The following is a 134,998-nucleotide window of genomic DNA, read 5'->3' as shown; positions in this document are numbered from 1 at the left end:
TTGAATAAACATGTATCGCCATAATTAATAGCTAGACTTAGTATCAATGACAGTGTCAAAACTGAACCACAACTTGTTAAATATTAACACTGTCACAACTTACAAGAAGTTGTACCATTCTTTTATAGTCCGGTATAAGGCTGGACTACACTATATGCTCACCAGCTACATACAAAACTTGTGGACAGGAAAGCATAAACTTTTTATGGTCATAAGTGATCTATTTTCTGTATCATACGCTACTATTGCAGACTGTAAGCTAACGCACATGTATGACTCCAAACCCACAAGTATTGTCCCAGATATTCTAATAGCTGTCTGACTGTACTGCGATATGCTATGGGTAAGTTGTGTGACATTCATAACAAGCCCCTGTGTAGCTAGTTAATTTACTTGACCACTTGTGTTACATAAATCAAGATATTCAAACTGTAGCACAGCATTTTACAGGATGTCCATCTATGGTTAGCATACCATTCCATATAAGTAAACAGATAATTGTTGGTTTGTAACCTGATACTATGGAGAACCACAATCAAACATTACTGGTGACAGTAAGGTTTTAAATACATTTTGAAACCACTATATTATTGGAGGCTTAGTCAGGCTGTTACTTCGTATTACTTGAATTCTTGTGAACCCAAAACTACTTCAGCAACAGCCGATGCAGTCCTCCATTTTGCCCTTTATACTACTATGGATTCTGGACAACCCAAAAGGTTGGTTCCAGTATCAGTGGCTTGTACACCCCTTAGGACACTTCTTTACAAAGGGCAATAATAAATTCCCCCAGGGATGTCCTAAAGTGTACATGAAATACAATGGTTAAAAGAGCTGGGCACCTTTATAGCTTGTCAATAATGAAAAAAATCTGGCCCTGACCCAGTGCTGACCCAATCCCCAGAAACATAGTGCAGTCTATACATCCACTAAAGGAGCTACAACCACAATATTTTTTAAATTTCTCTTTTAAACCCAGTGTTGCCTGTATGGGGGTGTTGGAAACTATAATTTAAGTACTTAGCTATGTAGTTATATAAATTCACACATCACAGCCACTAATTAGAACTGATACCTCAAAACATTTGATAGCTACTTGTCCTGTTAAAATAAGTCTTTATGAGCCATTGAAGTTTTCACCACCATATAATTATTTTCTATGGGAAAGTGTATGCCAATACGTGTACAGCCTTTTACAATTTAAACTTGTTTTGGACCAGAGTCAATTGCAATACAAATTGCATACCTCAGCTGTTCACACCTTTACTGTCATCACAAACACCATCTAGTTGGCTGAAAAGCTAACATATTACTGTACATGTACTCCTAAATGGTTTTCACAATCATAATGATTAGCATACCTAAGTGTATACATTTGTAATGGATGATTTTGAAACCTGATACTGTAGAAAACCACAATCAAATATTACTGGTGACATATAGGTAAGTACATTTTGAAACCATTATATTACTGGACACTTAGTACTTCGGAACTTGCTTTGGTCTTCAGCCAGAAGGACATACCTTCAGCTGAATTCTCAAATTCCATGGAAGCTTTTAGCAAGCCAACAGCAGACGCAGTCCTCCATTTTACCATTCAACACAATGATCCTTCCCTTTCAGCAAATAGCCTAGATGTACGTAATACTCTTGCCAAGAGTTCATAATAATTTTATGAACTATTGCACAGCCTTAGTCAGTTTTTCTTTTTTGTAATAAGCTTTCAATTAATTTTGTGAATTAACACGTATAGCCATAATAATTACAATAGCTAGACTTGTACATGTGATACAGTAGCAACAAGTCAGTGCACAGGGCTATATAAGACAAGGTTTTGATTGGTAGCCTTAGCTGTATCAATGGGGTTAAATAAAAGTGTCAAAACTGAACCACAACTTCTTAAATATTAACACTGTCACAACTTACAAGTAGTTGTATCATAGTCCAGTATAAGGCTGGACTACACTGCACAAGCATGCAGCCAGGCTACCTACCTTGCATGCTACTACACTGAGCCGTGCAACCATTCCCACTTTCGTCTCATAATCAGAGAGGGTCATCAAAGGCAAAGCCCAACTCACCACACGATTTCACTTATGTTGAATCCCTTCAAACAAACTTGCAGCATGTAGAAAGTGTGTTAAGATGTGTGTAGTCTAGATGTCTAGAAGTGTTTCACAACCAATCACAATGGTTAGCATACCATTCCATATATAGTGTACATATATTAGATGGTTTGTAACCTGATATTGTGGAAAACCACAATCAAATATTACTGGTGACAGTAAGGTTTTTAATACATTTTGAAACCACTATATTGCTGGAGGCTTAGTCAGGCTGTTACTTCGAAAATTCAGTTGATTTCACCTTTGGGTTCCCAGCAGCAGCCGATGCAGTCCTCCATTTTGTAAGAGCAAATAGCACTAATAGGTATATGCACCATAAAAAAAAACAAAAAACAGCTATATATGTGATCTAGATTGCTCAGTATAAGTACTTTCGTCTCACAAGTTGCATGTGTGTAGTCTACAGGTCTGGGTACAACAAAATGTTTTTACAACCTATCACTGTGGTTCGCATACCATTCCATATACTGTATGTAACCTGATATTGTGGAAAACCACAATCAAATATTACTGGTGACATATAGGTTTTAAGTACATTTTGAAACCACTATATTACTGGAGGCTTAGTCAGGCTGTTACTTCGTAACTTTCTCAGCGGAAAACCGAAAACTCACAAACTGACAGCAGACGCAGTCCTCCATTTTGCTATTCAAAACAATGAATCCCTTTTCTGATAAGGCTGTTTATATTCCTTGGTTGTCAAACTACTAAAGCTAATGTTAACTTATAAAATTAGACAAGATCAATGTATAGAGATCTGAGTTGCAAAAGTAGGAAATTTACAATCTATACATTGTAGCTAATGTATGCAATATGTACAGCAATTCCATACAAAAAGTGGTGAATTTGATTCATACAAAAATGACAAGTTCAGGAGAGACAAAAATACTACTATACACACATAGTTACAAACACACAGCTACACACACACAATTTTAAAAATCTTCAAACACAAAATACAGATTGTCATGGAAACTACATAGTTACTGCAGTAGACTGTCTACTTCCACCCTAAGGGAAAGCAAACACACAACATATTATGCAGTACTTGTCTACCTGTACAACACACTGGTAAAAATTATACACCGTCCTAACCTGAGTGTTGATTGACAAATTAGTAATGAGATCAAAAGAATGCTTACTCATTTACATGTATGGTTAGTCTTGTACAGCAAATCTATTTCCTATTATTAATTAGGCTCACCCAAGAAATCCCTGACCCAGTGAAAAGAAGCAGCTGGTTATACAACATTAAATTATGGCATACACAATGAGAATTTCACCTGCACCGGTGAAAAATCATTATAGTTAACAAATGTCGGGTTTGACAACAGTGCATTGGCATCATTGTGGATGCCAGTAAATCATTACATAACTACAATTGTATGTGCTTATATGGCAGGACTCAGGCTTGTACATTAATAGCTAGCCAGGTGAGATATAGTCTAACACGTTTTCCAGCAGGCATGGCACTGATGGCAGATGATGAAATAGACACCCTGTGACAACCGCCATGTGGTGAATAGTGATATTGACAATGATGTTAAGCTATCCAACCATTCACCTGGGTTGTTGTAAGTATCATGTAAAGTACGTAGCTATGTTTTGCTATCTTTTCACTGCAGTAGGAGTGCAATGTACGCACATTAATTTTGCCCACTACTTTACTACATCACACATTTAAGTGAAGTCATGTTTATAAATTGTTTTTATCGTTTTGCTGTGTAAACAATGCTGTCCTTTTAAACAAACCATCTGGACAGCTATGTATGTACACCTCTGTACTTGGTAAACACAAGGGGACAACTAAGGATATAGATACACATGTATTGGGGTTTCCATTTTAGCAAGAATACATAATGGGGAGGGAGAGTGTCAAACTGCACTTTATGCTGTGAAAAATGAGCCTGTAAAGTCCTATGGCATTGTTCAAATGACTCTGTGATTTGTGCTGATTGGTGACTACTAAATTTAGTGCAATGTACGTGAGCATACACTGTGAAGAAACTGAAGCTATTGAGTGAAAGAACAATGCACTTGAGAAAAGTATGGCACATCACACAGGGGAACTTGGTACAAAGAGAAAGGCACAGGCAGCTAACCTGGAAAGCAAACATCACCATGAACATTGACACTGCCTTGGATCATAGATAATAGGATGAATTTAGTTCCCACGTGTGCTGTACTTTTGTGTGGTCCTACAGCATTACCATTTAAGGTAATCACCATCCTCATATTCTTATTGTCACACAACATGTCATGTCCTTGTATCAACAGTTTACCCAGGAGTGGTCCACACTTCCTGTGTCATTATGATAATGTGCATGTATATGTTGGCCCACATTTCCCTACCAATAGTTGAAATGATCAATAGGGAAAGGTGGACAGTACTTGAAATAATGGTTGGGTCATCTGACATTTTCTGACCAAAATTTGTCCAAGTGTGGTCAGACACAATGTCCAGTCAAAATGTACTCACAATTGGTAGAAAATTCACCAGACAAAAAATGCACATGAGACTTTTAGGTAAAAGATAGAGTAGTCAATGTCTGAGTAAATTTTACAAATGTCTGATCATATTCAGATGCTATGTCTGAGCAGTTTGTCTCTGCTTATTTCAAACACTGGTATGTGGGGGAGTAGTCCTCCAGATATTGTAAATATCATTTTACTGGCTGTAGTAGATCCATGAATTGATCTTATTACAATAAAAACTTCCATAAAGGATGTTGTTGCCAATTGAATAAAAACTTTCCCTGTAGCTTGCCCTATAATGTGTTTATAAGGGACTTACTGGTATAACGTCATGAGCTGTATAGCTGCATAAAAGTCTTCAAACAATTATGTCAATTTATGTAATCAAATCCTCATTTATATGTTTACTCCATTTGAAATTCTCTCCTATTTAAATTTACCATTTAAGAGATTGAAGCTGCTATAAATGGAAGCACTTAAATGGTGATTTAACAAAGTCAATTTTATTGGTGATTTTTTTCACTAAAAACCTTTTTTTTTGATTTTCCTATCCCATTATTTGTTTTAATGTGAGCACTTTTTGAGCCACTAAATAGCTATATATAGGCTTATAGTCAGCCAAGCTGTTACTTCATATAATGTTTCTGCACTAGGGAAGGGAAAAAACCTTCTGCGGCAACAGTAGATGCCATCCTCCATTTCACTAAAATTGATATTGGTCACCGGCTACGTGCACGTGCTTTTCTGTATAGTATGCTACCTTAATGTGAAATTAAGTTGTGTGACGTTCACAACAAGCTACTGTAATACAACAGTGGATTAAAAATGATTTCCGCACTTGTGTCACATGACTCACATCAGTAAATTCAATATATTCATTAATGATGTCCTGTATGATAGTTTCTATCATAAAACTAGTTGAATACATTTCATTGATCACAACAGTTGTTACTGAACTTATTGAAATTCACTACCCATCCTGTGGTGTACATTGTATATACACCTGATTCGTTTTCACAACAATCACAATGGTTATAGTATACCATTCCATATATAGTGTACGTATAATAGATGATTTATGGCAATACCACAATCAAACATTACTGGTGCAAAACAACTATTTAATAAAAATTATAGGTAAGGTAACTAGTATTATAGGTATAGGTACAGTGTATAAAGTAACTAATTATAAGGTAATATTAGTAACAGCCAACGTAGTCCTCCATTTTACCCCACTTCAACTGTGTGGAATGTGAAAAAAATCCCTGGCCAGGTGGTGACCCAAGTAACATGAGATTTACCCATTCACCAAGGAAGCTACACAATTTATTTCCTCTGTAAACTGAGTGTTGGCAGCTATAATTAATTTTACATAGCTGCATGATAGTTCTATAATACATTCACACATCACAGCCATGGATACCTCGAAAACATTTAGTAGCTACTTTACCAGGTAAAAATGTTTTTAAAATCTTACATTAATTTATGTATGACCCATGGTATCACCATAATATTATGGGAAACCAAATTGCAGTGTATGCACTCCAATACAGCCTTTCAAACTGGTTATCAAATTGTGATGAGATTTGCAAAATACCACACACATCAGTTCACCATAATTATTGACAACTCATAACTCCAGACTGGAAAAGGTTACTGACTTGAAATTTGGTCAGTAGTGACTGAGCACCAACATAGCTTGAGTTGTTTTCAGGTTAATATGTTTCTTGAACCCTGGGGTATTGTCTTCCAAGTTCATAGAATTGGAAGATCCATTTTTGCATATCTGGTCGCAATTACAAATTACACACCTAGTTGGTTGAAAAGTTATCGATTTCTTTTCTCAGATGGCTATCAGTAAACATTTTATTACTGTCATGTATGGCTAAAAATGGTTTTACAGTCACAATGATTAGCATACCTAAGTGTACTTGTAATAGATGATTTGTAACCTGGAAACCACAATTAAATATTACTAGTGACATATAGGTTATTGAAACTACTGTATTATTGGAGGCTTAGTCAGGCTGTTACTTCAAACTTTCTTTGGTTTTCAGCCAGAAGAACAGAACTTTAGCTGCTTTAATCTTTTACCAATTGCAAGCTAACAGCAGATGCAGTCCTCTATTTTGCCATTCAAAACAATGACGGATCCTTCCTTCAACGATAAGCTAGTTATAATGCTCTTGCACAGCCTCTCTTTTTCATTCGTGTTTCTAAAAAACTTGTTTGATTTGTAAATTAACGTATGTATAATCATATATAGCTAGACTTGTACATGTGCAACAAGTTAGTGTACATGCTATAAGACATGCTTTTGAATGGCGGTGCCCTTAGCTGTATCAATGGGGGTCAAAAAAGAAACACATGTCAATATTAACACTGTCATACCTTACGACAAGTGGTATTGTTCTTTTATAGTCCAGCAAAGGACCAGCATAAGACTGGGCTACACTACACAAGCATGGAGCTACCTGCCTTTCATACTACTTCACTAAGGCAACTATTCCTACTACAGTGAAACCTCTACAATCCAATGCTCATTGGGATAAGACAATTGTGTTGGATTAGCAAGGACATCGGATTATTGAGGTATATTATTACATAAAAAGTCTTTTCAAAACAATGTCAGATTATAGAGGTATAGTGAATTACAGAGGTGTCAGATTAGAGAGGTTTCGTTCAGTGTACAATCTCATAATCAGAGAGGGGTTGTGGCTCCATCATCAAACCTGAACTCACTACACAATAATTATTTCACTTTTGTCTTGCAGCACATAGAAATGTGTTAAGACTACATCTCTGAAAGTGCTTTCACAACCAATCAGAATGGTTAGCATATCATTCCGTATAGGACTCAGGGGCGGATCCAGGAGTTGGCAAGGGGAGGGGCACAAACAGGCTAAGTTGTAAATGGTTTGGGGAGAGCCAGATTCTCTACAGACTCTAGTTCAGTATTGCATTTTTGGAGCAGCAAATAATCACCTCTTAGCAGTGAAGTCTTAAAAGCTGTTTAAAAGGTTCTGAATGTCTTAAACAACTGCAACACGATAATTATTTTTAGAGGCGCTTAGTACTACAAAGGTGCTGGGTGACAATTTCACAGCTAGTTTGAGTTCGGTTCACTTTGGTTTCAGGTGAATTTGTAATAAATGCTAGTAAAATGTGCATATTTCCATGAGTTTCTTGGCCTGACAAAGTTTAGTAGCTATTTTAATCAGAAGTATGACTGGCTCCTCCACAAGGTGAGGAATGGGGGGGGCATTTGCCCCAAATGCCCCATCCTGGATCCGCCATTGGGACTAGATGAATAAAAAATTGAGGAAACTCTGAAAAAAGCCATGAAACAAGAAGGGATCGCTGGGGTGGTAATGTAAACCATAAATCCCTATTATGACTCTCTGTCATAAATCTTTAGTTATATGTTCTGTCATTTTGAAATGAGTCAAAATAGGGATTTGTGGTTTAAATTACCATCTCAGCGATCCCTTCTTGTTTCATGGCTTTTTTCAGAGATCCCTATTCTCCCTCTTAAAATTTTCAATTTTTGTTCATCTAGTTTATGTACTTTTTATTAATCCAGTGATGGATTATGGATTTCTAATGGTGGTGAATGGTGTAATTTGCATTCTGCATAGTAATGCCGTCAAGGTTTCAGTACACACATGAAACTGATCAAATTGCAATGTGCATACAGACTGAGAGTCTCCAAATATGAGGTATAATTTACATTACTGGTGCCTTTAATAGCTGTCAAATTCAGTGCAAGGATTGTTGTTATACACTACTTGACTGCATTATTAGAGTATTTATGCGACTGCTCTATTCAGTACAGTATTTAATCTGGATAACCCGCCCACGTACAATAATCACGGAGCGAAAAAGCACCTTGCAACAAAGTCTTCAGCACAGATTAAGCTTCCTGACCTATGTTGAAGACAGATTCTATTAGTCACAAGCAGCGCACACCAAAAAACTTAACCCTTACTGAAATGTTGTATGGCTTCTCGTGCGTAATGGCGTTTTGGCAGGACGAAATGGCCCTACATGTCTGAAAGCAAATCATTCCATATAGGATACACACATTAGAATAGATGATTTGTCATTTTGTAACCTGATATTGTGGAAACCACAATCAAATACTACTGGCGACAGTAAGGTTTTAAACTGATACATTTTGAAACCTCTGTGCTACCGGAGACTTAGTCAGGCTGTTACTTCGTACTATTTGAATTCAAGGTGAACCCAAAACTACTTCAGCAACAGTCGATGCAGTCCTCCATTTTGCCTTTTGTATACTATTAAGACGGACACCATGCATGGGACTTAATTTTTGTCCTTTGTAAAGAACTGTCCTCATGCATTTAAGTGTACAAGCCACTGATACTGGAACAGATCTTTTATAAATTGGGTTGTCCAGAATTTAGGGATATCCTTATAAGAGGAACTATACTATACATGAAACACATACAACGGTTTAAAGTACTGGAAACCTTTATAGCTTGCAGCTAATCCATCAGTCTCCCACTAGGGAAAGGCTGTATAGTCAGAAAAATATAATATATAAAATCATGTGGAATGTGGAAAATATCCCGCTGACTTGATCCCCACACATCCACCAAAGGGGCTACAACTACAGTCTATTTTAAACCCATTGTTGGCTGTATAACTTATGTACGTAGCTACCTAACTTAGCTTACTACAACTTACGGATTCCGGCACATCACAGCCAGTAATTAGAACTGATCAAAAACATTTAACAGCTACTTGACCTGTTAAAATGTTTTAAGTCTGACATTAAACTCTTATTAAGTCCTTTTATTATGACCCATTACTATATTTCCTATGGGAAAGCAAATTGCAGTATATGCAGTCAATTATTGCAGACCTCAGCTGTTTACTATCATCACAAACATCATCTAGTTGGCCCAAAAAGCTAGCTATTTCTCTTGTGCCTTTTCTCGGATAGTTATCATTGAACATATTTACTGTATGCCTCAAATGGTTTACCTAAATGTACCTGTAATAGATGGTTTGTAACCTGAGAACCACAATTAAATATTACTAGTGACTATTTTTAAACACATTTTGAAACCACTATATTACTGGAGGCTTACTGAGTCAGGCTGTTACTTCGAAACTTTCTTTGGTTTTCAGCCAGAAAGACAGAACTTCAGCTCAATTCTCGGATTCCATGGTAGCTTTTAGCAAGCCAACAGCAGATGCAGTCCTCCATTTTACCATTCAAAACAACAATCCTTCCCTTTCAGCAAATAGGCTAGATGTAATACTCTGGCACAGCCTCACTCAGTTTTTCTTTTCATTTAAACTTGATTAACATATGTATAGCCATATAGGTAGATTTGTACATATGCAATGACTCAGTGTACAGGGCTATATAAGACATACTTTTGAATGGTATCAATGGGGTAAATGAGTGTCAAAAACTGAAACACACATCAATGTTAACACTGTCATAACTTGGAAGAAATTGTATCATTCTTATAGTCCCGGCAGTACAGGGCTGGACTACACCACATGAGCATGGAGCAGCTACCTGCCTTGCACACCACTTACTATCACTATCATAATTTTTATAATCAGAGAGGCCCATCCTATCAAAGCCCAATTCACTACATGTTTTCACTTTTGTTAAATTCCCTCTTCAGCCTGTACTAAGCGTCAACATGTGTGTAGTCTAGATGTCTAGAAGTGTTTTCACAACCAATCACAGTGGTTAGCATACCATTCCTTATAGGGTATGTATAATAGATGATTTGTAACCTAATACTATGGAAAACCACAATCAAATATTACTGGTGACAATAAGGTTTTAAATACATTTCGATACCAATATATTATACTGGAGGCTTAGTCAGGCTGTTACTTCGAACCATGTTTCTGCATAAAGCTGCCCAGGCAACAGTAGATGCTGTCCTCCATTTTGTTACATACAAATCTTATCAGATCACACAAGTGTGTCATACCTCCCTCTGTACTATTCCTTAATAAATCATTTGTATATTGAAATAATGCACACTGTGCTATTAGTTATGTACTTTACCTTATAGTTTGTAATAATACTTATAATTAAAATTATTTTGTAATTCATCAATTATCTTGTATTACATACATTGCTATGTGCTGCTAAGGAAGTGTAACGTAGCTTGTAACCACAAATTATGTGCAGAACTATCTTCTTAACTGTTTTACAATTTTCATTTTATATTTCCTTATGCAAATTTTCTAGACAAAGCCTCAAGGCTACTCTTTATTAACATGCATACAAAGTGGACATGCACCATTTCAACTCAAAGACTATACTATTCCTAGTAGCTTCCTACATTGTTTTTCAGTCATTAAAAAGTGATTCGATTGACAAGCCACATTGCCTTCAAGTGGGTGTGTGGACATACATACATACACACAGATCAGATTCTTTCTAGTATGCACCCATACTGTGATTTAATAAAAATTATATTATTTCAGCTGTACTGTACACGACTGTTTTATTAGAGTACACATGACTGCTCTATTAGAGTATCTTGATCTTTATAACTGCAAGAGCAAAAGACCTTCTGAATAAACATTTCCCTCCCCTTTGTTACTGCACCTAATATACTGCTTGTATAATGTTTAGGAGTCTATAGCCATATAAGCTACTTTTTTAAAGAGATCGTGTTATTAAAATTAATTAATTTTTTTCTGGGGGGGAGGGGGATTGCAAAAGCACTGACATCACATTCATGAAAATTCACTTGTCATGGCCTGAACTAAACTCATAATTATTTTTGTCTGTATAATTTCTAAAATGGGAACCCCGGCCCAATACGTACATGTGTATCTGTATCCTTAATTGTCCCCTCGTGTCTACTAAGTACAGACATATTATATAGCCGTCCAGATGTTTCACTTAAAGGGACAGTATTGTTAAAAGTTTATGAATGCAACATTACTTAAAAGCATAAACCAATGGGCAAACATGCTTCTATCTTGTACTCCTACTGCTGTGAACAGTACAGTGAGACACAGCTGTATGAAATTAAAGCTACACATTACAACCTATGCATCACAACCAGGTGAATGGTTGGAGAATTTAATACTATCGTGATAATCGTCATATTATCAAAGCACTAGTTAAACAGGGTGCCTGTTTAATCATCTGCCACGTATGCTGTCATGTGTTAGACTATATCTCACCTGGCTAACTACGTATCAATCAGTGAAATAATCCACAATTGAATGGCTGCAATACCAATGCACTGCTGACATTTGTTGACTACAACAAATTTTTTCCTTGGTGTTCATGAACATCTGACACATTTTCATTGAGCATGTCATAGCTAATACTAAATTAAACATTGTATATAATCAGCTGCTTCTTTTCACTGGGTCAGGGGTTTCTTTTTTTTGAGAGGGGAAACTCCATTATGAAAGAAAACTAACCAAACATTTTTTGATGATGTTGTATACTTTAATTTGCCAATCAACACTCAAATTAAGGTGGTATACATAATTCGTAATTCTTTATCAGTGTGTTGTACAAGTAATGTATAACATTCTGTGTGTTTGTTTTCCCTTAAGGTGGAAGTAGGCAATATACTGCAGTAACTATGTAGTTTCCATGACAATTTGTATTTTGTGTTGGAAGATTTTTAAAATTGTGTGTATGTGGCTATACGTATGTTTGTGAGTATTGTGTATTGTAGTGTTTTATCTTCCCTGAGCTTGTCGTTTCTTGTATGAATCAAAATTCACCACTTTTTGTATGGAATCGCTGTACATACATTAGTTACAATATGTACATAGATTGTAGTATTAATGGCGTATTGGAAATTTCCCATAATTTTAGCTAATTTTGTGTAGTGAATCAATTCAGCCTAATTGATCTCTACACATTCTTCTTTCCAATAAAACTAAAGAAACATTTACGCATTGGCAATTTGTACTTCACTGATCTAATTTACAGGTCACTAAAATATAACTTTTATTAACAGTTTTACAAGCAAGGAATACAAATCAGCCTTATTAGGAAAAAGAGTATTGTTTTGAATAGCAAAATGGAGGACTGCATCTGCTGTCAGTTTGTGAGTTTTCAATTTTCTGCTAAGAAAGTTACGAAGTAACAGCCTGACTAAGCCTCCAGAAATATAGTGGTTTCAAAATGTACTTAAAACCTATATGTTACCAGTAATATTTGATTGTGGTTTTCCACACTGAATATCAGGTTACATGCAGTATATGGAATGGCATGCTAATCACAGTGATAGGTTGTAAAAACATGTACTACAATATAGTAGAAGAGATTAGCCTTTCCTTTTTATTTTTTATACAATTGCACCTGTTTGTTTCTACTAGCATACTAACTAGCTCATAGCCTAGAAGTTTGGAGGAAGCTGCAATGAAATATTTAGCTCAGCATTGAGCTAAATATTTCATTAGCTGATGAACTAAATATTTCATAGCTGATGTTTGTACATGGCAGCTGTATTAAAAGCAGTAAATGCATGGTGAAGTAGAATACAGTTTCACATGAAGGCTAACCAGTGATGATGTGGTATCATTCAATAACATGACTAAGCCTGTGGTCTTGACTTGCTCAGTATAAGTACTTAAGTTGCATGTGTCACATGATGTGTGCAGTCTACAGGACTAGGTACGACAAAATGCAGTATAATACCTTTTCATGTACTGGACCATAAAAGTCAGTAATTTTGAAAAACTTATTTTACTATGTATAATGAGAACCTTTTTTTTTGATTCTTACTTATACCATTATTCATTTTGCTGTAACTGCATTTCGAACCACCAAATGGCTGTAGGCTTATACATGTAGTCAGCCAGGCTGTTACTTCATTATAATCTTTCTGCACTAGGGGAAGGAAAAACCTACCGCCACAGCTCAGTAGCAACAGCAGATGTTGTCCTCCATTTCACCGAATATTGCTCACTGGCCATGTGCAATGCTTGTGGACAGGAAAGAAGTTATGGCCATGGCCTGATTTATTTTCTGCATTGTATGCTACTTGGTATTGCAGAGTTTAATGTGGGTAAAATATGCTATGGGGTAAGTTTTATTTGTGATGTTCACAACAAAGTCCTGTAATGATTAAAATGGCTTCCGTACTTGTGTTACATAAATATTAATGATGTACCGTAAACTTTGATGTATGATATATAATTCCTTTGAAACTATCATGAAACGTCCCATTAAAACAATAATTATTAATGTCATTTCGGTCTTAGTCATTGATCATGATGACAATGTTGGTAACTATCTTAAGCAAATTACAACCCATCCTGTAGCATGCATTGTACACCTACTACAACCTAGAAGTGTTTTCACAACAATCACAATGGTTATAGCATACCATTCCATATATGGAGTGTAAATATAATAGACAATTTATGGTAATACCACAATCAAATGACTGGTGACAGTAAGGTTTTAAATACATTTTGAAACCTCTATAATACTGGAGGCTTAGTCAGGCTGTTACTTCATGATATCTAGTATTTTATTTGTATTTTTATAAGCAAGAGTATAGTAAGGTAACTAAATATAAGGTAAGAAAACAAGTAAAAAACAAAAAGAAATAAATTATAATAAAAATAATAAAAAAATAGTACTACCATCATAATCATGATGTACATAATAATCATAATCATGATTTGCATATCTGCTCAGCTTTTCTAACACTCCACTAAAAATTGTTATGTGTCAGTATTACAGTTGTTATCTTTTGTTGCCCACGTTCAAGTTACTAGTCTTTTACAGTTTTCTGAACTTCAACATTATCATGTTTGCTTTTGTTATCCATATTTTTGTCACGTCTAAGCACAGATAATGATAAGTAATCGCGATAGCATGATATATACTATACTATCAAGTTAATAGCTATCATGATAATCGATTGATTGCGACTTTTACTCAGTTCTATAAAAGATGGGGCTTATCCTTTGTAAAGAGGTGTCCTCAGTTAAAGGGTGAACAAGCTACTGATGCTGGGACCTATGTAACATGTCCATTATAAACTGGGTTGTCCAGAATTCAAGGATGTCCTAAAGAGAAGTTCTACTGTATGTCAAATACATTGGAAATCATGTGGGGTACCTCTATAGCTAGCAGCTATTCATATATAAATGCTAGGAACTGTGAGAAGGCTAAACCTGTTAAAATACAGAAAGTCAGAAACATGTAACTAAAACTGTGGAATGTGCATTCACACATTACAGCCACTGATACCTCAAAAACATTTAATAGCTATATATACTTTACCTGCTAAAATGTTTTTAAAATCTTACAGGCCTACAAAAATAATAGGACATGTGGGCACATAAAAATTTAACCACTTTTTCAAACTTTTATTGCCCATAACTTATTGTGCCATCATGCTGTAGCTTTGAAACTTTCCGCAGGTATTAAGCAGTTACAATGCAAGTTGCAGAATGCAAATATTTTATTCCCATATAGAGACATGCCCTGTTGTGTGTTTGTGCCCCACATTCCCTATCATCGCAGCTCCGGTCACATAATAATATATTATGATCCATTAATGGTATTACCATGATAATAAATATGCAATGTATGCACTCTGATACAGCCTTTCAAATGAGTCAATTACAAATTACACACCTCTGCTGTTCACACCTTTTACTGTCATCACGACACTGATCATTTCATTGGATTTCTCTTGCATCTTGTTTCAGATAGCTCTATCAGTGAACATAGTACTGCTATGTACTCCTAAATGGTTTTTACAATGATTAGCATGCATACTTAAGTGTTCTTGTAATAGATGATTTGTAACCTGAAAAACCACAATCAAATATTACTGGTGACAGTAAGGTTTTAAATACAGTTTAAAGCCTCTAAATTACTGGAGGCTTGGTCAGGCTGTTACTTCAAAACTTTTTTGGTTTTACGCCAGAAGGAAAGAACTTCAGCTAAAGTCTCGAATTCCATGAAAGCTTTTAGCAAGCCAACAGCAGATGTAGTCCTCCATTTTACCATTCAAAACAACAATCCTTCCCTTTCAGCAGATAGGCTATAGTATGTTCACGTTGAGCTGAATCCTCAAAAACATTTAATAACTCATGGATGCAATTACACATGATCTTGAAATTTGGCTCATTTGTAGTACTGCTTGACCCACTAAAAATATTTCAAAATCTTTTTGTTCAAATGTTTGACATAATAATTACAGCCAATCAAAATGTTTGCAAAACATTTCCTATGAGGAAGCCATATAAGTGCAGTGTCCATTACAGCCCTTTCCTGAACTTGTAACAGAACCAAACCGTACGTGTCTGTTGTTGACACTTTTGCTGTTACCAATAATCATCTGGTTGGCTGAAATGTTAACTGATGAGAAAAAATCCACTTTTAATTTTTAGCTGTTTCTCAGGATTCAGCTCAACGTGAACATACTATAGATGTATGTAACACTCTTACACAGCCTTACTCAGTTTTTCTTTTTCATTCATATTTCCAATAAACTTTCGATTAATTTTGTGAATTAACAAGTATAGCCATAATAAAATAGATAGACTTGTACACTGCAGTAGCAACAAGTCAGTGTACAGGACTATTATAAGAAATGCTTTTGATAGGTAGCCTTAGCTGTATCAATGGGGTTAAATGACAGTGTCAAAACTGAAACATAACATGTCAAATATTAACACTGTCACAACTTACAAGAAGTTGTACCATTCTTTTATAATCCAGCATAAGGCTGGACTATTATGCTCACCGGTTACATGCAAGACTTGTGGACAGGAAAGCATAAACTTTTTATGGTCAAAGTGATTTATTTTCTACATCATATGCAACTGTTGCAGACTGTAATGTGACCACTGTTGGTCAACACACATGTATACTGAACTCCAGGCTCACATCATACCAAAAGTATTGTCCCAGATATTCTAATAGCTGTCTGACTGTACTGTGATATGCTATGGGGTAAGTTGTGTGACATTCATAGCAAACCCCTGTGTAGCTAGCTAATTTACTTGACCACTTGTATTACATAAGTCAAGATATTCAAACTGTAGCACAGTATTTTACAGGATGTCCATCTACAATCATAATGGTTAGCATGTAACCTGATACTATGGAGAGCCACAATCAAGTATTACTGGTGACAGTAAGGTTTTAAATACATTTTGAAACCACTATATTACTGGAGGCTTAGTCAGGCTGTTACTTCGTATTATTTGAATTCCAATGAACCCAAAACTACTTCAGCAACAGCTGATGCAGTCCTCCATTTTGCCTTTTATACTATACTATGGGGAATTTATTATTGTCCTTTGTAAAGAAGTGTCCTCAAGCAGTTAAGGGGTGTACAAGCCACTGATACTGGAACTAACCTTTTATAAGCTGGGTTGTCCAGAATTCAGGGATGTCCTAAAGAGGAGTTCCGCTGTACATGAAATACAGTGGTTAAAAGAGCTGGGCACCTTTATAACTTATCAATAATGAAAAAACTGCTGACCCAGCCGGTGGTGACTTGATCCCTAGAAACATAGTGCAGTCTATGCATCCACCAAAGAAGCTACAACCACAATTTTTTTTAGAATTCCCCAGTGTCGCCTGTATGCAGTGGCGGATCCAGGATGGGGCATTTGGGGCAAATGCCCCCCCCCCCCCCCCCCCCTTCCTTCAAGAAATTGCATACAAGATCGAGATACTCTAATAGAGCAGTCAATTACTCTAATAAAGCAGTCGCAATGTTCATGAGGCAGTGTAGCTTACCTATGAAGCTATAAATAGGATTTTATTTTACATAACAGACGTGACATAGTTGGTAAGGATAACTAGCTATTATTGTCGTGACCTTTTTTTTTTTTTTTTTGGTCTTCAACTGTTTTTCAGCAAGTTTTTTTGGTCTTCAACTGTTTTTTAGAAAGGTGCCCCCCCTCTTTCCAAACTCTGGATCCGCCCCTGGTATGGGGGTGTTGGAAACTATAATATTTATGTACGTAGCTATGTAGTTATATAAATTCACACATCACAGCCACTAATTAGAACTGATACCTCAAAACATTTGATAGCTACTTGACCTGTTAAAATAAGTATTTATGATCCATTAGTTTTCACCACCATAATATAATTATTTTCTATGAGAAAGTGCATGCCAATACGTGTATAGCCTTAGTACTTTGGAACTTCCTTTGGTTTTCAGCCAGAAGGACATAACTTCAACTGAATTCTTGAATTTCATGGAAGCTTTTAGCAAAGCCAACAGCAGACACAGTCCTCCATTTTACCATTCAACACAATGATCCTTCCCTTATGTAATACTCTTGCCAAGAGTTCATAATAATTTTATGAACTCTTGCTCTTGCACAGCCTTACTCAGTTTTTCTTTTTTGTAATAACTTTTCAATTTATTTTGTGAATTAGCTACCAAGCATAGTCATAATATAATAGCTAGACTTGTACATGTGGTGCAGTAGCAACAAGTCAGTGCACAGGGCTATATAAGACAAGGTTTTGTTTGGTAGCCTTAGCTGTATCAATGGGGTTAAGTGACAGTGTCAAAACTGAACCACAACTTCTTAAATATTAACACTGTCACAACTTACAAGAAGTTGTATCATAGTCAGGGGCGGATCCAGAGTTTGGAAAGAGGGGGGGCACTTTTCTGAAAAACAGTTGAAGACCAAAAAAACTTGCTGAAAACCAGTTGAAGACCAAAAAAAAAAAAAAAAAAAAGGTCACGACAATAATAGCTAGTTATCCTTACCAACTATATCACGTCTGTTATGTAAAATAAAATCCTATTTATAGCTTCATAGGTAAGCTACACTGCCTCATGAACATTGTGACTGCTTTATTAGAGTAATTGACTGCTCTATTAGAGTATCTCGATCTTGTATGCAATTTCTTGAAGGGGGGGGGGGGGGGGGGGGGGGGAATTGGCCCCAAATGCCCCATCCTGGATCCGCCACTGATAGTCCAGTATAAGGCTGGACTACACTGCACAAGCATGCAGCCAGGCTACCTGCCTTGCATGCTACTACACTGAGCCGGGCAACTATTCCCACTTTTGTCTCATAATCAGAGAGGGTCATCAAAGGCAAAGCCCAACTCACCACACAATTTCACTTTTGTTGAATCCCTTCAAACAAACAGAAACTGGATAGTTATAAAAACCGGAATTGAAACGAAACGAAATCAGCCTACAGTCTAGTGGAGGACAATCACAATATTATGCACAGTTACACTATTATATGCACGCACTACCTCTGCATCAAGCAAGACTCCAGGTGGAAGATTTCTTTGCACGGCGCTTATCGATTAGAGATATTAAACGCCTGCTCCTATCCGAGGGTCTGGGGGCTCTACAATAGAAAAGTTCTGTGCTTGGGTAGGTGAGCGTTGATTGTTCCTTGACCGCTTTCATAAGAGGAGTGAATAGCAATAACTACTTGATCATTACAAACCGTTTACGGTAATGATTGGCTGCAGTGGGTTGACGAGTCTGAATCCATGCCTTTAAGAGAGGGATGAAGCCATCTGTGGCTATTATGACACATCTCTTATGTAAGTGGTCAAGGGACAATCAACGCTCACCTACCCAAGCACAGAACGTTTCTATTGTAGAGTCCCCAGACCCTCGGGTAGGAGCAGGCGTTTAATATCTCTAATCGATAAGCGCCGTGCAGAGAAATCTTCCACCTGGAGTCTTGCTTGATGCATAAACAGGTAGTGCGTGCATATATTATAGTGTAAACTGTGCATAATATAGTGATTGTCCTCCACTAGACTGTAGGCTGATTTCGTTTCGTTTCTATAACTATCCAAACAAACTTGCAGCATGTAGAAAGTGTGTTAAGATGTGTGTAGTCTAGATGTCTAGAAGTGTTTTCACAACCAATCACAATGGTTAGCATACCATTCCATATATAGTGTACGTATAATAGATGGTTTGTAATCTGATATTGTGGAAAACCACAATCAAATATTACTAGTGACAATAAGGTTTTAAATACATTTTGAAACCACTATATTGCTGGAGGCTTAGTCAGGCTGTTACTTCGAATACTCATTTGATTTCGCCCGGAACCAAAGAACCCAGCAGCAGCCGATGCAGTCCTCCATTTTGCAAGAGCAAATAGTACTAATGGATATATACAGTGTAAAAAAATAGCTATATATGTGTCCTCCATTTTGCAAGAGGAAATAACACTAATGGATATATACAGTGTAAAAAAATAGCTATATGTGATCTAGAATTTTTGTCCATACAAAGTTCTACAACCACCATGATGGCTACACAATGCTTTATCGCTCCTTATGGCAAATTTGATTAACAAAACCTTATGGTTAGTTAGCAAACTGGTCTTTACAAACAGGTTGCATGTGAAAGAAATGGTTGTAAAAACACAAAACCATTCTTCGTTTCAACCCTACCACGACTCCAGAACCATACACAACTAGATACAGCATTTGCAATGATAAAATTGACAAAATTACATAACAAATAATAATGGAAAAGAGACTCCAACACAAAATACAAAGAGAGAAAAAAATAATGACACAGATAGTAATAGGGTGTGTCTTAAGAGCTACGGGTGTAGTGGTAGTGGTAGTAGTAGTAGTATATTGATGTAATAGTGGATGTTCATTTTATTTTTCAATGCCTGTCTATAGGCTCAACTAGTGTGAACGGAAAATGTCCTTTCCGACCGTCGATCGTCTGACCTTCCCACAGACCATTATCATTTTGTTTTGTGACACTAATGATGTCTCCCTTCTGTAACAGAACAAAACACATTACTGTAATCATCAAGATATCAAGAAAAAAACAGGTAGTTATCTCTTAAACGATAAATTTAAATAGAAGAGAATTTCAAATGGAGTAAACATATAAATATAAAATGAGGAAATGATTACATAAACTGACATAATTGTTTGAAGACTTTTATGCAGCTATACAGCTCATGACGTTATACCAGTAAGTCCCTTATAAACACATTATAGGGCAAGCTACAGGGAAAGTTCTCATTCAATTGGCAACAACATCCTTTATGGAAGTTTTTATTGTAATAAGGTCAATTCATGAATCTACTATGGCCAGTAAAATGATATTTACAATATCTGGAGGACTACTCCCCCACATACCAGTGTTTGAAATAAGCAGAGACAAACTGCTCAGACATAGCATCTGAATATGATCAGACATTTGTAAAATTTACTCAGACATTGACTACTCTATCTTTTACCTTAAAGTCTCATGTGCATTTTTTGTCTGGTGAATTTTCTACAAATTGTGAGTACATTTTGATTGGACATTGTGTCTGACCACACTTGGACAAATTTTGGTCAGAAAATGTCAGATGACCCAACCATTATTTCAAACACTGTCCACCTTTCCCTATTGATCATTTCAACTATTGATAGGGAAATGTGGGCCAACATATACATGCACATTATCATAATGACACAGGAAGTGTGGACCACTCCTGGGTAAACTGTTGATACAAGGACATGACATGTTGTGTGACAATAAGAATATGAGGATGGTGATTACCTTAAATGGTAATGCTGTAGGATCATATGGACACTGCCTATCCATTAATGCTTTTGCTTTAAATGGCTACAAGAAAATAATAATTGGTTATATTGTGTAGTGTGTGCGTGCGTGCGTGCATGTGTAGGTATGTATGTTGCGTGCATGCGTGTGTGCCCATGCTGCCAACCTCCTAGTGGTGAGTATCTAATAGCATTCCTGGCCCTGACTGTGTGGTGGGGGTCAGGGCGCCCTTGAGCTGTATTTACACTCCAATAGTATTGGGTGACATTGCCCTGTTGATAATCTAGATAATTTTTTTAAAAATAGTCTCGATTTTTGATTAAATCTCGTTATCAGGTTTATTTTTTAGTACACAATGTATCCTCCTGCATCAAGGGATGCAAACAAGGCCTCTATCAATCATGCTATTCAGCTGGGACATGATTAGTTTAATTGTTATACCCTGCCATTCATAATTTGTCATAGAAAGGATTTAGCATACTAAGAATTAGAACTTGTTGTCACACTATTGTCATACTCCACCTGCCTACTACAACAAAATCAATTTTCGCTAATTGACAATCGATTAGTTAGATTAATCGGTTAATCACCCAACACTACACTCCAACAATGGGGCTTACACCATGCATACAGATCATACACTGTAAGACAGGGGTCAGGTCACTGCTATTATCCATGGCTGATCCACATTCCTTTGGAATGCTCACTCGCTTGGCCTAAATAAATCACTTGTATTCGATTACCCAGCATCCCTCAGTTAAGTGGGTGATTGTGTGTGTACATGAGTGTAAATAGAATACATAAGTGTGTACAATGCAAAGTATACGCATGGTTGTAAGTGTAGAACACATATACATACAATTACATACATACATACATACAGTATGTACAAAGTTTGCTCACCTTATTTGCATCTTGAATCTAGACAAGGACAAAAGCAAACACAATTATTTTTTAAACTAAACAATAATTACACCAACGGACAAGGGTTTTCAGCACTTCTTGAAATTTCCTATGAAATGCGTAATGTGAATCCGTACACATGCGTGGTTTTATACGCGATTTACCTGGTACCACAATGGTGGTGAATACCCATATCGTGCCTCAGACTGCTGTAAATCTGACAAATTTCTTTGACAGGGATGGTAGCATAAGTTATTTCACTTCGAGAATAGTCAAAAATAGTAAACATGCATGCGCAACCTCACTATGCATTTCGCTTGAAATTGCAAGAAGTGCTGTAACAGTTTAACTAGATGCTTGAAAGGACAAATTCACATCGACTACTACTACAATTTGAATACTACAATTATGCAATACAGAGATTTTTTTTCTCCAAAATGTTTCCAGTACATAATAATGGTATTTAAAAAAAAAAAAAAGAAGCTAAAATGCTGGTGTTTAGGTAGACTTGTTAACGTCTATCTCAAAATGAGAAAATGAATAATGAATATCCCAATTTTATAAACCTTTGAAACAGCCCACATACACTGGACAGTTGGATGAAACTTTACTATTTTTTTCTGTTTCGACCACCCATGGGCCTTAGCAACAGACTGTCCATTTGCATAACCAGCATAGACAGATAACCTGGCATTGTTACTTACAATTCACCTAGATATGTAAACTGTACAAAATTTATACAATTCAATATCTGCAACTTACTACTTCAATGTATGGTACTGGTATGGAGCCAGTTCTACCATCTGAGTGTTTCACAAACCACCACTCTTCTTCATCTTTTCTTAACACAACCATTATGTCTCCTTTCTTGAAGTATAAGTCCTCAGGATCATCCTAAAATGATACGAACAATACAGAATATGAAAACACGTGCCTGTATGCATTATGTATGTATGTGTGTGTGTGTGTATACAAGAAAAAAAGATGTATGTTTGTCACACATGTGCCACACAACACACACACACAACACACACGTATTCGTTCTGCATTTACTGCATATATACACGCATATACAGGTTCCATGGCTAATATTGTTGTTCGCACCACTGATAGTGAACCCGAAAAAGGTTAAAGTATTATGATGTGGTAAATAACAACAACATACATGTGCCATTTCGTGAACTACTACACATGAAATGTGCTCACAAAACAGCAATTTAGAACTACCATACGGAGGGAAACTTTGGAGGGGGAAAAATTTGGCGAATCAAGCAAAATATCACTGTTGGCAAAATAAAATTCGGCGAATTGTTAGCAAAGCGCACGCCCTATTTAATTAATTAGATTACTAATTGCTGTGCCTGGCCCTGAAGTGAGAACTGGCAGAGTGCCACGCCTCTCAGCGGCGCCTGGAGTCAGCTACCAACTAATAGGTAATACTATATAGACAGTAGATCTACACCCTCTGGAATAGTAAATATCGTACGCCCGTTTTGAGGTGAAGTTTGAGGATACCACGTGTACAGTAACTAGCTACCTAGTGAGGTAGTCGAGGCAGGCTTGGCTTCATGCCTGGCCCACTATCCCTTGGTCGAGTAGAAAATTGGTTAATTTGAGGCTTGGTTTGCTATTTTCTTCGCCACCAAAATATTTGGATGAGGAAAATTTGGTAAAGTCATGGTCATTCACCACTTTGCCGAATTTTAATGGCGCCAAAGTTTCCCTCCATATGGTGAAAAAATTCCAGACATACAGTACACACTGTTTATGTAACTGGCTGAGCTAGTGAAAAATGGCCATTTATACAAAATTCATTTTGCTGTAAAAACGTATTGAAATAAATCAGGTAAAAATACACAAGCCACATAAAATTTTTACGCATGTTTCTATCGCTTCAGTACGCAGCGTAACTAAGCTCAAATAAAACATATACCTTCAGATTCACTTGTTCGAGTGGAAAGTAAGAAAATTTTATTTTGTGTTTGTACAGCAAAAGGCACATGAGTCATGGGTGCATATTTACAACACAGTAGAAATAAAGTTTGCACAAATACCCATATGGGGCCTGCTAAAAATTCCCCGGCTCGAAATATTGTGCATGTTACATGCATGTACCATGCAACCTCTATGCATGTTTACTGTAACATGAGTGTTCCATGTGTGTGAGGTGCATGTATCATACAACATGTCATGTTACAGTGAAGGGGACATGCATGTACCATGCATAGCACATATAATTATGTTGGCATCGTGCATGTGGAATCCCACAATGAAAACCAACACTCATTATAAATACAAATTGAAACGTTATGTAGTAGTAGTGAGGAATAGTTTGGTAAGTCGAAGCTGTTGTGTGAGTATGACTGTTCTATATGCTGTAGGTGTTGCCAAGTAGGGTGGGTAACCATTAGATATAGCAGTAACCATAGTAACCATAGTAGCCATAATAATGACATACACTATGCATGTTACATGCATGCCAGTTTTTGGTATCAGTACATGTTATGACATGTTAACACAAACACGCATGTTAGATTCATGTTACATGCATGCAACATGTAGGAGAAGTGTCCAAAATCCACATGTTACATGAAACATGCATGCATGTACATTCATGTTATTAGTGTTAACATGCATGCATGTTTAGGAGATCCTGTAGGCATGAAACATGCATGGTACATGTGCAATATTTCGAGCTGGGGCAGGACACCCTGCAGCACTCAATTATGTAGCTATAGTGCAGTTATAAAGCCACTAGTTTACAATACCAGCCATTACTTACTGATTTGAAGTCAAATTTCCCTCGTACTCTTAGTGTTCCTACGACATCAGGGGTACCACCCACCGGTGGACCTGATGACATCACTGCTGAGCTTGGTGCTGGCATGGACTGGGGTCCACCTTGGTCGACCACCACCCTGGGTGCCTGGGGGAACAAATAACAAGTGGAGTACATAGTAAATTTGCTAATGTACAGTACACTGTATGTACTGCTGGCATGTATGTACACACAGACACACATACGCACACACACAAACAGCACTGGCTTGCAACAAGAACACATCGTACAATACTAAGTGTTCTGTATTAGTACAATCAAGAGTTCATTATATACTGACGAGAGTATCCTACTCTCATATACCCCTGTAGAAGGGTGTATCGTGAAGTTATGACATAGCACTTCTGAGTTCGCCCGTTTTTCTTTGTATAATTAATGATGTCATTAGTTGAACATGGTATCGATTGAACACGTACCTAACAACGTCGCTAGCAACCAAATTAACTCTAGCTCTAAGCGTTTCTCACCGAACTACAATCGTTCCTTCATGGGTTAAGACCACTTCATAGGCATTTCTTGCTAGGCCATTCGCAAATACGGCTATCCTGAGCGTCGTGAGTGTGAAACGGTGCTAACGATTCTTGTACCTTTGCGGCCTCCCATACGTCACAAACCACAACATCTTGTCGTTTCATAACTTCACGATACGCCCTTCTACAGGGGTATATGAGAGTAGGATACTCTCCTCAGTATATATATATATTATGAACTATTGGTACAATGTATAGTTCATATAGCCTGTATTAGCCCTGACGCTTTAGAAGTATGCAACCCACTATATACACCTGTAGTTACTGCAATATTTATTGCTGTTAATGGGTACATTAAAATCTTGATCTGCAATCAAGACAAAACTTTGGTCTCATAACCACATAACACCTTTCATGACAGTCAATCTATTGGTACTTGATGGCTTATGTAAGTTATATAGGTCATGATCACCACAGCTGTGTATACAGTACGTACTGTACTTTGGACTTGGCAGCATACACACTAACATTCACACTGCATTAATAGAGCCTCATACAAGAATAAACAAATTTACAGTAAAGTTTGTGGCGAGGAGAAGAGGAACTTAAATGATTGGTCTCAAATACAGGCCTTGACTATTTATCGAGTGTCAAGTCTTACTGATATTTACCTTTCCCTTGCTGCTACGTACTCATGTTTCTTCAAACTCAATAACATACATTAAATTTTGAACTATCCAACGGACGAAAGTAGCCATGTAAATACTAAGTCGAATGTTGGGGAAAAATTCAGGTTTTTAATGTGCATTTGCAAATGCCTACAAATATATATATATATATACTGTATTAGGTCTTAAGATTTCTGGTTAAAACTTTTTTGTGACCTTGGATTCTCTTCTGGTTCACAGACATATCAAAGAAAATATTATTATCACTATTATGACATAGTCACCATAAACAGGAAGCTAATTGAGATATTAAGTAAGCACATTGGCACAACAGTTAAAATGGCTCACTTTTCATATACCCCACTCATGTATACAACTACACTGTACGTGATACACACACACACACACACACACACACACACACACACACACACACACACACACACACACACACACACACACACACACACACACACACACACACCACACACACACACACCACACACACATCCTACAGCATGTAAGCACCACACATAGACACACACTCCCTCGCTCACACGCACGCACCCACGCACATAATGTTTGATCATCCCACGTGCACAGTAAACAAGGCACAACAATCTTTCCACTCTGAAGCATTCAGTTTACACACAGACTTTACAATCAGCTACACATGAGTTAACTGTCATTTAAATACACTTTATGCTATTTCAGGTACAGTAGGTCACTTGGTTATGACATAATACTCAAACTAAACTGATCAAATCACCGAGATGGGATAATAGTCTAGCTATGCCATATTTCATTGCACTAAAATTTCTCAAATTTCATCTCCCTAAGATAACGTTACCAAAATATAAGCCGTGGGTGTTTGTTTTCTACACTGAGTTTATACCTCCAACAGATGAAAACCCCCACAACTTTTAAATTTAATATTAAATTGAGAAGAGCACACTTACTATCATATATGTAGCTATTGGCATCAATACAAGACGAGAAATTATAAATTTTTAAATGCATCCTCTGTACATTTGAGATATGTTAGAACTATAAAGGCAGGATTAGACATGACCTAATGGAGTACACACGCACGCGTGCACACACCACACACACACATGTACGCATGCGCGCACACGAGCACACACACACACTACACATGAGCACACACACAAGGCAAACAATCAAATAACAAATGTACAAACAGAAAATACAGCTACACGTACACACATTCATGTACACACATTCATGTACACACATTCGATTTCTGTCACGTATACACACATTCATGGACACATAGTATCTTATTCGTATACAGTGAAATTCAAATTCCTATATATATTCTATTAAGAATGATGGAAATAGCACACTGTTATGAATGTTGTATTTGTTATTTCACTGCTGTAAACCACTCAAACTGTTTACATACCAACAAGGACAGCCCTCCACACTATCATACTGTTCACATAAAGAGATGCCATACTAACAAGGAATTATTCTATTAAGGTTTGATACATATACACACAAGCTATAACTGTGAATATGTACACATTGTAACTACAAGGCCAGGCCTGCAGGAAGTAATTTGTTCATGAAGCCAAATTGTGCCACTTTTCAACAGTCATGGATGCCCAAGTATTTGTAGTGTATTAGATTACAGTATGGTTAGTTAAACAGTACAAACAACTTGTCACTGATGTGGTCAATATGGGTGAAATTCCACATAAGAGAGAGGTATGCATTAATAAGAATAGGACAGGTAGCACACTGGCACATAAATATGCAATTGTACACAAACTATATCATGTGCTCAAAGCTACGATACAACAATACAACAGAAATATACCAGATTGAAAACACAGGGGCTATACTATCGGAATCATCAAGGTGTTCACGGGTACAAGTGTGTGTGCTCTGATATAAATAAAGCCATGAACAAGTGCCTTAGTTATCGATGTTTGGGCATCCTTTTTGACACACTCCACTAACAGTAAGTAATGTATACTTACACATTAGTACCACATCAAATGATTAAAAGTCATAAGGACATTAAGGTTTCTTTTGAAATCACTTGAGGTGAAATAAATTCTACAAACAACTTCAGAGGATTACTCACACAAATGATATCATTTCAGTGACAGGTTCTAGGCATGCACATCATCTACATAAAGTCTGAACCATCTAACTACACCTAGCAACACCTAGGCCATACCTATAATACATCAAATGTTACTATTAACTCCTTTTGGTTTCCATTTAATAATTTATTGTTTATATTTCACTACACATTGAAGCTATTTGATATGTAATTATACAATTTAAGCATAAAGTTGCAAACTTAAAGTTTCAAAACAAATCACTCTGAAAGGAAATCACCTGAAAGGAACAACGTGTTCTGTATATGTTTAGTGCACATGTATGGTACGTTGTGGTGTGCAGTGTGTGTGTGCGTTTGTGTACAGTGCATAGTGATTGTGTAATGTATGTAGTGATAACGATGTACATACTCTTGAGCACGCATCTGTGTAATGTACAGTTGTCAGGGTTTGTGGTGCATTGTAGTATGTTTAAGCAAGACGTAAGTACGTAATACTAAATTGACATGTACGTACGTACGCATGTGTAAACACACATCTGAGTATGCGTGTACAGTACACAGGTAGTGCATACGTATCATGCACGTACACACACAACACAAACGTGTTATGGGTGTGAGCGTGGGAGGTAGAGGCTTAAAATAACACGCCGCACAGAAGAAGTATACATACATACATTTATACCAAATGTATAGTACATCACTCACTATTTCTGTGAGAGTGGTTGTATCTAGAAAATGCCGTCTATAAAATTCTATCACTTGAGGAATATCCTCAAATGTTTGGTCCCCGATGACATACTGCCCGCCTCTTCTTGTAATTATGTAATGACTGACTCTTGAATTTTCACTGAAATCAAAATAAGAACACAAAGGGTACAGTAAAGAAGTTATAACATGTCCCACACATTATGTAGTCAGTAATATTAATTACCTTACAAACAGGAAATGCAATAAAATAGTACCAGTTATTTTACTGACACCTCCATGTAGTTAAAACATGTTATGTTTTCTAATTAATACCCACTCACTCACCTTACTGATAGTACGTAGTCACCAGGGCAGGTACTGCTATCTCTTACGAGAAATAATCCGGCTCGCTTGCCGCCCAAAACTGCTTCCGTTGTCATCCGATCAATCCGACCGTGATACCAACTGTATTAATAAAATATCCTGATTTCTAAACACCAAAATGGTATAGACAGCATTTAATACACGAGTAAAAAGCAAACGTCTATTTTCACACCATCAATCATTAGGTGTTAAGGCTCTTACATTCCCTGGGCTATGGTAGCTGAATACCACAATTCAGTACACACAATCTAATATCAAACTAACATAGATGTATGATACAAGGCCTGGTGTAAATAAATGTTGGCCTTTATTATGAGGTGTATTCTAATATATTGGGTCGTTATTTTTATTTTACCGAGTGTTGTCAATAGCCTAGAATAATAGACACAAATCACCGCCATCAGTATAAAGCGTTTATATATACATCACCAAAACCCTCTACGCTGATTGTGAAAGAACACGATACGCGCTTGAAGTAACACATTACCCAAGTACCCCTTACAATCATACACGCAGTAAACAATCACTTGTTAAATTATACAATTACCTGGCTTTCCTGATATCTTGGTTATTGGAATTCATTTGGAAATTCGCTTTTTCGATGTATATTAAAGAAAATAAGCGATCCTTACAGTAACTTTATATTATAAGGGTAAGGTAGATGACTGATTCCAGCACGACAGGTACAGAGTACAGTTACAAAACACCATCCATCAATCTCCCGGCACACAAAATATTCGTATTTATTCGTATATTTTCGTTCACTCAATTACTGATACGCTTAGCAGTTTGTACTCACAAATTCTACCAGTAGCCGTGTCGAACTGTTATGCGTGGTGTTTATTTGCTGTATATGCACTGAAAAAAAAGCTTGGAACGTATTGATTATTGCAGAGCAGCAGGACTTGAGTAAATGTGAATACCACAATCGAACATCACACCCAGTGATATAGGTTTTAAATACATTTTACTAACGGCTATGATATCGGTTGGTCCGGAGAGTAAGGGTTATCGTTTGTTACGTATCCCCCTTACTCACTACTTCGACTGCCATTTACTTTTGTAAACATCATGCCGTGGGAAGGAGGATAGCAGAATTCTTTTTTTTTCTTATTTTTATGCTAGTTACAGTTTATGGGTTGGTGGGATGATAGTATATATCCTTTTTGATCTCTAGTATTTTCCTAAAAGAGTTATATTATGATTTGCATAATTAGGTAGCTTGTTTTCAACACTGACTTGCCCTAACCTGTTCACACTAGATCACTGATAGCTGCACAAATTTAATTACTGCCTTAAATTTGTGAGTGTTATACCAGCACAATTATAATTATTAGCTACTATAACTCATCACACACGCTACATTATTATACACAATGCCTGTCCTGTGCATCAACACTACACACTTACAAGAGGGTGGTCACCACCATACATACATTCCTATACTCTGACTGGGAAAAATCCAACAGGCTTGCTGTTTTTGATTTTTGTCTTGTGTGATTATCTAAGTATAGAACTCCTGTAAAATGGTACCAGGATACTTTGATATTACTGAGAGTCTTATGGTAGGAAAACAGTGTCACATTGAAATTGAAAGAATTGCAGCACAATCAATTGCAGTTCATAATCGAATATAATAATAACAGCTTGAGTGCTGATGATGAGAAGTAATTCCTAGTAGATAATTCGAAGATTACAATAGTTTACAAACAATTGCATGCAGTTTGCATACTGCAGGATGTTTGACATAGGATACTGAGTGATCTGCAGCCATGCATGGTGGATGGCCAGTGCCCTCAACAGTCAGGCCATGTACTTATTTTGTTTCCATGTCATTCTGTTATATGTCCTTCATGGTGATGAGTACATGTAGGTGGTATACCAGTATAATGACTCCATCACTTTGTTAAAATTAACATCATTGTAGCATGTTTCTAAAGTTTACTGCTTGTATAACTGAGAGCCTGACCATTAGGCCACTTCAACTAAATCTTGTTTCTCGGGCCCCAACCGACCCTATATTTTTCAGAACAAAACATTTATGGTAATCACGTGATCATCTTGCAAGCAGTGAAAAATGCCACAAAGGGGTTGCAAAGTTACCTTTAAGCTCACATAAAAGTAGCACTCAATATGTTACCATATAGCTGCCTATCACAAGTGATACAGCAATCATGATGTAGCTTATTACTTTTTGACTCGCAGAATCACTCTTCAGCTGGCAACAGTTAATATTTTTATCTTACCGGCCCTGTACTTGGCTGAAGTTAGCCCGAAAAACAAAAGATTAGTTGATTCAGTTGAAGTGGACTTTGCTAATTTTGTAAGCCCAGGGAATATGAGTTGGGCTGATGCATCAATACTGAACTAGACTACACTGGATATCCAATAGCTATACTCCCGTACGTAATATTTTCATTACATACACCTATATATGCAGAACTGGGCCTCAGTTATCAGCACCACAATAAATCTAGCTATAGGCTCCTTCAGTTTCCGATTTAGTAACTATTACCAAGCAATAAGCCTTGAACTCATCACAACAATGATGGATCTGAATAGCTGCAGGGTAGCCACTGCTATACTGTGATTAATTCCTGCAGCTTCCTATAATAGGAGTATATCAAGCTGCATGTGCTCATACACATACATTATTTTCAACTAGTGGTGCTATGATATGAAATTTTAATATCACAATACCATGGAACTCAAGTCACAATATATTAAATGATGTTGATGTTTTCACAGAACACGTTTTATTCAGTCAATCTAACTATTATGCTAGTATCAAACAAGATTGACACTTGTTTTTGTGCATCATCACATGTTGCCAAAGAAATTCTCATATTTCAGTCACTTTTCACTAATTAATTTGTGTGCATTTTAATATCACGATATATGTAGCTTTTTCTTCTATCACTATTATCAAGAGTCCATAATGGACTCTTGCTATTATCATAAAATATTATTAATATTTCTATCACAATTATCATGATGCATCGTGGCATCACTAGCTATTTTCAACCCACACATTTACTTCCTGCCAGGCAATTACATGTGATATACACACCTACATGGATGTGGTTGGTAGTAACTAATACTGGAAAACAATCCAAGACACATCTGTTTGTGCATGCACACTGCTGCTCGGAATACAGTCAGCTATAGATTCATGTGGTTTTAGTCTACATACATAACTACCCAACTTCTATAAACATCTTGCCGTCTGAGAACATTGCTATAGTACATAAGTGGTCCCATAATGAAACCCACAATCAATATCCTCAAACAGGAAACAGGTTTTAAATACAATTTCAGTGAATCATTCACACTGGCTGGTCCGGACGAGCGAGGGTTATCACTTACCTAGCTCTATTGTATCAACATTGTATCCAAATCGCCCTCGTTCATAATTTGACCGCCTCATTTTTTTTTTTATGGCCAATCCGGCGATGCGCAGAAAAGCGTATGGGAAAATCATTACTGAATTCACTGCTAATGGAGCAATCATTATTTAATCATACTCTCGTTTACAACACAAAGTAGAATCAGAGTTGGATGCTGGTGCATTCCGAGTCACAGGTACCGGGTGACTAGAGCCCCGTCTGGCCGCCTGAGCCAGTCCCGGGAGTTCGCAATCTCCAGACACGCTGGAATCAGAATGGCTTCAGAACCGACCAGACTTAATAACAAACATCAGTAGCTTCACCAGCTCGTTCACAAGCAATACAAAAAAACATACGACAAAGCATCCTGACCACCCGGCAGACCCCTGTAAGCATTAATTGGATGGCTGCAGGTTCGAGGCTGCCCAGGTCCATGCAGTCATGGATTTTTTCTCCTTTCTCCACCTTTTCAAACACACTTTATGTAACAACTTCAAACAGGCTGTAGGACCACTGGACCAGGTGTCCTGTGTCCTACCATAGGTGGGTATATTATCTATGGTCCTACAGACCTTCAGCACTAGTATCCAAACCCACAATCGATATACACACTTGGTGGTAAGGTTTTAAATACATTTTTATAACACGCAAATACTGGTTGGTCCGGAGATCGAGGGTTATCTATTTGGGTTAGTCGCCCCTCTTTCACGATTTGACCGCCGCTTCCTTTTACCAGTGGCATACCCACAACTTCCTGATATGATTCATATTGTTCAGTTTTTGTGAACTTCAACTATAATCGGTTTTCTCTTTTATCAACGAAAGAAAAGATGTAAACCTGGTCTATGAGCTTTCATTGTGGTACATTTGCACTTTTGGTGTTTAACTGCTATCTGCATGGCCACAAAACATGCTTGCTGAATTCAATAAGCATGCTGTACATGCTGTATAGCTATAGCTTGTAGACCAGGGATTATGTGGTAGCTAGACAAAATGTGCCCAAATTATCATTTTAATGAAATACTGTCAACCAGTTTATTATGTGCTGGATCCCGTGGTGTGGAGATCATTTTACAATGAAAGTAGTATACTGTATACAATCATATCTGTGTGTGAAATCCAGTCATGCATGGTCTAAAGCAAAGATTGCTAGCTCGCAATAACACTGATGTATGGATTTTGCATAATGCATGGAAACCGAATATGCATCATGTGCAGCCTAATGGAATTTTGATTTTGGTGTAAACTTAACAGATGCTTGTAACACTAAATTCACCTATAGAAGTTATAGAACTGATAAGGTTACATTGAATGTAGTAACTCAAAGGCCCTTTGATTTGTTGTGGTGCATGTATTAAAGTTTTTGAGAATGCTACTATGATGTATGTGACTATATCAATTTCTGTGGAACCTTGTGTGTCACTTCTAACTAATATTGATTGACATCCCTCGATCACGTATCTCAGACTATAATAAATTATATCTGGACACACCTAATTCCTAAGTTTAGCTAGTTGCCAGTCATTGACTCATTGCCATACTCCACTGACAAATAGCCCAGGTTAACATGAGTGCCACTTTACACTGCACCTATGCTTCAGTCATGTCATGAGTCGGAGCGTACCATCTGGTGATGGACATTATATCCTGCACTCTTCTGATTTTAAAGACCTTTGCATCACTATCCTGATTTCTGATTGTATTTTAGTTGTCTCAGAATCAACTGGCAACACTATCAAATTAGCATTACACCTACCGGTACAAATCACTTGGCTTATGATTGAAGACAGCTACTATATCCTGACAGTCATACAATAAAAAGTGTACTAATATAAAGATCACAGTCAGCACTTGGTCACTAACTGAAGTGACCAAATGTATGTAATTGTACCTTTGCATAGATTGTAGCTATAATGTAGTTTTCATGTAGCTACACGTGTTGTTTATACAGAACAACTTATAATGTTTACCAGACCCTTGAATGCAGGCCAGATAAAGAGCTGAATATAGTTGTAGGATGAATCATGAGTATAAACTGGCATGATTCTAGGGGCTTCTGAAAACCAATCAGCCACTTAAAATCAAAGAAATCAAGACTGATATGGCTATATACTCTAATAGAACAATCAACAGAGCATACGTACATATTGTATACAATATACAGTGCAAGGAGCCTCTCTTAAAGGACTCTTCATAATTTTTGACCAGATTTGCAAAAGGTGTACCATTTTCACACACAAGTTTTGATTTATTTTTGAACTTTTGTTACTTCATAATAATTTTGTTATCATTTCATATATATATATACCGGTCAAAAATTTTCATGAGTAAAGCTACAGTATCTGGCTATACTTTGATACAAACAAGTGTAAGGAGTCAACTGTTATAACATTTTGTTTGCTCACATGTATTTTGCAAATCCAGTCACATTTTTTTATATAGGACACTGTACTTTGTAACAGTAAAATTTTGACAAATCAGCTGGTCCCAGGGTGTCAGTTATACAGAGGTTCCACTGTATACAGAAACGAAAGGGATAATGGATGGGATGCTGGAGAAGAGATAGAGAGAAAAACTAGTAGCTCCTATAAAGTTAATTCCTATACTCATTGCAGCACAACTTTTAGTGACTCCAATTCAAACTTCTATAAATTACAAAATCTTCCAAATTTATGACTGCTCAATCTTCAGGTGCATCAAGTGCCTATTTAATAATGATTGTTGAAACAATTTTAACTTCTATAAAATAGAACAATTAACAGTGTCTAGATCCACGACCAGAAAGATACATGACTATAATACGATCTTGCCTGCATAATTATATGGGTAGGCAGCTATTATACTTTTCTACATTAGAGTTGAAAACCAGCTAGTGAGCAATTTTTTCTAGAACCGCTCTTGTGTGTAAATGGGTATAACAGGAAACAATATATAGTACAATATTCTGCTTGACCAGTACACTGCATGGATTCAGCTTATGTGAAGTTCATGAATGCTACTGATGACTACAGTAACATTTTAAAATAAATGACAGGAAACAAATTGCAGTGGTGATTTTTGCTTGGCTTGGTTCCTCAAGTAGTTTGAAAAATTGTTTTGACAAAAGTCTCATGTGTCAAATGATCCTGCACAACCTATATAGAGTGCTACTTTTCAACAAGTTACTTTAAGTATATAACAACTACGATATACTTTTGTCAAATCATCAGAATTATGATCAAATGGACAGTACAAGAAAAGTTACACACTTGTTGACAAGACATGTCTGGATTGGTGCATGTACATCTAACCAACCCCTGAAACAAACTTGGTTCCAAATGGAGTCAGACCTTTTCTGTTTTCTCTGTGTGTGAAAGTTGCATGATTAATGGTTCACAAGACTATAGCTGGTCCCTACAGTGGCCGTGCATAGAGGATTTCATAATGTTACATTTTTATTCAAGCATTTGCTGACCCAAAGCACAACTATGCAGACTATCAGGCACCATGCGTACTATTATTTTTATCTCAGGTTGTCAATCATCATACACACAAGTAGTGCAGTAATCCTTTTAAGAACACTACAATTTCACAAATCTGGGACTAAAATGGATGAGTATTAATGTTTTATGAATTTAAAATACGATAACAGTGATATCATATGCCAATAGTGCAAATATTTGATGAGGTAAAATATTGATGAATTTCCGGGATGATCAGTAACTTGATGAGTAAAATTTAGATTCAATACTGAATGCATCAAACGTAAAATTTTGAGAGGGAAAATTTTGACGGATTGTGGACCTGTTGAACTTTTGCAGTACAGTGAACCTCTCTATTATGGACATTTTGGGACCCAGAATTTTTGGTCACTTTTTGCTGTAATATAGAGGTTTTCCTCTTTCAGAGGTAAAAAATGTATTAACCAGACCTGTTGGGACCAAAATTTTTGTCCTTATTATGGAAGTTTTTTCTTTTGTGTCCTTAATTCGGGGAGTTTGTTAAGAGAGGTTCCACCGTATAGAGAGAGAACAATTCCAATAATAAATATCAATCCTCTACTAGCATTATAGCAGTACTTTTCAGTGTTGCTTTTGGAACTCAACAATAATATTGCTTGACAAGTGTTCTACAATTTCCCTCCTTATTAGGATCATAGCATACAGCCCAATGTGAAAATGCTGCTTGTTATCATATTCAGGGGCGTAGGCAGGATTTCCAAAAGGGGGGTTCTGCCCTAAGTATAGAATCTCCACAGCGGGGGTCTGGGGCCGTGTACACGTGTACACGTGTACACGTGTAAACATGTGTATTCTTATAAATTCATTCGCAATAGCGAGTAGAGGTACTTGAATTCCTCTGCCTGAAGACCTGTAGCTACCCATTTCAGTGGATTTGTGTAAGTTAATTCAGTTCTAGTTAACCAGTATCACAATTTAAAAAATTTAACTCTGAAAAGGGGGTTCGTCCGAACCCTTTGAACCCCCCCTGGCTACGCCCCTGATATTGTACTAATACGATTGATATATGATTGGGGAGATTGGGGGAGTTTCTAGCATTATGGTTGTTATGTACGTATTGCATCACTTGACTTTATACACATAACAAGTTAGCAGTCGGTACTATTTTAGTACTATTAACGCTAACCCTAAGGAGGCATGCCTCCAGATCCTTAAAGTTGATTTTCATGTTCAAATGTCCCTAGCCTGTGCCAAAGTTGGCTTCCCTACTCTTTGACTCGTGCCACTGCCTGTGATAACTGCACGATCTATTGATAAGAAACATGTGCAGTGTATGTATATTTTATATTTAATCCTTTACAGTTGCTTTTACATTATGTGGTTATCACTTCTGCTGATGATGCTATCATGCCTGAACATATTACAACTGGTAGTGCCTACACTGTGACACCTGATGATCACTACTATCCTAACACTACATGTCATCATTGTCACAGCCTACAATACTACCTGCTCAATATCACCAAACATTTCACCTCTAACACTCAACTATTCTTCCTACCTGGGCTACATCACCTTAACACTGATCTCATCATACAAAATCTTCGCAACATTTCACTCATTGGTAGTTCAACTAATGGTACAACACCAGACACAGTCATCCAGTGTAACTCATCAGTTGGTATTGTAATGACAAATATTACTAACTTGATAGCAACTAATATAACAGTTAGGAGCTGCTTGGGTAATGAATATATCAATGCTACAGTCTTGATCAAGCAATGTACAAATGTTCAACTGAGACATGTAGTGATAGAGGAGAGCCATAACTCATATGGTATGATTGGCATCAATGTTTTGGGTGACTCACATTTCTCCTATATCACAAACAATGCCATAATAATTATTTACAATGACACTACAGTGGATAAGGAGAATCACAATCTTACAGTAGACCACTATTACAATAGCGATATTGATAATGTCAGTGTCTACAACGTTTTACATGTAAAATAATCCTTTATCTCCTCCAACAAACTTATAGCATAAATTTTCACTTACTATAGTCAATATTTCAGGGACTGATGTATGCTAACGCTGTGTAGCAATGGAACTCCAATTCAGTTACTCTAACAACACAATCTAACTAAATATAAACCACTGTATGTAAAATGCAAGTTGAATTGGTCGTTGTAGTGATGCACCAACTATTGATCCTCATACTACACTCATGCAGACACTTTGTTAATTCCTGCAACATCATCCAAATGAAGTAGAGTACATCCCAATTGTGGCATTTTTCTGCCACTCAAAAGCTAATCTCTTTTGTGTATGTGCATGGTTAATGGGACACATCTTGATACACTACTTTTATGAGGACTGTGTACAGATGCATCTTGATAAGCCATCTGCACAGATGTGAATAAATTTCAGTGCACAAGGCCAACTAACATTACATAAACTATGACATCAGTCACTCTTTGTTGATGCACACAATTGAAGAAATTATGTGTGCACATTAGTAGCTATGTGTAATCATGTCTTTGTTGGTATGTGATGTGCACATAATTATTGTCTTAGTATCATGTGCACTTTGCGCGGATACACCTATAGTTTTATATTAATGTCACATTCATTCACAGGTAGCAGTATCCATATCAATAAAATTTATGGAATGTTCCCTTGCATTTTTCTTTTCCCCCACATTTTTTTCTTTCCCCTCATAGAGAATATCCTGCAATAACTTATTAAATTAAGCATTTTATGTGGTTGTAATTGTAACTAGATAACACTTAACACACCACATACATCATACATATGCATGTATACATATCATTAAGGTGGACACACGTACATGTCCATATACAACAATAAATTTCAGCCATAATAAACAAAAGCAGCTCTAACTATGATATAGTTTTGCATAATCGTTAATTATCAATTTCATCACCAGGGTCTCCTTTTTCAATCTTATTTCTTAGCAATGATATTGCCACACCAAAATGTTTGTTCCAGTCTTGTTCAAATTGTTCGCATAATCTGAGCAGCGTAAGCAATGTAGTCAGTAAGGAAGCAAAAGATATCAGTACTTTAACATGAGCTCTCCATTTATTTAGACCATTCGTTGTCATTAAATCATTAGGCATTTCCCAGTCAATAATATTCCTTCCCAGTACTATATATTCACACTCTAGCAAGATATATGCCAAAATAATCATGAATCGATGTGGTGGATTTGGCACACGCCATTCACTACATAAATATTTTACACAACACATGCCAAGTGCACGTGTGTAAAAATCTATTTCAGAGCAAAACTCATCTGTATCAATATCTTCACATAGTTTCTCATGTAAATTATTCTTCTTAGGTTCAGCATTGACAATTTCATGTATTTTCGTGGCAAACCGATGCTCGATCTGTACAGGTAACATGTCAAAAAGACTTGGCAACATAAAAAATAAGAGTATTTGTTGCTCGTGATACCAACCTTTCAAGCTTTTAGAGTGCATGGTTATACCTGATTTGCCCCTAGTCATCTTTTGTATTTCCTGTGGTAAACCGTTTAAGATAGTAGTCTTAGCTTCAGCCGCTTCACCATCACAATTTGGCCTGCTGCCTGCTGCGCTATGGATCTTTTGCAACCACGAACTGTAATCCTCGTCGGGTTTCCATTTGTTGCCAAAGAATAACGAAGCTGATAATACTCTATCGTATAAACGGATGCTCTTATCTGTATGGATTAACTTATCGCACTCGGCATCAACTTTAAAGCATGTTTTCTCTAAACAATCATCCACTGCTTTATTTTTAGCTCTCTTGAAATGAACATTAGAGCGTAGAAACTGTAAATCAGCATCCTTCATAAAGGCTTCTAACTTACTTTCAAGGTATCCTTTGAACTCCCTAAATTCCAGTCCCCATTTTTCAGCTTTGAAATTGAATACAAAGGTTTTCGGATCGTTTGCAGCGATCTGATCTTCAATCTCTTCATCAGTATCATTCGTGGATGTGGAGCTAGTACTAGAGTCTAACCCAGAGTTAAAGTCCATCCGTGCCAGGTGGTAACGTTAAGGTACACGCCCAATTCCACATACCGTAAACCATTATTAGCACCATAGATATTAGCACGAACTTATTACAATGAGTAATATCCGCAATTACGTTTCTTGACGTATCGTGCATTACTGTGATGTCACAAAACAAAATGGCCGCCGTAGTGTGGGACTTTGTACATGGAGGTATCGGGCGAGATGGTGTTTCCCTGTGATAGCGTTTATAAATTCAAATAAGGGCGAAGGTGAAGCTTATAGTAGTGGTTTCCAACCAACCAATTTTTCACACATATTTTTGCTACTTAAATTCAGTGCACACCTTCAATAAAATAATGTTTCACAAGCTGCCGTTCCAGTTAATGGTAGTCAATACTTCGTACTTCGTAATGCACTTTACTGGATTAAAATCCATGCGGTATTTATTGAAATGTGTCAAATTTAATTTTGAGAAATAAAAATCCCCATAGGGAGCCCATACAAATAATTGCGTACGTAATTCTAATTGGAAGAAAAACAATAACTTATTACAATTACAAACAACTATTACAACTACATAAACTACAGCTAGCTACAGGGGGAACTATTACTAGGAGAAAAGGGGATTGTCATCATCATCCGAGCCCTGAAGGGCCCAGTACCCCAAGATCATCTTAGCATTGTTGGACCACAGTTTCACAGACAGTTGTTGTAGCAAGTTCTTTGTAGCAACTTTCCGAGGGACACCGTTGTGAGGAGTGGTACGGTCAGCTGTATTCTGCAAAGTTTTTAGAGCAAAAGGTGTCCAAACTCCAAATGTTTCCACAACTAATGGAATGAAATCTGATCCCACCTTCTCCACAGCTGCCAAATGCTTCTCATCCTTGGCAACCTCTCCAGCAGCAGCAGCCACCCCAGCACATGAAGCACAGGAGGAGATAAAAGCAGGCTGAGTGGTGCTACAGTAGGTAATATCATTATTGCGAACATTCCATTCCTAGTTCATGAACATTCCATTCCTAGCAAGTAGTACAATTCAAACCTATGAGAGGACCTGCTATAAGTGCTAATTATAAGCATGTCAATGATCTAACGATTAAAATCACAATGAGTGATTATTACATGGACATACCTGTCTGGCTATACAAATGATTTGGAACTTGCTAAAGGTACTGACTGTACAGTTTCTATCATGATATTCTTGCACATGCATTCAGTTACCAAATATTTATATGGCTACAATGCTATTGTCCCATCATGTACAGTAAACCCTTAGTTGTCGATATCCTTAAGATTGAAAATGACCGTGCTATTAGAGTATTTTGAATATAAGTGTATGTTCTATTAGAATATTTCACAGAGTTCTGTATGGGTTCAGTGATTCACTTATCTGAATGCAGTCACTTTTTCCATTGTCTGATAACAAAAGATTCAGATAATCAATTCAAGGGTCCACTGTAATTACAATATGACTTTCTTATCAAATTAAGCATAGACATAGAAAAGTTATCAGGATAGTAACTATTCAAAGTTATTTGACAGCTTAGTTGCTGCTATTATTACCATTAGCTAATGGTGACCAAGGTTGGCTAGCACTAACTTACTAACACAATGGCACACATTAACTATACACTTCATTAATACAAGACCTAGCTATAAGCACTAACATGAGCATAGCTAAACGTTTCATAGAGTTTATTTAGTTCAATCTCGGCTCAACAATCACAGGCCCATAAGCAGGGGGGTTCTGAAGAAATCTCCTCTTGAAAAAAGAGGTCCATAATTTCAGTACAACATTTCAGAAGCAAAAGTCCAACTTACTCCTCCCAGCTTCAACATTATCAAGCTACATTTGCTCTTACGTATAATTATGTATTATGGTATACACATATACTTGTTTTCAACCCACTCATCTACATCTGTGCATGCATAGTTTCCACTGACCACATCCATGTAGGTATGTAATACAAACAGCTATAATATAGATTCATGTTTTAATCCACATAATTATAACTACCGCCTCTATTGGTATTATACAGCTACCCAGCTTCTGAAATACTAATCACCATTGCTGCATGACTGAAGTGAAAGATATGCTTCACATGCAGAAACTTCTAATCAAAAAAAGCAAATCATTATATAGTAACAAAGCTGCATGGTCCCATAATGAAACCCACAATTAATACACTCAAACAGGAAATAGATTTTAAAATACATTTTCAGTGCATCATTCATCCAGACAAGTGGGGGGATATTACTTACCTAGCTCAATTATCCAAATCACCCTTATTTATAATTTACCACCTCATTTATTTTGCCAGCATTTAATAGTTAAAAGTATAGCTTGAAAAGCCCACTTGAAATGTGGGATTGAGCATGGAAGAGAGAGAACCATCCTTGATGATGAAATAACGTATGATATAATGTGGTGTGTCTTCAGGCACACACGACCACAACATGGAAAACATGAGGTGGGTGTGGCAAGGAGAGAAATTACAGCAAAAAAAAACGTTACAGAAAAGTCCTATGTTTCTACCAACCACTCAGCACAGCCATGTTCTTCACCAGAAATACTCGGCTTCTAGAGGCAGTAATAAAATTAATACTCCAGCAGTTTCATCAGTTATCTCTCTATACACTGAGAACTTGGAAATACTGTAGCTTGTTGAATATAACCTAGAATACTACAAGGTGAGGCTCACAGTGAGGACAGGGATGATTGTAGATAATGTACAAGAACCGACTTATTTTGATGGTATCATAGTAACAGGGAGTTCCAGTTCAGATAAAAAGTCTGTAAGTAGCTAATCTTCTTTGGTCTGCTTTCGATCTCAGTCGTGCCGATTCCAAATGTTGTAAAGGACACGTCAACAACTGCATTAGTAGATCATTATTATTATTTATCAAAAAAGACAGGGTTTCACCAAAAGGCAGAGCCTGTATGAGGGTGCTTCCCTTTAAAAATACAAAAAGTACTTAAGACAGATAAAATGGAAAACAAAAAAATAAACAACAAAGACAATACTACTTAGAAACTAATTACAATAAAACAATGTATCCAGAGCTTGACAAAATTTGGGCGCCTTAGAGGGTCAATACAGAATATGGTACAGTGTTGACAAAAAATGAGTATCTGTAGGAATAGATAGTAGATTGTAGTGACACAAGGGACATAAGAATGTGTTCGAATACAAGATGTATTGAAATCACAGAAGCGTGATAGCTTCAGAGAATCGTATCTACCATGTGAGATGTCATACAGCATGGATACGCTTAGTTAATTTCTTCGCAACAAAAGGGTGGGCCAATGTAACTCTTGCAGACAGGTATATCTCAAGATTTATTCCAGCACTTATGTAAAGGTGACCAACGACTCCCACATGACCCACCATGCAGCACGTCGTTGAACACATTCCAGGGTAGACTCGCCGGTGACGGTATGAGGATTCCACACAATGCATGCATACTCCAGAGTTGGTCGTACCAGAGATTTGTAAGCCATAGACTTAGCTTCATTTGTAGCACCCCATAGAGTGTAACGTAGGATTTGCTGGCTTCGGTTGACACATACTTGCAGTGGTCAGACCATGACAAATTTGATCGGAACCAAACTCCTCAATATCTGACAGAGGAACCCCAAGATAAAGGAGAGTGATTGATAAGATAGTCATAAGATAATATTATTGTCTTGAGATAAGAAAAGTCTCACACTTGGACACTTTCAATCGAAGTTGTCACTTGTTTGCCCAATCACAAATGCGATCAAGGTCCTCTTGTAACAAAATACAGTCAATTTCACTCTTAATTTCCTTGTATAAGGTGACATCATCCGCATAGAGCTTCACTTTTGAGTGCTTAACAATACTACGCAAATCATCAATATACAGTAAGAATAATAAGGGGCCTAACACAGATCCTTGAGGAACACCTGATCTGACACTTAACCAGTCTGAATGTGTACCATTAGGCCACACCAAATAAATTCTCTGATTCCCGTCCTGGACTCAAGCATATTTGCATGCGGGCGGGCAGTCCATTTCCATTATAAGATTGGCAGCTTTTCAAGCCAGTATTTGCCTGACACGACCATAAAAAGCTGCATAAAAGCATGTTTAAGCTTGTTCCTTCCTTTTTAAAATTGCAAAAATAACATAAACGTGAAGTTTGTGCTGACTTGATAGCACTGGTGACACGTGAGCTTTACTGAGCTTGTCAGTATGCAAGAATAACCGGGAAATAATAGAAGAATACGGAATATTTAGAGCTGACAGTAACCAGATGCGGGCGGTGGACGGGAAACAGAGAATTTATTTGGAGTGGCCTTAACAATAACTTGCTGCCATCTGTGTGTCAAAAAGGAGCGTATCCATTGCAGTAGCTTACCATCAATACTTAGACACTGCTGTTTAATCATAGATACTATAGTATCTATGGTTTAATAACAAGATGTTCATGGGTGACAGAGTCAAAGACCTTAGCGAAATCTAAGAAACACAATGTACGTCACTCAAAGTTACATTTCTCCAGAGCTTCAGTCAGTTTTCTACAGTTAATCCTTTTCAACACAATAGATGTTAAACCGATGGGTCTGTAATTTGCTGCGACATGACGATCTCCTTCGATTTCCCTTTTTGTGAACAAGAACAGATTTGCTGAAGTCCAGTCCCGAGTCCAGTCTTTAGGTAGTAACCCGAGAAGTAACCCCATAGACATGCTCTAGGGCTCACAAATAAAATCATTACATAATCATTCAATCCTTACACAAGGTAAAATAGTTGAACGTCGCTACATCATCCGAGCTACCGTGAGCCTCGGCCCTGCTGGCTCCGACCCGGCTGGCTCCCATCCTCAGGTGAGCCTGTACGCTACAGCTATCCCGCGGCAAGAATGGACATGCTGGAATCAGAATGGTTTCAAAATCGACCAGACTGAAACATCAGTAGATTCACCACTCGTTCATAATCAAAACATACCGGATAGGAATTCGTTTAGACTCTATCCAAACCCACAATCGATATACACACTTGGTGGTAAGGTTTTAAATACATTTTTCATAACCATGAACATAGGTTGGTCCGGAGATCGAGGGTTATCATTGATAAACACCCCTCTTTCACGCCTTGACTGCCATTTCCTTTTGTCACCGTCCCACTACTTTTTGTTTCGTCGATAAAACAGCTAGATAGATCCACAACGGAGTTTTTAATTTTATACAGCACAAGTGGTGAAGGTCTGTGTTCTATAATGTGTCTGGGAATGTGCATTTTTGCATGTGGTATGAGCTTTCATTACGGTTAATTCACACTTTTGGTATTAAACTGTCTGCATGGCCATAAAACAAGCATATGTTTACTGCATTGTACTAAACCTATTCTAATCTATATGTGGTGGACAAAAGACAAGACGAAAAGTGCCTCAGTTTTTGGTCCTGGCCAAAACTAATTATCTGTTACCAGACTTTCATGGGAGTCAATGCTGTCAGCCAGGAAATCAATTTATTACGATCCCATTGAAATTATATTATATTACGTTCCCATTGAAATTATATTACTGACCCGTGCGAAATTTGAAACAAAGATTGCATGGCTCATTTGCAAATGGATACTTTGACACTAATGTATGCACACTACAGTATTACAGTATACTGCAACACCATGCAGCCCTGTTATTGTATTTGATGAACTATATAGTATAGTTTTGATTTTGGTGTAAACTTGACAGATGCTTGTGACAATAAATTCAGAAGTTTGGCTAAGTAAACTTGATTAATTGTTTCTCATCCCTGCCCGTATCCCTTTTTACCCCCAATTCCATTATTGCTGTTATCAATCACGTGCACACTTATTTTGATGTTAAGAAAGCTGGCTATCATTTTGTAGCACAGCATATGTCACTTGCACCTCAGAAACGATGGTAAAACATAAGTACTAGTTCTTAACTTGAAACTTAAGGCTTTAGCTAACCTTTATAGTAACAGACAGCTTTATTTGGAGTATGAAAAATGAGCTCGAACTTCTGCCAGCATGGAAATCTGAACATGATTTTTGTGGATGAGAAACAGGTGATGAAGTTCGCCTGGCCTTATAGATCTTGCAGGGTTTCACTGAATGTGATAACCCAAAGGCCTTTTGATTTGCTGTAGTGTTTCAGTTTTGGAGTGCACTATTTATAGCTACGTAGCTACAGTCCTATTTATCTGATTATTAATTCCTGTGGAATCCTGTGTGGTGTTAATTCTAACTAATTGACAACTGATGACATCCCTTGATCTCATGTCTCATGCAGTAATGATAAATTCTGCTAATGGCATGCATAGAGTGTCTCATTGTCAAGACTAATCATTAAGTTAATTATCAGTCATTGACTCGTATGTGACCGGATCTGCAAAAAGGGGTCTTATAATTTCCAATTTTGACAAGTCATAACTCATCATGTGTTTAACCTATTGTCTTAAAATTACATCCAGGAATAGTGCTATGTTAGGAGTGTAAACCGACCAAATTTCAGGCTGGTACCCTACTCACAAAATACGTTATGGATTGCCAAGTACATGCAATTGGAAAGGACTATTAGACCCCTTTTTGCAGATCCGGTCACATATTGTATACAGCCCATGGACATCCAATTTACAGTGCACCTATATATCCTTCAGTTATTTGGAGCATGCTTAGCTATACCATGAAGGATGATGTTCATCGAATCTGGGTGAGTTGTAGGGCTCATGGTGTATTTAAAAATATTTCTATCCTTAGCTAAATGACTGATAGCTATAACTAAATTTGTAAAGTCTGCTTGATTTTCTCATCTACTAAACTACTCTACTACAGTACTTTAAGCAGTCTGAGAACCAAGTGAGTGCATTGTAAATTGTAAGCTTTGCTTATTAAACCTTCTCTCTGCATGTGCTTGTAGGGAAATAGACAAGACCATTGCTTAATAGATATTATGGCAAAGACATGCGTTGCCACAGCACACAGCATTATCAAAGATACCATGCACGCAGGTGTGACATCAATATTCTAACTATATGACTGCTTATATTAATGTATTTTTCTCAGATTTTAACTGCTCTCCAAGTCTTTTTGTTCTTCATTAGGTTCAGCACTGATCATTGTATATCAACTCTTCTGTACTTGGAGCCTCGGGTATCATTTGGGACACACTAAACTATATTTCTTCTCATTATTGAACTCCCAGTACATATACACAGATAATGAAGCATCAAGGTTGTTATTGTAAGTACATAGGTAGATATGTACATTGTAATACTATCTTTTCATAGCCTGAACCAATAAAAAAAAACCTGCAGAAATACTGACATATATCATATATAGGAAAAAGAAATAGATCAAGGAACTTGACCTGGTGACTGAGAAAACTCTGTTTATGTTGAACGATGTACATCTGTACTGTACTTTTTAACAATCACTAAATAGCACACGTGCTATAACAGCACACTTTGGTAGATAGCACATGTATGTGTTAAAATAGCACACCTGGTCATGCAGCACGCATGCTAAAACAGCACATTTATCAAAACAGCACATGTGCAGTGTGCTAAAACTGGAGACATCAATTTAACACACCTAAATGTGCTATTTTAGCACACTTGTTTTTACCGTGTCGATCATTGATTTATATTAAAACATCATTGGTCCCAAACTGTATCATGAATGATATGAGGTACTCCAGAAGTAACGTCATTGGAAATTTGGAATGAATATGTGCTCTCAATACCTACTTACTGAGCTGTGATCTGTTGTGCAGGTATAGGATGTAGTGCCTTCCCATATTCTACAGTAGTTTCTTTAGAAGCCTGCATGGTGTGTGTCGGAACTTTGTAGTGGTCAAATGCTTTAGGGAAGTCCATGCAGATTCTGATATCAACTTGTAGCTTGTTGTTAATGCATGAGCAAAATTGCCAATAATTGGTATAATTATAGTAGTTGAAATTCACAAGAGTGCCTAGCTTTTAATTCATAATGATTGTGTATTGCAGTGTTTGTTTCCAGGTGTTTCATAATGTGACTGAACTATATTCTGCCAAGCTAGGTTTTGGAGATAGTAGATGTTAAGGACACTAATAAGCATTACACCTACACAAATCACTTGGCATACTGAAGATAGCCAGTTATGTGAATAATGTCCTGCATGGCAGTCACACAATGAAGAAAAGTTATATATATATATCACTTTCAGACAATATTATTATGTAATAATACCTTTCATATTAGTTTTGAAGAATTTAAGCCTTACCTATTGTCTGATTAATTGAGAATTAAGTCCAAAGTAGCAAGTAAAATATAATCCAAACAGTAAACTATACAAATTTCTGACCTGTGGCTAGCATTCACCATATGTGTGAAGTTTACCTTAAATCTTGTCTGACAATCATGATCAGCAGGTCTGAAATTTGGTCATACGTAAGATATGCAGCTTGTATATTTCAACCATGCCTATATGTTTGTAAATTGTAACCAGACATAAATAGGCAATAATTGTATCCTGTGGTACTAATTCAAATTTAAAGTGAAGCAGTATGGTTGTGTATAGCCTTATGATGTCCTGAGGTCAGTAGTGTATTTATAGATACACCCACTGGGCCTGCATGCACTGGTAGAACCCTGCATGTAGATCTAGATACATTCAGGACTGTGATGTATGTGTTGATTGTTGTGAAATATCTACAGCTTTTGGATGAACAACCCTTGACTCTTATATACTTCTTCTGCCAAATTTCCTCAATGTGATGTCCTGGATCAACCTGATGAGATGTTGTTCATTTCAAGTGTAGTTATGCATGTACTGTACATATACAGGTATAAGAGGATAAAATTTACATGTCGGGAGATGTAGTTGACCGTTATGTCTACACGCCCTATACATGCAGGAAATATATACTTTGATTTTATCTGATTCCTTGTGTCTAAAAAATTAGTGTCAATGACATGACAATAATGGTGGGCAATGGTAGGGCTGCCAACCGATCTGCTTTACATTTATTAACTGCATACTATATAGCTAGATACACCTTAGTTGTAGCCAAAGTGGATGAAGATCACACAAGCTAGCTAGTTTTAGTTTACCGTTTTTGAGTAACATGTAAGCTCCTTAATTGGCATTTGGTAACATAGACTTTATCTGTTTATTTAAATTTTAAGTCTCAACTACCTACACCAGGGGCCAGATCCAGACTTATGGAAAGGGGGGGTCAAAATGAACTGAGGCACTACGTTGTCTGGTTTGGTAATGGGTAAGGTGAGACAAAAAAAGGTCACAACCAGTGACAATAGCTGCCCACCTCACCAACTACGCATTTATAGCTGATAAAGTACATAAAAATCCTTACATAGCTCACTACACACTGCTCTAATACTCTGACTGCTTTATTAGAGTGACTGCTCTATTAGAGTATCTCGATCTTGGTATACTAAAAAAATTTGGAGGGGGTCAAGAGCCTCCTTTGACCCCCCCCCCCCCCCCCAATATCCACCCCTGAGTTCCTGATAGTAGCTTGCATCAAGCGCAACCTACATTATTATCTCAAAGCCTTACTGTAACTGAAGTGATCAAATGTACCAGCGTAAATACCTTTGCATACTAGTTTTTTTTTGTATTGTTTGTGTTGTTATGTACTGACCTAAACCTGTGACACCACCATGCAGGCTATCAGTTGTGGTATATGCACCATCTCTTATTTTTATCTCAATCATCAATACTGTGTATTGCAGTCATTCCTTCTTTAGAACACTAATATGCTTAGACTGAAATGGATAAGCATTGAATTCAAAATACAATAACAGTGATATCATATAGAAAATTATTGTGATTTATGAAAAATTCCATCCCTAGTTGAGCGAGTATATTAGTGATGAACACCTATGAGAGAACCTGGTAATAAGTGTATTCACCACGAGTGATTTCTATATCAGAGCTTATGATAACGTCTGGAGACCGGACAAAATCCGGTCAAAATGCATAGATGTCTGACCATAATGCAATTTGTCCGGACACGGTGTCCCATCAAAGCACAAGGAAGGAGCCTAAGGGCTGAGCTGGTATGCATCAACAATAACAGTCACTTGGTTGCCAGGAGATAGTATACATTCTTACAACCCAAGGGAGTGACCACAAACGTACCAATGCCAACCCTCTAGTGTACTGTAACCACATAACAGCTGCAGTAAGGCATGTGACATCTTACCACTATAATGTTCATTTACTATGCTATAGTGGACATATTGGGCATTCATCTTCCATGTGTTCAGTCAATTTTGGAAATTGTCCGGCCAATTGTGGTTTGCTAGGACATTGTGGCAGGACAACAGAGAAGTCTTATCATAAGCTCTGCTATATACGTACCTGACCAGCTATATAGCTACATAACTTGGTGTTTGTTAAAGATACTCATGATATGCATGTACATTCAGCTACTAAAACATTTATACAGTTGTAATGCCACATACAGTAGATCCTCAGTTGCCCAAAATTGGAAATGACTGTTCTATTAGAGTATATGTGGATGCTGGCTTCAGTCGTCCAAACATTTGATTTCACTTATATAAACACTTTTGCCATTGCCTGAAAACAAAGGGTTCGAATAAATGAGGGTCCACTGCCTTTCTTATCAAGTTATACGCAGACATAATAATTCTGTGTAGTATTAAATAGCTAGCCATTATTTGGTGGAAAAGTTGGCTGGATAGTGACTATACGATTAATTTGATGGGCTGGTTGCTGCACTACTATCATATCATTAAGGTCGGTTAGCCTGACAAGCTACTAACCTGGCACCACATGAGTTCAAAAGCATTCAGTTCAATCTCATCTTGACAATATACTTGTAGGCAGGAGGGTTCTGAGAAAACCCTCTCTTGAAAGAAAGTCCACTGATATAAAAATTCAAGAAAAAGTCTAATATAACCTAAAATTCTGTGTTACTTTTTAGTGACTGAAATTAATTTCCTTGGGGACATGATTCACACGCCCTGACGTAATCCTGCATCACACCACACAAAAATGTCCACTTTTCATCTAAAAATGTAGCTATCTAGATGAAAGTCTGTATGTATATAGCTAAAAGCATGGCTATGTCACCCTATGTGCATGGCTTGGCTGATTGTTGAGAGGAAAAATAATAAACCAATCATTCAATCATGCATGGCAAAAAAGCAGCTTTGTATTGAAACAAAATCAAAATGCAGCTTTTATGAGAGATAATACCCAGAGTCTGACGGCTTTCTACAGCACTTTCAGAGATGCCAACCTCTGAACAATTTTAGGAGTGAGACCTCAAATACTACCAGCAATGTGGACCAGACTCCAGTGCAGCTCCAGGATTTTTGGTAGTGAAGACCAAAAAAAAAAAAAAAAAAAAAAAAATAGGTCGCTGCATGCTCAAATAAGTACAGGGCTGTCCAATTTTAAGCACAGGGCTAATGATGAAGCAGATCAGGCGTGACAAATGCGTGAGAACTAAGCTAATAGAGTGAGAAACAGAGGGTTAGGCGTGAGAGCGTGAGATTACTAGCCAAAGAGTGAGACTCACGCCTAATGCGTGAGAGTTGGCATGTCTGCACTTTATGTACAACTGCAAAACCCACAATCGATCCTTAAAGCCGATGATATAGGTTTTAAATACATTTTGATCACCTTATATATCGGTTGGTCCGGAGAGCGAGGGTTATCAACTGAGAATCGTGAATCTTAACCTTCCCTCGTTCACCATTTGACCGCCATTCCTTTTACCCCTTTTCACCTCGCTTCTTGATCCTTTCCTCAGCACGCAGCGTCTATCTCAAGAGTCTTTTTTGTTGTCAAGGCCGAGCTAACGACCGCTTACAGCGATTATGGCTTCTAACGCTTTTCATTTTTGTGCGTTCCAACAGCACTTTTCTTTTGTTGGTTAAGTGAAGTACTTCACCAATAACTGCCAGACGAGTTTCAGGCCCTCCTCCCAGCCTTGTCACCATCAATGATTGCGTATATTATAGGAAATTCTCGTATACCCCATACCTTAGAGTATGGTGTAGCAGAATGGCCTGTCAGACTGTCTATATATGTTTGCATCATTACTCACGAAAGCTGTTCTCCATTGCATGCTAAAATTATTTGTAATTTTTATTTCCTAGCTTTAGCTAGCTATATGTTTGATTTAAATACATTGTTTGCTCTTAAATGCATCGATCTGTTTGCTGGCTAAGCAACAGATCTTATCAGATCTGATCTTAGTTCATGCAGCAGTTGTGTGTCACAAGACACTAAATTATTTTTTGTGTGGAATAAAAATGCTATGCCTTGTACTATCATGGTGTTCGCTGAATCCTTTTTTAGTGCAAGTCTACCATGAAGTGCAGGCCTGTAGTAGAGAGCTTCATGGCAGTGCTTAGCTGTTATCAGTAGCTAAGCTAAAATGGCTACATGCAGTCAAAAAGAAACAATGCACATGTGCCAGTCTACTTAAACTCAAATTGCGTGTTCATAATCTTCTGCATGGCAACATGATTTATTTCAAAGTCACTGAGAATTTCATATTAAGTTTTCTGAATCCCTCATTCAAGAATAACTGGGTATATAACACGTCTCCAGTTTCAGCACACTACACATGTGCTCATATAGCCGCACACAAATGTGTTCACTGTGCACAAAATGTGTTGAAATAGCACATTTAAATAATATCACATGTGCTAAAACAGCACACTAAGTGTGCTAAAGTAGCACATTACTACAAAACAACTCACTAGCACTGACGTCAAATTAATGTTGATGTGCTGTTTTAGCACACTTTCATTTTAAGCACAACATAAGGTGTCAAAATAACACACCTATGTGCTAAATTAGCAAATGGAATAGCACATTCGGTGAAACTGGGGACATTTTAGTGTGCCGCTGTTTTAGCACATCAGTTTTTACTGTGAATAACTCTGTGCCAGTATAGCTATCAGTGAATGCACAGTGTATCAAATCCTCATCAACAATGTCTACTTTGTTACGAGTACCACCTTTCTTAAATGCATCAAGTTCACCTTCTTGATCATGATTCAGTGCTTGATATAATTATGATGCACAAACAGTTGATTTGAATGTGCATGCATATTGCAGTCACTTGATTTTTTCCAGTAATTTTGCAAATTCAATACTGCACAAAATATCAGACTATATATTTACAAAATTTACAGCTAGGTAACTAGCAGGGAAGCAAGGTCCAGAATGCCGGCCTGCACAGTGTTTGGTGACTCACTTAAGCATTAATAAATAAACTAGTGTCCATTTGGTTCTACTTGGGGTACTTAGAGATAATGAGTTACTCTCTAGAATTCCTATGGATATAATTACATGAAAATAACAAGGAGAAAACATCCTGACCACCTGGTAGACTCCTGTAAGCGTTCGAGCGTAAATCGGATGGCTGCAGGTTCAAGGCTACCTAGGTCCAGTCATGGATTTTTTTCTCCTTTCCCCAACTTTTCAAACACACCTTAAGTAGTTAAAGTCTAAGTAGCTAAAGTCTTTGAGCAGGCTGTAGGACCAGGTGTCCTACAGACCTTCAGCACTTGTGCTGTAAAGCATTAATAAATAAATTTAAAAAAAACTTCAAGCGGTGCAAATTCATTTGAATAAACACACCTTTGGAGTTGTTTCATTTCATCCCCCATCTCTTCCTTCCTTGGCCTTTTTTCCACTCCCGTCCATTAACCTCAGGTTATAATGCACATGGACGGTGCTCACTACTGCATGTATTTCCACCCGTCCTCCAAAGGGTGACTGGGTTATCCCCAAATGTCTCCAGAACTGTCAGTAGTTCACAGGAACTACAGTACATGGTGGCATGTCAGAGGAGAGATCATCATAAGCTTGTCCAGGCATGCCCATCAGGCTCTCAGGTTTCAGTTTCAAGCACCATGAGGCCCATAATCCCATTACTCTTTAGTTATATCCCTCAATAGCTGTACTGACTCTAGTTAAACACAATTAATTTTATGATTTGTGAAATTTGCAAGCTATAGAAATAGAGCTACTACATTATAGGCAGTTGTGATGTATGAAACATGTGGTGGGTGTAATAATTATGTTAGATCAGATCAGTCGAGTCCAGTAGCTATGTCCAACAATTATAATTATACGCAATTCCTATGAAAAGTACTGAAAAAAGGTTAATAGATATATAGCTAGAGAAACTGAGGTGCTGACTTGCTGTAGTCTAGGCAAGTCACATTTGTAGGAGCGACATAGTCAGAATTCTTATGGATACAATCTGTACATAAACAGCATGCATGACTTCTAGCTAACTATGTATTTGGACATGTAGTTGGTGCCTTACGTGGCACTTGCCATAGATTCTAATTTACACATTTCAGCTATATGCCATATTGTATGATGAAAGGTTGGAGGATTTAAATTTGGAGAATTAACAAAAATTCACCAGACTTTAGATTTGCCAATTGTATTAAGCCCTTGGTCCTGTTACATCCACAACTGAGCCATCCATCACTTTGTCACTAACTACATGATGTTTAACAAACTTCATGGTTAATTTACCAAACCTTCATCTGCCTGGCAACTGCTAGCTAGCTATGTTTTTATATGGCCAGAACATAACCGTCAAATTTTATTTGTTTTACTGTAGGATATACCGCTACGTATTACATAACAAAAGACTAAAACATTAAGCTATATAAAGTCAAGTGGGAAGTGGGACAATGGGTGTGTACATGGAGTGGATAGGTTTTACTGTAGGTGATTAACTTGAAAAACCAGCTTTGCAATGGATATTCTCATTAGCTATTATCTATGACAACACTCCAAACAAACTTTGTAACTGTTATTTAGAACGAAGTGATTCTGAATCGAACACAAACTGTAAAACCCACAATCGATACTTCATGAAGATGGTATAGGTTTTAAATACATTTTGAAAACCTGTAGTTTCGGTTGGTCCGGAGAGCGAGGGTTATCAACACTGAGTCGAGTACCCTAACCTTCCCTCGTTCACCATTTGACCGCCATTCTTTTTGTTTTCCTTTAGCTTTCATCGCTACTTTACTTTGATCGTAGATTCTTTTCTCTTGCTTCAGGCTCAGTGAGGCTGAGTTGACCGCTGGACTACAGCGATCGATCAGAGCTTTGCACCCCCCCTTTTGTCTTCTTTCACACTAGAATGCGGTCAATCCATACTCTTTTGAGATACCTAACTTGAGTTAATTCAGCCGTTCAGTACGTTCAGTCTGGTTCAGCCCCCTAGTTCTCACCGTCTTAGACACCGTACGATTATCGGAAATTCCCGTATACATTCACCTTATACGTTTCGGATTTCTGTAGAACTTAACGAAGTGATTTGTTGAGTGCTGTGGGTCACTATGCAGCGTCCTGTGGAGCAGAAGTACTCAGAAAAGTTGACCATCTTAAACCAACGTGGTCAAGGATTGTTGATAAAAGTGTTCAACTTGAAGAAGGTACGGCATCACCCGTTTTTATGTATTATAACTAGAAGCTCACTTCACAGAGCGATTAATCTTGGTGCGTAGTCATTCTGACTGTTTTAAAGCAGGAAACAGAAATGTTTTCTATTAAAAGCGCACCACTAGTTGATTTATAAATCTGCCCGAAGGTTTCTGTACATTTTTGTTCCTATATATAGAATAGAGGTAGAGTTTATACACATATTATAATGCAATAGAAATAGTTTTGGTGAATGATGTCATTTTAGTAGGGCAAATTGTGTGTGTTGTATAACCAAGGGGTAATCACTACCAATAGTCCTGTATAGCCATCTGTGACTGGAATCAGGGTTTTTACGAAAATGTATCTTGAATGCTTGATTTTGTCTGAAAAAGGGCCTAGATTGCTTGACAAATTCACACATTTTAGTAAATTTTCGTATTGCTTTCAAGCTAGCTTGATGGCCACTTTTAACGGCAGCTTGATGGCCACTTTTGACGGCTTCTTGATGGCTTGATTAAGTGCAATGTTAACCCTTGATCGCTTGATTCGATTTTGATCCCAGTCGCAGATGGTTCTACAAGACTATTGGTAGTGAGTACCCCAATTGCATATTGTGTTGTTTTGGTTTATTGTGTTTTCTGTTACAATGTATATGTTTTGTCAGTAAATGTTTTGGTCATAATATACATTGTTCTGCTGTAAACTGTAGAAGGACAGTAACATGTATTTGAATGGTTGTGATGTTTCTGTTACATGTGTACGATAATTGTCACATGTTTGATGTTTTTTCTTTTGCTTCGCAGCAATGCTTGTCAGACTCCAGACCAGCTTGTCTCAGTGATAAACAATTTGAACAGGCTATTAAATACATCTCTCGTAAATTCCCTAACACAGAATCAAAGGTACGTTCTTTCTTGTGGAATGCTTACACAAGGGTGGGTGGGATATTGGGAGCCAAACTATAGGTGTGTGGCATAAAGTGCTCAGTACAAGGAATTTTATATGTGTGTACAGATAAAAGTTATCCTTTTGAAATTACAATGTGCTATGGACTCTTTGATCATGGAGTCAGATTGTTCTGCTTGATTGCCTTTGTTTTGTTTTGGGATGAGCAGATCAATGAATGCAACTCAGTAACATATAGCATGTTTATAATGGTAGAAGTTTCTCCCAAATGTGAATCATTCTGATGGTATTGTGCGTATAATGATACAATTAGTATTTGTCACATAAATTTAAGGTAGAAAGTTGTGATACCTCTATGATGTTAGGTAGCTCTGTGATCTGTCAGTCCCAAATCACCATGGAACTTGTTAGTGGTGTGATTGTGCTGAGGACTCCTACATAATCAGACACTTTCAATAGTATCCCATAGTCCATAACTAAAATTTGTACCTTCTTTTAATTCCTGTGGCAGCTGATTCTGGCAACATGCAGTGTCTCACCAATTTATGACCCTTTCTTCTGTATCAACATCTTTGTAGGTTCATGTAGTTTTGGCATGTTTTTAAAACTGAAAATTTTGATGAGAAGCACTTTGAATGTTTTGTATGTAATTTGGTGATTTCAAGTGATAGCCCAGTTTTATACGATATTTCAATATTTGCAACATAAAAATGTGCAGTTGAGTGGTGTCATGCAGTGAGCATTTGGTCATCATGTTTTTCGCTTGATGCAAGATTGTAAGTACACACACATGATACACAGTATACAATAGACTTCATAAGACACATCCGAAGATCACCCTATTGCACTGATAGCCTAATTTATATACAGGTTTTACTACATACATTTCTATGGGAGTCATTCAATCTCTACATTCTCTGTACTGTGCATATGCATACTAGAAGAGCTCACAGTTTAGTAACCTACTCTGTTTTCTCTGTAAATCTTATGTACGTGAGCTATATAGTGTGTATGTACAGAGTTAGGTACTAAGGTGCACTGTATGCAAGACCAGGTCTCTTGTAACCTGAAGTGTAATCTAAGTATATGTACGTCGCTACAGTAGTTTATAGTTTGTATGGATGTTTACAAATCAAATACAATATTTGACCCTCACTAGTGATCATTTTTGCTAGTGAGAAAGATTGGTTACTTTTTAGGATTTTTGTATTTGGTAATGATTGGTATTATTTTGTGCATCTGAAGGTACAATATGTTGTAGGTAAAGCAGCGCCGCGAAAATGCAGCACAAGTTAGCGGGTGTGTTGAGAGGCTAATACAGCTGTGTTAGCCTAGAGATGCCCTTGAGTGCTATATTCTCAGGATTTTCACTGTTTGAGGTTGCTTTATCTGGACTGATACCTTTTGGCCAGAGTTTTTGATAAGTATTTTGACTGAGCCAAACTGGCCCAACCCATGCAGACATCTACTGCTCCACCAGTAGTGTACCACTAGGCCAACCAGCTTATGTTTGATGTGTATTAGTCATAAAGCTGAACTAGTGCTGAGAAAATTGGAGCAAAAGCCATGGTATGGGTCATTTTGTTTTCACACTTGGCCAATGGAGCACCATATTGCCTTATCAACTACCCATACCTATGGTACATACAATGCATGCTTTCCTGTGTCCTCTTTTATCTTTGCTGACTGTGCAAGGTGTCGATTCGTGGTATGGTAGGGTTACATGATGGTTTTCCTACATTTGTAATGGGAATTGTCCAAGTTTTCTGGTTTGATTGTACAACATTGTTTTCTTCATTTGTAACATTGTGTAACGGGCTGAGCATAACTGAAAATGAAGCGTAATGGCCATCTCACTTTTCAGTAATTAATAGTTGGGGCTCGCATTCAGATGAAAACAATACTTCTGGTGCCATTCTTTCTTCTGATGCACAGGCTCACCAGTCACAATAATGTTACAAAATCAAGTAAACAAAGAAATACACACAAATTGACACTTTGTGCTGTCAGCAAAGATAAATGGTACACAAAGGAGGGCAAGCATGCATTGTATGCTTTACCAAGAGTTCACAGTACAGGTAAGGGATTCATCTTCCAATATACAGTGTAGCTGTGTAATCCTGTTAAGCACTCAGTCAAGTTTCCTTAATTGATCAAATTAATACTTTTTCTGGTGATACAGCACTGTGGTGCTTATTAGTGTTGATAAGGTCAAGGGTTTGTTCTGTGATCAGGTTTAATGTGTTACTTGACTCAGTGCCCTCTCCCCCTTACTTGTATTATGAACTCTTGGTATTAAAGGCACCTGTTGGGTGGAAGCAATGTCGAACACTGAAAAAATCAAGCCCATAGCCTTAGCTGTTATCAAGTTCTGCTTGATCAGACAGTCAGTAGAAAATATTGCTGAATAATTTTTGTAGCAATCTATTATATTGGAAATGTTTCAGATTGTAGCTGAAGGCAATGAGCTTGGTTATACCTAACCAGTACTGCCAAGGTGCCAGGAAGATATTGTGAGGTTGGTTTCTGGTGAATTTTTTTTACGAGAAGGTGCAAACCTCCATGATCCCTAATAAACAGTACATCTGTTCCATCAAGAGTTCATAATATGTAAGACACTCTCCTCTTTCTTATATTATGAACTCTTGGTACCGTATAGTACGTACATATGTATCTGAAAATGAAGAGGAATGACCACTTCACTTCTCAGCATAATCGATAGTCAGGGCACATGCTAAGTTGTGATTCTCAGAGTGGCTGGATTGATTGCAGAGACGCTTCTTGTGTTTATAATGTTGTTTTACAGGTGGAACAAAGCAGAAAATGAAGTGGCATAACCACATTGCTTTCCTGTAATTTATGGGTAGTCAGGACATGTGTTAACACACTTAAATATTTTTATAATGCATCTGGCCAACACCAGTCTTGTTTTGATGCATTACGCCAGTCATTAATTATGTTACAAAAAAAAGTAAATGAATTAGTATCAGGAAATATTAAAATTTGAGATATAAAAGGCAAGGCAGCTATACTACAGATGACGGGAGTATGTCTGTATAGCTAGATGGCCTCCCTTGTTTCATTCCTTTTTACATTTCTATGATTCATACTCAAATGTAATATTTCTAATTAATTTTTCCTTGTATTTGTGTAATTATGATTACATGTATGTAATTACACACTTTATAATGTAGGCATTGTCAATATACATATATGCTGTGATTTTTATATTTCATTTCTGTTGTGCTGTGTGTAGGGAGTTTCAGCACTGCAAGTGTTGAATGCTCAACATCGTGAGGTGGTTAATTCTCTACAGCAGTCCTACAGTGTATTTGTGGATGTGCTGGAGTTCAGGGACCTTGCCTATGAGACCATCACGTCCATTGCTTCATCACAAGTCCACCTTGACATTGTGAGTGTGTGCTTATTGTTTCTGTGCTTGACCTAGCCTGTATATGAGTCTAAATTCTTGGATGGAATTTAGTCAGTATAGTAAAGTGAAACTGTATGGTCTATTTTGGTCACCAAAAATTCAACATTATTGAGCAGGCAGCATGCCACTTTGTACCTAAATGATACATTTGGGGATTATTACAATGGCCAGTTTAGTCAACAGCCACTGAATCTTCATAACGTACAGTAGTATGGACATATACAGTAAAACCATACAGGTCACTGTATGATAAGGCCATGAACTGACCGACCATCTTCTAATCAAATTTGAGAATAGGTGGAAATCCATTGTGGTGGGATGGGGCACAAAAACTTTGCAAGCATATTTGCGATTTTTAATGAATCCTTTCAAGGGTATTTCACAAATCCTTCTTGATACATGATTGGCAAATCATATCATCTGTTTAACAGTTTCTTAGCTGAGATTCACAGATCCCAGGTTTATGAATCAGATAAGGGGTTGCCGCAAAGAGAGATACATGTATTGATGTAGGCAAAAATGCAGAGAAGCCATAACAAGTTCATGTAAAAATGGGATTCACTGTGACTGTTACAGGTTGTATGAGAGACCCTTATAGGTTGTACTACTAGCACTGAGATAGACATATGGGCTTCTTTTCAAGAGTGCATTAGTTAGTCTTTTGTAGTATATAGCATGCCAATTAAAGTATATACACACACACATGCATACGTGTGCACACACACACATGCATACGTGTGCACACACACACACATGCATACGTGTGCACACACACACACACACACACACACACACACACACACACACACACACACACACACACACACACACACACACACACACACACACACACACCCGCGTGCACCCACACACACAATTTTAGACCCTAAATGTGTCAAAATATGATCGGCATTGTTCTATGAATTTTTGAATAAGAATTAAATGTTGTCGTATGATATGGTATGCATATATGCCTTTAGTCTGTGTTTGATCTTTTCTTTTTCTAGTCACTCAATTTTACCTTCACTCATGCCCTACTGGACGTGGTAGTGTTGTATGCCTCCATCCTCATACTGTTGTCTCAGATTGATGATCGTAAGGCTATCTTGGGACTGTATAGTCACTCCTTTGAGATTGGGAGGGGAAGCCCGTAAGTGTGTGTGTAGTGTGTGTGTGTGCGTGCGTGTGTGTGTGTATGTATAGTGCAAGAGCGTGTGTGGTGTGTGTTACACAATTGTATACCCTAGACACACATCTGTCATATACTAGGGCTGGAACGAAGGTCACAGTTTAACCTACAGGGTGTATGAAGCTTCTTGCAAGAAAGTCAGTAAAGCTTCAAAGCATTGTTGATTATGCCATGTTAGTAATTAATGATCATAACTGATTAGTATACACCCATATGATCTCACAGTTTGTTGCAGCTGTTTATACATATAATTCAAGCTCTGCTTAGTACCATGATTTTGTCACTTCCAAGAAGCACATGGCTTTTTGATGCCAGTATCTATGGTTATGAAGTTTTGGAGTACCTTCAAGGTTACAAAACCTCTGAAGGTTTCAAAACAACCTCTGTTCCAGCCTAGTGTATATTCTACCGTATATTTCTCTGAGTGCATATGTACACATTTGCTGTATCTGGATATGTATTTAGTGTGTATGTATGTATGTATGTATGTATGTATGTATGTATGTATGTATGTATGTATGTATGTATGTATGTATGTATGTATGTATGTATGTATGTATGTATGTATGTATGTATGTATGTATGTATGTATGTATGTATGTATGTATGTATGTATGTATGTATGTATGTATGTATGTATGTATGTATGTATGTATGTATGTATGTATGTATGTATGTATGTATGTATGTATGTATGTATGTATGTATGTATGTATGTAGTGTATAGCCTGTGATATGGGTACAGTTACAATACTGTAGATGTGTGTTTTTTTGATACATTTGTAGTATAAGCAACACATGCTTTACCAACACATATATACACATATATACTGTGTTTTTTTTCCACTGTCTCTCCACAGAGATGCTTCCTATCCCAGACTGGGTAACCTGATTGTGGAGTATGAGAATGCTGTGAAGAAACTAGTGGAAGACTTCAGCCCCATCTCCAAGGTAACACTATTATAGCTATTGGATATCAATCAGTCACTAATGGAATACCTGTAATGTGAAACTACAGGCTTTACTGACCATTTATGGAAAGAAGAAAAGATTCTCTCTATGGTTTCCCTAATAGAGATTGTATGCTGCATGTGTTTTGTTACTGTACTTTGCCTGACCGATGTGGTCAAATGCTAATTCTACAGTAAGGCTGGATGGATGTATTTAGAGAAAAGCCTGGTAGTCAGAGAAAAGTTTCTTAGGGTTCTGGCTGAAAATAGCTTGTCTATCTATTAAAGTACATGTAAACAGCCCCTACATGTGACGTATTGGTGTACGCTGGGACAGCAATACTTGGTTTTTACGTTATGCCTGTATTATTGGGCAGGTGGGATTTTAATTCATGAAGTTTGTATGGAAGTTAATCTGATGATTATAGATTGAAACTCATACTGTTTACTTGGTGTATAAATTTTAACTGACTCTTACCACAGAATTGTTTATTGTGATGCAAAGTACTTGACATCTTATGCTACCATTTTTGTGAGCTGTAAATGTTTTCATGCACTCTTCACCACTATACAAGGTGTCCACCCTGTTGTTGACTGTTTACTGTAAAGTTCCAAGTTCACTTGTGGGCTGCAGTGGTTAATTTGTTATCCAAACCATCTACAAATAGATTGCCTTGGCTACTTCCTGCTAGCTTACCTAACTATAATTCCTAATAAGGATTTTACCATGATAAGACAATTTTATTACTATAATTGAACTTTTATTACTATATTTGGTGATTCCCATAGTTACCTAACTACTGTTGATGTTTTCTATTAATGGTGTTTCTGTGGTGACCAGAGTAGCATCTCTAAATACTTTACCATAATTGGAGATATATAAATCTATTTGTATATATCCCTTTTACAGGTCATTCTCAATGCATTAATGTCACTACCAAAATTGTATACCAGGCGTAATCTCCCTGGTGACCAGGTAAGTTGTATATACTACATAGTTGTAACACTGTGTACACTGTACATGTCATGTTGTGGGAACAATCACTACACTGCACACAGACCCATACTACACATACTCACGTGCACATTTTCACACACATGCTTCAATACTTATCCTCCATCCCAACCAGGTAATTACCCACCTGGCCGAGGCATTCTGAGTAGCGTATTTAAGCATTTTTATTTAGTCCAGAAGAGAGACATCCCAAGAACAGCACAGGGATCTGTGTTAGTTGCCTTACAAACAGCAACTCGGCAGTATACTTGATGTGTATGCTTGTTGTAATGCCCTGTTGTTGGCTTACAAGGCCAAGAATCCTGGCTCTTCCTAGTCTCCACCATGTGGGTTAGTCAGTGCCTGAGTGGTGCACAGGCATCCCAGTGCTGGTTAACTGGCAGCACTGTGTTTCGCATGACTATCTGAAACTTTGCTTTGTATGCTGCTGTGACTCCAGTCTGTGCAGGTAAATCCTCCTGGAGCAGGACTAGTATTTCTGAGGAGGACTGTACAGGTTATTATGGACTCTTGGTCTCACTGATAGAGGTCACAGAACCCACCAATGACCATGATCCAACACCACTAAGCTAAGGGCAGTCCCAAGCCACCAGGTCCCCAGTTTACAACTGGGTAGACTGGAGCAATGTGAGTAAAATTTGTTGCTTGGAAGAAACAACAACACCAACTGGGCATAACCAGGCATCAAACCTGGATGCTCTATATAGTCACTTGGCTATGCTGCCTCATGTACATGCACATGTGCATACACACACCCATGCTTGCCAGTTATATTCCTTATAAAGAAGTAACATAGATGCACAAGATATCCTTTCTTTGATATGTCTGTGTGACTTGTAACTTGATAAGTAGCCATTGAATCACTAAATGGTTAATCATTATCATGCCATTCCTTATATGGTGATATTAGTACAAACTAATAAACCAGTCATAAATAAAATTATGATAATAAATTGCTCTCCTGCTGTTGCAGAGATCAAATTTCGCTATACCCACATAGATATTCATATGCACACACACAGAGACACACTCATACCATAGACACACACTATATTATGGACACACACACACTCGTAACGCAGACATACACTATACTATGGACACACACACACACACACACACACACACACACACACACACACACACACACACACACACACACACACACACACACACACACACACACACACACACACACACACACACACACACACACACACACACACACTTACAAGTCACACATTTTCTGTTCTAGATGAGGTCTCAGTTTGTATTCAGCATCACTAACAATCCTAACATGATGTTACAACCTAATACCAGTAGAGAGGTACGTACAACACGTCTGTGTGTGTGTATGTCTTGTATGTATGTATGTCTAGTGTTGTCATACATATCAAAAACCCTGTATAGTACTTTAGTGATGTGCGACATATCGATAAAATCGTGTGTTGGGATAAATTTGTACAATTATCGTGATTAAAAAATAGACTCTTTTATCTCATGATATTATTGTGACACAAAATGCTGTGGTACTTTTACACAAAGTTTACTAGAAATGATGTTTAAGACATTATTGTAAAACTTATTTTCTTTAATAGAGACTTCAAGTAGGTTAGGTGGTGCTATATTGGTACTTTTATATGTGTATAAGTGTTACATTTGTAATTTATTACCATGACTACATGATGATTTATATATCATGATAACTTATCATATCGAGATAAAAAAATGTATGCAATAATCATGATAGGTGATACACAAATATTTTTTATCACACAACACTACAGTATTTGTATTGTGCTGCTCGACTAGTTCAGTTTAGTGAGTAAATGAGAAATAATAGATCTAGAATAAGATGGTTTGGTAACTATCCAATGCTATGTATAGTATCCACACATTTTATTATGATCCCAGCAATGCGCTTGGTATAGTCAGGAGCTTATAAGCACTGATTTGGCCCTTCTAAGCTGATATATTCAAATACCGAGTCTGGGAAAGTTAGACAATCTGGAGTGTTGGTCAGGAGGTATTTGTACTATACAGATTCCAGTGTACTATTGTATCTAACAGTGTTTGCATGTTATAAAGGACACATCTGTTGTTTTCTTATGCAGCTTCCTTGTGAACTGTTATCACTGGAGAGAATGAAGAAATGGATTTTGTGTAAGCTTGTGTGTTTGTGTTATTGCTGTGTCCATTTGTTGTTATTATGTTATTGTTTGTTTGCTTGTGTGCAGGTGTTGTACATATGTGTATGTTGTACATGGGTCTCCCAATCTTATTCATTGGTATATAGTGGAACGTATCTCTCTGTAGTGGACACTTTGGGAATTTTGGCTGCAATAAAGAGGTTTCCTGTTTAAGTGTATGGAGGCACCTGCTGGCACAAGAATCTTTATCTACATTATGCTATTGTGTCCCTTAATTTTAGGGGTTTGTTAAGCAAGTTTTCACTTTTCACTCTATACCGAAACCTGGCCTTATTGGCATGAAAAATTGTATCAAGATTAGTAATTTACTATTGTTGCTATGGTGAATGATAACAGTTGTACATACACTGTACATAGCACTATATTCTGAGGTTTAGCTACTCCATCAAAAAGAAATTGTTTGCTTGTAAAGTGTCTTGTTGTGCTCTCACGTTTTAAACTAATATCTCAGAGGTGATTGGGTACAATGGAACTCCTCTATTTCAGACATCTCGGAAGCAATCTTATTTAAGGAGTGTCATAGTCTGAGGGGTATAAATGTGTACACAGTATACACACATTTAGTGCCCTGAAGTTACCCATTAACATGGACACCAGGACACTTGCCTGTACAATTAAGACAGTGGTTTAGTGTCCAAGGAGTCCTTACTGAATTAGTGAAGTGTAGTTTGTGTATACTAATACAAATAGGATCATGATCTGGTGCCCTTATTTAGTGAGGTACTCTGATTGTAATGTGTCAATGCTAGTACAAATGAAACCATAGACAAGTGTCCTGATTATCACATTGGTGAGAGATTCCGTTGTGTGTAGATGGGTGGTTGTGAATGTATGTGCTTGGTAAGCCTGACTTTATTGTCATACTTTTTGTAGTTGGATTTCTACTCTGCCCAGCTCAGCTGAATGTAGCAGGAGCATCTGATCTATGGAAGCAAGCCCTACAAGATGGTTTTGTAATCTCTCTGGTCCGAGATGAAGTGTTCTTTATTCACAGTGCATTTGAAAGTGTTCTCAATAACTCTAAGGATAAGAAGTATGTGTGTACTGTAGTGATTCACTGATTAATCGGTAAATAATCGGAAATTGGTTTATCGGCCATATTTCAGCAATATCAGTATCGGTAATTATTAGTAGATTATTTAGCCGATTGATTTTACTGACCCTGATGGTATTGTTTTCATAAAAATAAGACAAAAATGAAGTTTAAAAGTGGGAATTTTACAAAATATGTGTGAAATTTTGGTAAACATAAACATCGGATCGGTTATCGGTTTCGGCCATTATATGATTTTCAATATCGGCTAATCGGATAATCGGCAAAATCTCTTATCGGTGCATTACATGTGTGTCATGGGCATTCCATGTAAGATTAGATTCTAGAAAAACAATTTTATCTTTATCAAACTTAATTTGCTTCCTACTATATTTTAGCCTTTACATATAGTACAATTGTCGGAGTATATGTATGTCCATACAAGGAGCCTGTCTGAGCTGGGGTTGAGGTGTTTGTGGCTGTATTAGACTTGTGGAATATATTGTAAAGTCTCTTATGTACAACAGTTGGTCTATTAGATAGGTGACCTTTTTAAATAGGTGGCCACTAAGATAGTTCTTGTGTATCCTTCAGACAGAATCTGCCCGAACTCCTGACTGTTATATTAGAGTATTTTCTTCATTTGTGTATGTTCAGTTAGTATGTTCTATTAGAGTAGTTGAACAAGAGAAGATTAATGGGCTTCAAGTATTCACTCATCTCAACCTGAAACAAACCAGTTTTATGCTTGTAGTGTTTAGGGGATCTATAGATGTGACCCTGTGTATCTGTATTGTACAAGACATTATGTGCACTTAGTGTAATTCTGTATTTACTTTCAGTGATCGTCGTCGAGCTTCGGAGGTTCAGGACATGCTGGGTCATGTGATGCAACAAGCGTGAGTAGTAGTAGTACATGTGAAAGTGACATGTGGTGATGTGTGTTGATTATGCCCCCAGGGGTGCCATGCATCGAGAAAGGAGAAGGTATTTAAGAAGTGCCCTCAATGAACTTAACCAGTTGTTGGGGGATTCCCCTGGCCTGCTTGGCCCTCAGGTACATATACTCTGTGTGAGTAATAGTGGTGTGCGATATAGGATATTTCCTATCACGATTATTACGCACAATATATCTTGATACGATATATAATTATATATCACGATATACACTTCATTACTCAGCTTGTGTATTTACACTGATGACACTTGTAGCAGTGATGTACCAGAAGTACAATACAACATGGTACATGACTAGCATACAACATTGCAAGCTCTTTTATCAATAAAAGTACAGTGTACAATGACATCTTGGTGAACATTTTTCTCTAATTATAGCTAAAATCTATACCTAGGCTTATATCATGATATAAAGATTCTATATCATATCACGATATAGAAAATTTTATCACGATATATTGAGATATATCACATATTGCACACCACTAGTCAGTAATGTAGTTTTTCTTTGTTGTTGACTGAGTGATTCACACTTTTGTTTTCTTTGGTTTGCCTACAATAGAGGTTTCTCCTACGTATATTCAGAAGGTCTGTTGTGATTAGTTTATAAATGATTTCTTAAGGAAGAGTCCCCTTGTTTGTTGTGTGTAATCCCTGTACCCAAAACCTTTCTTTATGTTTTTTTTCCTTCCTCCAGTTTGCCCTAGTACTGACTACATTAGGGCTAGCTTGTGATGAAGTCAGTTGGTTATTCCGTCATGCTGGTGTCACTCCTCCCAAGGCCAAGCACAAACCAAGCGCTGAAGACTTTTCTGACAGGTGAGGGGTGCTTATGATATAGGATGTGCTGTGGTAAGGAAAAGGTGAAAACTGATGTGCTTTCACCCTGTATGCAATATCACACTTTATAATGTACAACATACAGTGTGTTTGTAATAGATACGTATTGTGTGATATAATAGGTGTTGCTAGAACAGGATATTTGTAGGGAACATTGTACAGTGAAGATCGATTATCTGAACTTCAGTTAACTGAATATATCCAATTGACAACAGGACTGTTTACTTAGAATGTTTTGTCAATAGGTGTCCGCTCTATTAGAGAAATTGAACAGAGTTTTGTGTATAAACAAGAAAAATTAGGAATTTTAAATTGGATTAGGGTCAAAGAAAAAAGTAGCGAAACGAGAGAGACTGCAGATATGCAACATTTCATCCCTATACAGTGTACTTCAGTCTGAGGTATATCAATTAAATGTCCATAGTGCATATCTGCTGGTATAGACAATCTCTCTTGTTTCACTACTTTTTAGTTGCCGATTGTCAGAGGCTAACTCATAAATCACAGCAATCAAATCAAATTGTTACAAGCAAAGAACAATACGAGAAGTGTCTCTGCAATCAATCCAGTAGTTACGAAAATACAGGCAATAAATGTGATTAGTCAACGCAGCCACAGGGAAGCCGTATTGCACCATTGCAAATTAACACCTTGCATTGTCAGTGAAGAACTGAGGCACAAAGGAGGACAAAGCAAATCCATGATGCATGATATTATATGTACTGCGGCTGGCGAAAAGTCACGTCTTGGGGACAAAGTGACATCGAGCAATGAAGAAATCAAGCCCATAGCCTCATCCATTGTCGAGTTATGCTTAGCTGGAGGCATCAGTTGTTAGACTGTCAGCATAAAATTTGTTAAGTAGCAAATTGAAGGGTTTGGGGTCGCTCTGAAGACATTTATTGGCTTGGCTATGACTAACCAATACTGCAGAGCTGTTACAAAGGTAAAGCGAGGCTGTTTTTTTTTCAGGTGATATTGTTGGACAAAAAAGCCCAAAGTGTGTGCCATGATCCCTAATATACAGTATTGCTGTACTGTATGATGACATTTTCCATGATCTTAGCTACTAGAGCTGAGAAGCAATGCAGTATTGATGAATGAATGGCTGTTTGATTTTATGAAATGTTATGCAAGTATCCTTCCCATATTTCTAATAATTGACTTGCCATGTAGGAGCTTAAAAATGGCATATGGTTAGTACGTATCTACCCTTGCATAAGTAATAGGAGGAGAGGTCGGTCTCTTTTTGACTTGCTGGTTGTTTTTTTTTTTTTAGCTTTCTACCAGAACTGTTGTTTCAGATTGTGAAGTTGAAATGTAAGTCTGTTTGTGTGTCGATATCTCTAAAGTTCAAGTGCGTTTTTGTCACTGTTGAATTTTCTGCTAATGTGTAGTATGTGTGTAGTATGTGTGTAGTATGTGTGTAGTATGTGTGTAGTATGTGTGTAGTATGTGTGTAGTATGTGTGTAGTATGTGTGTAGTATGTGTGTAGTATGTGTGTAGTATGTGTGTAGTATGTGTGTAGTATGTGTGTAGTATGTGTGTAGTATGTGTGTAGTATGTGTGTAGTATGTGTGTAGTATGTGTGTAGTATGTGTGTAGTATGTATGTAGTATGTGTGTAGTATGTGTGTAGTATGTGTGTAGTATGTGTGTAGTATGTGTGTAGTATGTGTGTAGTATGTGTGTAGTATGTGTGTAGTATGTGTGTAGTATGTGTGTGTAGTATGTGTGTAGTATGTGTGTGTAGTATGTGTGTAGTATGAGTGTAGTATGTGTGTAGTATGTGTGTAGTATGTGTGTAGTATGAGTGTAGTATGTGTATAGTATGTGTGTAGTATGTGTGTAGTATGTGTGTAGTATGTGTGTAGTATGTGTGTAGTATGTGTGTAGTATGTGTGTAGTATGTGTGTAGTATGTGTGTAGTATGTGTGTAGTATGTGTGTAGTATGTATGTAGTATGTGTGTAGTATGTGTGTAGTATGAGTGTAGTATGTATGTAGTATGTGTGTAGTATGTGTGTAGTATGTGTGTAGTATATGTGTAGTATGTGTGTAGTATGTGTGTAGTATGAGTGTAGTATGTGTGTAGTATGTGTGTAGTATGTGTGTAGTATGTGTGTAGTATGAGTGTAGTATGTGTGTAGTATGTGTGTAGTATGAGTGTAGTATGTGTATAGTATGTGTGTAGTATGTGTGTAGTATGTGTGTAGTATGTATGTAGTATGTGTGTAGTATGTGTGTAGTATGTGTGTAGTATATGTGTAGTATGTGTGTAGTATGTGTGTAGTATGTGTGTAGTATGTGTGTAGTATGTGTGTAGTATGTGTGTAGTATGTGTGTAGTATGAGTGTAGTATGTGTGTAGTATGTGTGTAGTATGTGTGTAGTATGTGTGTAGTATGTGTGTAGTATGAGTGTAGTATGTGTGTAGTATGTGTGTAGTATGAGTGTAGTATGTGTGTAGTATGTGTGTAGTATGTGTGTAGTATGTGTGTAGTATGTGTGTAGTATGTGTGTAGTATGAGTGTAGTATGTGTGTAGTATGTGTGTAGTATGTGTGTAGTATGTGTGTGTAGTATGTGTGTAGTATGTGTGTAGTATGTGTGTAGTATGTGTGTAGTATGTGTGTGTAGTATGTGTGTAGTATGAGTGTAGTATGTGTGTAGTATGTGTGTAGTATGTGTGTAGTATGAGTGTAGTATGTGTGTAGTATGTGTGTAGTATGTGTGTAGTATGTGTGTAGTATGTGTGTAGTATGTGTGTAGTATGAGTGTAGTATGTGTGTAGTATGAGTGTAGTATGAGTGTAGTATGTGTGTAGTATATGTGTAGTATGTGTGTAGTATGTGTGTAGTATGTGTGTAGTATATGTGTAGTATGTGTGTAGTATATGTGTAGTATGTGTGTAGTATGTGTGTAGTATGTGTGTAGTATGTGTGTAGTATGTGTGTAGTATGAGTGTAGTATGTGTGTAGTATGTGTGTAGTATGTGTGTAGTATGAGTGTAGTATGTGTGTAGTATGAGTGTAGTATGTGTGTAGTATGTGTGTAGTATGTGTGTAGTATGTGTGTAGTATGTGTGTAGTATGTGTGTAGTATGTGTGTAGTATGTGTGTAGTATGTGTGTAGTATGTGTGTAGTATGTGTGTAGTATGTGTGTGTAGTATGTGTGTAGTATGTGTGTAGTATGAGTGTAGTATGTGTGTAGTATGTGTGTAGTATGTGTGTAGTATGTGTGTAGTATGTGTGTAGTATGAGTGTAGTATGTGTGTAGTATGTGTGTAGTATGTGTGTAGTATGTGTGTAGTATGTGTGTAGTATGTGTGTAGTATGTGTGTAGTATGTGTGTAGTATGTGTGTAGTATGTGTGTAGTATGTGTGTAGTATGTGTGTAGTATGTGTGTAGTATGTGTGTGTAGTATGTGTGTGTAGTATGTGTGTAGTATGTGTGTAGTATGTGTGTAGTATGTGTGTAGTATGAGTGTAGTATGTGTGTAGTATGTGTGTAGTATGTGTGTAGTATGAGTGTAGTATGTGTGTAGTATGTGTGTAGTATGTGTGTAGTATGTGTGTGTAGTATGTGTGTAGTATGTGTGTAGTATGTGTGTAGTATGTGTGTAGTATGTGTGTAGTATGAGTGTAGTATGAGTGTAGTATGTGTGTAGTATGTGTGTAGTATGTGTGTAGTATGTGTGTGTAGTATGTGTGTAGTATGAGTGTAGTATGTGTGTAGTATGTGTGTAGTATGAGTGTAGTATGTGTATAGTATGTGTGTAGTATGTGTGTAGTATGTGTGTAGTATGTGTGTAGTATGTGTGTAGTATGTGTGTAGTATGTGTGTAGTATGTGTGTAGTATGAGTGTAGTATGTGTGTAGTATGTGTGTAGTATGTGTGTAGTATATGTGTAGTATGTGTGTAGTATGAGTGTAGTATGTGTGTAGTATGTGTGTAGTATGTGTGTAGTATGTGTGTAGTATGTGTGTAGTATGTGTGTAGTATGAGTGTAGTATGTGTGTAGTATGTGTGTAGTATGTGTGTAGTATATGTGTAGTATGTGTGTAGTATGAGTGTAGTATGTGTGTAGTATGTGTGTAGTATGTGTGTAGTATGTGTGTAGTATGTGTGTAGTATGTGTGTAGTATGTGTGTAGTATGTGTGTAGTATGTGTGTAGTATGTGTGTAGTATGTGTGTAGTATGAGTGTAGTATGTGTGTAGTATGTGTGTAGTATGTGTGTAGTATGTGTGTGTAGTATGTGTGTAGTATGTGTGTAGTATGTGTGTAGTATGTGTGTGTAGTATGTGTGTAGTATGTGTGTAGTATGAGTGTAGTATGTGTATAGTATGTGTGTAGTATGTGTGTAGTATGAGTGTAGTATGAGTGTAGTATGTGTGTAGTATATGTGTAGTATGTGTGTAGTATGTGTGTAGTATGTGTGTAGTATGTGTGTAGTATGAGTGTAGTATGTGTGTAGTATGTGTGTAGTATGTGTGTAGTATGAGTGTAGTATGTGTGTAGTATGTGTGTAGTATGTGTAGTATGTGTGTAGTATGTGTGTAGTATGTGTGTAGTATGTGTGTAGTATGTGTGTAGTATGAGTGTAGTATGTGTGTAGTATGAGTGTAGTATGTGTGTAGTATATGTGTAGTATGTGTGTAGTATGTGTGTAGTATGTGTGTAGTATGTGTGTAGTATGAGTGTAGTATGTGTGTAGTATGTGTGTAGTATGTGTGTAGTATGTGTGTAGTATGTGTGTAGTATGTGTGTAGTATGTGTGTAGTATGTGTGTAGTATGAGTGTAGTATGTGTATAGTATGTGTGTAGTATGTGTGTAGTATGAGTGTAGTATGTGTGTAGTATGAGTGTAGTATGAGTGTAGTATGTGTGTAGTATATGTGTAGTATGTGTGTAGTATGTGTGTAGTATGTGTGTAGTATGTGTGTAGTATGTGTGTAGTATGAGTGTAGTATGTGTGTAGTATGTGTGTAGTATGTGTGTAGTATGTGTGTGTAGTATGTGTGTAGTATGTGTGTAGTATGTGTGTAGTATGTGTGTAGTATGTGTGTAGTATGTGTGTAGTATGTGTGTAGTATGTGTGTAGTATGTGTGTAGTATGAGTGTAGTATGTGTGTAGTATGTGTGTAGTATGTGTGTAGTATGTGTGTAGTATGTGTGTAGTATGTGTATAGTATGTGTATAGTATGTGTGTAGTATGTGTGTAGTATGTGTGTAGTATGTGTGTAGTATGCTTCTGTATATTTGTATAGAGTGGAACCCCAAATCTGACTGCCCCTATTAAAACAACTTATTATTATTCATGCTGCTATGGCTATTTTACATAGAACTTCACAGTGGAACCTCTCAAGGGACCCTCGAAGACACTCAAGGACTGAGTCTGAATTCTCTCTAGACCTCTATTAATGCAATTTTACCTATAACTCCCTTATAACAGTAAAACCTTGAATTGCTTCCTAACTGTACATTATATAGAGACTCCTACTTTTCAAATATCTGAATGCTAGATAATCCCTAGGAGCTCTGAGATACCATGTACTCTGTATGCATGTTCTGTATATTAATTGTTATCACCCCATCACTACACACACAGCACTGGTCAACAGGTACAGGAAGATCATACAGAATTATTATCGCAAGTACATGGGAGGCTATCATGCTACATACTTGAGGGACTTGATGCAGGTATGAACTGATTGTGGGTTTGAATATTGTGAAGTTATAATCATCTACTACCATATTGTAGAGACAAGCGGTATGTCCTGAACATGAGACACTTCTGTTGTCCTCAATTGTTGATACTTGTACAAGGCTGAGTGGAAAAGAAGGTAAAGAAATTATGATTGACATAATATGTACAATGAAGATTAGGAAGGGGGGAGGGTGGTGGTAATTGTAGTCACTGAACCTTTGCTTTGCAGTACGTACATTGTAACCTGTTTACTGTTATTTCTGGTTTTGACTAGATTAGAGTGGTCATGTAAAATTTATTAAACAATTATCAAGTAGAAAATCTTTATCGAGTACTTTGAGTGTAGCTTGGTGAATGTTTCATATAGGTTATCAAAGAATATCCATAGGTGCTAGTTCCCACCCTATTCTGAGATACTACATAAACTCTTGTGAATTGAGGAGTGCTTAATGTAGATCTTTTATGAGTGGTTGACACTGTATAGCAATTTCTATATTTCTCCAGTACATTAACTCCATACACAGCACATGTGCTATTGAAATGCCCTAATAGAACAGTCACAATGATGTGCAGACAAACAGGTGTGTGCTAGTGATGGTTCACGCCAACTTTCTTGTATTAGATTCACTGTGTTCTATTCTGTGTTTGTAGCTGAAGGAAAATATGATTATGACTTTCAAGGTCTGCGATTGGATTGGATGAGATTGCAGGTAAACTAGTGGGGGTGGGGCTTATTTCCTGCTCATACTTAAACTTGTATTTCAGGCATACTGTAGCATCAGTCGACCAGCAATGAGCCTCAGGGAGCACACGGATCTGGCTTATGCTATGAATACAATATCGTTGCATAGCCAGTTTGTGGATGACTTAGATGAGGTAATTTCCATACCACCTACTGTGTACTTCATACTGAAATTTTATTTTTCTTCCTGTATCGCTATAATATTCCTGTCATCCTATTAGTGATGTTCGATATATCGAAAAAATATCGATTTCGCGATAATTTTGTCGATATCGTTATCGTATCGATTTTCGATACTGCTTTAGCAGATTTCGATATTTATTGAAAAGGTTCTACCAGTTTATTATTAGTTTTTATGCAATAGTTTCTATGTAGTAAAGAAAGGTGTTACAAGGAAAAACTTACTCAGTATTCGATTCCCCTATTCATGGCAACACAATGGTACAAATTTCAACTCCGTAAAACATTCTGTTCGTAAGTTACAACTGTTTTAGTAAGCTCCTATAATTTATTTTTCCTATACTAGTTGTACAGATCCATCCTTTCTGTTGTTGATACTTTGTAGGGCTGAATTTATTGGCATATGAGGCTGAAACTTTGCCAGAACATATATTTGTCTAAGTAAATTGTAATAAACAGGAATTCGAAAAATGCGTGATTGTGTTAGGTTTTCGCAAATCCGGTCACGTATTTTCTCTAAACATGATCCTGTGAATTATTAATACTGTATTACCTTTTCAATTCATCAAGCAGATGGATGTAGTTGAGATTCACTGTATGCTTTGAAATGATGTGATATGGTAGTTGTTTATTGTACTATTATTACTGTAGGTTCTGAGGACTTATGGAGATATTTCATTCATCGGGTAAGTGTGTACGTCTAGTGTGTGTATGTTATGTATGTATGTACAGTGGGATCTCATTACACCTGTGTGCCAGTCCAATTACAGTAGTGAAGGCTGTTCTATTTATATCAGGATCAAGAAGCACTCCTGTTATACACAAGGCTCTATTGAATAGAGTGTACACATTGTGTATTGACAAAATGCTCTAATAGAACAGTCACTTTAATCAAAGCTGTGATGTTTTGCTATTTAGCTTGTCAAGGTTCCAGTTTGCCTATTAAATGTATGTAGTTTGTATGTGTGTGTTTTATACTGTTTGAATTCTTTGCTACATATTGTACTCAGATTTTACCATCGTTCACTGGAGCAAGAGTTCACAAGGTGTCTTAGCAACCATTCACAAATGCAGTGAGTGATATAATATTTTAATGTAAAACTGTAAATGTTGTCTTGTTTGCTGTTAGGTATGCGTCAGCATTTCCCATGGTGGCAGCAGAGTTTACGAATGCTTGTTCAGTATTTGCCGCTGAAGAGGTTTGTGTATCTGTTTGTAAAGGTGTATGTTTGTCTGTGTGTAAGTGTGTATGTTTCATGTGGCATGTATGTTTATGTATGTACATTATGTGTATGTGTTTAAAGGAACACATGTTATTGCCCATGTATGGTAATGCCTGTTATATACCCCTTGGTACTTCCCCAATGTGAAGCTCATGTGATGACATTGGTGGAACATCATGTGATCAGGGGTGACATCACATTCCAGGGCTTTTCACTCATCACGTGTTATCTCACACAGTGATGGGTTGTAAACACCTGGAACATCAATTACATTAACAAATAAGCCACCTTTTTAATATGTCCTAGCTGTATAGTAAGTTATATATTATGGCTCAAGTATATGCACTTTAAGTACCAATTGATTTACGTGTACTTCTAAACTGTAAGTTTTCTATATGTAACCATGGTGACATTGCTATTTTGTTCATTGTGGTACAGAGGACAATTGTTGGTGAACGCAGTGTTAATATGGTCAACCATTTCCTGGAGCTGACAGCTAGAGAGATCAAGACCATTGTAGGTGTTCTGTGTGAGAGAAGAGTTGCATTACAACAGCAGGTATGTGTGTGTGACTTTTTAAAGTTAGGAATGTGCGTACAACCAGCTTATGGCTATGTGTGGGTGTGTACTTGGTCTCTTGAAATTGTTTTCTAGAAAGCGTGCAGGGCTCAACCCAGAATGTTAAGCTAGGGGTGAGGGCAAAGTAAGTCGGTTCGGATTCTAGGGGGGTCTAGGGGCATGCTCCCCCAGGAAAATTTAGGTGTAAATATACTTAATTTTGGTGAAATTTTACTGTGATTCCATTGAATATTGACCATTGGATTATACAACTTTGGGATCTATTAAACCTTTCCATTTCTCAAGGCTTTAGATATAAACCTAGGGGGGGCAATAGCTAACCCAGGGGGGAGGGGAGACCCCCGGTGTGTAGTATGTACTTGTATGCATGTGTATAGCTGCCTAAATATCTGTCTACCTCTGTGTGTGTGTGTCTTTCTATCTGTGCTTCTGTTCCATATGAATTATTCATACCATAATTACAGTTGGTGCCCTATAAGGCTACACTAGTGTACATGAAAGCACACCCGAGCAAGACTGGAAAGAGTCGTAGTGCAAAGACACCTATTAATCCAGTGATTCCTGGGGCAGAGAGTGAACGTCGGACAAGAGGAGATACCCAAGGGTAAGGAATGTTAATAGTCTAAGTTTTAGATCCGAGAACATTTAGTCTACTATAGCTCAAAGGAAATGTATTTTTCTGGACCACAGTGGGGTGTAGTTTAAGAGATGGAAAGTAAACATTTGTGTTTTTCCTTTAGCTAGAGGGTCATGTCAAGGAGATATTCCATGCATAACATTTATTTGTCCAATAACTGGCTGAGTGAAAATTCTATTTTGCTATGAAAGTAATTAACTAAGTGAACAAAGTACAAATTCCACATATAAAATTTAAACACATTTTAATCACTTGAGTGTGCAGTAAAACAAGGTTTAAATCAATATAACCTGATTCACCTATTCATGGAGAGTAAGAAACTCTTTGTTCCGTGTTTTTACAGTAAAGGATGTGTAAGTTGTGAGTGCTTAATTATGAGTTTAATATTGTCATTTCTTTGTTGGAATGGCTTTCTTCCTTGAGGAATATAGGGAAAACCAGTTACTAGTGAACAAATTGAGTCAAGTCCTATCTTAATACAGTGGAACCTGTCTAAAGCGGTCACCTTTGGGCTAGAAATATTTGGCCTTTATAGAGAGGTGGCTGCCTAACTCAATATCCTCTATAAAGCAGCCATAGGTAACAAACCAAGGTTTGGCCTTTATACGGAGATTCCTGGGATTATAGCTATCCTCACACATGCCTACATTTCAATCCATTACTTACATAGCTAAAAGGCGTAAACAAAGTAGCAGAAAGGATGGCCAACAATAGCCAGAAGATACTGTATGGAGACATTATCACTAGGCTGCCTTGCTACAAAGCCAGTGAAGGAAAAGTTGTAGTTTAACTTTTCTTTTAGACTAGAAAGACAGTTAGCTGGTAACTGCACAATTGTAAATTCAGGAAATCAATATATTGTGAGGTGAAATTTATATAGAATCACGCGAAGAGACAAAGCCATGGAGTAGTTATAAGCCTACCTATACAGAACACAACTGTGAGTATAAACTGTTATACTAGTTTACTCACCATCATGGCTGTTGCTGGGCGCTTTGTGAGAGGCTTTTTGTATAATGAAGTGCTATTTGGGACTTCAAAAGTTGGCTGTTATACGTGTTATAGAGGTGACTGCTTAATGCAAACTATTTCTGTACGAACTGATTGGGAATCGGTCGGGGCCATAGTCACGTGGCCGTTATGCTGAGGTGACCACCCAACTCAGGTGACCGTTAAGAGAGTTTCCACTGTAGCTTGTTTCAGTTGTGGGTTATGATGAATTAGTAAAGTGCCTATGATTTATTTGCCATATACAGTAGTTGCTGTACAAATTAATTGGTGTTCCAACTGTTTAGTGCTATTACTCCTCATAAGAGGCTGATGCTTTGGCAGTCCACTCCTTTGTTACTGTAGATAACAGAGAAGCAATGAACTGGAATTGAGGAGTGTGCAAAAATAGTGGGTTATCACTCAGCCAGTCACATACTCTATATACATTGTATAGTGTGTGTTACATATTGTATGTTCATGTAATAGGGAAGATTCCTTGTTGTCTTCACTGATTCACTTGTGTTGGTCCATCAACCATTTCTCCTCTGTCACTGCCTGGGAGCACATCTTTGTACCCAGAGAATATCTTGTCCCTCATCTAGAGGAGCTATTTATCAGGTACTGTATTTCTTTGTATGTAGCTGAATTGCTTTCCGAAAAGTGTGTGTGTTTGTATGTATGTATATATGCATGTTTGTTTGTCTTTCCGCACCCACGTGAGCAAAACTTTGTTTGCTAAAAACAGCCTTAATGTGAGAAATAAAGGCCATATAGAGCCTGTGTTAAACTTCCGGGCAGGTAAGCTTTGGTTTAAGGCGTGCCGGTTTGAAATACGGGTGAAATGAGTAATGAGTTTATAAGGATGCAGTGAAGGCCTTTCCCAATGGGCTCTACGGACGTCAAACAGCCAAAAAACAATACAGCTGGCCTCCTAGGCTACCGGGTATAACGAATTCCTTTGAGTTGAAACGGGGGGCGTGCCCATACATACGCGAACAAAAATAAAGAGCAGCTTTGAGACTTTGCGATGTAAGAAAATGTTATAGATGAACTATAGAACAGTTAAGAAGATACTTCTGTGAAAGTAGTTTGTTTGAGGTACGCCTCCTTAGCATTACTTAGCAACGTAATTACATAATTACAAAATATTTCATCAATTACAAAATACAAATTACTAAATCACTGTATTTTGTATGTAGTAACAAACATTAGTACACTGTTAATTAATTCCAGTTAGGTTTGTTTGTTGCATGGCACCTGGCTTTTAGAAGTAGCACAACATCAACTTATTAGTTTATAAGCCCTTTAGTGAATAGGATCAGTCTATTTGTATTGAACTTCAAACCTTTTTTACCTGCCATTTCTCTCTAGGAGTATTATTGAGATGTTACAGTATAATCATGAAACAAGTGAGATAGCAAGACCATCTGAAGTGCTTCACAGCATCCGAGCCTTTATGTCTGCTTTGAGGAGCATCGAATTACATGGTGAGCCTGTGGTGGTGTTTAACATCATGTTTGTGATGTTTGCCTTCATGTGATGTGTATATGGTTTTGTGACTAATGCATTTTTGGGAAAGAGTGACAAGAGTGAATCATACAGTATGATAGTACTGTATATTAGGAATCATGGAGTGTTAGGCTTTCTTGCCCTTCACAATCACCCAAAAAAGCAGCCTCAGTTTTCCTTCAAAACATTTTGGCAGTATTGGTTAAGTGTAACCGAGCCCAAAAATGCCTTTAGAGCAACCCAAAATCTAACAAGTTTTTATAAATGTAGAATTTACAAGAATTTCTATTTACGAACTTCTTACTAACTGACTAATTAACTAGCTAGCTACCGTAAAGTGGGTTTTCCTCGTGGACAGATTTACGTTCGAAGAAAAAACCATGTGACACCTAATCTTGTGAGGTGACAAATTTGCGACATTAAATTCTTCGCTTGAAGTTATTACTCATTGAAATACATAAGTGTGTCGTACTAAATGGAAAGCAATGGAATTTAGTATGAAATAGGTGTGTTGTTTCCTGTATCTACAATGAATTTATGCAGGTGCCTGAAGTTTTCCAGGAACTGTCTAGCAGGACAGCTGTTTTGTGCTACATGTGTTCTGCTCAGTGAAGAAACACGTATTCAGTAAAGGTTTCAAGGGAACAAGCAACTGAGCAACTTAGCTGTTATTATTAATAAACAAGCTGTTATGTACATAAACAAGTACCTGGTTTGTTGGTAAATGTTCCAATACAACAGTCATAAAACCTCTCAGCAAACAAAATACTGTTGTTGCGAATTTTAATATTGCGAAGTGCCGAGATTAAATTCCTCGCAATAAAAACCTGCTGTTACGGTAACTGATGCCTTCAGACAAGGATTAAATCAGCTTAAGCTGAGTGGACTCCCTGTTTGAATATTACAATTACAAATTATTACAATTACTTGACAATACATAAGGCGTTGTTTTCACTGTTCAATGTCACTTCATCCCGAGATGTGCCTTTTTGCCAACTGCAGTAGGTGCGATACACACATCACAGACTTACAATGTACATTTGTCCTCCTTTGTGTCCTGGTTCTTTTCACTGACAACTCGAGGTGTCCATTTGCGGTAGTGCAAGTATGGCTTCCCTGTGGCTGTGGTGGCAGCTATTACACTTGTTGCCTATATTTTTTTGCAGTGACTGCAGAGATGCTTCTTGTACTGTTGTTCATTTGCATTGCTGTGTAATGGGCAGAACATAGCTGAAGTTGAAGCATAATGGCCACTGTACTATTCAGTAATTGATTGTTGGGGTGGATGTTCAGTGGCAATATTTATTTTATGACATAACTGGTACCTTTCTTTCTTTCTTTTGATGCGGTAGGCGTGTGTTCATTAGTCATAACTATGTTATAAAGTGTGAACAAACAAGTAGAATGAAAATTTAGAAATTTAATATCAAAGAATAGTAGTGAAACAAGGGAATAGCAAAAAATTTATTGAAGCAAGAGAGGTTGCCTATACCTGCAGATATAATAGTCGACTTTTAATCCCTAATTATGGCTGAATCAGGGACTAAATGTCCATTAGTATATCTGCAGGTATAGGCAACCTCTCTTGTTTCAATACTTTTAATTTTTGATCCTTAATCCAAATTAAAATTTCTAATTTTTCATTTTACTTGTAGTTATAACAGCTGCAGTGTTTGCAATTAAGCATAAATTTGACCAGATTTAGCAAAATCAACCATATGGGCACAAAAGGCAAAAGTGAGATAACACCAGCATGAAGTTGCTGCACTATCAGGCTAACAATTTCCATATCAAACTAGCCTTCAACTTGTCGGGTCTGCTTTTGGTGGACCATTCTCTGGCGGCCTGTATAACCACCCCAGACGTCTATACAGGCCTGTGAACAACAGGGAAGTGCTTTGGGGGGTTCATGCACTCTGGACAGATGAGCAGGGAGCTGAATGTGTGATGTATGTCTGTTTTGTGAGATTTCAGACTATTCCCTGCCTCTGACGGGCTGTTTTGTGGTCTGGTGCCTTCATTTACCATTCTCGTCCATTTTGTAGTCTATCTCTTGCCCGTCCCACCACCCCCCACCCTCCACCCCTTTTTGAGGACTCGTGATACAGCAACACTGGTGAAAAAAACCTATCTAAAATGGCGGGAAACTCTACAGGGATTACCTTGGCCACTAGCTGCTCTTAAAGGATGTGAATTACTCCATCTTTGTTGAGAAATCTAAACATGTAGCTGCCAAGGCTGGTGAGTAACAAAGCTTTAAATTATTAAAATACGTTTTTCTCTGAATCAACAATGCGCCCATAAGGGGGATTTTCCAAAATCCAGTCACAAATATCAGAGGCCTTAAAAAGTACTCTTTAACAGGGATGTGTCCAGGTTTATAACAGTAATGGTTACTAGAGACAGGGTTGAGTCCAGAAATGTAGGATAAATATGTGTGTGACCTTAAAGGGACACCCTGTTGGTATTGTTTACATCGTGAAGCCATTTAATGATGCAATATATATTGCTAAGAAAGTAGTGGGTGAAGGTTTGTAAAACATGCTGTAGTATCGTACTACTAATTCTGTTAAAGGAAGCGAGTTACAGCTCTACATAGTTTTAACGCTATGTGAGTCATGTATCACAAACCAGGTGGATTGTTGGAGCGTAACTATTATGGTTATTCAGAAGAGGTTGGACACACAAAGTTATTGCATAGTTTCATTTGGTATTTCACGTGACCCTCAATAGTTGCAGTACAACATAAGCAAACAGTGGGGTAGACCTTACTATTCAGTTCACTCTTAAGCTTTAGGAGATACACTTTGTTTTGCAAAAGTTCTTAGGGTTATGGGTGAAAATACCAAACCACTTTTTGCACATATAACTTCATCAGACTGATTGTGTACATAATCATACACAGAAAAATTTGGAATTTTCAACTAGAGTAGGGACCATAACACATCGATAAAAAGTACTGAAACAAGCTGGAGTAGTGCACGATATTAAATCGCACTAAAACAGTAAGAAATGTTATATCCCTACTGTGCATTTCCATTATGGTATCATGAGCACAGGATGGATATAACGCTTCTTATTGTTTTACTGTGATTTAATGTCGTGCACTACTCCAACTTGTTTCAATACTTTTTATCGATGTGCTATGTATGGTCCCTACTCTAGCTGAAAATTCCAAATTTTTCTGTGTACTTATTTGTTAACTTTTTTTATAAAACAATTATTATGACTGGTGAACCCACGTAGCTATACCGCATCTGAAATGGCACCGCGTGCCCCAATTATCATCTGAAAAGTGAATATCCATTACGCTTCGTTGTCAGCTTTGCTCAATCCGTTACACAGCAGTACGAATCATCTCTGCTATCAAAATAACGATGGTTGGTGGTATATGGCTACTTATTTGAGCCAAACACTGCAAACCAATGTGAAGTTTGAAGTATGTCTATATTACAGTCGTAAAACTGAATTCTCACCTGACATTATGTATATAATATATGTTAGCAGAAACAATAGAACAAAAGTACAATGTCATTGTTAACAGAGTAAGTAGCAGTCAAACTTATAGGCTGTACAATTATTTCTGCTCACATGATACAGTATCACACAATCTTACTGCATGGTGCTCTTCTAGTTACCATCGACATGACGAGGGTGTTAACAGCAGTGTTGCTACAAGAGACACAGCCACAAGACTCTCACGGTGAACCGACCATCACCAGCTTGTACACTAACTGGTAAGGTGGTTACAGTAAACCTGTATATTGTATTTTTTAAATAAGACTAAACTGTCCAAATATGAATATGTAACTTAATCATACAAAGTGACCTGCCAAATGTACTTTTTATGGTCAGGCTCTCAGATAACTGGAATAGCAATAAGAGGGTGTGGCATTTTCATCAAGGGGCTTTGCTATTGGATACTTAGAGAGGAAATATAACTGAGTAGAAGTGCATGGAGTTATGTATAATACTACGTGCTTTACTAATGAAGCAAAGGTTTCAGTTCTCATGACTGCCTTTTGGTTATGTGTTGTTAATTGTGTTATACAGGTATATCAATGTGTTACTGAAGAGGGTTGCCCAGGGCAACACCATCATATACTCACCAAGCAGAAAAGCATTCTATAGTCGTAAACAAGGATCACAACCAGCACCTTTCAAGGCTGAAAACTACACTGACAGTACTGGTGAGAGGATATATGTATATCCTTTGTGTTAGTGCTGAGTGGCTGCTAAGCATTATGTAGTGTATGTATAGTGCACGTGTGTGTGTCCGTAATTTGTATTTACATGTGTGGGTGGTATGGGTGTGGTGTGCGTGTGTATGTGTGTATGCAGAAATTGTACGCTCATTAATTATAGTATCTTTTGATTGCATATTTGGTCATGCTTGTTACACATTTAGAATTGTCAGCTCTAGCTGACCTGATGGGTCCCTATGGTATCCGTTACCTTGGTGAGCAACTGACTGAACTAGTATCTAGTCAAGTGAAGGAGTTAAAGGTGAGAAGATACTCTTGTTACCATTTACTGTGATTATATTATATTATGCATTTGTGCCAACAATTTGATGTGGCACAGAAAGGTGTTGTGAAGTGAAGATAACATTGTATAGTGTATACATGTGCTGTATAATTGTACATAAAAGGGATAGGAACGTGAGATTGTGACATCTCAAACCATATGCATTCTTATTGGAAATCTGTGTATTACATCACAAATAGCTTGTTACGTCTGCTATGCTTGTACCAAGAAAAACAAATTGTTGTAATAATGAAGTTTCGTGACCAAAAATTGTGAAATTTAGCTACAATGAACTCAAGTAAGTAATTGAGGGAGCTATTACCAGGAAGTTATGCATGAAATAAAATGAGAATGAAAGTGAAGAAAAAAAAGGAATGAAATGGCCTGTACTTTGATACCCTTAACTTTTTCCTAATATATTCAATACTTTTAACAGTGATAAGCCTATTCCTTGCCATTTCACAGAGAAAACCAAAGAGAAGATGAGAGCAAAACAAGATCAGTTGCTTGAAAAAATGGCAAAATATCTTCCATTTTTAGTAGCAACAGTTTGTAGCACTTAGCAGTGCAACACAAGGCTAAACGGCTGTGTTGGTGACACACCTAGCTTACCACGAGTCTCGAAAATGGAACCAATGATAGAAGAAATGGTATGGAGAAGGCATGTAGGTACTACAAACAACAGTACAATGGCGTGTAACAGCCAAAGTTAATGTGATACCTATTGTTGCATATGCTAGAGTTTGATTTCTCTTGCAAAACCTCTCACAAAGTCCTAAACATTTGCTGTAGTCTGTTGGTATACTGCTTAGAGCATTAATCTTTCCTACTCGAGTGCAACACTATCTTGTACCCTGAAGTCACGCATAACAGAAATCAAACTGGAAATGCATTTCCTATCTCTTTTATGTTATGTCTGATCTGTATGACATCATATCACATCATCACTACAGAGAATAATCATCAACAACAAGGAGCCACTACTCAACCTTCACATGAACAGAGACAAACATGAAGTGTTTAATGATAACTTGAAGAGGCTAAAAAGTTAGTATTGAAATGTTGTACTTTTGTTCAGTGAGTGGTTGCTGTGTAGCAGCCTAAACACCTGTAGATGGTATTTGCATAACAAGACACTGTGTATATTCTAAGCATAAGAGTTGTAACTCGGTTTCATATTTTAAAACAATAGTATGGCTTTTATGGGTATAAAAACAGACATCAATGCTTACATACACACACAAATTGAATTATGCACCCACCACAGTTAGGCTACAGTTAGCTGTTGAGTGTATCTGTGTGTACTGTGTTGTGTGTCGGTGTTATTGGAATGACTTGTTCTCTTCCAGATAATGATGATCTTATTGCTCGTACCACAATTGTGGGTATTGTGCTAGCATTCCGTAAGCTAACACTGGATGCTCTACACAATGTAAGTTGGCTACTAATAGTTCATGAAATATTTCACAAGGAAATATATGTTTGTTTATAAGACAGTTTCAAAGATTTATCTTCAAATTGTACGCTACATGTATGTCATTGAACCAGGGTGTTTATTGTTACCAATAGTGGATGAGTTAAAACCTTTTCCAAGTAGCAACTGCTGTTCTTTGAATATATAGTAGTCACTGAACTTTATTTCTTTGTAGTATGTTATTTGCTATTGTTCAGGTTTTACACCAGTGTGATGTCTCCTAGTACCTTAGTAAATGTGCTGTGGAAGTTATGTGTGTGTTGAGGTGTGTTGTTGTGTGAAAACTGAAACCCACAATCAAATGTGGCATGTAGTATTATAAAAGGGAGTGAGTGTAGTGTAGAGTTATCTGATAGCGCAAGGTGTTGATTTTCGGTTTTTTTGGAGAAAGGTCATACATTTAATGGAGGCCTTTGAATAAGATCACAGACTCCACCTCTGTGGTCTAATGTGTGATGTTTGTGGTGACTCACTGTGTATTTTCTGTATCCATGGTTGGCTAGATTGGCAAAGTATTTTGTCACAGCTTTTTTTGGTACACAATATCCTGTTTTGATACACTGTTTTCAATGATCGCTTATGAAGTCTATTAGTATTATCAAGAGTACATAATAAAGAGGAGAGTATCTAAGTTCAATATGCCCTATCAAGAATGAGCGCGGGTAGACCTTTGGCTTCTTATGGTGGCTGATCAATGTGTTGATTACTATATGGTTCGCAGGCGCAATGCGCATGATTCACAAATTAACCCATCTGATGAAATACACACGTGATTGTGAGAAATGGCGTCGAAGTCCACGAATGGCAATGATGAAATATCTATCAGTAACTCGTGCAAGAAGCAGCTGAAAAGCGGAACGGCCACTGTAGTTGATTCCATTGCTGCACGGACTCGTAATCGGGTGAAGCCTAGCTCAAAGTCGATGAAGAACTCTGAACAGGCAGCTGCTACCACCACTGTTAATGGAAAATCTCGATCTGGTAAGCAGAGCAAGCGAACATGCAAGGAGGCAGAATCTATCGACGATGATTTACCACCAACCAAGCAGCCACACAAGTCTAAGGATAACGACCAGTCATCAGCCAGTCAACACACTACGAAAAGAACTCGCAAAGCCCTGAATAAAAAGGAGAGGCAAAGTTTGTGTAAGTTTTTGAACGAAGTAGATGCATCTGTTTTGTTTGACGCTGCGCGAGTTAAATTGAGTGAGCAGTTGTTACCAGCAGGACTTGGGGAATTTGTGGATGAAGTGTTTAGAAACAAGCAGTTAATTGAAATAATTTTAGTCCACCACAGGGAACGATTTGTGGAGTTGTTTGCTGAATGTCAGAAAGGAACGGATTCTTTTTTACGCTTTCAATTGCAGTGGCATCAGCATTGCAGTGCCTTTCTCTTGGCCAAGGAATATTGCTTATCTGTGATCAATCTGGATAAATCTGTTGAAACTTCAGTTGCTGATCTTAGAAAGCAGTGGTTGGACTTTTGTGATATCCATCATATTGCCATTGATGACAGCAAGAAAGTGATGATACCAATATCTTCCTCAGTTTATGAACTTTTGTTGGAGCGAAGTAGTGATTTCCAGAACAAATTGGATGCCACTGGTACTATGAAGGAATCAGTACAATTGCCAACTGACGGTGATGATGTTTATCTGTGCTTTGGAGGTGCTGCTCTATGTGACATGCTACATCAGCATTACAAACAGATCAAGAGTTGTCCAGGTGCACAAAGAGATGTATTATCCCAAGAAATAACTATATTGCAAGCCATAAACATGAAGGATAAGTCAAAGCTACCTCAGTACCTCATGTATCGTGACAACGGCTACATGTACTTCCCAGATGTAGCATTTGTTCCATTTTTACGGAGCTTGGATGAAATTGTTAGAGGTGTAATAAATACTGAGACTATACAAGATGATGACCAGATTATAAAGGTAACGTCTGTAATCCATGTAAAATTGGTACCTATTATATTTTACTTTAGTTAGTTCATGAAAAGGTGAAAGAACAAGGGTCACTAAAAGAATCATTCATAAATATTCTAACTGGGAAGTTACCAAATATTCATACATTTAGTGAAGAAGCTATGGACAATGTCTACAACATCCTGGTACGCAAACTATGTAACACACGAATCCAAGAAGTGGTTTCAGCAGTGAAACAGCACATGGCATCAAAGAAGGGCCTAGCTTCTACAACAGATGTGAATTTACGGCCACTTTTATTAGCTAACCATACTAAACTTGAAACTAAATTTACTTAAAGTAGTTTATTTGATTGGAATACACTCATGAATTGTTTGTTGTGTTGTGCTTATTGTATGTCTTCTTCCGTAGTGGCAACTCGGTTGTATTGAGATTTTCATCTCGGTAACCCTTTCCGCTGTGATGAGTGCTGACAGTCTGTTTCACTAGATGAGCGGCTCTGGCTGTACAGTAGTTGACTGAGTCCAACTTTCCTCCAGCATTGTGCTTATATTGACTGAACAAGCTTTCAACAGCTGATCCCGATAGTCGTACAGGTGAAATAAAATAGGTTGGGTAGGTTTTGAAGAACCACTCACTGAAGGCCCTAAAGCCATACACATCAATTCTTAAGAGGTCCCAAGCTGTAAGAAATGTACACATAAGCACATGTACACTAACTTATGCATGCACATTTAAGAACAAATACTTACTTTGCCAAGACAAAAATGACCTTTGTGTATTTGAGGTATGGGGAAACTTGGGATCTAAGCGTGGGAGAAAGGTTCTGAAATAGAACTATTACAAAGGATGTACACAATTACCTTGTTGTAAAATAGCATCAAGCCAATCGGTGAAGTAGCTGAAACCTTCGTTGATGTTTTTAATCACATCAGAATTCATGTCCCTGACACAGTCATGGCTTAGAAAGCCTTTTTCAAACAAACGACTGCTAGCTTCCAGATACTCCAGGGTCTCTGATGTTACTCCAGCATCTGGTGGCGTGGGCTCTTGGTTAGCATACCAGTAGAGCTCTCCTAAAACTTGTTCTTGCTACCAATATTTTTATACAATTACATCATTGAATGCCAGGAATTTAATACTAAACCTTACCTGCATGATCTTTGCTGGATGAACATTCAGTTTTGTCCATGCATCCCGCAGGACGTGAGTCTCTTTTAGCCTTGGAACCATTCTGGCTAAATTTTGCTTTGCTCGTTCCAGCTCCCTTTGATACAAACTATCAATAGCCTCCCATCCAAACGTACATTTGTCTGTACGCTGAAATTGTTTGGAGCCACCTATCTTTGATGAGAACAGAGCATTGATCATGTTCTTTAACTGCAGTGAAACAGGTATATGTAAATATATAATTATATAGACATACAACATGCCTGATGTGACGGACAAATTAACCAAAAAATTTGGTTTGGAGGGTTGAATGGATTGATCATCCATGGCTTCACTTCAAACTTGTCTTCACCATCAGTGACAGAGTAAGCACCATGATGACCATGACAAGCCTTGATGGTAGCAATGTTGGAGGAGCCCCCGTCACACACTAAAACACTTGTCTGCAAGCCATGACATTGAAACAGTTTCACTGTTTCTAGCACACAAGCCAATACAAACTTGCCATCTACAGAGGATGCACATGTAAAATAAGGCCCAACAATGTCAAAGCTGCTTGTCAGATCTCTCCATAGGAATTGTAACACATATGATGTCTGCTTGCTGCCCTCAGAATTCTTCAACAGTAGATAAATATCATTCAATGATGCAAGATCAGCTGCCGTCATTGCCAATCCCATTAGTTGATTGTTTCGAGAATTCCACATTAATTGACAAGCAACTTTGACTTCGTCAAAGATCAATGCACCATCTCCCCTCGGCTCATGCTTCCCTACTAGTCTACATTGCTCCTTAAACAACACATAGCGAGACACTTGGTCAGTTATGCATGCTGAACTAGCCCCTGGTGCATGGATGAAAGCACCTGAGTAGGACTGTAGCGTTGATTTGGCTGGTAAGCTCAGGATGTTAAAATCCTTTAATGCCTGGTATGCAGCAGGACTACGACAGTATATCGCTAAGGCTACAAAATATTGAGATAACAATACACTCATGATAATTGACGCATACATTACCCATTCTGATTGTAACCATACTCCATCGATTACCTCGTCGACCATTACCTACAACAAAAACAATAGAATTTTAAAATACATGTATTAAAGTTTTCTTACAATTGGTTGCCTGATCATGAGAAAACTCCTTTCGCTGGCGATCTAAATCTGTGGCCCAAATATCCTTCAAAATGCTTCCAACTCCATGTTTTTCTCCTTCATCAAACAATTTCTGCAAGTCTTCGTCTTCCATTTTCTTTACAATAGCACACATTTCATCATTCTGCTCTTCGTCCAATTCAATTTCATTTTCTTCATATCGTGCCAGCTTCCTAATGTTACTAGTTCTTTCATACTGAGCCAATTTTCTTCTTTTTGCTTGACTGGCTGGGCTCATATATGACATCCTGGCTCGGGATGATGGTTGCTGTCGTTTCGTTTTTCTTGTTGGAGTTTCTGAAGATGTCCTACGTTTCTGGTGCTTCAAATATAAAAGCAGACTCTTGCATGGATAACACTTCACTTCCTTCGATGACTTTTCTTCCTTTGTAGCATTATGAGCTAGCTGAAACAGAAGGCTGCAATCCACAGAATCTACACGCTTGAATGGGAATGTTGTGAGCCGTACTTTCTTAAGATGGAAGCGGATTGTCTTATTGTATTCAGACATGTATTGATCATACTGAAGCAGCCCCGGACAAAACTTGTATTGAGATTTATCTCCTAGCAACTTGCACAAGGAAGCTATGTCCTCAAATGTGTCGAAGCTTTCTTTTTTCCAGAGCCTCATTAGCACGTGTACACTGTAGATCTTATACTGTACCTGGATCTGAATTCGTGGCATAACTCCCAAAGGCTGGTGGACGAACAGTTGCAGTGGAGTAATCATCAAAACTGGCACTTGCAAATCACCTTCAGCACCGTCGATTGATACACGTGACAACACAAAAGAAAACTCTGGGAAAAAATCGCTTACATTCTCCTGTATATCTTTCAGAAATTCTACCTGCCTTTCAATCGAGATAGTCGTCAAGATGTCATTTTCAGAGCTATTGTCTTCCACGGCAGTCGAGTCGGGTGCTACACTAGCAGTTCCGTTGTAATCTTCTTCCTCGCACAATTCCTCAATGGGATGGCATTCGACTTGCGACGACAGAGGTGAAGAATCGTGACTGCTCAATCGCCTCGGAGTATCCATCGATTCCTTTCCAGTGACTGTACGGCTCTATCCCGATGCGTTAATTAACCATTGTTTACACCCTTATCGTTTACGTAAATTTACTAATAAAATCGGAAAACCTACTAAGGTCTACCCGCGCTCATTTTTGATAGCGTATATTGGAGTTAGACACTCTCCTCTTTATTATGTACTCTTGGTATTATGTGTTGAGTTGCATACCTTTCATTCTACAGGTGCTCAGCTATCGTATCCCATTCTTGTTGAGTTCCATCACAGACCTCATGTTGTTTCCACCTAAGGACAAGCCACAAATAGCCAATGAGATTGCGTCGGTGGCAGGTATCCATTGCGATATGGACCCAGCTCTGTCCTCAGCAATGTCACTTCATTGTGGTATGTGTCTCTAGTACAGTGTGATGTTAGTAACTGTATCCTATTTGTAATGGTTACTTCAAGAATATCAGTGTATAGTCATTTGTTATGTGCAGAAGGGCAAACACTGTTAGAAGTAGACTTTTGTTTATGTGTTGGGGGTAGATGTCATCATACAGTTTGTTAGTACTGTATATTAGGGATCATGTAGTTTTGAGCTTTCTTGCCCTTCAAAATCACAGCCTCAGTTTTCCTTCAAAACAGCTTGGTGGTATTGGTTAAGTATAACCAAGCCCAAAATGCCTTCAGAATGACCCCAAATCTTTCCAACAAGTTTCTATGAAATTTTCTACTTAGTACTGACTGACTAACTAACTGATGCTTTGGCTAAGCATAACTTAAAAGTAATCGGGTGTGCACTTTAGGTATATATTAAAGCATTGCCGCGAGTTTGCCTCGTGCTTTATTAGCATCTCGGCCGTGCACCTCATACTTTATTTTTCATATAGTACAAGCAATGCAATGTTTTAAATGATTTATGGAACTTTCTAGTTGTGTAGCTTCACCATACACTAGGACTCACAATTAACACATGTTGCACGAATTATTAGTCGCCTGAATGCACACAAACTAGTTTAACAAAGCAACTCACGCGTAGTTCACCATAGTTTGGCATGGTAGACGTTCATCACGTATTTTGGCAGGTTTTGCTCACATCTAACAGTTGATTCTATTGTGACACATGGTGAAGTATTTCCATGATATCTCCTGGACTTTGTCCTTTTACATTCACAAGCATAACAGCAATGTTACCTTCTGCCACCCATCATCGAAGCATTTCCCTTATGAAAATTTTGTGTGCAACTTGTATGCGGTTTGTAACTACACGCGTGCAGTGCTCTTAAGATGGTTGCAAAACAATAGCACAACTTTGCATATTCTCTGCATGCATACAGTTCAGTAGCAATAACCTAGTGAGTTCTTTTGCTATCATATTGCACATATGCAATTTGCTTTCTTACAATAGCATTATTCATGCTATCCTTTTACTTGTATATTGCACGCGTGCATTTTGTTCTCATACAATAGCAATGCATTGTGTTCTTTTTGCTTGCATACTGCATGCTTGCAGTTTGCTTTCATAAGTTTAGCTGTAATAGGGGGTTAGTTTGCTCACAAATTACACACATGCAGTCTGTTCTCTTTCTGCTTACATGCAGTATACAGTACGAAATAGCCAATCAGATGAGAACAAACAAATGTTTAAAATTTGCACCCAAACTGTTTGCTACTATTGACAACCTGTACAAAGAAAACAAGTAGTCTTTGTTAGTGGGATGTGATGTTCTACAAGAAAACTTGTTGTAGCAGTACATGACATTACAAGTACAGCTGAGGTTGGCTCCTTGAGTTGCTGAGGTTGGCGTCTTGAGTCTCCTTGAAAGTTGTGCGTCACAGGTGGAGAAACATTTCTAAACATGAATAAAATACTACTGGCTTCTTTGCTTTCTGTAACAAAATGAGGGAGTGTAACTTTTAACCTTTGATTTAAAGACTACAGAAATGTACAATTGAAAGCAGACAAGAAGTGGGATCGAGAGTATTTGAACCTGTATCAATTTCTACATTGCTTTTGGACAAAGCTCAACTAAAGATCATCTTTGTGAAAAAATTGTGTGCAGTGAGGTCAAACAGACAGTTTGTGGCTTGTAACTGACTTGTAGTTTTGTATTGTATTGCACGCATTTCTTGTAGATGTGAATTACAAATTTAAAAGAAATACAAATATGAAATAAATAGCCAACGTTTGCAAGCTGCATGCATGCAGTCGCTCAACTGCTAAACTGCTCACAAGTTGCACGCATGCAATAGCACACATGCAAGCGTTTACATGCAACAGCTTTGGAAATGCATGTGTGTAATCGGGTCAAATACTAACATGCACACACATGCATTTGATTACATGCATTTGCATGCAAATATATGTGTGCGTTTGCGTGTGCATGTGTGCAAATTTTCATAAGGGTTAGGTATGTCTATAAAAGCAATCCAGTGGTAGAACTCATATTGGCTGGGGTGATTGACCACTCAGCATGGCTAGGCTATCAGCCTTCACCGGTTTGGGTGGTTAGTTGTACTGATGTGAGCACTGCAGGCTATTAGCCTGCACTTAAGGCACATGGGAAATTGTGCTGTATTGCCCACAAAGAGTGCTTTATTGTACAAATAAAGCACTCTTTACGGTACAATAAAACACTCTTTGTGATCAATAAAGCACTGTTTGCCCTAAAGTGTACTTTATGAAATTTAATGTACACTTTTTCCTTTTTATCTCTCCCACTTAAAGTTCTATAATGTCTGATATTGATTTAGCTACTTTCATCACATTCCCATATCTTATCACACTTATTATGTTGTTATTGTTACAGACAACTCACAAGAGGACTTCACAATATGGTCATTGTTTCTTGTCTACTTGGGAGTGGCCCTACCAGACTTGGCATACAGGGACACCAATTTCCTACCCAGCCTTGAAGGTGAGCCATCAGTCATGTTTGTGTTGTGGACACACATGAATTTTGACAGCAAGTCATGATAATCTTAATCATGACTTGTTGACTATTGTTTCCTGAATATTACATAATAATATTGACTGGATTACAAAAATGGGTCTTCCCTATGTGTCCAATTCTATGAACTTGATAGGTTTCTCCTTCCACCATGCTGTACTATAATTTCACTTCTGATTACATTTCAAACTAGGATAGGGTTGGGCAATATTGAAAATTGTGCACCATGATATATCATGGAAGCATTTATCATGATAATCGATATTATTATCATGATATTATATGCTCATATGTACAAGGTTTGCTATGGCTTGTATAGTTATATCCATCCCATAAACAAGTACTAAGCTATAAGCACTGCATATTGCTTCATAGTAAGTGTTATTAAGGAGAGATTTTTAGCAGAGTGCTTTGAGTATTTGAGCTGCATATCACATTCGAGTACAGTGTTGTAATAATCTGTATACTGTAGTCAAATGGTATTATATGTGTGTGTATATATTCCTACCACAGGTCATGATAATAATGCTCACTGCTTGGCCATTGCTGTGAATGCTCTAGCTGGAGCAATGTTTGCTAGTTATGGTGCCTTCAACCAGAAACAACGAATGAAAGAATTTCTTGTGGTAAAGTTTAATGTAGCGTGCAAAAGACACTGGTAGAAGCTTTGAATTAGTGGGACAATGGTGTAGCTACCATTGAGGTGTTGGTAGAAAAGAAAGATACTGACTTTGAATGACAAGAATTTTGTGCTGTATATAAATGATTGAGTTACTCTAATAGAGCAATCAGGATTTGAGGGGTCACTTACTTGACTAGGGCTCAAATGAATATTCTATTATTCAAATACCTTTTCTGGTATTTGAATATTCGTTTCAAAGGAAATATATGACATCAGTGTGTAGAGTACATGGAAATTTTTGATCCTGCATAAGCATATCTATGACATAAGTGATCGAATCATGTTATTATTATTTTTTTTTTTTATTAGCACTTTACAGTGACCAGCACTGAAGGTCTGACAGCAACATGTGCTGCAGCCTTAGGATTACCTAACCTAATTGCAAGGACTTAGACTTAGTGGCTTACAGGTGAAAAGGTGTAACAGAAAAGGGGCAAAAGTAAGGAAAAAAATCCCTCCAACCCCAGGATTCGAACTGCAGGTCACCCAATGTCTAGTCGGGGCCACACTCAGTCTCCTCCAGGAGGGATGGACTTTCTTCCTTAAACCTAAAGTATTTATTATTAGCACTTTACAGTGACCAGCACTGAAGGTCTGACAGCAACATGTGCTGCAGCCTTAGGATTACCTAACCTAATTGCAAGGACTTAGACTTAGTGGCTTATAGCTGAAAAGGTGTAACAGAAAAGGGGCCAAAGTAAGGAAAAAAATCCCTCCAACCCCAGGATGTTGATTCTGAATTGTATTAAAAGACATCTTGTACATTATTGATATCTCATCCATACCAATGCTGAAAAAGAATATTCGAATATTTGGTAGTTGTGAATAAAGAATATTCGAATAGTAAAAACCACTATTCGTCTGAGCCCTAAACTTGACTCCAATAGAACAGTCAATTGTGTGTGTAACTGCCATTTCCTTGTTGATGCTGCTGTGTTTGTCTTCACTTTATTGTTGCATTCTTTTAGTGTCTTCCTGTGTTCTCTATGTAGTTCACATCTTCTCGTATTATGAAGTTGGCTGCTGAACCAGAAAGGGAGAAGGATGCACCAAAGTCACGAGAAGCTGTTTACCTACTGCTAGACCTGGTAATGTGTTTGTTTTGTGTTCTTTATAATAGTTAGATATCAAGAAACAGCGTTCTACGGGATTCAAATAACTTGAAGACCTGGGCTGTAACGCCTGAGGGTGCTACTGGTTTTCTAAAGCTTATAGAACCCATTGGTTCTTGACATCTAACTTATTTAGGATACAATTCATTATTGTACCTTGAGCTGACAGCTGCTTGTAAACAAGAAATGTCTCATAGAAACAAGCCCTCAATACATCCCCTAATTCAATGTGACAGTTGCTATCCATTTAAACACCCATGCATTGCCAATGTTACAGGTGCGTAATGTTCAAGCCCATTACACCTCCCTCTAATTTAGTATGGCTGTTACTAATCATTTAAACATCCATGTGTTGCCAATGTTACAGTTGCGTAGTTGTGTGTTTCGTATCACCTCAGTGTGTGGTCACATAAGCGTGGCACTACGGGATTTAGAGATTACATTTTCAGCCAATCAAATTTCGGTATCAAACTCTAAATGTAATGAAATACTGATAATTCTTGTCCTAATGGCGCAAAAGAGTCGTTTATGCATGGAAGTACTTGTTATGCTTTGATGTATTTTTAAGTAACCTGTAATAGTTTTATTGACATGATTTTTATTATTTTACAGATTGTATCAGAATCTCCCTATCTTACCATGGACATGTTGGAGAGGTGTTTCCCCTATGCCTTGTTAAGGGATGCCTACAGCAGTGTATACCGCCATAGTCACATTGTAAGTTGATCAGTGTAGTACAATAACTGCATAAGTGCTAGGGGTGAAACAATTGTAATTTGTAGTATCAAGTAATCTGTCAAGTATTCAAAAACTACAGTAGCTACTTGTAACCCTACTTGTGTAACATGTTACATACCAGGATATAACCAGTTTACTACTTTTTAGCAATGATATGCATGCTGTATCAGGGGCGGGTCCAGGAGCTGGCAAGGGGAGGGGCACAAACAGGCTAAGTTGTAAGTGGTTGGGGAGAGCCAGATTCTCTATTTCAGTACTGCATTTTTGAAGCAGCAAATAATCACGTCTTAGTAGTGTTTCACTGTTGATTTTAGCTATTTGTCCTTTTCAGATGGTTGTGAAGTCTTAAAAACTGTTTTAAAAGGCTCTGAATCTCTTAAATAATGGCAACAAGATAATTTTTTTAGAGGCGCTCAATATGCATGAGGGTAACTTTTTCCATTGCTGTGGCTACCGCTTTAGCTTTTGATAGTACCCCTTCTATATTACAATTTGTATCGTATAGCCTAAATATTTCAAGGGGAAATTTTTGCTGATTTTGTAGTTTTGGGTGTTATCAGCGAAAATTTTACCCTTGAAATGTTTAGACCTCCATATAGTCTAATATTTTTTTGGAGTGTTAGCAAATCTGCGAAATTTTCATTTTTAGCAACATTGCTCAACTTTGAAAAATTTGCCCCTCGACTAGCTATACGGCACCAGAGGTACTGGGTGACAATTTCACAGCTAGTTTGACTTTGGTAGTTCGCTTTAGTTTCAGGTGAATTTGTAATAAATGGTGCATATTTTCATAAGTTTCTTGGCCTGACATAAACTTAGTACAGTGGAACCTGTCTATAATGGTCACCTTGGGACCAGATATATCTGGCCTTTATATACAGGTGGCTGTTATAGAGAAAACCTGCATAAGATGGTCAGCAGCATTTTAGTGGCTATGACCGTTATAAATGAGTAATTATTATTAAGAGGCTCGCGCCAACCGCAATGCAGTAATATTTAGTACTGAACTCGGTACTGAAAGGGCAAGGTGAGCTTGTATGAATGTTGGTTATAGCTATTGAATACGTTTAAGCAATGAAGCCTGATAGATTATATAGCATTCACTGAAAGGCAGGAAGTGTCATAATTGCACGTTAATTAAAATGGTGCCGTGGTGTCAGGCAATTTGCTTAACAAGCCACCATAAAAGGTAGCGACCGCTATACAAAGGAGAAAGTTATGTATACAGTGATTCATAGGCGAATTCTTGGTCGGCCGTTATACGCGTTAAACAGGTGACCGCTTAATGTAGACCACAATGCATACATTTGTATGGGAAAATATTTGGGACCTCGTGACCATGGCCGTTATGCAAAGGTGACCGCTTAATCCAGGTGACCGTAACACAGGTTCCACTGTAACTATTTTAATCAAGACAGAAGTATGGCTGGCTCCACTGTGTGTGTGTGTGTGTGTGTGTGTGTGTGTGTGTGTGTGTGTGTGTGTGTGTGTGTGTGTGTTATGTGTGTGTGTGAGTGAGTGTGTGTGTGTTATGTGTGTGTGTGTGTGTGTGTGTGTTATGTGTGTGTGTGTGTGAGTGAGTGTGTGTGTGAGGGGGGGAGGACATTTGCCCCTAATGCCCCATCCTGGATCCGCCATTGGGTATTGAAGTACCAATCTACGTAAATGTTGCTGACAAGCAAAGTGCATTCAGTTCCACAATTCAAACTTCCCAAACTTTATGTTGGCAATATTTTCATAATGTGAGCTGGGTCACATGATCTTGGTTATTGTATGTGACTGCCCAACTCTGTGACTACATGTTAACACATGTGTATATAGATTGGGAGACGCACAATTTTAAAGATTTCAATTCGGTATGGGCCTAGTGTTAAACTCACTTTAAGTTAGCTGCTGTTATAACAAGGTATTTTGGTCGAGACTACACAAGGAGATGATAATGGGTGGTGGGTGGTTAATTGATATATATTAGTGCTGTACACCTACAAATTTTTTGTTACCAGTTAATTGCCTACCAATAATAATTGGTTGTGTGTAATAAAGTGATATTAGCATACATAATAGGTACTCAACAAGCCTGCTGGAAGGTTTAGGGTGGTACCGGGTAGTTGGAAAAGGTGGATACGATTGGATGCGGACATGGACATTTTCAAAAAACACTTGTACATTTATATAACAGTTATTTTTCATACCTAATGTTGTTTTTACAGCAGCCTTCGCTTCCAGACCCAGGCTTGTCATAGCGATAATTTATTTGTATGTGTACGTGCGAAGGACTAGACCAGCACTCTACAGAATGCCAAAGACCATATAGTGTTGTACACATGCTATGAAGTCTAATACAGAGTTATATAATTATAGAAATTAGCTTGAGGTTATGTTATGCTTTGAGGCTATGTTATGATGTTAACACTTGTCAGCAGGGGTAATTTATGGTTTACCCAGTGGGTGGGTAATTTTTTTTTTACCAAGTGGGTGAGCAATAACCAGTTTAATGGTTTCTTAACTGGTGATTGGCTGACCTAGATAACACTGGTTAATAACCGTTTTTTTGCACACTGGTTCACAGCACTAAAGTAGAGGTGCACCAATATGACTTTAAGCTGATATTCCGATAATTGATATATAAATATGTTATCAAGCCCATAAACAAAGCCGATCCAATATAGCAGCATAGACATTTCTCTAAGAATTTGCACTCTAAATTTAGTTACAGTATTACAGAGGTAAACTGTAATCAACAGCTGACATTACATAAACAGGCATTGCTAGAACATGAGTATAGGTACTCATTAATAAATGTTTATGTTATAGTTATATCCTGGTACGAGTGTAATAACAATGATATCATCCGAGTATACGGGATATAACTGTTTTATATCCCAGTGCGCGGGAGTGCGCAGAAGTTTATGGATAATAAATTAAGTTCCGGTTTGAGTTCCTGTCACTGTACTCAAGATTTCGTCCAAATTGTGTGGAGATTCTACTTCGTAGCCACAAGAGAGACCTTACATACTGCCTACAAACTGTAGCGAAGGGCGGTGTTATGAAGCAGCGGTTCCAAGTACGATTCGCCTTCATCAGAAATTGGTAGTGTTGTCGCGTGGTGTGCAAGAGAAAAATAAAGACCAACAAGTGGCTACCGTAGTCCAAGATAGAACGATGAAGCTAGAGGAAGTTAGTTCTTCACCATAGTGACCGTTGGGAGTGATTGCTGGAACGAAAATCGTCACGTACTATTCTTGACATTTGTTAAACTATCGTATTGGTAACTTGTAGTGTTATTGTGTAAAGGATTAACAGTTTTCTTGTAAGATTTAGGTAGTTTTAAGTGCTGTATTGGTGTGTTTTGTATCAATATTTCCTTATTTGGCTCTTTGTTCCATTGGTAAACAATGCCATTTGCGGTTATTATGATGTCACTAAAGAGACTGAGTGGCTCCGCAACAGGGTGATAAGTTAGTTATCACTGGGTGATAACTAATATATCGTACAGTAGCAGCGCCGCTCTGTCTAGCTGTATGGTAGTTATAACCCAGCGCGGCGCTTTGATACTCCCACGCACTGGGGTTTAAGTATGTATATCTGTATCTGCTACTTGTTTACACATGTTACTGATTCGATATCAATACACAAAACATGGCTGATATAGTTGATAACCAATAGTCGATCCAATTATTGGTACACCTCTAATTAACAGAAAACAACTGAGTTGGCCTTATGGAGTCTCCCAGTTTCATTTTTCAGTTGGCCAGTAACATTCCAAGGTGACAACTTTCCCAGTGACTGATACATGCCTTTGTAGAAATTAATCTGTAAATGAACTAGTGGCATAGTTGTGGTGCAAATGTATAGTAGTGTATTGTTGTAGCTATCCATGCTTAAAGGTCAACTTTAGTTTTGTGTGTAAAACCATATGGATACGTTGTACATCTATGTATTATTATAATGTTGTATTGTTTCATTTTCTAGCCAAAGGCAAAGAGCAAAGTAGCAGAAGACACCACCTACTAGGTGGTGTTAGTAGAGCAGTGTTTATTATTGTAAACTTTTTCTATTTTCAACCAGCACACACACACACTATATTACTATAACTGCATGGAGCACAGGAGGAACTGTGTGTGATGTTGTGTCATTTTGACATTATAATAGTTAGTGTAGTGATTGTATGTGACTGTGATGGGTAATAATTGTGAATTGAAAAGTAAATGGAAATTCTTGAAAATGGCTACCTCAAGGTTGGATCTTGAGGTACTTTCAGTTAAATCCTTGTAAAAGAGTTAATATGTACAACACATAACTAAACATTAGCAATTGTTGTGAGCACCTTGATACTTTAGTGCCCCCTCCTTCCTCCTTTTTATCATTTAATTTTTTTTATTAAAGTTTGTAAATTTCTGATACAGTTGATCAATATCAGTACATTAATAAAGTGTACATTGTCACAAATACAAAAGCTAATGAGTGTCATACAACATGTGGTGTGTATAGTGATATGTGTAGTGTTGTATCTGTCACAATGAAGAGTGAGTATGAATTAGTGAGTGATACAATCCTTGGGACGGATCTTCATCTCAGTGAATAGTACAATGTCATATACACCAGGTGGTTGTAAGTTGGTGTTGATATGGTAGCAGCGATTGTGGTGCCACCATCCACTATTAAAAGTAGCTGCACAGTTTTTGTTACCACCTGACCAGTTATCATTGTCATTATCTCTAGTGCTGAACTTGTATCCATTGTGGAACCTAAACTGATCAGTACCTTCTCCAGTAAACTCTCCAACAGTCAGTGGGTATTCTTCACTTGCACTTCCTATACTGAACTGATTGTAGTGGAGGTAGGACCAGGTCTTGTCATTCTTTTGATAATCCACTCGCATCTCCCATTGGCCAGTTTGTGTTAAACAATGAATTGCCTCCAGACCATACCAGAAGTCCTGATTAAGGTCACCAAATCCTGCCTCATATTGGATCCAGTTCTTATTAAAGTCCACTGTACTATCCTTCCTATTTCTCTGTATCACAGTCCATCCTCCATCAGTAGTGTTCATGTCACAGTAGACATCAGCAGTTACTGTATTGAAAGGAGATCCACAAGTACAATTTGTCATCATCTGGTAGACAGCAGAAGGTGCTTTACTGAGTGTAAAGCCAGTGAGGTCACAGCAACTGTTGATAGTTATCAAGTCTGGACTGCATTTGGTCTTGAATGTGTTGTACTGTTTGAGGAGGTTATCACAGTATTGATCAGCATTGACCAGTAGTAGTGACAGTGTCAATATGACAAGTTGTGTAATGATGTTGTTCATAACTGTTGTTGTAGGTGATAATGTCTGGTAGATCAGTTAGAGTAGAATGAAGACAGTTACTAGAAGCTTGTTATTGAGCTATAGTCCAATAAGTTTCACTGTACAACTTGTCAGGATCCTGCTTTTGTTGTTCTCTTTCCTCTGAAGGATCAGTCTTCTTTCTTGTCTTTCTGCTTCTTCTTATTAAGCCAAGTTGTAGTTGCTATTTATAGTGAAATGTGTAGTGTACTGTTGTGCAGAATATCACCAAATGTGGTAGCTAGATGTCATGCATTATAAAAATACACTCATTTGTCACTAAAATCACATTATTCATGTTACAAATAATCACATTATGGTTAAACCTTTAATGGTAGCTATCTGGTCAGTTAGTATAGTTGGTCCAATACCATATAAGGGAAAATTAATATCAGATGATCGCTACTGATAATAATATCAATATTTGTTTAGCCAAATAAGGAAACAATGCAGTTTATAGGTATAAATTGTAATAGTCACATGTTATATCTCGATAATAAGTCACTCTATTAGAACGTTCAGCTAAGATCAAGTCACCATGTAGAGAGTTCAGCTAACAACATAGGGAGTTCAACTACAAACAAATCACCCTGAAGACAACAAACAAATTACTCTGTAGAGAGTTCAGCTACATTTTAAGTTACCCCGTAAAGAGCTCAGTAGAGGTCAGCTAGAAACAATTCACCCTGTAGAGAATTCAGCTGGAAACAAGCCACCAATAGAGAGATCAGCTAGAAACAGCCTATACAGACATTTCGTAGAGTGTTTCAGTTAGAAATAAGCAACCCTGTGGAGAGTTCAGCTACAAACAAACTCTTTCAGTGGAAAGATCAGCTAGAAGCAAGTTATCCTGCAAAGAGTTCAAATCCATTTGAAGTCACCGTGTAGAGAGGTCAAGTAACCTTGTAAAAGTAATCTTGTAAAGAGAGATCACTCGAAACAAGTAAATTTTTTAAAGAGACACGCTACATTTCAAATCATACTTTAGAGAGATCGGCTCAAACATATCACCTTGTAGTAGGCATTCCAGCCTGAGTTTTAAATTTTGGAAAATAGGGCTTTTTATATGCTCAATATAGAGTATTGATTGCCGATCTCATGATCAGAAATGTATAGTTTGTTGGGTTGGAATTAGCTACTTTGGCATGCACGGTGCTTAAAGATTGAAAAAAGGTACATTTTTTTCTCCAGGGCTCCCTAAACATTTTAAGGGGGAAAATGGCACTATTGGCCATCTAGCAATCTGGACTATCTTGAAACTGCAGTTGCTTTTAGCTGCAAGTTTAATTCCTACTAAGGATATTGCCATGATGATAAGACAATTTTATTACTATAATTGAACTTTTATTATTATATTTGGTGATTCCCATAGTTGCCTAACTACCCTTGATGCTTTTATTAATTGTGTTTCTGTGGTGACCAGAGTAGCATCTCTAAATACTTTACCATAATTGGAGATATAAATCTTTTTGTATATCCCTTCTACGGGTTATTCTCAATGCATGAATGTCACTACCAAAATTGTATACCAGGTGCAATCTCCCTGGTGACCAGGTAAGTTGTATATATTGCATAGTTGTAACACTGTGTACACTGTACATGTCACGTTGTGGGAACAATCACTACACATACTATACTACACACAGACCCATACTACACATACCCATGTGCACATTTTCACACACATGCTTCATTACTTATCCTCCATCCCAACTAGGTAATTATCTATCTGGCCGAGGCATTCTGAGTAGCGTATTTAAGCATTTTTATTTAGTCCAGAAGAGAGACATCCCAAGAACAGCACAGGGACCTGGATTAGTTGCCTTGCAAACAGCAACTCTGCAGTATACTTGATGTGTATGCTTGTTGTAATGCCCTGTTGTTGGCTTACGAGGCCAAGAATCCTGGCTCTTCCTAGTCTCCACCATGCGGGATAGTCAGTGCCTGAGTGGTGCACAGGCATCCCAGTGCTGGTTAACTTGGCAGCACTGTGTTCGCATGACTATCTGAAGCTTTGCTTTGTATGCTGCTGTGACTCCAGTCTGTGCAGGCAAATCCTCCTGGAGCAGGACTAATATTTCTTAGGGGGACTGTACAAGTTATTATGAATTCTTGGTTTCACTGATAGAGGTCACAGAACCTAAAAAATTCCACCATGATCCAACACCTAAGGGCAGTCCCAAGCCACCAGGTCCCCAGTATACAGCTGGGTAGACTGGAGCAATGTGAGCTCAGTAAAATTTCTTGCTTGGAAGAAATAACAACAACACCAACTGGGCATAACCAGGCATCAAACCTGGATGCTCTAGTCACTTGGCAATGTTGCCTCATGCACACGCACACATGCCACACACCCATGCTTGCCAGTTATATTCCTTATAAAGAAGTAACATAGATGCACAAGATATCCTTTCTTTGATGTCTGTGTGACTTGTAACTTGATAAGCAGCCACTGAATCACTAAATGGTTAATCATTATCATGCCATTCCTTATATGGTGATATTAGTACAAACTAATAAACCAGTCATAAATAAAATTACAGTAATAAATTGCCCTCCTGCTGTTGCAGAGATCAAATTTTGCTATACCCAAATAGATATTCATATGCACACACAGAGAGACACACTCATAACGCGGACACACACTATACTATGGACACACGCACGCACGAACGCACGCACGCACGCACGCACGCACGCATGCACCCACACACACACACACACACACACACACACAAACACACACACACACACACACACACACACACACACACACACACACACATACTTGTTTACCACCAAGTCACACATTTTCTGTTCTAGATGAGGTCTCAATTTGTATTCAGCATCACTAACAATCCTAACATGATCTTACAACCTAACACCAGTAGAGAGGTATGTACTACGTGTGTGTGTGTGTGTATGTCTTGTATGTATGTATGTATATATGTTTAGTGTTGTCATACATATCAAAAACCCTGTATAGTACTTTAGTGATGTGTGACATATCAATAAAATAGTGTGTTGTGATAAATTTGTATATCGTGATTAAAAATAGGCTCTTTTATCTCATGATATTATTGTGACACAAACTGCTGTGGTACTTTTACACAAAGTTTACTAGAGACTTCCGGTAGGTTAGGTGGTACTTTTATATGTGTATAAGTGTTACATTTGTAATATTATTACCATGACTTCATGATGATTTATATATATCATGATAATGCCTTGTATCGTGATAAAAAATGTATATAATCATGATAGGTGATATACAAATATATTATATCACACAACACTACATTACTTGTATTGTGCTGCTCCACTAGTTCAGTTTAGTGAGTAAATGAGAAATAATAGATCTAGAATTGGATATTGTATTTGAAGATGGCTTGGTAACCATCTAATGCTACATACAGTATCTGCACACTTTATTATGATCCCAGAAATGCACTTAGTATATAGTCAGGAGCTTATAAGCACCGTTTTGGTACTTATAAGCTCTTGTTATATCCATAAACTGAGTCTGGGAAAGTTAGATAATCTGACTAGCTGGTCAGGAGGTATTTGTATTATACAGATTCCAGTGTGTTATTGTATCTAACGGTGTTTGTGTTTATACAGCTTCTTTGTGAACTATTATCACTGGAGAGAATGAAGAAATGGATTTTGTGTAAGCTTGTGTGTTTGTGTCATTACTGTGTCCATCTGTTGTTATTGTGTTATTGTTAGTTTGCTTGTGTGCATATTCAGTGTACCTGCGTACATTGTACATGGGTCTCCCAATCTTATTCATTGGTTATATAGCGGAATGTATCTCTCTGTAGTGGACATTTTGGCTGATCTTTGCTGCAATAAAGAGGTTTCCTGTTGAAGTGTATGGAGTCAGCTGCTGGCACCAAAATCTTTCTCTACATTATGCTTTTGTGTTCCTTAATTTGAGGGGTTTGTTAAGCAAGTTTTTACTCTATACTGAAACCTCTTTAATCTGACCTTATTCGCATGAAAAGTTGTATCAGATTAATGATTTACTATTGTTGTTATTTCTGGTGCCGAGAACAGTTGTACATACACTGTACATATAGTCAGGGAATATTAGTGTAACGCTGTGACTTTGTCGAGAACAATTATACTTAGCTACCACTAGTATTATTCTTAACACAGACTGACTTGTACAACAAAAGGAAACCTTAACATAACTACTTAACATCCAAAGTGTTAATTGTACAAAAATATATAATTAAACATATGTTACTACAGAGGTCTGTTACATTAGCAGATATTTGGCATACCTAGGAATAAATTCCTTACCAAGAAATTTTTTTACCAATGAGTTTGTAAAGGTGTCTACTAACTCTCCTCAAAAGATTTAAACACAATTCCCCTAGGAGAACCCGTGACAACTTCCGGAAGTAGGACTATTCATGACCTTATTTGAAAATGGTTGATTTGCTGTTAGTACAGCAAATCATGTGGTTTAATATGTATACATTGTAAGCTTTTAACCACTCCTGAAATTGATGAAAAGACCACATTCACTCATTATTATTATCATCATTATTAGTTGGAACTCGTGTATTTCTTAAGGACTAGTTTGATAATGTCTATTGCCTCATAAGTCAACATCTGGGTCTTCTCCAGACTCTCCATCATCAATGCAATTCTTGCATATAATTCCTTTGCAATTTCCACATGCTGAGATGCACTTGACATCGTTCTTCTTACAGCTGCACCGTCGGTTGCTACAATCTCCTTTACAATTACAGCTTATGAACTTTAAAAGTACCTCAGGTGCCATAGGGTCTAATGTTGCAGTGCACGAAATAACTTTTTAGACATGTGCTGACACAGTCAGGACAACATGAAAGTTGAGTGGACATAAATCAATTTGTCCGGACATTTTTTGCATTTCTTGCCAAATTATTTGTTTCAAGCATTGGGGTCACTGTACAACTGATTATTATTACTTTTCACTCAACTGATTATTACTTTTCACTCAATAACAGTGACAGATCAGAAAAGCACAACACTTTAGGGTTCTGGTCACATATAAGGTCCTATAAATTCAGTGCTATTACAGGAGCATTTGTAGGAAAGGACTCAAAGGAGAATTAACTCAGTATATAATAGCTATGTAGTCAAACTATACTATTGCTGCTATGAAATGGTGCCTCTATTATGAATTGTAAAAAATGAACTCCATTCTATATAGCTCAAAATGCAAGTTGAGTGTACAGATGAATACCACAAGTAAAAGCTAGTAATGGCTAACAGGTTATAAGTATATACACTTTCCAAGTAACTGAGTCAACAGACTGTGCAATGTAACCTGTTGGTCTCTTGGACATGGCTTTGTGGCCACACCACAAACCATAAACACATAACTCAATTACATGCCAATGTCACTATGTCTGGCCTCCTACTATCACACTCTAAACTCAGTGCTATACCTTGAAAGGACATTGTTTCTGGACAAATTCAATTGTGGCCTGACAATTAGTGTAATTGACCGGAAATTGTCGGTGTCCTGACTTGTTATTTCGCGCACTGATGTTGGAACTGGCTCATAGCCATTACTCCCCAAAGTCCATCCATAGCCACTGGGGTCCAAAGACATGCTCTGCAATAGCATCCAGTCCTGGGTTTGTAGATAGGCATGAAGAGAATGCTGTGTAGCTGCACCCTCCATTGGAGGTAGAGTTTCTGGTTTGATTAGCCCTTCGTGAGAACATGCTGTATCGAATTGCAGCTAAGGCAGTACCTGGTGCATGGCAAATATACTGGAAAATTGAAATGCCACTCCCGATCACCACATCCTTACTAGCCTGTACATCAAGGAAGGTGTCCATGTGTTCATCAATGTCCCCAGCACAAAACCTGTCAAATAGAGTGGTTTTCCCATGGCTGGCAATGGCAGAAACAGCATCACAACCAGTAAAGGCATGACAAAATAGCAGGTAGAGCCTCTGTCTTTCAGACAGAGATTCTTGGATTCTCCTGTCATCATAAGAACCCTTTGACGTGGTAAAGAAGAGTGGGTGATTGGTGTATGAACTATGGTGTATTAGCATTATTAGCACATCAGCATCTTCTGCCCACACCTGAAAATAATAAGAAATAGAATAGCAACATAGCAACAATCGACGGGGTTCACTGACCTCAACAGAGTCATCCTTAGCAGCAGCCAATGCAGCTTTCACAATTGAAGTGTCAGCATCATTATCATACAGCTCTACAGTGATCTGATGTTTCTGGAATGCTGAAGAGAGGAGATACGATGGATGATTTCACTCTTGTTATGAGTGTTGTCTAGGAACTTTGCCCTTGGTGTCAAATGCATCATATTTGGTCGAATCTGTACATCACAGCAGGAGTTCTTTGTACGCCTAATGTGATCATGATCTTTAGGTGAGCTGCTGTAGCCATCAAACACCACGGTGATCTTCTGAGAGTACCTGCCAAGACACTGTACGTAGCTCAGGTAACTGTCAGCAATCTCCTGCCAAGTATGGCCTTGTTTCCACTTCACCATGTAAAGAAGCCATCCACCATCCACTACCAGACTGTTGGTCAGTGAGGTCGAGTGGGTCAGTCAACACTTTCAGGCTAGTGTTGGAAAAAATTGCTTTGTTTGCCTTGTTCATTTTATGATCTTTGTTACTGAACAAGGACAAAGGCAGGGGAGTCAGTTCATACTCTAAGCTTGCCTCAATTGTCATATCTCGTTGAGCGATTATTATCAGTCGGTTGAGCAACCTAAGCGAGTTAAGGCTTCAGTATAGCTAAACTTATAGCTTGCACAAACAAGAATCAAAGAATTTGCATGCACATCAGTTTTTCACACATTAGATAGTTAGGTGTGGCTTAATTTCAACCAAGGAGTGCAGGGGCAGATGTAGGATTTAGGAGGCTAAGCTTGACAGTGACATTTGTAGTATACCAAGCCTTCTCACACAAACCTAAGTAACTACATTAGTGTGTGAAGCACACTAACATGTAAAGCATGCTAACCTAGGGGAGGGGGGATGTCGCTCTCTAAAGGCAGTGTTTTCAGCTGTTTCTTTTTTTTTTTCAGGATCATTCCTGCTGCATGACTTACAACTTATTGTAGGATGTCATTGTTTGATGTCTATTATCAACTTACTACACTATCACTTGGATAACCTGTTAATAGATGCAAAAGAGGCCTTGTAGAATTCACTGCCAAAAACCCACAATTAAAACCTTTGTAACCATGGGAATAAAACCCACAATCAAACCAAAATGTTTCAAGAAAAGGAAGCTAGTCTTCTGCCTTTACTCATTATTGGGAGCAGTTTACTGAGGTACAGTAATATAAATATTGTCAGGAATGCATTATGTCCTTCATATTATAAAGATACTTTAAAAATTTAATTATAATGGCTATTGCTTTAGGAATAGTGCTCACTGACGCTGTTCTGCAAAGGGAAAGGGGGGCCCTTAGCCTCCCCCATAAATTTACCCTTGGAAGGGTGCAATATAGTTTGTTTGACATTTCACACTATGCTTACAGCAATCAGACAACTTCAAATATTTCCAAATAAGGCTCATGGGTAGTCCAACTTCCAGCAGCTGTCATGAGTTCCCCTAGGGGAGTTGTGTTTAAATCTTTTGAAGAGGGTTAGTAGACACCTTTACAAACACATTGGTAAAAAATTTCTTGGTAAGGAATTTATTCCCAGATTATATTAAAATTCCCTGACTAATAGCACTATAGTGTGAGGTTTAGTTACGACATCAAAAAATATTGTTTGCTTGTAAAGTGTCTTGTTGTGCTCTCACATTTTAAACTAATAATATTATCTCAGAGGTGATTGGGTACTCCTCTATTTCAGACATCTTGGAGGTAATCTTATTTAAAGAGTGTCGTAGTCTGAGGGGTATAAATGTGTACACAGTGTACACACATTTAGTCCCCTGAAGTTACCTACTAACACGGACACCAGAACACTGATTGAGACCGTGGATTAGTTGGTGCTCATGGAGTCCTTACTGAATTAGTGAGGTGTAGTTTGTGTATACTAATACAAATAGGATCACGATCTGGTGCCCTTATTTAGTGAGGTGCTCTGATTCTAATGTGTCAATGCTAGTACAAATGAAACCATAGACAAGTGTCCTGATTATCACACTGGTGAGAGATTCCATTGTGTGTAGTTGGGTGGTTGGGTGGTTGTGAATGTATGTGCTTGGTAAGCCTGACTTTATTGTCATACTTTTTATAGTTGGATTTCTACTCTGCCCGGCTCAGCTGAATGTAGCAGGAGCATCTGATCTATGGAAGCAAGCCCTACAAGATGGTTTTGTAATCTCTCTGGTCCGAGATGAAGTGTTCTTTATTCACAGTGCATTTGAAAGTGTTCTCAATAACTCTAAGGATAAGAAGTATGTGTGTACTGGCAGTACATGTGTGTCATATACATTCCATGTAAGATTAGATTCTAGAAAAGCAAGTTTATCTTTATTTACTTCCTACTATGTTTTAGCCAATTGTCTGTGTATATGTATGTCCATGCAAGGAGGCTGTCTGAGCTGGGGTGGAGATGCTTGTGGCTGTATTAGACTGGTGGAATATATTGTAAAGTCTCTTATGTACAACAGTTGGCCTATTAGATAGGTGACCTTTTGAATTAGGTGGCCACCAAGATATTTTACAGAGGACCTTCAGACAGACTCCTGAATGTTTATTAAAATATTTTCTTCATTTGTGTATTTTCTGTTAGTATGTTCTATTAGAGTAGTTGAACAAGAGAAAATAAATGGGCTTCATCAAGTATTCACTTAACTCAATCTGAAACAAACCAGTTGTAGTGTTTAGAGGATCTATAGATGTGACCCTGTGTATCTGTATTGTGCAAATAATAGTTATATGGGCACAATGTGGAGTCTATGAAATTTATAAACCCGAAGGCCCGGGCTGTAGCGCACGAGCAAAGTGAGGGCGCTACTGAGGCCTGAGGGTTTATAAATTTCATAGACTCCACATTTTGCCCGTATAACTGCTTTAGACTCTTATTTCACTTTAGACTCAGATTACTCACGGCTGTTTCTGCTGTAGGTTCGGCAAAAGCGGCTGGTTTTCTTGCAATAATACTATTGCCATGGCAACTGTGTGTCCTAATGTGACAAAATAATCGTGCTCATTAAATCACGCATGTGAACAATGCATAGCGATTGGATAAACCTAGGTTTTAAGCATATGTTATATTGTGCCTGAAGGCGTGAAGTATATTAGAAAACAAGGTGGAGTATATGAGATTTATTACCCACATAAAACAGTCTAAATAGAGTCTAAGACATTATATGCACTTACTGTAATTCTGTATTTAATTTCAGTGATCGTCGTCGAGCTTCGGAGGTTCAGGACAGCTGGATCATGTGATGCAACAAGCGTGAGTATTATTAGTACATGTGAAAGTCGCATGTGGTTATGTGTGTTGATCATGCCCCAGGGGTGCCATGCATTGAGAAAGGAGAAGGTATTTAAGAAGTACCTTCAATGAACTTAACCAGTTTTTGGCGGATTCCCCTGGTCTGCTTGGCCCTCAGGTACATATACTCTGTGTGATATATAGGATATTTTCCTATCACGATTACTGCACACAATATATCACGATACGATATATATATCATGATTTTACAACTCATCACTCAGCTTGTGCATTTACACTGATGACACTTGTAGTACTGATGTACTAGAAGTACAATACAACATGATGTACTAGAAGTACAATACATCATGTTGTATTGTACTAGAAGTACAATACAACATGATGTACCAATACAATACAATCTGATTGTATTGTATTGGTACAATACAATACAATCAGATTTTACCATTGTTCACTGGAGCAAGAGTTCACAATGTGTCTTAGCAACCATTCACAAATGCAGTGAGTGATATAATGTGTTAATGTGAAACTGTAAATGTTGTCTTGTTTGCTGTTAGGTATGCGTCAGCATTTCCCATGGTGGCAGCAGAGTTTATGAATGCTTGTTCAGTATTTGCTGCTGAAGAGGTTTGTGTATCTGTTTGTAAATGTGTATGTTTGTCTGTGCGTAAGTGTGTATGTTTCATGTGGCATGTATGTTTATGTATGTGCATTATGTATATGTGCCTATAGGAACACATGTTATTGCCCATGTATGGTAATGCCTGTTATATACCCCCTTGGTACTCTCCCCAGTGTGAACCTCATGTGATGACATTGGTGGAGCATTGTTTGTGATCAGGGGTGACATCACACTCCAGGGCTTTTCACTCATCACATGTTATCCCACACAGTGATGGGTTGTAAACACCTGGAACATCAATTACATTAACAAATAAGCCACCTTTTGAATGGCCTATCTGTATAGTAAGAGTTATGTATTATGGCTCAAGTATATGTACTTTAAGTATCAGTTTATTTACGTGAACAGTGACATTGCTATTCTGTTCATTGTTGTACAGAGGACAAGTGTTGGTGAACGCAGTGTTAATATGGTCAACCATTTCCTGGAGCTGACAGCTAGAGAGATCAAGACCATTGTGGGTAGTCTGTGTGAGAGAAGAGTTGCATTACAACAGCAGGTATGTGTGTGTGTATGTGTAACATTTTAAAGTTAGGAATGTGCGTTAACTTTTTGAAATTAGGAATGTGCGTACAACCAGCTTGTGGCTGTGTGTGGGTGTGTACTTGGTCTCTTGAAATTGTATTCTAGAAAGTGTGTAGTATGTGTATAGCTACCTATTTATCTGTCTGTCTGTGTGTCTTTCTATCTGTGCTTTTGTTCTGTGCGAATTATTCATACCATCATCCACAGTTGAGCCCTATAAGGTTACACTAGTGTACATGAAAGCACACCAGAGCAAGACTGGAAAGAGTCGTAGTGCAAAGACACCTATTAATCCAGTGATTCCTGGGGCAGAGAGTGAACGTCGGACAAGAGGAGAAACCCAAGGGTGAGGAATGTTAATAAACTAAGGTTTAGATTCAAGAACATTTAGTCTACTTTAGCTCAAAGGAAATGTATTTTCTTGAATGACAGTGGGGTGTAGTTTAAGAGATGGGAAGAAAACATTTGTCTTTTTCCTTTAGCTAGAGGTTCATGACAAGGAGATATTCCATACATAACATTTATTTGTCCAATAACTGGCTGAGTGAAAACCTGCTAAATTCTATTTTGCTATGAAAGTAATTAACTAAGTGAACAAAATACAAATCCCACATATAAAATTTAAACACATTTTAGTCACTCGAGTGTACAGTGAAACATGGTTTAAATCAATACAACCTGATTCACCTATTCATGGAGAGTAAGAAACTCTTTGTTCCGTGTTTGCACAGTAAAGACGTGTAAGTTATGGGTGCTTAATTATGAGTTTAATATTGTAATTTCTTTGTTGGAATGGCTTTCGTCCTATAGAAATATAGGGAGAACTAGTTACTAGTGAACAAATTGAGCCAAGTTCTATCTTAATAGCTTAACTTGTTTCAGTTGTGGGTTATGATGAATTAGTAAAGTGCCAATGATTTATTTGCCATATGCAGTAGTTGCTGTACAAATTAATTGGTGTTCCAACTGTTTAGTGCTATTACTCCTCATAAGAGGCTGATGCTTTGGCAGTCCACTCCTTTGTTACTGTAGATAACAGAGAAGCAATGAACTGGAATTGAGGAGTGTGCAAAAATAGTGGGTTATCACTTGGCCAGTCACATACTCTATTATACATTGTATAGTATGTGTATTATATGTGTAATAGGGAAGATTCCTTGTTGTCTTCACTGATTCACTTGTGCTGGTCCATCAACCATTTTCCCTCCGTCACTGCCTGGGAGCACATCTTTGTACCCAGAGAATATCTTGTCCCTCATCTAGAGGAGCTATTTATCAGGTACTGTATTTAGCTGAATTGCTTTCTGAAAAGTGTATGTGTATGTTTGTATGTATGTATGTATGTATGCATGTTTGTTTGTCTTTCCGCACCCACATGAGCAAAACTTTGTTCGCTAAAAACAGCCTTAATATGAGAAATAAAGGCCATATAGAGCCTGTGTTAAACTTCTGGGCAGGTAAGCTTTGGTTTAGGCGTGCCGGTTTGAAATACGGGTGAAATGAGTTTATAAGGATGCGGTGAAGGCCTTTCTGAATGGGCTCTACAGATGTCAAACAGCCGAAAAAACAACACAGCTGGCCTCCTAGGCTACCAGGTATAACAAATTCCTTTGAGTTGAAAAGGGGGCGTACCCATACATATGCGAACAAAAATAAAGAGCAGCTTTGAGACTTTACGATGTAAGAAAATGTTATAGATAACTATAGAACAGTTAAGAAGATACTTCTGTGAAAGTAGTTTGTTTGAGGTACGCCTCCTTAGCAACGTAATTACATAATTACGAAATATTTCATCAATTACAAAATACAAATTACTAAATCACTGTATTTTGTATGTAGTAACAAACATCAGTACACTGTTAATTAATTCCAGTTAAGTTTGTTTGTTGCATGGCACCTGGCTTTTAGAAGTAGCACAACATCAACTTGTTGGTTTATAAGCCCTTTAGTGAGTAGGATCAGTCTATTTGTATTGAACTTCAAACCTTTGTTGACCTGCCGTTCCTCTCTAGGAGTATTATTGAGATGTTACAGTATAATCATGAAACAAGTGAGATAGCAAGACCGTCTGAAGTGCTTCACAGCATCCGAGCCTTTATGTCTGCTTTGAGGAGCATCGAATTACATGGTGAGTCTGTGGTGGTGTTTAACATCATGTTTGTGATGTGTTTGTGCCTTCATGTGATGTGTATATGATTTTGTGACTAATGCATTTTTGGGAAAGAGTGACAAGAGTGAATCATACAGTATGGTAGTACTGTATGTTAGGAGTTTTGGGCTTTCTTGCCCTTCACAATCATCCAAAAAGCAGCCTCAGTTTTCCTTCAAAACAGCTTGGCGGTATTGGTTAAGTGTAACCAAACCCAAAAATGCCTTTAGAGCAACCCAAAATCTAACAAGTTTTTATACATGTAGAATTTAAAAGAATTCCTATTTATGAACTTCCTACTAACTGACTAATTAACTAGCTAGCTACCGTAAAGCGGGTTTTCCTCGTGGACAAATTTATGTTCGAAGAAAAAACCATGTGACACCTAATCTTGTGAGGTGATGAATTTGTGACATTAAATTCTTTGCTTGAAGTTATTGCTCGTTGAAATACATAAGTGTGCTCGTACTAAATGGAAAGCAATGGAATTTAGTTTGAAATAGGCGTGTTGTTTTTTGTATCTATAACGAATTTATGCAGGTGCCTGAAGTTTGCCAGGAACTGTCTAGCAGGACAGCTGTTGTGTGCTACATGTGTTCTACTCAGTGAAGAAACAAGTGTTCAGTAAAGTTTTCAAGGGAACAAGCAACTGAGCAACTGAGCTGTTGTTAATAATGAACAAGCTGTTATGTACATAAACAAGTACCTGGTTTGTTGGTGAATGTTCCAACACAACGGTCATAACAACCTCTCAGCAAACAAAATACTGTTGTTGCGAATTTTAATATTGCGAAGTGCTGAGATTAAATTCCTTGCAATAAAAACCTGCTGTTACGGTAACTGATGCCTTCAGACAAGGATTAAAGCTTAAGCTGAGTGGACTCCCTGTTTAAATATTACAATTACAAATTATTACAATTATTCGACAATGCATAAGGCGTTGTTTTCACTGTTCAATGTCACTTCATTCCGAGATGTGCCTTTTCGCCAACTGTAGTAGGTACGATACACACATCACAGACTTACAATGTACATTTGTCTTCCGTTGTGTCCTGGTTCTTTTCACTGACAACTCAAGGTGTCCATTTGTGGTAGTGCAAGTATGGCTTCCCTGTGGCTGTGGTGGCAGCTATTACACTTGCTGCCTATATTTTTTGCAGTGACTGCAGAGATGCTTCTTGTACTGTTGTTCATTTGCATTGCTGTGTAATGGGCAGAACAAAGCTGAAGTTGAAGCATAATGGCCACTGTACTTTTCAGTAATCGATTGTTGGGGTGGATGTTCAGTGGAAATATTTATTTTATGGCATAACTGGTACCTTTCTTTCTTTTGATGCGGTAGGCGTGTGTTCATTAGTCATAACTATGTTATAAAGAGTGAACAAACAAGTAGAATGAAAATTTAGAAATTTAATTTGGATTAATGATCAAAGAATATATAGTAGTGAAACAAGGGAACAGCAAAAAATGTATTGAAGCAAGAGAGGTTGCCTATACCTACAGATATAATAGTCGACATTTAATCCCTAATTATGACTGAATTAGGGACTAAATGTCCATTAGAATATCTGCAGGTATAGGCAACCTCTCTTGTTTCACTACTTATTATTTTTTGATCCTTAATCCAAATTAAAATTCCTAATTTATCATTTTACTTGTAGTTATAACAGCTGCAGTGTTTGCAATTAAGCATAAATATCAAAGGCCTTAAAAAGTATTCTTTAACAGGGATGTGTCCAGGTTTATAATAGTGATGTTACTAGAGACAGGGTTGAGTCCAGAAATGTAGGGTAAAATGTGTGTGACCTTAAAGGGACATTCTGTCAGTATTGTATACATCGTGAAGCCATTTAATGATGCAATATTACCAATAAAGTAGTGGGTGAAGGTTTCTAAAACATGCTCGTACTACTAAAGGAAGCAAGTTACAGCTCTACATAGTTAGCACCATGTGAGTCACGTATCACAAACCAGGTGGATTGTTGGAGCATAACTATCATGGTTATCCATGGACACGTTTTAAGCACCATCTGAACTTATTGCATAGTTTCATTTGGTATTTCATGTGACCCTCAATAGTTACAGTACAAAATAAGCAAACAGTGAGGTAGAGCAGGGTAGACTTGCTATTCAGATCACTCTTCACGTAAGCTTTAAAGAGATGCACTTTGTTTTGCAAAAGTTCTTAGGGTTTTGGATGAAAATACCAAATCACTTTTTTGCACATATAACTTCATCAGACTGATCGTGTGCATAATCATAAACACAAATGATGATGTCTTGCTGCTTTATATTAACAATACTGTTTACTCCACTCCATGAAATAAACGTTTGTGCAATTTATTTTATCGGCGTTTAAAGCATGTCCAACCTCCTCTGGTGGTTGTCAAAGTGCTACACAGCAATTATTAATAGGTGCCTGTTTGTCACGGTGTTGTGCAGTTGAGAAAACATTTTAGGCTGTATTCTACCAGCCAGCTATCAATGTACAAGCCCAAACCCTGCAGTTGCTTTTCCACCGTTTCTTTTCCACTTGCTGTAAAATTGCATATAATTACGATCATGTAATGATTTCATGTGATGTGAAATAATGTGTAGTTGAATAGCTTTGATACTGACGGAGTGTCCTTCTAACTTGTATAAGTCTTGAGGTGAATTTGTGGTGGTTGGTGGTATATGGCTACTTATTGGAGTCTGGTTGGTGCCAAACACTGCCAACCAATGTGAACATATGCTTGTTTGAAGTATGTCTATATTGCAATCGTAAAACTGAATTCTCACCTGACATTATGATTATGTACTGTACATATATGGTTAGCAGAAACAATAGAACAAAAGTACAATGTCATTGTTAACAGAGCAAGTAGAAGTCACACTTATAGGCCATACAATAATTTCTGCTCACATGATACAGTATCACACAATCTTACTGCATGGTGTTCTTCTAGTTACCATTGACATGACGAGGGTGCTAACAGCAGTGTTGCTACAAGAGACACAACCACAAGACTCTCATGGTGAACCGACCATCACTAGCTTGTACACTAACTGGTAAAGTGGTTACAGTACACCTGTATATTGTATTTATAAAAACAAGACTCAAATATGAATACACAACTTAATCATACAAAGTGACCTTCCAAATGTACTTACAGTATTAAGGTCAGGAAATTTTGGTTCTCAGATAACAGGAATAGACAGGTTTCAATTAGTGCATAAACGAATGTTGATTTTATGTTTTGAAGGTTTGAATGCAACGTTCGAAGGTTTGATGAATATTTTATGGTGCTATAGCTACATATTATGTAGGTGGCATAATTTTGAGTGCATTGTAGCTTAATCCAGTTTTTGTTTTGGCTCCCTTTGGCAAATGAAGTTTCTCACGTTGAGTCGTTAACACTATTATTCATCTGTTTAAGATATAGTAGCTGGAGAAAACACAAAACAAGATGTAGCTGCTGCTAAAAGACCTTAGAGTGGTGCACAACTCAGGAATATTCTTCCTCTACAGCTTGTCCCAACTGTACTTCGTGATTAGTGGTGGGTGTGGCCACTTGTGTTGCGAGCAAATTAGCTTGTTAGATACCTAGTACAACCACCTTCCATTACTTTCTAGTGTGTTAAGCATAACTGCCCACGGCGAAAATTATTCATGGCGTGATGAGCAGTTGGATTCTTACGGTCTTCTGCTCGTTAATATGACCAAGTTGCGTATACCCAAAATTCGAACTTCTCTGATGTCATTCAAATGATGCACCCTTCGAACCATTGAACGAATGCAGTACATTTGTTAATGCACTAGTTTCAATGTATTAGTTATGAGGGTGTGGCATTTTCATCAAGGGATTTTGCTATTGGATACTTAGAGAGGAAATATTACTAAGAGGTGTATGGAGTTATGTAGAACACTACTTTACTCAGTTCTCATGACTGCTTTTTGGTTATGTGTATTGTTAATTGTGTTATACAGGTATATCAATGTGTTATTGAAGAGGGTTGCCCAGGGCAACACTATCATATACTCACCAAGCAGAAAAGCATTCTATAGTCGTAAACAAGGATCACAACCAGCACCTTTCAAGGCTGAAAACTACACTGACAGTACTGGTGAGAGAGGATATATGTACATCCTTTGTGTTAGTGCTGAGTGGCTGCTAAGCATTCATATGTAGTGTGTGTGTATAGTTCCCATGTGTCCCTGTAATTTGTGTGTGCATGTGTGGTATGGGTGTAGTATGAGTGTGCATGTGAGTGTGTGTGTGTGTGTGTGTGTGTGTGTGTGTGTGCATGCATGCGTGCACAACCCACAATCACAGGATCGGCCCGATAATCAAAAGATTTGGTGCCCGGTTGCTGTTATTTTTTCCTTGAACAAGAAACTTTGCTCACATTTACCCAGCTGTATATTGGGGACCTGGGGAAGCACTCAACTATTACATCATTGAGTACTTGGTATTAACTGGGAAAGCAAATGCCCAACTGTCCTTTTCTCGCTTAGCGGCATAGGGGTTGTTGTGGAACGTTTGGGTTCTCTCCAAGATATCTGAACAGTCCCCCTGGTGAATTTGCCTGAGTGCCTGAGTAGTTTGCAGGCATCTCAATACTGATTCAATGGGCAGCATGGCTGCCGGTGGAATTGTGTGTGTGTGTGTGTGTGTGTGTGTGTGTGTGTGTGTGTGTGTGTGTGTGTGTGTGTGTGTGTGTGTGTGTGTGTGTGTGTGTGTGTGTGTGTGTGTGTGTGTGTGTGTGTGTGTGTGTGTGTGTGTGTGTGTGTGTGTGTGTGTGTGTGTGTGTGTGTGTGTGTGTGTGTGTGTGTGTGTGTGTGTGTGTGTGTGTGTGTGTGTGTGTGTGTGTGTGTGTGTGTGTGTGTGTGTGTGTGTGTGTGTGTGTGTGTGTGTGTGTGTGTGTGTGTGTGTGTGTGTGTGTGTGTGTGTGTGTGTGTGTGTGTGTGTGTGTGTGTGTGTGTGTGTGTGTGTGTGTGTGTGTGTGTGTGTGTGTGTGTGTGTGTGTGTGTGTGTGTGTGTGTGTGTGTGTGTGTGTGTGTGTGTGTGTGTGTGTGTGTGTGTGTGTGTGTGTGTGTGTGTGTGTGTGTGTGTGTGTGTGTGTGTGTGTGTGTGTGTGTGTGTGTGTGTGTGTGTGTGTGTGTGTGTGTGTGTGTGTGTGTGTGTGTGTGTGTGTGTGTGTGTGTGTGTGTGTGTGTGTGTGTGTGTGTGTGTGTGTGTGTGTGTGTGTGTGTGTGTGTGTGTGTGTGTGTGTGTGTGTGTGTGTGTGTGTGTGTGTGTGTGTGTGTGTGTGTGTGTGTGTGTGTGTGTGTGTGTGTGTGTGTGTGTGTGTGTGTGTGTGTGTGTGTGTGTGTGTGTGTGTGTGTGTGTGTGTGTGTGTGTGTGTGTGTGTGTGTGTGTGTGTGTGTGTGTGTGTGTGTGTGTGTGTGTGTGTGTGTGTGTGTGTGTGTGTGTGTGTGTGTGTGTGTGTGTGTGTGTGTGTGTGTGTGTGTGTGTGTGTGTGTGTGTGTGTGTGTGTGTGTGTGTGTGTGTGTGTGTGTGTGTGTGTGTGTGTGTGTGTGTGTGTGTGTGTGTGTGTGTGTGTGTGTGTGTGTGTGTGTGTGTGTGTGTGTGTGTGTGTGTGTGTGTGTGTGTGTGTGTGTGTGTGTGTGTGTGTGTGTGTGTGTGTGTGTGTGTGTGTGTGTGTGTGTGTGTGTGTGTGTGTGTGTGTGTGTGTGTGTGTGTGTGTGTGTGTGTGTGTGTGTGTGTGTGTGTGTGTGTGTGTGTGTGTGTGTGTGTGTGTGTGTGTGTGTGTGTGTGTGTGTGTGTGTGTGTGTGTGTGTGTGTGTGTGTGTGTGTGTGTGTGTGTGTGTGTGTGTGTGTGTGTGTGTGTGTGTGTGTGTGTGTGTGGTGTGTGTGTGTGTGTGTGTGTGTGTGTGTGTGTGTGTGTGTGTGTGTGTGTGTGTGTGTGTGTGTGTGTGTGTGTGTGTGTGTGTGTGTGTGTGTGTGTGTGTGTGTGTGTGTGTGTGTGTGTGTGTGTGTGTGTGTGTGTGTGTGTGTGTGTGTGTGTGTGTGTGTGTGTGTGTGTGTGTGTGTGTGTGTGTGTGTGTGTGTGTGTGTGTGTGTGTGTGTGTGTGTGTGTGTGTGTGTGTGTGTGTGTGTGTGTGTGTGTGTGTGTGTGTGTGTGTGTGTGTGTGTGTGTGTGTGTGTGTGTGTGTGTGTGTGTGTGTGTGTGTGTGTGTGTGTTACAGTATGTGTTGGTCTGTTTGGTTTTAATTTGTGTACTTGTTTGTGCATGCTTGCTCAATAGCTAGTTACTGGTACAATTTGTTTCAGAATGACCAAAAAGCATATTAGGGTATTTAGTGTGTCGTATACCGTTCATACAAGCTCAGCTTATATCAGACTTTGTTGGTAGTGTATTATGTGTGAATTGTGCAAATACAGTATAGCTACTGTTATTGAATCACATTTGTAACATTTTCCACATATTCCACATATTCCACAGAGATGCTTCCTACCCTAGACTGGGTAACCTGATTGTGGAGTATAAGAATGCTGCTAGAAGACTTCAGCCCCGGCCCATCTCCAAGGTAACGCTTTTGTAGCTATTGAATGTCAAGTCGTAGTCTCTAATAGGATACCTGTAATGTGAGACTACTAGACTTTACTGATCATTAAGTGGAAAGTGAAAAGATTGCTGGTACATGCAAATGTGGGCTGTCAGTGGTTTCCCATAGAAAATGTAGACAGTTAAATTTTCTTCAGTTTAAGCAAGTGTAGGAGATAAAAAAAGTTTTCTAGGGGTTTGAATGATCTACGGTGTTATAATTATGTGGCAAGCTGCTTAGTTGATGTGCATTATAAAGAAGTCTTGGAACCTGTCAACCCAGGAATACTTGTTTCAAAACATTATATACCAAGTGTATCAGTACTAGGATTATAATTAATATGGAAGTTAATCTGATAAATTAGTTAATTCCCTTAATGTCTAGCTACATAACTATGAACTTATATTAATTCATGTCACTGAAACATTTTTCATGAATTTCATACAAAGTATGTCATGTATATAAAACATTTATACATCTTATATACCTTTAATGTTCTCATTACTATTTTCATGGATTAAAACTAGTGGTAGTATATTATTATTGTATGAATTTCCTATGCTAAACTCATAGCTGGATTAGGGTCCACTATACAAAGTGTCCACACTGTTGTTGATAGTTTACTGTAAAGTTCTAAGTTCACTTGTGGATCTGTGATGGTTATTTATCCAAACCATTATTAACTAATAGATTACCTTGGTTACTTCCTTAATTCCTAATATAGATATTAGTACATGATGATTAATTTTATTACTATACAGTATTTTGGAAATTCCCATAGTTTCTTAACTATGTTCTGAATTTAATTGTGTTTTCATAGTGACCAGTTTAGTATCTCTTAATGCCCTACCTTAAATGGAGATTTGTCTATGTCTTCTACAGGTTATTCCCAATGTATTGATAGTACTGTTGTACACCAGTCATAATCTCCCTGGTGAACAGGTTAGTTGTATATAATGTAGTAGTGTTTGTTATAACACTGTCATGTGCTCTGTGTACATGTCATACTAATACACACATTCACTACACAGCTGTGTACACATGTTTGCACACAATTATTCACTACTTGTCCAAATCAGAAATATTCATCTCCATCCCAAACAGGTAACCATCCACCTTGCTGAGTAAACCTTTTATTTGAGAGGTATACCAAGAGGGTGGATAGGTGCAGAGACACTGAATCAGTGAACTAGTCTGGAAGCAAATAACTTCCAATATGCTTGATGAGTATGCATGATGTAATGTTATGTTGTTGGCTTTGTAAGAGCAACATGACCCTCCTAGTCTATACCATACCAGATGCTGCTGCTGTTAGTTACAAAGCAAAACCTCAGGCAGCTATTGAAACACAGCTATTGCTGCCCAGTGAACCAGTACAAGATAACTACCTATATACCACTCAAGTATTCTAGTCTATGCAGGTAAATCCCTCTGGGACAAGACTTGTAACCTGCAAGAAGGCAGCTCAGTAATGGAGGCTGTTGAACCTGAAGTTCTGCAGTGACCCCAAAACTGCTAAGTGAGACAGGGAAAGTTGGGCATTTGCTTCTCCAGTTAACACCAGGTCCATGTTATATGGCTGCATAGACTGGAACAATGTGAGTAACAATTCTTGCTCAACAAATAACAACAGCAGCAGCATCTGGGTACCATAGAGTATCATGGAGAATCATAACCTAGTGATTATCAGGCTGGTGCTCTAATCACTTAGCTATGCTGCCATGCAACCAGCACACACAGACTTGTCATTTGTTTTCCTTATAGAGAAGCGACATAGAGAATATTTAATAATTATGTTGTTTGGATGACTTATAACTCGATAAGCAGCCACTGAATCACTAGTAAATGGTTAGTCATTATCACACCATTCCTTATATGGTGATGGTAGTACAAACTAATAAACCAGTCATAGATAAAATTACGATAACTGAATTGCTCTCCTGCTGTTATGTAGATCAAATTTCACTGTACACACATACACTAAATGCACAGCACACACATACTAATAATGCATACACATGTACACACACATGTGCACACACACACACACACTTGTCCTGTCTTGTTGAAAAAGCTGCCGACTATTGGTCAAGCTTGTCCCATAAGGGACAGCAGGTTAAACACCACACACACACACACACACACACACACACACACACACACACACACACACACACACACACACACACACACACACACACACACACACACACACACACACACACACACACACACACACACACACACACACACACACACACACACACACACACACACACACACACACACACACTACAGTATCACACTGACATAATTATTGTTACACATTTTTCTGTTATAGGTGAGGTATCCGTTTGTATGCAGTATCACCTACATGATGTTACAGCCCAACACCAGTAGAGAGGTGTGTCTGTCTGTGTGTATGTTTTGTATGTATATTGTCTTCAGAAATAATATTGTGTTGCGCTGTTCCACTGTTGTGGCTAAACAATTCAGTTAGTTAATGAGGAATAGATCTATAGTTGAGTAAATTTTATTTGACACTTTAAGTATTGTTGACGTGGTTTGGTTGCTGCATGTTTAATTATTACAATACATAAACTTAGATACTTCTAAAGTTATTAGTATTATGCAGCTACAGATTCCAGTGTATTGCTTCTAATGGTGTTTGTATTTTATTAAAATACATCTGTTGTTTTTGTACAGCTGCTTTGTGAATTGTTATCACTGTAGAGAATTAAAAATGGTTTTTGTGCAATCTGAGTTACACTTTGTGTGTTATTGCTATATCTGTTTGTTGTTATTGTTAGTTTACTTGTGTGTTGCATGTTATTCAGTGTGCCTACCTATACATTATGTTGTACATGGGTCTCCCAATCTTATTCAATGGTTGTGCACACACTTTATAGCGGACACTTTTAGATTAATACTTTTGAGTGATTTTTGCAATAAACAGGTTTCCTGTTAAAGTGTATGGAGTCAGCTGGGACCAAAATATTTATCCACATTATGGAGTTTTTTCTTTTGTATCCTTCAGTGGAGGAGTTTGTTTAAATAAAAAGTTTTTATATCTCTTTAATCTGATCTTATTCACATCAAAAATTATGTCAGACTAAAGTGATTTATTGTAATAGTTGTTATATGGTGAATGTTTCCTGGTGTAGTATATTCTGGATTTGAGAGGCTTAACTACTCACCTAAAAATGTATTGTCTTGGAAAGACTCTTGTTGTGTTCTGATGTTTTTAACTATGTAATATCTCAGATGTGATTAGGTACAATGGAACTCCTCTATTTCAGACATCTAGGAAGCAAGTCCTAGCCTCAGGGTATAGTCTACACACATTTAGACCCCTGAAATTACCTACTAACATGGACAACAGGACATTTACTGGTAGTGTCCTAATTATCAAAGTGGCATTATTAGTGAATTGACCTGATTTCAGGGATATAAGTTTGTGTATGCTAATACAAAATTAATGAGATCACGAATTAGTGTCCTTATTTGGTGAGGTGTTCTGATTTCAATTTGTGCACGCTAGTACAAATGAAAACATAGACAAGTGTCCTGATTATTACTGTGGTTCTTTTTTTGAAGTATGTATCATATTGTGTGTGATTGAGTGGTTGTGGATTGTAAATGTATGTGCTTGGTAAGCCTGGCTTTATTGTTATACTTTTGTAGTTGGATTCAGGGGCGGATCCAGAGTTTGGAAAGAGGGGGGGCATTTTGCTGAAAAAAGTTGAAGAGCAAAAAAAAAAAAAAAAAAGGTCACAACAATAATAGCTAGTGATCTTTTACCAAATATATTATATCACGTATGTTATGTAAAATAAAATCCTATTTATAACTTCATGGGTAAGCTACACTACCTCATGAACATTGTGATTACTTTATTAGAATAATTGACTGCTCTATTAGAGTATCTCGATCTTGTATGCAATTTCTTGAAGGAAGGGGGGGGGGGGGGGGGGGGGGGGGAATTTGCCCCAAATGCCCCATCCTGGATCCGCCATTGGGATTCTGCTATCAATGTCCCTTTCATCTGAACAGAGCAGTTATATCTGACCTATGGAAGCAAGCCTTACAAGATGACTTTGTGACCCCTCTAGTATGAGATGAAGTGTTCTTTATTCACAGTGCATTGAAAGTGTGCTCAATAACTCTAATGATAAAAGTAAAACTTCCTAGCATTTACATATAACACAATTGTCTGTATATATACATATGTCCTGCAGTGGAACCTGTCTGAGCTGGAACTGGAGCTTCAACAAGCTTGTGGCTGCACTAGACTGGTAAAATCTCACATGTACAATGATTGGCCCATTAGATGGATGGCCTTTCAAATTGCATGGCCATTAAGACAGTTTACAGAGGACCTCATGCATGGAATCTCAATTAGTTAAACACTTGAAACAGAGATGACTGTTCTATTAGAGTATTGTCTTGTTAGTGTATGTTCTATAGTGAAAGGTATGTTGTATTAGACTGGTTTAACATGAGCACTGTATAGAAATCAATGGGCTGCACTTATTTCTATCTGAAATAAGCCATTTTGTACTAGTAGTGTTTAGGGGATCTATCAGTTAATTTTTACACATTACATTTCCTAAAATTTCTCCTGGTAGCTATTGTTTCTAAGTTTTCCACCAACATTGCTGAAATTGCACAAGGACTTGAGTGCCCGAGCGGTTCGCAGGTATTCCAATATTAAATTGCTAGGTGGTACGGCTGCTGGAGACTTTGCTATAATTTGTGTAGTGTGTTTTTATATATCCTAGAAGTATACATTCATTTATTTTAATACATATTATGTACATATCTTTTGTCTATTGTACATTCTTGCACACATTTAGAATTGTCAACTCTAGTTGACCTGATGGGTCCCTATGGTATCCGTTACCTTGGTGAACAACCGACTGAACTAGTATCTAGTCAAGTGAAGGAGTTAAAGGTGAGAAGATACTCTTGTTACCATTACAGTAGTAGCTGTATATTAGAGATCATTATGGTTTGTACTTTCTCACAAAAATATTGGCCAGAAGCCAGTCTCACAATAACTTCATGCATAAGCCCAAAAACGCTTTCAGTGTGACCCTGAAGCATTGCTGCAAACTTTTAAATTTACGAATATTCTACTGACTGACTATGCCTCACAGCTGAAAACAACTCATAATATCCACTTCACTATTTCTGTAATTGATAATTAGGGTACCTGGTTTTGATGTGGTATGCATGGTCATAATTATGCTGCAAAAAAGTGAACAAACAAGTATAACAATTAGGAACTTTTAATTTGATTAGGGATCGTACAGTAGTGAAACAAGGGAGGTTGCTTACTCTTGAAGATATACTAGTGGATATTTAATCCCTAAGTCAGTCTACATCATGACTGAAGTAGGGATTAATTGTTCACTAGTATATCTGCAGGTGTAGTCAACCTTCCTTGTTTTCCTATTCCGTGATCCTTAATCGAAATTACTATCAACAATGTTAATTGCCATTAGTAACCATCTCAGTTTTATGGAAAAATTCTTTTGCCACCAATTGGTGGAAATCATTGCCAGATTGTTCGTAAGGAACAAGCTTCATTTACAGACTTTTATAATGACTCTAAGTTATAATTTGTAAATTTTAACTGTGCTTTGTGTTTTATTGTTTTTGTATCATGTTTTGTGTTGCTTTTGTTACTGTGTACTGCAGTGTTGTTTTGTGTCTTGTTATTTTGTACTCCAACAAGGAGGAACGACTATAGCCGATTGTTGTGAGTTTAAATAATAAAGCAATCAATCAATCAATCAATAGCCACAAACAACTTACCACTAGTGATAGCTTGCGGAATGCTATGAAATCCAGTTCACAACCCTTAAGCTTAGTGTATTTTCTGCAAATGTCTCCGGTAGGGTAGAATAACATTTCAACACTAACTTTTTATCCTCTTCAAGTTGACATTAAACACTTCATGTTTGTCTCTGTTCATGTGAAAGTTGAGTAGTGGCTCTTTATTGTTGCTCACGTAGTGCTTGATGATGTGGCAATTCATGTCATAACATAGGGAAGTGAATTTTATAGTGCAAATGTACGTTTGTACATACAATTCCATTTTCACTTCACGACACCTTTACTGTAAAATTGTAACCTTAGGAAACATTTCATATGAAAATGTACTGTACTGTAACTGTAGACGTATCTGTTTATAGCTAAGACAGTTCCACAGATTTTGTCTTTAAATTGTATGTATTTAAGTGAACTTGGATGTTTATTACTACCAATAATGGATATCATCTTTCAGAGGATAAATCTTTTCCCAGGCGGGCCAAGGAGCAAGTAATGTATCTGTTGTTCTTCATTAAATATTCACTCCTTTTATGGTTTCTTTTAAAACTTGTTATTCACTGTCATCAGGTTGCTATGCTCTGGTACTATTTTTACACTATAGTAAATGTCCTGCATATTTTCTCTGTGTGTTGAGCTGAGTTGGTGGGTAAAAATTGAAACCCACAATCAAATGTGAGATGTAGTATTATGAATTGAGCGTAGTGTAATGCTATCCCATAGTACAAAGAGTTGATTTTTGGTTTTTTGGAGCAAGGTCATATACTTAATGAAGGCCTTTGAATTGATCACAGCTACGCCCTCTCTGGACTAATAATAATGTGTGATATTTGTGGGACCACCTCAACCACTCTGTTTCTGTATCCATGGTTTGTTGTGTATTGGTAGCAAAGCATGTTAAACACCTCAAATGTTCCAATTTTGTGTTACATTACATAGTTTGCAATGATATATTAACTAATAAGTTTACTGCAGCTAATGTGTTAAGTTGTATTCATTTCAGTCTACAGGTGCTCAGCTATATATATTGTATCCTATTCTTGTTCAGTCCCATCACAGACCTCATGTTGCTTCCACCAAAGGAAAAGTCACAAATACCCGGTGAGATTGCTCTAGTGGCTGGTATTCACTGTGATATGGACTCAACCCTAACCTAAGCAATGTCACTTCACTGTGGTATGTGTCTCTAGTATAGTTTGATGTTAGCTACTGTATGCTATTTGTAATGGCTACTTCGAGAATAACATTGCTTAGTTAGGGATTTGATATGTACACAAGGGAAAAATGCTGTTAACAGACTTTTTGTTTATGTGTTGGTGGTACTGTAGATGTCATCATACAGTACTAGCATACTGAATGATTGCCTTCAAAATCACCCAAAATAACAGCCTCAGTTTTTCTTCAAAACAGCTTGGGGGTATTGGTTAAGCAAGCCCAAAAATACCTTCAAACTGATCCCAGCAAGTTTCTATGGAATTTTATAAATTTCCTATCTAACTGAATTTTCTGCTTAGTACTATCTATCTAACTAACTAACTAACTAACTAACTAACTAACTAACTAACTAACTAACTAACTAATTAACTGATGCTTCAGCTAAGCATAACTAAACAATGCATAAGGCTATTATACAGGCTTGATTTTCGCCCCAAGACATGTCTTTTTGCCAACATTTGGTATGTATATTACACGTGTCATGGATTTTCTTTTAAATTCATGTCCCAGTTCTTTTCACTGACAACTCAAGGTTTTGATTTGTGTTATTGATATACAGCTTCTCTGTGGCTACGGTGGTAGCTATTACACTTATTGATCATATTTTCTGTAGTGATTGCAGAGACACTTCTTGTACTGTTCTTCATTTGTATCACTGTGTAAGGGGTGGAACATAGTGAAGGCGAAGCGTAATGGCCACTTCTGAATCACTTTTCAGTAATTGATTATTAGGAGGCACATTGAGATGCAAAATTAATTTTATAGCATGCTTGACACCATTCTTTCTTTTGATGTGGTATGCATGGATTCATTAGTCATAATGATGTAAGTTATAAAAAGATGAAAAATTATGTACAAGGAAAATTTTAAATTTAATAGGGATCAAAGAATAAAAAAATTAATGAAACAAAGGGAATAGCAAAAAAGGTAGTGAAGTAAGAAAGTTTGCCTATACCTGCAGGTAGGGATTAAATGTCCACTACTATATTTGCAGGTATAGCAACCTTCCTTGTTCCACTACTTTTTTTTGTTGTTAATCTTTTGTTCACTACTTTTTTATGCTTTGATCCCTAGTTGAGTGAACACTTTATGTCTGATGCTGATTTAGTCATATTTTCATGTCATTATAACACATACTGTATGTTGTTATTGTTGACTTCACAATATTATGGTCATTGTTTCTTGTTTACTTGGGAGTGGCCCTACCAATTTCCTACTGAGCCTTGAGGGTGGTCCATCAGTCATGTTTGCATTGTGGACACACATGAATTTTGACAACAAGTTGTGATAATCTCAGAGATAACTTGCTGACTATTGTTTCCTGTGTATTATGTATACAACCGCTTACAACGACTGGTTTTGTGAAAATTGGCCTTCCAATATGCATCCAATTCTTTCAAGTTGATAGGTTTCTCCTTCCATCATGCTATGCTGTAAGGCTACATTTCAAACCAACATCCATTTCCATTCTGTACTTATTAATCACCAAATTTAATGTGTGGAAGAACTTTTTTCATGAATATAGTTACTTTCTTATCAAGTTAGACATTCCTTAATATGTAAAACAGGCTCAATGCATCATCCCACATGTAAAGACACCACTCATGACTGTGGTAGCCCTCGACTTTGAGTAATTTTGTGCCATACCACTCTGTATTCTAAAGACACCAACATGCATTGTGCATGTAAATATGTGTGTACTGAGATTCCATTTCATAATTTCAGGGCATACTCTCTGTCACTATTGGATTTTAGTGAGGTCATTACTTGTTCAAGTGTTATTGCAGCCTGCCAAGTGCTTGCATGAGAAAATATTAACTTTGAGTATTTGAGTTGTGTATTGCATTCAAGTGCAATCAGTGATCTATACTAAATCTGTACTGTAATCAAATGGTATTGTGTGTATATTCCTACCACAGGTCATGATAATAATGCTCACTGTTTGGCCACTGCTGTGAATGCTCTAGCTGGAGCAATGTTTGCTGGTTATGGTGTCTTCAACCAGAAACAACGAATGAAAGAATTTCTTGTGGTAAAGTTCAATGTAGCGTGCAAAAGACACTGTATAGAAGCTTTGAATTAGTAGGACAATGGTGTAGCTACCATTGAGGTATTGGTAGAAAAGAAAGATACTGACTTTGAATGACAAGAATTTTGTGCTGTATATAAATGATTGAGTTACTCTAATAGAGCAGTCAGAATTTGAGGGGTCACTAACTCGACTTGAATAGAACAGTCAAGTGTGTGTGTGTGTGTGTGTGTGTGTGTGTGTGTGTGTGTGTGTGTGTGTGTGTGTGTGTGTGTGTGTGTGTGTGTGTGTGTGTGTGTGTGTAGTTTGCAATTTTAAGGCCATTCCCTTGTTGATGTTGCTGTTTGTCTTCACTTTATTGTTACATTCTTTTAGTACATGTCTTCTTGTGTTCTTTTTGTAGTTCACATCTTCTCGTATTATGAAGTTGGCTGCTGAACCAGAAAGGGAGAAGGATGTACCAAAGTCACGAGAAGCTGTTTACCTACTGCTACACCTGGTATTGTGCTTGTTTTGTTTTGTACTTATGTGCAGTGAAGTAATTATAATTGTTGTTTTCTAATGGCATGAAAGAATCATTCATGCACAGAAGTATTTGTTATTGTGCTTTAAATGACCTGTAATTTTGTTGTAATGATTTTATTATTTTACAGATTGTATTGGAATCTCCTTACCTTACCATGGACATGTTGGAGAGGTGTTTCCCCTATACCTTGTTAAGGGATACTTACAGCAGTGTATACCACCATAATCACATTGTACTAACATGCAGTGCAACTGGGTATTGGTTGTACGCTGCTATATGCCATTGATGAAAATTAAAAGTGGAAGTTCATGTTATGTTGATTTTGTTAAACTACCAACCATGTAATAACTAGGGCTGTAGCAATCATGAATTTCTAGTACTAGTGTTAATGATTGAGTACTTAGCTACTTGTAGTGACATGTTTTTTATATTCCGACAGTTTACTACCTTTTCAAATACTGTAACTGTTAAGGTACAATATTTGAAAAGTACAGCTAGTACAGTGGGGTTTACAGCTAGTACACGAGGGGTCACCAACTAATTCAAAATCTCGTACACCTTCAATGAAACCCTACCTGAAATATGAAATCTTATGTTCTTATCGTGATTATGATTCTATACTCGTTCTGGTACCATAGCTTGTACTCAACTGCTCCTGCACAAAAGTAAGAATGAAATCCGGTGTTCCGTTCCGCTCCGCATTTGTATTACTGAATAGAGTTGTGGAAGCCACACAAAACCAGGAGCTGTGGGAAAGAAGCCTACCAAAGCCAGGAGAGAATCCATGCAAACTCCTCAAAAAATCCGATGTTCCGCTCCGCTTCGGAGTTGTATTAAGCGAGTTGTGGAAGCCAAACAAAACCAGGAGCTGTGGGAAAGAAGCCAGACAAAACCAGGAGAATCCATGCTGCTTTACAAACTGCTCAAAAACTGAATCCGATGTTCTGCTCTGCTTCGGATTTGTATTAAGCGAGTTTTGGAAGCCAAACAAAACTAGGAGCTGTGGGAAAGAAACTGCGCAAAACCAGGAGAGAATCCATGCCAACTGTAAAAAAATGCTCAAAAATAAGAACGAAATCCGATGTTCCACTCCGCTTCGGATTTGTATTAAGCTAGTTGTGGAAGCCAAACAAAACTAGGAGCTGTAGGAAAGAAGCCACACAAAGCCAGGAGAATCCATGCAAACTGCTCCTGCACAAAAGTAAGAATGGAATGTGATGTTCCGTTCCGCTTCGGATTTACTTAGCAACACAAACTTAGCAAAACTAGCAGCACACAAACTACAAAGCATACAGATGCTCCTGGTTTTGTGCATGGGGTTTCACACAGATAGAGCTTCAACAGTTGCTCCTGGTTTTGAGGGTTCGCACAGGATTCATGCTGAATGATTGGCCTTGTTTATAGGGCTTCAGCTGCAAGTTGCTCCTGGTTTTATAGGGTTTCCTGCAATAGTTATGTCTTGGCTTTGCTCCTGGTTTTATATGGCCTTGCAATTCCCCTCAATCTCGTGAGGGTTTGCTCCTGCATGAACTTCTATTTCTTTCTTCCCTATTTTTTTCAGAACTTGTCACTCTACACCTACCAGTGATTTAAAATCAGATTTCACAGCTCTCGTTCGATTTTGTGAAATCCTTTAAAATTTGTGAAATCTTGAGAATTTTGTTCAAGATTTTGAAATCCGTACCCCTGTTTTGTGAGTTAGTGACCCCTCGACAGTACAGGATACTGTAAACCCCACATGTACACTATCAATTATTTTTCATGATTAGGGGTTTGATTTTTCTTAATGCATTGCTATCAAATATTTATGCATTCTTAACTTCTCATTATTTGACATGGAATTCAAATGTTGTTATGGAAACATCAGTTGTCCCCATGCCAATTAGTGAAAACTGTGAACCAAAAATCAGACCAATGAAGAACCATGAGAACTTACTAACAATTCTAAGGTTTGAAGAACATCACGTGTGAGGGACTGACAAGAGGATTTGTGAATAACGTGTATAGTTGCTGAAATATGACTACAATATGACCTAAAGCAAGACACTGTGGTCACAAAATTAATTTTTAAATTGACATCACAAGCACTAGAAACATTACTTCTAACAAATGGCTCCGTCAAGCACTAGACAAGAAGCCAAACTAGTAGTCTGTTTATACAAAATGTTAACAATTAGTTTGACAGTCCTGATTTTTGGTTCAGGAAAATATCGCCATTAGTCAGCAAAACTACGCATGCGCTTACAAGTGTGCCAGTTGCTAAATGTGTTGTATCTATGTTATCTTGTACTGTTACGTGTGTTTTCTTGTACCTTGTACCTGTCCAGTCAGCAAGCTATGATTCTCCCAACAATTTAAGCCTGTTACCAGCTGATACACAACACAACAACACCAAGCCCGCCTTAATTACGTAATAAACTTAATGAAAATCCCCAGACTTCATGGTGTCACTTCTTGATGATACTTTTATAATGTGAACAATTGGTCACATGATCTTAACAAGTACTCAAGTGCCTATTTTACTATCTGAATACCAAACCCACCAGTGTCCAAGTATGTTTTGCAGTTTTTTAGTGATGCACCGATACCACTTTTTCACTACTGATCTAACACCAATACATTTTAGGTGGAATTGGCCGATACCGATCTGATACCGATACTTTGCCACACAGACATTACTCAGAAGAAACAGCTATAATAGTTAATAACCCAGTTTAATCAACACATTTGCTAATCTCATCAACTGCAGTTTGCTGGCTTTGTTGGATAACAATCGAGTTTATGGTTTCATCGAATCTCATTTATTGGCTGGCTTCTTTCTTTATTATTCATGGCTTATAATTATTAGCTCTTGCTCAACTCTTATGATGTGCTACATATGTTGCCATATTAAAAATCAATTAAATTACATCATGTAAAGTGTTGGCTGGTATCGGGAATTTATAGTTTTACTGATACAAGTGCAATACTGCCAAGATAGGGCTGATAAAGATACTAGTTTTGGTATCGGCACATTACTAGTATATTTTAGCATAAATACATTGTAGTTTTAAATTTGCACCACTTATCTTAAATTAAAGAATTAGCTATGATCTATATTAATGTTTAGTAATCTATTAATGTGTGGATGTCAACAATTATTCAATTTTATAACTCCTTGTTTGTCTGCGAAAAGTTTGGTTGTAAGGCTATTATTGGGCTGTGTATGTATATTTATCACTGCCATGCAATTAGTCACTCACCTTTGCAAACCCACTAAAAATACTGCTTGATAAGCTGGCTTAGCTGTTTTATAACTACTTGGCTTCTTTTTCCATGAAAGGGGTTAGTGGCAAAGCTGTAGCAAAACTTGTAGATATCATTACTAAGTGATTCTTCTACTCCTTTCAGTTCTAAAGAATGCCATTTATAATATCAGCATATTGGTTAACCAGAATGGGAAAATAATCGACATCGGTAAAAGTGAAAATATGCATATCGGTGCAACAGCAAAAAATTGTATGCCACCTAAGAAATATGCAGCTTTAAAGAATTCAATCCAGTAGTGTATGTAGCTAGGTAAGGCCAAAAACCACAAATTCATCCAAAAATATTTATCAACAGAGCAGGTCTCATGGAATCACCCGCCTTAATTATAATTATGGCACTTTTAAGACTACCCAACCCACTCAAAAAGTGAAAAAAATTACATGTAGAAAACATCGGTTCAAGTGTGTCCATGTCTTTATAGCCTCGTTTTCTCTCTAGCCAGTAGCATTTCAAGGTGACAGAGCATTCTCAGTGGTTGACACGTGTCTCTATATGTTATAGTTAACTTGAAGCACTGCCATGCGTGTGTATGGAAAATACAGTATGAGAGGAGTGTGCCAAGAGGCTAATACAACATGAGGCAAAGCCGAGTGCTGTATTTGCCTTGAGACACCTCCCAAGTGCTGTATTTTTCGTACACACAAACATAGGTGGTGCTTTAAGTGTGATATAGCACTTCATGATCGTCTAGCTCGGAGCAATTTCTCTAGTCATCTAATTGCAGTGATTTTCAGTGATCAAGATAGTCACGCACATGATCAATCATGCTGTCTTAGTGGCCGTGTTTAAATAACTTCATGATCAAACGATCAGTAAGTGTTTATACAATCTATTTCTAGCTGTAAAACGAAGTTATAGGACTACTTTGGCTGGTTTTAGTGATTTACAGTGTCACGCATGTAGGGTTGTTTTTGTAACATTCCTTAAATAAATTATCCACATAACTGTACTGTATTTGCCCAATTAGGTGCATAACTGTTACTGTATGACTCATACAGTACAGTTATGCAGCTGATTAGTACTGTATGGACAATACGATATGCGGCATTGCTTT

General features: G+C 37.7%; 7 protein-coding genes and 6 long non-coding RNA genes across 14 annotated transcripts; 7 read left to right on the top strand and 6 right to left on the bottom strand.

Annotated features, from left to right (window-relative positions):
- Window positions 1-2,874: 2,874 nt before the first annotated feature.
- Window positions 2,875-9,419, bottom strand: LOC136253106 (uncharacterized). Its single transcript, XR_010699958.1, has 2 exons — window positions 9,312-9,419; window positions 2,875-3,137 (listed from the first exon to the last, which is right to left on the bottom strand). It is a non-coding gene; the product is annotated as an uncharacterized lncRNA (long non-coding RNA).
- A 5,739-nt stretch (window positions 9,420-15,158) lies between these two features.
- LOC136254714 (uncharacterized) lies at window positions 15,159-18,955 on the bottom strand. Its single transcript, XR_010700699.1, has 3 exons — window positions 18,853-18,955; window positions 18,702-18,795; window positions 15,159-15,348 (listed from the first exon to the last, which is right to left on the bottom strand). It is a non-coding gene; the product is annotated as an uncharacterized lncRNA (long non-coding RNA).
- A 198-nt stretch (window positions 18,956-19,153) lies between these two features.
- Window positions 19,154-19,513, top strand: LOC136254713 (uncharacterized). The gene is made up of 2 exons (XR_010700698.1): window positions 19,154-19,314; window positions 19,375-19,513. It is a non-coding gene; the product is annotated as an uncharacterized lncRNA (long non-coding RNA).
- Window positions 19,514-20,050: 537 nt separating this feature from the next.
- LOC136252988 (crk-like protein) lies at window positions 20,051-29,962 on the bottom strand. Its single transcript, XM_066045576.1, has 8 exons — window positions 29,739-29,962; window positions 29,153-29,272; window positions 28,826-28,967; window positions 24,831-24,974; window positions 22,811-22,942; window positions 22,049-22,066; window positions 21,143-21,208; window positions 20,051-20,365 (listed from the first exon to the last, which is right to left on the bottom strand). Exons 1-8 carry the CDS (start codon window positions 29,771-29,773, stop codon window positions 20,246-20,248), a joined length of 777 nt encoding a protein of 258 aa, XP_065901648.1. The 5' UTR covers window positions 29,774-29,962; the 3' UTR covers window positions 20,051-20,245.
- Window positions 29,963-44,513: 14,551 nt separating this feature from the next.
- Window positions 44,514-45,067, bottom strand: LOC136252973 (uncharacterized). Its single transcript, XR_010699882.1, has 2 exons — window positions 44,810-45,067; window positions 44,514-44,764 (listed from the first exon to the last, which is right to left on the bottom strand). It is a non-coding gene; the product is annotated as an uncharacterized lncRNA (long non-coding RNA).
- Window positions 45,068-46,486: 1,419 nt separating this feature from the next.
- Window positions 46,487-47,252, top strand: LOC136252974 (uncharacterized). The gene is made up of 4 exons (XR_010699883.1): window positions 46,487-46,753; window positions 46,801-46,899; window positions 46,961-47,051; window positions 47,145-47,252. It is a non-coding gene; the product is annotated as an uncharacterized lncRNA (long non-coding RNA).
- An 8,042-nt stretch (window positions 47,253-55,294) lies between these two features.
- Window positions 55,295-100,558, top strand: LOC136252178 (nck-associated protein 1 homolog). Its single transcript, XM_066044569.1, has 36 exons — window positions 55,295-55,500; window positions 56,293-56,391; window positions 59,652-59,807; window positions 60,836-60,978; window positions 61,878-61,968; window positions 62,878-62,943; window positions 64,238-64,309; window positions 65,097-65,145; window positions 66,066-66,225; window positions 67,068-67,124; window positions 67,186-67,282; window positions 67,880-68,001; window positions 69,302-69,342; window positions 73,634-73,725; window positions 73,787-73,868; window positions 74,384-74,442; window positions 74,498-74,608; window positions 75,306-75,340; window positions 75,665-75,727; window positions 75,784-75,853; window positions 76,316-76,435; window positions 76,921-77,060; window positions 78,570-78,701; window positions 79,455-79,570; window positions 83,227-83,329; window positions 83,646-83,782; window positions 84,001-84,098; window positions 85,073-85,166; window positions 85,469-85,551; window positions 91,103-91,262; window positions 93,671-93,778; window positions 94,325-94,437; window positions 95,486-95,581; window positions 96,218-96,322; window positions 100,316-100,357; window positions 100,412-100,558. Exons 1-35 carry the CDS (start codon window positions 55,405-55,407, stop codon window positions 100,355-100,357), a joined length of 3,408 nt encoding a protein of 1,135 aa, XP_065900641.1. The 5' UTR covers window positions 55,295-55,404; the 3' UTR covers window positions 100,412-100,558.
- On the top strand, window positions 85,582-91,092 carry LOC136252180 (uncharacterized). Its single transcript, XM_066044571.1, has 2 exons — window positions 85,582-87,533; window positions 87,584-91,092. The coding sequence occupies exons 1-2, from the start codon at window positions 86,376-86,378 to the stop codon at window positions 87,860-87,862; spliced, it is 1,437 nt and encodes a 478-aa protein (XP_065900643.1). The 5' UTR covers window positions 85,582-86,375; the 3' UTR covers window positions 87,863-91,092.
- Window positions 87,273-91,063, bottom strand: LOC136252179 (uncharacterized). The gene is made up of 7 exons (XM_066044570.1): window positions 89,810-91,063; window positions 89,711-89,758; window positions 88,958-89,658; window positions 88,677-88,904; window positions 88,388-88,616; window positions 88,277-88,330; window positions 87,273-88,207 (listed from the first exon to the last, which is right to left on the bottom strand). Exons 1-7 carry the CDS (start codon window positions 90,885-90,887, stop codon window positions 87,888-87,890), a joined length of 2,658 nt encoding a protein of 885 aa, XP_065900642.1. The 5' UTR covers window positions 90,888-91,063; the 3' UTR covers window positions 87,273-87,887.
- A 322-nt stretch (window positions 100,559-100,880) lies between the features above and the next one.
- Window positions 100,881-101,654, bottom strand: LOC136253527 (fibrinogen-like protein A). Its single transcript, XM_066046198.1, has one exon. The coding sequence runs from the start codon at window positions 101,652-101,654 to the stop codon at window positions 100,881-100,883; it is 774 nt and encodes a 257-aa protein (XP_065902270.1).
- A 2,785-nt stretch (window positions 101,655-104,439) lies between these two features.
- Window positions 104,440-111,239, top strand: LOC136252182 (nck-associated protein 1 homolog). Its single transcript, XM_066044574.1, has 5 exons — window positions 104,440-104,567; window positions 105,294-105,342; window positions 109,916-110,075; window positions 111,027-111,082; window positions 111,143-111,239. Exons 1-4 carry the CDS (start codon window positions 104,496-104,498, stop codon window positions 111,070-111,072), a joined length of 327 nt encoding a protein of 108 aa, XP_065900646.1. The 5' UTR covers window positions 104,440-104,495; the 3' UTR covers window positions 111,073-111,082; window positions 111,143-111,239.
- On the top strand, window positions 108,917-109,827 carry LOC136252184 (uncharacterized). The gene is made up of 3 exons (XR_010699397.1): window positions 108,917-108,994; window positions 109,526-109,695; window positions 109,751-109,827. It is a non-coding gene; the product is annotated as an uncharacterized lncRNA (long non-coding RNA).
- Window positions 111,240-111,483: 244 nt separating the features above from the next.
- LOC136252181 (nck-associated protein 1-like) lies at window positions 111,484-130,112 on the top strand. 2 transcript variants are annotated; one of them, XM_066044572.1, is made up of 14 exons: window positions 111,484-111,583; window positions 111,640-111,709; window positions 112,144-112,263; window positions 112,497-112,635; window positions 113,437-113,568; window positions 114,302-114,417; window positions 117,387-117,489; window positions 118,409-118,545; window positions 120,928-121,012; window positions 121,913-121,972; window positions 123,372-123,434; window positions 125,887-125,984; window positions 127,914-128,041; window positions 130,000-130,112. In XM_066044572.1, the coding sequence occupies exons 4-9, from the start codon at window positions 112,526-112,528 to the stop codon at window positions 120,957-120,959; spliced, it is 630 nt and encodes a 209-aa protein (XP_065900644.1). In that variant the 5' UTR covers window positions 111,484-111,583; window positions 111,640-111,709; window positions 112,144-112,263; window positions 112,497-112,525; the 3' UTR covers window positions 120,960-121,012; window positions 121,913-121,972; window positions 123,372-123,434; window positions 125,887-125,984; window positions 127,914-128,041; window positions 130,000-130,112. The 2 variants fall into 2 exon arrangements, with proteins under 2 accessions (XP_065900644.1, XP_065900645.1); XM_066044573.1 differs by lacking the exons at window positions 125,887-125,984; window positions 127,914-128,041; window positions 130,000-130,112 and adding an exon at window positions 124,715-124,773.
- The last annotated feature ends 4,886 nt before the right edge of the window (window positions 130,113-134,998 follow it).

The sequence above is a fragment of the Dysidea avara genome, chromosome 4, assembly GCF_963678975.1.
Source record: "Dysidea avara chromosome 4, odDysAvar1.4, whole genome shotgun sequence".
In the NCBI taxonomy this organism is placed as follows: Eukaryota; Metazoa; Porifera; class Demospongiae; order Dictyoceratida; family Dysideidae; genus Dysidea; species Dysidea avara.
This window is presented reverse-complemented; position numbering and strand designations above follow the sequence as displayed.

What these genes read in the sequence shown, in the direction of transcription:
- LOC136252181 (XM_066044572.1), top strand. Translation starts at nt 112,526, where the DNA reads ATGAAAGCACACCAGAGCAAGACTGGAAAGAGTCGTAGTGCAAAGACA. An exon ending in ACAAGAGGAGAAACCCAAGG is followed by an intron (nt 112,636 to 113,436) that starts GTGAGGAATGTT and finishes TATGTGTAATAG; the next exon opens with GGAAGATTCCTTGTTGTCTT. An exon ending in CTAGAGGAGCTATTTATCAG is followed by an intron (nt 113,569 to 114,301) that starts GTACTGTATTTA and finishes GTTCCTCTCTAG; the next exon opens with GAGTATTATTGAGATGTTAC.
- LOC136252180 (XM_066044571.1), top strand. Translation starts at nt 86,376, where the DNA reads ATGGCGTCGAAGTCCACGAATGGCAATGATGAAATATCTATCAGTAAC. An exon ending in ATGATGACCAGATTATAAAG is followed by an intron (nt 87,534 to 87,583) that starts GTAACGTCTGTA and finishes ATTTTACTTTAG; the next exon opens with TTAGTTCATGAAAAGGTGAA.
- LOC136252988 (XM_066045576.1), bottom strand. Translation starts at nt 29,773, where the DNA reads ATGAATTCCAATAACCAAGATATCAGGAAAGCCAG. An exon ending in GACTACGTACTATCAGTAAG is followed by an intron (nt 28,968 to 29,152) that starts GTGAGTGAGTGG and finishes TTTTGATTTCAG; the next exon opens with TGAAAATTCAAGAGTCAGTC. An exon ending in GGAAATTTGACTTCAAATCA is followed by an intron (nt 22,943 to 24,830) that starts GTAAGTAATGGC and finishes GTATCATTTTAG; the next exon opens with GATGATCCTGAGGACTTATA.
- LOC136252182 (XM_066044574.1), top strand. Translation starts at nt 104,496, where the DNA reads ATGAGGTCTCAATTTGTATTCAGCATCACTAACAATCCTAACATGATC. An exon ending in AATGAAGAAATGGATTTTGT is followed by an intron (nt 105,343 to 109,915) that starts GTAAGCTTGTGT and finishes TACTTTTTATAG; the next exon opens with TTGGATTTCTACTCTGCCCG. An exon ending in AATAACTCTAAGGATAAGAA is followed by an intron (nt 110,076 to 111,026) that starts GTATGTGTGTAC and finishes ATTTAATTTCAG; the next exon opens with TGATCGTCGTCGAGCTTCGG.
- LOC136252178 (XM_066044569.1), top strand. Translation starts at nt 55,405, where the DNA reads ATGCAGCGTCCTGTGGAGCAGAAGTACTCAGAAAAGTTGACCATCTTA. An exon ending in GGAGATATTTCATTCATCGG is followed by an intron (nt 75,341 to 75,664) that starts GTAAGTGTGTAC and finishes TATTGTACTCAG; the next exon opens with ATTTTACCATCGTTCACTGG. An exon ending in AGCAATGTCACTTCATTGTG is followed by an intron (nt 91,263 to 93,670) that starts GTATGTGTCTCT and finishes TTATTGTTACAG; the next exon opens with ACAACTCACAAGAGGACTTC.
- LOC136253527 (XM_066046198.1), bottom strand. Translation starts at nt 101,654, where the DNA reads ATGAACAACATCATTACACAACTTGTCATATTGACACTGTCACTACTA.
- LOC136252179 (XM_066044570.1), bottom strand. Translation starts at nt 90,887, where the DNA reads ATGGATACTCCGAGGCGATTGAGCAGTCACGATTCTTCACCTCTGTCG. An exon ending in TATGGTTACAATCAGAATGG is followed by an intron (nt 89,659 to 89,710) that starts GTAATGTATGCG and finishes AATATTTTGTAG; the next exon opens with CCTTAGCGATATACTGTCGT. An exon ending in ATCCAGCAAAGATCATGCAG is followed by an intron (nt 88,617 to 88,676) that starts GTAAGGTTTAGT and finishes AAATATTGGTAG; the next exon opens with CAAGAACAAGTTTTAGGAGA.